This window comes from Gorilla gorilla, chromosome 8, assembly GCF_029281585.2.
Source record: "Gorilla gorilla gorilla isolate KB3781 chromosome 8, NHGRI_mGorGor1-v2.1_pri, whole genome shotgun sequence".
In the NCBI taxonomy this organism is placed as follows: domain Eukaryota; kingdom Metazoa; phylum Chordata; class Mammalia; order Primates; family Hominidae; genus Gorilla; species Gorilla gorilla.
This window is the reverse complement of record NC_073232.2, coordinates 24,739,613-24,883,791: the sequence shown is the minus strand read 5'-3', so window position 1 is coordinate 24,883,791 and position 144,179 is coordinate 24,739,613. Positions and strand designations below refer to the sequence as shown.

The window sequence follows — 144,179 nt, the reverse complement described above, 5'->3', positions numbered from 1 at the left end:
ATTCCTGACTACCAAGAAGACAGGTCAACATTTTTAAACAGGAAGGCTCAAAAATCAAAATAGTAATATTTAAAGGAACATAATGTCATCTCCCCTAAATATTTTAAAAATCCATACCACGATAAGGTAATGGGAAGTTTTAGGGCTTCTATAAATTAACTTCTGAAATATCTAAATTCCTCAAAAAGAATTTTTATTCAATTAAAAAAAATGCTTCTTAACACCTACTATGTTCAGGCAGGATACCCTGCATGGGCAATACAATGTCGAATGAAGCGCCTTGTCAAATTCTATTTTAACCATAGGGTGTGGGGAGTTTATATCCTGGGAAACCTTCAAATATCAACCCCCGACCCACGCATTGCAACCATGGAAGCTTTACTGATCTTCCCAGCTGAGGTAGAAGGTAGGTGGGGCTTGATTCTGGAACAGATTGAAGACTGGCCAAAACCTGGAAGAGGCACCAAAAACATCTTTCCATAAGACACACCTACCAGCGCCATGACAGTTTACCATCACCATGGCAACACCCAAAAGTTACTGCCTATTTTCTATCTATTTCCTGAACAACACACCTTTTCATTAGCATGAAGTGGGTATTAACATGACTGCCAAACTGCCCCTAAGCTGCTACTCTCTGCACGCTGCCTATGGGGCAGCCCTGCTCCACAGGGGCAGTCACGGAACTGGAACACCGCTGATGCCTCAATAAAGCTGTTTTCTTCTACCACCGGCTCACTCTTGAATTCCTTCCTGAGCAAGGCCAAAAACTTGAGCTAAGCCCCATTTTGGGGGCTCACCTGTCCTGCAACACAACCGGATGTTATAACTTCTTCCTGTAAGGAATCAACCGTATTTAGAGCCTTTAGCCTATTCTTCTTCATATTCAAGTTATTTATTCAATTGTCCTTTTAATCACCATTATCAAAACAACACAGTTCACCATATTCTAACTCCCCCAACACATCCCTTTATGAACTACAAATCCTCCGAGACAAAGACTTTCCATTTCTTCTGTAGCCCTCAAAGCAGAAATGTTAAGAAAATATTAGACAAATTGAAATATTTCAGTTAATTACCTTTCATTTTCTATAACTCTGACTCAATGAAGAGTCCAGTTGTATGATGTGAGGTCACAGTCACAGCACCTATTCCTGTGGCCTTGTAGAGTTACAGAAGAATCTATTATTTTGCCATTCTCAGGGTTAGCAAAATTTCCTAAAAACCTAAACTCCATTGAATAGTACTAAGAATATGTTATTTTCTGGTATAATAGTAGACAATAAATTTTCTATAATTTAAGGGATGTCTTGTACAATTTCAAGAATAATTCCCAGTCGGTTGGCATCTACAAAGCAGGGCAGGCAAAATTCTATAGGAAAAGAGCCTTGTGAAATTTCACAGGTGGAAAAGTCAACCTCTCCTTATCTTACAAAAACACAGTAATTAGATCATTTTTCTCAATATATGTAAGGATACTTAAGGCTTCATTTCAATATGACTTAAGATACGGATATTTTGGATAATTAACAAATAGATGCTTTCTGTACCTTTGGAAAATTAAATAACAGGCTTTGAAAATAATATTCAATTCATTTAGTCTATTAACGGGGTCCAAATGCATGAACGTTCGGGGCAGACTAGAACACCTGTCTTTTGACTGGAGTTCTGCTGATTGGTAGATAGGTGCCATGGTTGGTACCAACAGCTGTGGGAGATAGGTTGTGAGTGATTTTTTGCTGGTAAGTATGTAGTCTTACATTTTGCATGAGGTATAGACATATTGAAAATAACAATATAATTGCCACACTGAACCATACTCTACTATTCTAACACTCACCCCCTGAAATCAGCATCCTTGCTGCATTGACAAACTTTGTAACAATGTTCTGTTTTAACTTTATTACCCTAATATTATTAATCATTATTCATATTTTGGAAGAAAAATCTACCACAGCACTATCAGCCTAATCCTCTATTCATCAATGTCTGGTAGGAGAAGTTTCCCAAGAAGTGCTCCTTCTTGGAGAGGAGAGTGGAATGTTTCATAAGATTCTGGCAAGAGAGCATCACCAAAGTCAGCAAGCACAAATTATTCTTGCATCTTAGCAGTCATTACTTGGGCAGCTTGGTTTCATCAAGAGAAGTGAAGAGAAATAGTCATTGGATAAATTCAAGTGAAGGCAAGGTGGGGAAGGACAGCTGCCAGGGACAATGACATGCAAATACCACAGTGGGTAATTCTTTTTTTTTTTCAACTTTTAGTTTAGATTCAGGGGGTACATGTGCAAATTTGTTACATGGGCATATTGTGTGATGCTGAGGTTTGAGGTATGAATTATCCCATCACCCAGGAAGTAAGCATAGTACCTAATACCTAATAGATAGGTTTTCTTTCTTTCCTTTTTTTTTTTTTTGAGACAGAGTCTCACTCTGTTGCCCAGGGTTGGGTTCAGTGATGCGGTCTCAGCTCACTACAACCTCCGCCTCCTGAGTTCAAGCAATTCTCCTGCCTTAGCCTCCAGAGTAGCTAGGAATACGGGCACCCACTACCATGCCCAACTAATTTTTGTATTTTTAGTGGAGAAGGGATTTCACTGTGTTGGCCAGGTTGGTCTCGAACTCCTGACCTCAGGTGATCCGTCCACCTCGGCCTCCCAAAGTACTGGGAATACAGGCGCGAGCCACTGCCCCCAGCCAGGTAGTTTTTCAAACCTTGCTTCTCCCTCTCCCCACTCTTAGAGTCCCCAGTGTCTATTATTCCCATTTTTATGTTCATATGTACTCAGTGTCTGGCTCCCACTTATAAGTGAAAATATGTGTTACTAGGTTTTCCACTCCTGCATTAATTCACTTAGGATAATGCTGCATCCATGGTGCTGCAAAGGACATGATTTTATTGTTTTTCTGGCTGCATAGTATTCCATGGTGTATATGTTCCCACAGTGGGAAATTCTCAAGTCTCAAGTCCTGCAGGGTTTCTCACAAGATTAAGTTGATTGAAAGTAAAGGCTAAAACAAAATAAGAAAGTTGGCTCTTAGCAATAAGTAACAACAAAACGCCGCTGTAAGTAGATACCTTCTAGCTCAGGACATTACATCACTATAGTACTGTACATACTATAGTACATATATACTATATATGTATATGTACTATATGTGTATGTGTACCGTATATGTATATGTATTATATATAGTACACATACATAGTGTACTGTACACATATACACATATAGCACTATATAGTACTATAGCATACATATATATACATATGCCATCTATAATATAGAATATACACATATGTATACTATCTATATACACTATATGTAGTATACATACACATACATATAGTACATATGTATCGTATATACTATCTCTGTAGTATACACATATGTGTATATATAATATACATGTACTATAGTATGTACAGTACTACAGTATATACATATATACTATAAATAGTATACACATATACTATATACATATATACTATAAATAGTATACACATATACTATATACATACACTAACTATATATGCAAATACACTATCTACATATAGTATATCAGTGTATACTATTATAGTGTGTGTATATACATAGTGTACATATGTAGTGCAAAGTATAGAATAGATCATTATATAATAACTTAATGAATTTTGTTAAATATTTATTCAACTCCTGCTGAGCAAAGGATATTAATTTTTGTCGACATGTTGCAAAATGATGCAGTTACTTCTTGGTAGGAAGCAATTTGGTATAATGGCTACACTAGATCTTTTTGTGATTTGAAAAAATATTAGCCTTGGTTACATGATTTTATAGATTTTTCTGTTTTGATTGTTGTTAAAACTACAAAATTAATGTTACTTTGTGTATGTAGTTGTTCATTTAAAAAAGGTATTAGTACTATACGTAAAGTGTTTTGCTAGGGCATTTCAGAAAATGAAGTATTTGACTTGGAGGCTTTAATATGCTTGGGATAAAAGTGCTAAGATAAAAATATGTTAGCAATATCAATGAGAATCTTTGGCACAAGATAAGTAACTATACGTTTATTTTCCGTATCATGCATCTTTACTTCTTTATTTACAACTAATAAAAAATGAGAAAATATAATACCTTTAAAAATCATCCATAATTTCACCTTCCGGTAATAAATGATATTAAGACTTTATATCTTTCAGCCTTTTTTCCATACATGTAAGTGAATTATATGTGATAAGGAAAAAAAAACAGCATCATCAGTTCTGTGCTGGCTGGGAATCCCATGGCTGACAGCAGAGTTCCTTGGTTGTTTACTGTCCAGAATGAGGTTGTAGGGGATGGGGAGATACAAGAGGAAGCAAAGTTGGCTTGAATAAGCTACAGAGAAAAGAACATAGCATAATAAAATAGATCTGGAATGTGGAAGGAAAAGAGAAAAGACCAGTCCAGTAAAGACTGTGGTGTGAAACTTTAGGTGATCTGGAAAGACCCAATAAAGCTTTGAGTAGAGGTGACAGAGAGAGAGGCAGACAGAGAATGAGAGAACAGAAGAAAGTTTAAGAAATGTATGCCATTTACATTTAAATTGCTTTTCAAATTTTGGGAAGATGTCATACTTCTAATTATTGAATGAAGACCCATAGGTGATTCAACTGAAATGAATATATTTCCATATTTTCATGACACCTGTTGGATTTGTGCCCAGCTCTACGCATTCCCTTTTTTTCCAGTAACAGCATCAAATCCCCAAACCTATTCCTGGCAGCAACACTTGAAATGACATAATCTATTTCCTTGGCCATATTTCATACACTAAGGATAGACATCATATATGTGTATATTCTTGGTCCAAGTCTCTCTAGGAATTTGAAGCTGGAATTTACAGAATGCCAAGCAGTGTCTAGATATAGCTGGACTGTAATACATAAAGTTGGGAGTTCTGGGATAGACATAACCCACCACATGGATCATGGAATTAAACAGAGAGAGAGATGAAAGATGAAGAATACTGACAACTTTTTAATACGTGGGTGAGACTTTTCTTGGGACATTTCTCATAAGAAGTAGCCTTGGGATCCTTGAGATCTCTTTGTTTTGTTAAAATAAATTCCTTTTTTTCTTTGTTTTGACTATTCAGGTTAGCATCTTTTTTTTTTTTGCAACCACACACACACACACACACACACAAACACACACACAGATGTTTGGTAACCTGTCTTTTCTCATTCAGTAATATCGCAAGAATCTTTTTCATATTAATAAATATAGATTTACCTCTTCTACATCAATTACTGCATAGTTTTGCATTGAAAAATGCCCCGTAACTTATTTAACTAATCCCTATTTTGTGCATGTTTTGCTTTAATTAACAATCTTTACACGTACATCTGCATACTTAATTGATAATTTCCTTAGGACAAATTTATAGTAGCATACGCACTGGATCAAAGAGTGAATATTTCTTTTAAGACTTTTGAGACATGTTGACAAATTATCTTAAAAATATGTAACAATTCATCAAAAATAGCTGTAAGTATTTACTAGTTCAATAGGAGGTGAGACACACATCCTGTTTTAAGGTACATCCCTTTGATCACTAGAGCAGTACAATATTTACTCACATGTAGGTCATTTTCTTTCTTTGTTAATCATACTTTTACATTCTATTCTTAATTCTTTTTTTTTCTTTTTTTTTTTAGATGGAGTTTCACCCTGTCACCCAGGCTGGAGTGCAGTGGTGCAATCTCAGGTCACTGCAACCTCCACCTTCCGAGTTTAAGAGATTCTCCTGACTCAGCCTCCCAAGTAGCTGGAATTACAGGTGCACGCCACCACACCCAGCTAATTTTTTGTATCTTTAGTACAGACGGGGTTTCACCATGTTGGCCAGGCTGGTCTCAAACTCCTGACCTTATAATCAGCCCACCTCGGCCTCCCAATCTTAACTCATTTTTATAAAGGTATATGGTTTTGTGTCCTTGATTTGTAAGAGATCTTTTAAATATATTAAAAGTAAGGCGTTCTGAGATAGACCGGGATCATGGAATTAGAGAGGAGATGAAAGATGAATACTGACAACTTTTTAATATTTTAAATATATTAAAAGATATTTTAAATATAAATCTTAGTCCTTTTTTAGCATATGTGCTACACATATATTTCCCTAGTTTGTTATTTAACTTTGATTTTTCTGTCTGGTGGATTTATGACCATTTTGTTTTAAATTTTTCTTAATTTATCATATGGCAATCTTAACCTTCTACACTTCTGCCTCTGAGAATACGCTTAGAAATTCCTGTTGCATTCCAAGATTATATAACCAGTCAATTGGTTCTCTTAGTTTTTCCAGGAAGGGAATCATATGATCATCTCTGTTCTATTATTTAAAACTGTTTTTCCTTTCTTCTTCCTTCCTCCTTTTTCTTTGTCTCATTACATTGACTAGAATTTCCAAAACAATAGTAAAAAAGAAAAAAGCAACATAGATAGTAGGCATCCTATGTCTTATTCCAAATTTCAGTGGAAAAAACATGTAGTGTTTTTCTGTTAAGTCGATGTTCGGCAATTGGATTCTGAAGCACACTGTTTATGCTACCAAAGTAACTTGCTGTTCACAGCTTCCTGGGAGGTTCTGTGCAGATTGGAAGCTGACTTTGCTCAAATGCCTCTTCAGCATCTCTAGAACTAATTTTTTCTCCTTTGACCTATTGATGAGATAAATTATATTAATAGATTTTCTGATATTGCACCATCCTTAAAATCCTAGAAAAAATTTAATTTTGTTATGATGGCATTATATGTTTTAATTCCTCTTTGAAAACCTTAAGATTTATATTCTTAAGTATTGTTTGTCATTTTTATTTTTCTACATCTTTTTCAAGTACTTATAGTATGAATACACTAGCTATAGAAAAAGAATTCAAAATGTAATTTCCTATTACTGTCTAATAACAGTTAACTGTGCAGAGGAGGTCTGTTCTATTATTCACCCTTTCTCTGGTGATAGTAACTACCCCTCTCTCTATTCTTAACCATGTGGTTTTGTGGGGGTTTTTAAAACTTTTTTTATTATGGAAATTTTCAAACATATGGAAAAGTAGGGGAATACAAGTAAACTGAATACAAAAATAGGGGAGTACAGTAAACTGAAATACAATGAATCCATCATTTGGTCCCAGCTTCAAAAATGACCATATTCTTCACAATTTTTGTGTGTGTGTGATTTTAAGGAGCAGAGAGTTTAATAGGCAAGAAAGACAAGAGAAGGCAGAAGGAAGAAGCTCCCCTGTACAGAGACAGGGCGGCAGAGAGGGCTCCAAAGCCAAAAGAGGAGGTCCCTCCCCAATTTTTTTCATTTATGCCCCCTCATGTTTTAAAAATTTAATGCTTGGCATCGTGTGATTTCACAGTAAATTCTTCATGATATATCTTTAAAGGATGCAGTGAAATGAACCAATCAAGTGCCTTAGTTCTTTAAGCTTAGAAGTTTTTGGTTGGTTTTTTACTTCAAGCAAAACATCTTAACTAAGGTAGATAGCAAGGTTTGTGTGTCTAGAACATTTCACAGGCCTTGCTCATACATTCCTGAGTCTAATATGTTTGAGGGACCACTCCTCTAACGTAATCTTCGCATTTCTTCTATGATTATTAATCAGACTTCCTCTCATATGCTTTATGTGTTGTTTCAAAAATAAACTTTTATCTTCACTGCTTTTGGTTTATTATTTTCTTTTTTCTATATTTCTCCTATACCTTTCTCCTATAGCTCTTTGGTATATTTTAATGTTCCTTTATTAGGTTTTATTGAACGGTACTTTAGTTAACTTATATCTATGACTTGTTGCTAAATAATAAACAACGAGGCCATGAATTTCTCATATTTTATGAAGTTAATAGTTTTACTTTGGCCCAGAGAAGTTATACAGGAAAATATTTTACATGTTTATAAGTAGTTAATTTTTATTATTGATCTTTTGTTATTAATTTCAATGTGATGCCTTTGTGATTAAAGAATGTGTTCTGCACACTTTACACATTTACTGAGAAATATATTTGTGGACGAATACACCATTGATGATGAGAAATGTTCGAAGGCACCGCTTAAGAGAATGCACATCCTCAATATAAAATGCAAAGTTTATAATATTTATACATGTGTCCTAATCTGCTTCGTGTTGCTATAACAGAATATTTGAGACTGGGTAATTTACAAAGAAAAAAAGGTTTATTTGGCTCATGGTTCTGATGGTTGGAAAGTCCAGGATTGGACTTCTGCATGTGGTGAGGGCCTCATGCTGACTCTACTCATGGCAGAAGGTGATGGGAGCTGGTATGTGCAGAGATCACACGGCAACAGAAGAAGCAAAAGGGAAAGTGGCAAAGTGCTAGGAGCTTTTTAACAACCAGCTCTCTCGGAAGCTAATAAAGTGAGCACTCACTAACTGCGAAGGAAGGCCATTAATCTATTCACGAGGGATTCTCCCTCATGACCCAAACTCCTCCCATCACTCCCACCTCCAACATTCGGGGTAAATTTCAACATGAGGTTTAGAAGGATGAAACATCCAAACCATAGCAACGTGTATGTATGTAACAGTAAAATCAACATTTTTTGTTGTTATATTAGTCACAGTGTATTTCCAGAAATACAGAGGACCATATATCCTGAAAAATTCTCCCAAACTACCCAGGAATGAAATACACCTGTAATCCCAGCACTTTGGGAAGCCTAGGTGGGTGGATCACCTGAGGGTCGGGAGTTTCAGACCAGCCTGACCAACATGCAGAAACCCCATCTCTATTAAAAATAAAAAAATAATAATAATAATTGGCCAGGTGTGGTGGTATATGCCTGTAATCCCAGCTGCTCAGGAGGCTGAGGCAGGAGAATCCCTTGAACCCGGGAGGCAGAGATCGCTGTAAGCCGAGATTGTGCCATTGCAATCCAGGCTGGGCAACAAGAGCGAAACTCCATCAAAAAAAAAAAAAAAAAAAGAAAGAGAGAGAGACACAGAGAGAGAAAGAAAGAAAGAAAGGTAGATAGATAGATAAAACAAGCCTCTTTAAATGAAGAGCCAAGCATCCAAGAATAAGAAAAATTCTTAGGAAAAAAAATAAGGTGTTTAGAAAGCTGAAACCTGAATGGTCGTTGAAGCTGAAATTTATGGATCGTGTGTTTTGTGAAACTTCTAGGGAGCAGGAAACAAGGCCTTGCACCTACTTAAGGGAGCTGGGACTGAGGCGCCCACCACCCACGCTTATTAAAGGTTGCAGGGTTTATCACATACGTAAAAGTAAAAGGACTGGCAATAATAGCCCAAAGAACAGCAAAGATGAAATATAAGTACAACATTGTGAGATTTGTATACTCTGTATGAAGTGGTGAAAGTAGATGGTAATTTATTAAAGACATATAGTAAACCAGCCAGGCGTAGTGGCTCATGCCTGTAATCCCAGCACTTTGGGAGGCTGAGGTGGGTGGATCACCTGAGGTCAGGAGTTCGAAACCAGCCTGGCCAACATGACGAAACCCCATCTCTACCAAAAATATAAAATTTAGCTGGGCGTGGTGGCGGGTGCCTGTAATCCCAGTTACTCGGGAGCCTGAGGCAGGACAGTCTCTTGAACCTGGGAGGCAGAGGTTGCAGTGAGCCAAGATTGGGCCACTGCACTCCAGCCTGGGCGACAGAGTGAGATTCCATCTAAAATAAAATAAAATAAAATAGATACATAGCAAACCTAGAACAGCCACTAAAAGATAAAGCCAACAAAGGAGATAAAATGGAATTCTGAAAAATACTCATTTGTTCCAAAAGAAGGCAGGAAAAAGAGGGAGGGACAAAACAAATATAGGACTAACAGGAAACAAATAGCAAGAGTTAAAGATTTAAAGCACAGCAACTTGATAAATACATTGACTGTAATTTAAGTGAACCTCGTGGACTCAGAGTGAAACAGACCTGGGCCAGGACTTCATTGATTTCCTTTCCCCTGTATACACGTGTCTGGGGCATGGGATGGGGGCTCTGTGGAGGAATGATACCACTTAGGGTCCTTGGATATCAGTTCCATCTTGGATCTGTATCCAATAGCTTGCAAGACAGCTGGGTCTTGTCCTTTCTCCAGTGTACATTTATCCAAATAAATGGCTCTAGGTGTCTTTGTTGAAGGATTAAGACAATCACTATTTCATACACGTGCTGTGGAGTTGCAGAGTTCTTTTCTGTGAAGACTCTAGCTCTTCTTCAGTCGATGAGTTCAGAGTGAGAAAGCTCAAGTCTGGATACTGGACAAGGGCTAAGTTTTTTTGTTTGTTTGTTTTTTGTTTTTTGTTTTTAAATACAGGATCTTTCTCTGTCACCCAGACTGGAGTGCAGTGGTGCCATCATAGCTCACTGCAGCCTTGAACTCCTGGACTCAAGCAATCCTCCTGCCTCAGCCTCCCGAGTAGCTGGGGCTACAGACATTTACCACCATGCCTGGCTAATTTTTTTTGTTTTTAGTAGAGACAGGGTATCACTGTGTTTCCTAGGGTGGGCTCGAACTCCTGGCCTCAAGCAATCCTCGTGCCTTGGTTTCCCAAAGTGCTGGGTTCACACACATGAGCCACTGTACCTGACCTGTTTGCTTTTTCCATGTGAGATGGGTAATGTGCCCATGTTGCAATAAGGTTTGGGAGTGACACATCTCACACATGCATGCATGTGAATACTCAATCATCACACTTACAAACTACCAGAGGATCTCATCATTTTCTATCAGAGCACCCACCTCAGCCTCTGCTCATCCATGCTTTTTTTTTTTTTTTTTTTTTGAGATGGAGTCTCACTCTGTTGCCCCTGCTGGAGTGCAGTGGCATGATCTCGGCTCACTGCAACCCCCGCTTTCTGGGTTCCAGTGATTCTCCTGCCTCAGCCTCCCAAGTAGCTGGGATTCCAGGTGCGTGCCACCATGCCCAGCTAATTTTTGTATTTTTAGTACAGATAGGGTTTCACCATGTTGGCCAGGATGCTCTCGATCTCTTGACCTAATGATCCACCCACCTCAGCCTCTCAAAGTGCTGGGATTACAGGCATGAGCCACCACACCCGGCCTGTTCATCCACTCTTTATGTCTTTTGACTGCATACAGCAAGCAAGGCCTTTATAGACAGCTTCTTTGGACACTGTGATGCACCACTCAGATGCCCCTTCTATGAAAGGCTTGAGGTCCCAGATGCTGGGATGCTCTCTGAAGACACCTTTGAACTGCCAGCATCCTTAGGTATCACCCAGCTGTAGAGACACTGTCAACTAAGGTCATGCTCCTTCCCAGAATGGCCTACATCCAGTGACTGCTTCGTGCAGAAATATAAAGGGCTAGCATCCCCACTCAACTCAAGACAATACTAAAGGGCCATTTCAGCTCCAGGGCTCCCCTGCAGTCAGCCAAGACTGGTGTTGGGTCTGCCACAGGCTGGATTTCCCTCTGCCCAATCCTGCTTCCATAACCTGCCTTCCACAGGTATTGACTCCAAGTGCACCCTAAATTCTGCCCTAGAGCCTGCGACAGTTGATCCCAGAAGTATTCTGTGAAAGCAGGAGATAAGATGGGGTTTTGAAGATAGCACCTGCCACTGGCTGCAGTAAGGACCACATCCGTAGGGGTAGGCAGAACACAGGTGCTCCCAGAAACTTTCGCTGGTGGTAAACCGGGATGGCAGATCAGTAGTACAGGGGTGCACTAGCTGGTATATCAGAGATTTGAGAAAGATGGAGGGAATCACAGCTACAAGGTCAAGAAAATTGGATGAGTAGGGTTCAACTGTGTTAAACTCTGGAAATAAATAACAAAAATCTGAGACTTATTAATGGAAAACTATGTCTGAAAGCCAGATGGTGTTCTTTGTCATATACCTCTCACTGGGAGGGCAGTGAGAACTGAGGGCCATGTCCAGGTATGAATTGTGGAGGTGACTGAGCTCCAGGGAGAGTTAAACTAAAATCAAAGACAGATCCACTATTCTGAGGTCAGGGTTTGGTTTAGAAAGAATAGATCCTGGCCAGGCACAGTGGCTCATGCCTGTAATCCCAGCACTTTGGGAGGCTGAGGCAGGCAGATCACTTGAGCCCAGGAGTTTGAGACCAGCCAGGCCAATATGGGGAAACCGTTTTCCTACCAAAAATACAAAAATTAGCTGGATATGATGGCCCATGCCTGTAATCCCAGCTACTCAGATGGCTGAAGCAGGAGAATCGCTTGAACCCGGGAAGTGGAGGTTGCCGTGAGCCGGGATCGTGCCACTGCACTACAGCCTCAGTGATAAGAGCAAGACTCCATCTCAAAAAAAAAAAAAGGAAGGGAGGAAGAGAGGAAGGGAGGAAGGGAGGAAGGGAGGAAGGGAGGAAGGGAGGAAGGGAGGAAGGGAGGGAGGAATGGAGGAAGGGAGGGAGGGAGGATGAGAAGAAGGGAGGGAGGGGAGGAAAGGAAGAAAGGGAGAGAGAGAGAGGGAAAGAAAGAAAGAAAGAAAAAGAAACGAAAAAAGAAAAGGAAGGGAAGGGAAAGAAAAAAGGAGAGAGAGACAGAGAGGGAGAGAGAGAGGGAGAGAGTCCTGACACAGAGTAAGGGGGTATCTGGTTTGATGCTCTCCCCAAATCTTGAATTCCTAGATGTCTTTGACTCCTTCGAGCCTGCACAAATGCGCATTCTTTGTGTTAAAAGCTAGCATGCTCCACCTTGCCTGAAGACAATGCTAGAAATCTTTCCCTTGCAAGTCGAAATGTGCCCCACCTGAGATCTGCTTTTAAGTCCTTTCCTGGCCTCTCTAGGCCTATAAGCCAGGTGAAGTCCTAACTTAAGCCAGTCAAGAATGTGCTGGGCCTGATAAGGAAAGAAAGGAAACTATACTTCAAAAGGAGCTGAAAGACTTAGCCTGTGCACACTGGAAATATATATTCAACAGTGAGCTCTGTAGTTGGTCCCACTAACCTTCCTCTTCCTGGTATCCCACAGACACACCAGCTGGAAGAGCAGTTCCTAGAAAGCGTGTGACAAAGTAGACACAAGAGGTAGACTGTACTGAACACTCTAATACATCACCCAGGTCCCCAGTCAATAAAGGGCTCATGGCTCCAGTTTTTAGGGATGTTATTGTCAGATATGCTTCAGTTGACGAACCTTTTGGGATTTGTCAGTGGCAGAGAGCTGCTTTACCCAACATTATACCCCATGATGGTTCATTTTATGGTTCAACCTGCCTGGGCCAGGAGATGCCCAGATACCTGGTGACACATCCTTTCTAGGTGTATGTCTAGGAGGATGTTTCTAAAAGGGATTAGCATTTGACAAAGTAGACTGAGTAAAAAAGATGCCCTCCCCAATGTGGATGGGCATCATCCAATCCATTGAGGACCTGAATAAAACAAAAAAAGGGAAGAAAGTTTGAATTCCCTCCTTATCTGATTGCTGGAGCCTGGACATTGATCTTCCCCTGCACTCAGCACTCCTGCTTCTCAGGCCTTCAGTCTTGGAGTGGAATCTAGAGAACCAGCTTTCCTGGATCTCCAGCTTGCAGGTGGTAGAATCACATCCGCCTCCAGAATCAGCCTCCATAAGCCTCCACAGTCATATGAGCCTATACCTTATAATAAATCTCTGGAGCGAGATGGAGATTCAGATGTCTGTCCCATTGGTTCTGTTCCTCTGCAGAATCCTGACTAATACCTGCTCTTCCCAAGGTGGCTAACATCTATTCATTGATCAGTGTGGGACAATAAGGCCTGGCCATCCCAACCCAACTTGGAACACTGCTAAAAAACTATGTGAGTTTCACAGCTTACCCTGTGGGTCAGCCAGGCTTGTATGAAGTTCATTTCCCTCTGCTTAATGCCACTTTCTTTCCCTCAGTTTCACGAGTTTCAATCCCAAGGACATACCTGAGTGAACAACCTGCTTCCTAAACACCAGCCTCTTTCTAGAAAACCCAACCTGTGACAGTGGCTCAGCACTCTTGCCCTTAGGAGAACCATGTCATCTCCCAAGTTCCCTGCAGATCAGTTTCCCCTGAATGAAATTCCAGTCTTGCTACCTGTTATAGTAATTATGTTCATCTTTCTTCTGATTCTTAAAGGCTGCCTCCTGGCCTCTGCTTTCCTGGGATCTAGTATCCTCGTTGCTACTAAAATGCTCGGTTCTGCAACACCATCAGCTACCTTCAGCCCCAACCTACAGAAGACAGACTTTCCTGAGGTTCTCAAAATGCTGGTGCCCCTTCCCCTCACCAGGACATTTCTTATCAATTGGGCAAATGTAGTATTTTCTAGACCCTCCTGAGGACAGTCAGCTGGTGGGTTTTCTGGTTAGGTACAGTAGACTCATTATAGCATTTTCAAGTCCTTGAACACCCCTTTCTCCACAATCTCTCATGGATTTTCTGGCATCTCTACGTCTGTTAAGAGGTGTATCAGTTTTTCCAAGCTAAAACCATGCTTACTGTTATTTAGCAACACATCAAGAAACTTTATAATAGAGAAGTCTTGAGAGTCACCACTTTGGTCACTCAGGTGATCAAAGTAAACACCATTGGACAAATTAAAATCACATGAGAGAATGCAGTGAGAACACAGTATCCCCTGTGAGAGACTCCCACCCAGAATCCATAACCTAGATCTCCTCATGAGGAAACATGAAACAAACTCAGATCGAGTGACATTCTGCAAAACAACTATCCTAGTGTTAAGGTCATTGTCGTGGGCTGAACTGTGTCACCCCCCACATGCATATGATGAGGCTCTAACTCCCCAGTGTGACTATATTTACAGATAGTGCCTTTAAGGGGGTAATGAAGGTTAAGTAGTCATAAGAATGGGACCTCCAATAGAACTGGTGACATTCCAAGAAGAAGAAGGGAGAGTGAGTGTGCTCTCCAAGCTTGCACAGAGGAAAGGCTGTGTGACGACACAGAGAGAAGGCAGCCGCCTATTAGCCAAGAAGAGAGGCCTCACAAAAACCACCCCTGATTACACCTTAACCTTGGACTTCCAGCTTCTATAACTGTGAGAAAATGAAGGTCTATTGTTTAAGCCACTCCTTCAGTGGTATTTTCCATGGCAGCCCAAGCTATCACAGCCACATTTACGGAGATCTGCATTTTTCTACCAACCCTCTCTCTTTTCTTTCCTACTTATTGACAATTTAGCTAATATTTCCTAGCTTTATGATTCTTTTTCTAAATAAGGAAAATTTCTTCTTGTATCCTACTAGGGCTGTAAACAATGTCCAGAGATTTACTTCTTGGAGTATTTTCCAGGGGAAGTGTGTTGTGTTCTTGCAGCTCCAAGTCTGTTTTCTACGAACTTCGACAAGGATAAATCAAACTCTCATTTTTATCAGTTCTAAGTTAAAGAATATGGTGTAATATAATATATGACCACTTTGCATAAAATTTCTGTAAAAACAATTAAGAGCTATAATTTTTAACGAATAAAAAGCATGCTTACTGCTATCAATAAATATAAAGTCTCAAAATTAAAAGTTCATCTTCATTAAAAAAATCACTATTCACTTCCCTGACATAAAGGAAAAAGGGCAAAAGTGTACTCTGTTATCTCTCACAGAATGGATAAGAAACTGCAAACAAACTTTAAGAGAGTGTAATGGCAGATGGGAATTGAATAATAACAAAATAAGTCTTGGATCTGCCCTCATTCTCTTTTGTGCCAGGCAAAAGTATATTTTCCGCTCTTCACTTACTACCCCAATTAGAAAAAAAAAAAATGCCAGATCTGAAAGTGAAAGAGGTCCTGCATGCGCAATTTAAACCTTATTGAAGATAGAACCATATGGCAACACAATTCATGGAAAGGATGGGGGGAAAATATCTATTATCACAATTTAATAAAAACAACACTTGGCCGGGGGCGGTGGCTCACGCCTGTAATCCCAGCACTTTGGGAGCCTGAGGTAGGCAGATAACGAGGTCAAGAGATCAAGACCATCCTGGCCAACATGGTGAAACCCCGTCTCTACTAAAAATACAAAAATTAGCTGGGCGTGGTGGTGCGTGCCTGTAGTCCCAGCTACTCGGGAGGCTGAGGCAGGAGAATCACTTGAATCTGGGAGGTAGAGGTTGCAGTGAGCTGAGATCGTGCTACTGCATTGCAGCCTGGTGACAGAGCGAGACTCTGTCTCAAAATATATATATATTTTTATTATATATATTAAAATATATATGCAAACATATATATTTATACAAATATATATATTTTACAAATATATATGTACAAATACAAATATATGTATTTGTACAAATACAAATACATATATTTGTAGCCAGATGCAGTGGCATGTGTCTATAGTCCCAGCTTCTCAGGAGGCTGAAGCATGAGGATCATGAGCCCAGCAATTCAAGGCTGTAGTGCGGCATGATCACGCCTGTGGATAGCCACTGCACTTCAGCGTGGGCAACCTAGTAAGACTCCCATGTCTAAAAGGAGTAAACAAATAAAATTAACATTTGTACTATTCTATACACTGTATTTGTCCTCTAAACTTATTCACTTACTCTACAACAGAGCAACTATAGTTAGAGTTAAAATTTCATCTGTTCAGTCTCCATTGTGGAATAAAAAGAACATAATTTAGAGAGATCCAGCTTTTAGTCTGGGCTCCAACTCTTACTTTCAGAGTAACTTTTGAAAATGTATCTTAATTGTGAAATGGGGATTGTGACAGAGTTGCATAATAAGAATGAACGAGAATAAACTCAAGAATAAATTTCAGAATGTGTCTGTGAACCACAGATATATGCTGTGTAAATGAAAACTACACATTCAAACTTAAACCAAAGGAAAATGATTTTAAGAATATTTCCCAGTCTATTAATAAAAGAAAGAATATGTTCAGTGTATTGACAATTGCATCATTTAACATATACCCCCTAACTTGGATGTCTGCTCCCAAATAAATCCTATTTTGTCTACTTTGAAACTGAATTTTTCATCTGCTAACCTATTCATCCAATTTATCCAAATGGTTCTAAATGTTTGTTTCATTTCTTGATATTTCTGTTGTTTACAGTTTTAGCATTACTAAAGAACTGTATCATTTTCAATTACTGTTTTTTCTGATCATCCATTACAACAATGTAGGACTAATTAGCTTAGAAGAGCTAGCTGTTGCTGAAATCCCTGAGGAGAATCACAAGAAGTCTCAAACTAATTTCTCTGTCAGTGGCTCATGCCAACTTCCTATTACCACCTCCTGTGATCATGCTGTGACTTTGACAACTACCCTTGAGGAAATAGCTTTGCCAGTTTACAACAGTGAATTGCAGGCAGAACAAAGAATGGGGTAGAGTCTGATGTCATCCTTTCTTTCTTCTCTTTATGACAGGGCATATGAGGTTACCCATCTCAAGCTGTCCCCACATGACTTGCCACAACTCGAAAGGGATCTCCACAGTGTTGTTTCTGGCAACACATAGCTACAAAGAGATCTTTTGGCAGAGCTGTGACCCATGTCCCATGTTATATTTAATGGTATATGTAAAGAAAAAAACACAAATCTTGACTTGCTTTCCTTGGTATTGCAAAAAAACGTGAATTTTTTTTTTTTTACTAATACCCAGTAGTTTTTTAAATTTATAAAATGAAAATAAGATGATAATTTTCAGGAACAAAAATATTAAAGCAGATATTCTCTATATATCAGAATATATAACTACCTATTATGAATATTATTTTTGGTTTTTCATGACTTTGTAGACAAAATAGCAGACATATAGTGTGCAATTTCTAGACTTAATATACATGAGAAGAATCCAGGCAGTTTTGCTCTGCAATATAAGTTTAACCATATAACATTTTTTAAAACCCTAAAGTCAAAGTTTCTCAGGGTGCAAAAGCAGCTCTAAAAAAGCTGAGATGCTTATCAGTGCAACTAACGACAAAATCTTTCTTTCACAACATTCAGATTATAATACAATGGCACCACCTGTTGATGGAATGGCAGAATTGAATCCTAAGACTGCAACACAATATCAAATGTTTACTGGAATTTTAAATCAAGGGATAGAACATAGGTCATTGACCATTGAACAGATAATATATCAGTGAGATGGCTAGCTCACATTTGATGTGGTTATATCAATTGCTACTTTGACATTCTGGCATTCTGTAGAATGGCACAGCATTTCCTTAAGGGCTAATCATTGCATGAACATAAGAAAATGTATAATTAAGATTAGTTTTGTTATATATATTTAACTGTAAGTTTTAGAGAAAAACTTTTTCTAACATTAAGTTTTTTCTTCCAACACATAGTTACACTGGATTGAATATGAGTGTTCTGCAGAACACATTTTGGGAAAACTAAACTCATTTTTTGGAAATATGCTGGACTGGATAAATAACCAGTAAACACATTTAAAAATTACTCTTATAACATAGCAAACATACTCTCAAAACAACAACAACAACAACAACAACAACAACAACAAACTGTGTCAGAGGCTTCCAAGACGGCCGAATAGGAACAGCTCCGGTCTGCAGCTCCCAGCAAGATCGACGCAGAAGATAGGTGATTTCTGCATTTCCAACTGAGGTACTTGGTTCATCTCACAGGGACAGGTTGGACAGTGGGTACAGCCCATGGACGGGGAGCTGAAGCAGGGCGGGGTGTTACCTCACCCAGAAAGTTCAAGGGGTCAGGGGATTTCCCTTTCCTAGACAAGGGAAGCCGTAACAGTCTGTACCTGGAGGAATGGTACACTCCTGCCCAAATACTATGCTTTTCCCACAGTCTTTGCAACTGGCAGACCAGGAAATTCCCTCCCGTGTGTGGCTCAGCAGGTCCCAGGGCCACAGAGTCTGGTTCACTGCTAGCGCAGCAGTCTGAGATTGACCTGCAACGCTGCAGCTTGGTGGGGGGAGGGGCATCCGCCATTGCTGAGGCTAGAGTAGGCGGTTTTGTGCTCACAGTGTAAACAAAGAGTCCAGGAAGCTCGAACTGGGTGGAGCCCACCGCAGCTCTGCAAGGCCTACTACCTTGCTGTAGATTCCATCTCTGTGGGCAGGGCATATCAGAACAAAAGGCAGCAGACAGCTTTGGCAGACCTAAATGTCCCTGTCTGACAGCTCTGAAGACAGCAGTGGTTCTCCCAGCACGGTGTTTGAGCTCTGAGAACGGACAGACTGGCTCCTCAAGTGGGTCCCTGACCCCCCATGTAGCCTGACTGGGAGACACATCCCAGTAGGGGCTGACAGACACCTCATACAGGAGGGTGCCCCTCTGGGACGAAGCTTCTAGAGGAAAGATCAGGCAGCAATATTTGCTGTTCTGCAGCCTCCGCTGGTGATACCCAGGCAAACAGGGTCTGGAGTGGACCTCCAGCAAACTCCAACAGACCTGCAGCTGAGGGGCCTGACTGTTAGAAGGAAAACTAACAGAAAGGAATAGTATCATCATCAATAAAAACCACATCCACACCAAAACCCCATCTGTAGGTCACCAACATCAAAGACCAAAGGTAGATAAAACCACCAAGATGGGGAGAAAGCAGAGCAGAAAAGCTGAAAATTCCAAAAACCAGAGTGCCTCCTCCAAAGGATTGCAGCTCCTCACCATCAAAGGAACAAAACTGGACAGAGAATGAGTTTGACGAGTTGACAGAAGTAGGCTTCAGAAGGTCGGTAATAACAAACTGCTCTGAGCTAAAGAAGCATGTTCTAAGCCATTGCAAAGAAGCTAAAAACCTTGAAAACAGGTTAGATGAATGGCTAACTAGAATAAACAGTGTAGAGAAGACCTTAAATGACCTGATGGAGCTGAAAACCATGGCATGAGAACTTCGTGACATATGCAAAAGCTTCAGTAGCTGATTTGATCAAGTGGAAGAAAGGATATCACTGAAGGAAGATCAAATTAATGAAATAAAGTGAGAAGACAAGATTAGAGAAAAAAGAGTGAAAACAAACAAACAAAGCCTCCAAGAAACATGGGGCTATGTGAAAAGACCAAATCTACATTTGACTAGTGTTCCTGCAAGTGACAGGGAGAATGGATCCAAGTTAGAAAACACTCTAAAGGATATTATCCAGGAAAACTTCCCCAAACTAGCAAAGCAGGCCAATATACAAATTCAGGAAACACAGAGAACCCCACAAAGATACTCCTTGAGAAGAGCCACCCCAAGACACAATTGTCAGATTCACCAAGGTTGAAATGAAGGAAAAAATGTTAAGGGCAGCCAGAGAGAAAGGTCGGGTTACCCACAAAGGGAAGCCCATCAGACTAACAGCAGATCTCTCAGCAGAAACCCTACAAGGCAGAAGAGAGTGGGGGTCAATATTCAACTTTCTTAAAGAAAAGAATTTTCAACCCAGAATTTCATATCCAGCCAAATTAAGCTTCATAAGTGAAGGAGAAATAAAATCTTTTACAGACAAGCAAATGGAGGAGAGATTTTGTCACCACCAGGCCTGCCTTACAAGAGCTCCTGAAGGAAGCACTAAACGTGAAAAGGAACAACCAGTATGAGCCACTGCAAAAACATGCCAAATTCTAAAGACCATCGACACTATGAAGAAACTGCATCAATTAATGGGCAAAATAACCTTCTAAGATCATAATGACAGGACCAAATTCACACATAACAATATTAATCTTAAATGTAAATGGGCTAAATGCCCCAATTAAAAGACACAGATTGGCAAATCGGATAAAGAGTCAAGAACCATCAGTGTGCTGTATTCAGGAGACCCATCTCATGTGCAAATACACATGTAGGCTCCAAATAAAGGGATGGAGGAAGATCTATCAAGAAAATGGAAAGTGAAAAAAGCAGGGGTTGCAATCCTAGTCTCTGATAAAACAGACTTTAAACCAACAAGGATCAAAAGAGACAAAGAAGGCCATTATGTGATAGTAAAGGGATCAATTCAACAAGAAGAGCTAACTATCCTAAATCTATATGCACCCAATATAGGAGCACCCAGATTCATAAAAAGAGACCTTAGAGACCTACAAAGAGACTTAGACTCCCACACAATAATAATGAGAGACTTTAACACTCCACTGTCAATATTAGACAGATTAACAAGATGGAAGGTTAACAAGGATATCCAGGACTTGAACTCAGCTCTGCACCAAGCAGAACTAATAGACATCTACAGAACTCTCCACCCCAAATCAACAGAATATACATTCTGCTCAGAACCACATCACACTTATTCTAAAATTAACCACATAATTGGAAGTAAAACACTCCCCAGCAAATGCAAAAGAACAGAAATCACAACAAACTATCTCTCAGACCACAGTGCAATCAAATTAGAAGTCAGGATTAAGAAAGTCACTCAAAACCGTACAGCTACGTGGAAACTGAATAACCTGCTCCTGAATGACTACTGGGTACATAACGAAATGAAGGCAGAAATAAAGATGGTCTTTGAAACCAATGAGAACAAAGACACAGTGTACCAGAATCTCTGGGATACATTTAAAGCAGTGTGTAGAGGGAAATTTATAGCACTAAATGCCCACAAGAGAAAGCAGGAAAGATCTAAAATTGACACTCTAACATCACAATTAAAAGAACTAGAGAAGCAAGAGCAAACAAATTCAAAAGCTAACAGAAGGCAAGAAATAACTAAGATCAGAGCAGAACTGAAGGAGATAGAGACACAAAAAACCCTTCAAAAAATCAATGAATCCAGCAGCTGGTTTTTTGAAAAGATCAACAGAATAGATAGATTGGTAGCAAGACTAATAAAGAAGAAATGAGAGAAGAATCAAATAGATGCAATAAAAAATGATAAAAGGGATATCACCACTGATCCCACAGAAATACAAACTACCTTCAGAGAATAGTATAAACACCTCTACGCAAATAAACTAGAGAATCTAGAAGAAATAGATAAGCTCCTGGACACATACACCCTCCCAAGACTAAACCAGGAAGAATTTGAATCTATGAATAGACCAGTAACAGATTCTGAAATGGAGGCAATAATAGCCTACCAACCTAAAAAAGTCCAGGACCAGATGGATTCACAGCCGAAATCTACCAGAGGTACAAAGAGGAGCTGGTACCAGTCTTTCTGAAACTATTCCAATCAATAGAAAAAGAGGGAATCCTCCCTAACTCATTTTATGAGGCCAGCATCATCCCGATACCAAAGCCTGGCAGCGACACAACAAAAAAAGAGAGAATTTTAGGGCAATATCTCTGATGAACATTGATGCAAAAATCCTCAATAAAATACTGGCAAACCGAATCCAGCAGCACATCAAAAAGCTTATCCACCATGATCAAGTGGGCTTCATCCCTGGGATGCAAGGCTGGTTCAACATATGCAAATCAATAAATGTAATCCATCACATAAACAGAACCAATCACAAAAACCACATGATTATCTCGATAGATGCAGAAAAGGCCTTTGACAAAATTCAACAGCTCTTCATGCTAAAAACTCTCAATAAACTACATATTGATGGAGTGTATCTCAAAATAATAAGAGCTAATTATGACAAACCCACAGCCAATATCATATTGAATGGGCAAAAACTGGAAGCATTCCCTCTGAAAACTGGCACAAGACACAGATGCCCTCTCTCACCACTCCTATTCAACATAGTGTTGGAAGTTCTGGCCAGGGTAGTCAGCCAAGAGAAAGAAATAAAGGGTATTCAATTAGGAAAAGAGGAAGTTAAATTGTCTCTGTTTGCAGATGACATGATTGTATAATTAGAAAACCCCATCGTCTCAGCCCGCAGTCTCCTTAAGCTGATAAGCAACTTCAGGAAAGCCTCAGGATACAAAATCAATGTGCAAAAAATCACAAGCATTGCTATACACCAATAACAGACAGAGAGCCAAATCATGAGTGAACTCCCATTCACAATTACTACAAAGAGAATAAAATACCTAGGAATCCAATTTACAAGGGATGTGAAGGACCTCTTCAAGGAGAACTACAAACCACTGCTCAACGAAATAAAAGAGGACACAAACAAATGGAAGAACATTCCATGCTCATGGATAGGAAGAATCAATATCATGAAAATGGCCACACTGCCCAAGGTAATTTATAGATTCAATGCCATCCTCATCAAGCTACCACTGACTTTCTTCACAGAATTGAAAAAACTACTTTGAAGTTCATATGGAACCAAAAAAGAGCCCGCATAGCCAAGACAATCCTAAGCAAAAAGAACAAAGCTGGAGGAATCGTGCTACCTCACTTCAAACTATGCTACAAGGCTACAGTAACCAAAACAGCATGGTACTGGTACCAAAACAGAGATATAGACCAATGGAACAGAACAGAGACCTCAGAAGTAACATCACACATCTACCACCATCTGATTTTTGACAAACCTGACAAAAACAAGCAATGGGGAAAGGATACCCTATTTAATAAATGGTGCTGGAAAAACTGGCAAGCCATATGTAGAAAGCTGAAACTGGATCCCTTCCTTACACCTTACACAGAAATTACTCTAGATGGATTAAAGACTTAAATGTAAGACCTAAAACCATAAAAATCCTAGAAGAAAACCTAGGCAATACCATTCAGGACACAGGCATGGGCAAAGACTTCATGACTGAAACACCAAAAGCAATGGCAACAAAAGCCAAAATAGACAAATGGGATCTAATTAAACTAAAGAGCTTCTGCCCAGCAAAAGAAACTATCATCAGAGTGAACAGGAAACCTACAGAATGGGAGAAAATTTTTGCAATCTACCCCACTAAGGGCTAATATCCAGAATCTACAAAGAACTTAAACAAATTTACAAGAAAAAAAACAAACAACCCCATCAAAAAGTGGGCAAAGGATATGAACAGACACTTCTCAAAAGAAGACATTTACGCAGCCAACAGACTTATGAAAAAATGTTCATCATCAATGATCATCGGAGAAATGCAAATCAAAATCATAATGAGATACTATCTCATGCCAGTTAGAATGACGATCATGAAAAAGTCAGGAAACAAGAGATGCTGGAGAGGATGTGGAGAAATAGGAACACTTTTACACTGTTGGTGGGAGTGTAAATTAGTTCAACCATCGTGGAAGACAGTGTGGCAATTCCTTAAGGATCTAGAACTAGAAATACCATTTGACCCAACGATCCCATTACTGGGCATATACCCAAAGCATTATATATCATGCTACCATAAAGACACTTGCACACATATGTCTATTGTGGCACTATTAACAATAGCAAAGACTTGGAACCAACCCAAATGTCCACCAATGATAGACTGGATTCAGAAAATGTGGCACATATACACCATGGAATACTATGCAGCCATAAAAAAGGATGCAAAAGTTCATGTCCTTTGCAGGGATATGGATGAAGCTGGAAACCATCATTCTCAGCAAACTATCACAAGGACAGAAAACCAAACACTGCGTGTTCTCACTCATAATTGGGAGTTGAACAATGAATGAGAACACATGGACACAGGGCGGGGAACATCATACACCAGGGCCTGTCGGGCCGGTCGGGCCTGTCGGAGGTTGGGGTTCTGGGGTAGGGATAGCATTAGGAGAAATACCTGATGTATATGATGAGTTGATAGGTGCAGCAAACCAACATGGCACATGTATGTATGCCTATGTAACAAACCTGCATGTTGTGCACATGTACCCTAGAACTTAAAATATAATAAAAATTACAAAAAAAAAATAAAAAAACACTCATGCAAAAAAAAAACCCACCTTATACTTGCAAGAAAGTAAGGGATACCCCATAGGCAAAACCAGAAGAACCCAGAAAATAAGAGCAACAAACCAACGAACTTAATATTTTTCAGCTGTCCTGGAGGAAAGAATATGTATTTTGAGTGGTGGCAACTGGTTTCAAAGTTGTTTGGTCTGAAGGGCTCAAGACAAAATATAATAACTTGAACTCGACTAGTGATGTCACTAGTTGAAACTGAGCCATTCAAATGGCTGTACCATTAGTGCAAGTGTGGAATAGAAAAAAAGAAATATCTGCCAGCCCGGGAAAAAAACATGGATGCTTGTAATCTTGACCTGGGATCTAGATGGATAAGTAAAATGTCAGGTCTAAGAATTTTTGATAATGGAGTTCCTGGCATGGGCTCAAGTTCTTCAGTCCATTTTCTATGTGGTCCAGGAATGTTTCAGCTGAGAAAGCAACATAAAATTGGCCTGTGGTTGCATCATGCATAATATCACTGGAAGTACCTGGACGAACCACATTCAAAACCCTTTAGGGGACACGTACTCTCTTTAGACCATATAACCAGATAGGATTCTTGCAAAAAAGAAACACAAAAAACAAAAACAAAAACAAAAAAACCTCCATTGAACATGAGTTCATAACTCATAAATCAGAAAACTAGAAAGAAAATATTATAAGTGAATTAGTAAACACTATCATAAAAGTTCAGACAAATCTGGGAAACAATGAAATGGAACTTGTATAAATAAAAATATGTTATTGAAATTAAAAACCCAATAGGTTGGACAAAACAGATAAGACAGAGCTAAGCAGAGAATTAATACATGGAAGACTTTATTGCAGATATATAATGCTCCAGAGAGAAAGAAATGGAAAATGGGAAAGAGAAGTTGAGCCATGGAAGATGGAAGAACTAAGCCCAATGTATGTCTTTCAGATTTCCATAGATGAACAAGAAATGAAATGATGGAGAGAAAATATTAAAAATGAAATGGTTGAAATGTTCTCCAAACTGATGAAAGACACAAATTCCCCAATTGACAATGTATAACACTCCCAAGCAGGATAAATAGAAGTGAAATACCTAGATAATCCAGTGGAACAGCAGAAACTTAAAGATGAGGAAGCAATCCCAAATGCAAACAGAGAAACAAGACAGGTTTCCTAAAAAGGAATGACAATTAGATAAACCACCGACCTTTCAAAAGTAACAATAAATGGCAGACAACTGTAGAATGCTATCTTTAAGGCATGCGAGAAAGCAACTCACAATATATTCATTTATTTCATGTATTTTATTTTTAATTTATTAGAGATGAGGATTATTTTTTCCTATTCCACACTTTCACTAATGGTACAGCAATTTGACTGGCTCAGTTCCAACTAGTGAAATCACACAAGTTCAAGTCACTATCTTCCGGCTTTAGCCCTTAAAACCAAACAACTTTGAAACCAACTCCCACCCCACAAAACATATACACTTTCCTCCAGGACAGCTGAGAAATAGTGAGTTCTTTGGTTTATTTCTCTGATTTTCTGGGTTCTTCTTCAGATTTTGCCTACGGGGATATCTGTTACTTTCTTGCAAGTATAAGTTTTTGAGAGTATATTTGCCATGTTATACAAGTAATTTGAAATGTGTTTACTGGTTATTTATCTAGACCAGCATATTTCCAAAAACAGTTTATTTTATTTTTAATTTAATAATCATAATAGAGAAAAAGTCTCATCCCTAAAAATAAAAAAACTGTACCTACCTTATGTCAGTCAAATGAGTTAACATTTGTAACTCTTAAACAGGGCTGGCTCATAGTAAATGCCATGCAAATGTTTGTTAAATAAAAATAAAATACATAAAATCCACCCTCCACCTTTGCCTCCTGAGTAGCTAGGACCACAGGCGCAAGCCCAGTGGTGAGTATACCCTTAATTTTCATTTTACTGGTGAAAAAACTGAGGAAGAGTTAGGTAAAGCAACACTCTCAAAGTCACATGTACATGTCTAGTAAGAATTTAGACCTTGGAATTTTATCCCACCTAAATCATCACATAAGAATAATGACAAAACAGGTCAGGTGTGGGGGTACACGCCTGTAATCCCAGACCTCCAAAAAATTAGCCAGGCATGGTGGCATGTGCCTGTAGTTCCAGCTACACTGGAGGTTGAGGTGGGAGGATCACTTGAGCCTGGGAGTTCAAGGCTCCTGTTAGCCAAGGTGGTGCCACTGCACTCCAGCCTGGGCTACAGAGTGAGTCACTGTCTCCAAAAAAAAAAAAAAAAAAAAGGAATGACAAAAATAAGCACCTTCTTTACAAATCAATGTTTAGTGACAATAAAATTTATCATTACAAGAATTCAAAAACTATATGCTTTATGAAATGGGAAAAAAAAATCCGAAAAGAAAGAAAGGTAAGCAAAGAAAGTGACAACTAGGACAGTAAACCTGAACAAACCTTGACTATAAAAACATAACACATATGAAGACTAATTATAGAGATTACACAAAGGGGAAGTAAATATTGGACACTGCCTTTCTTCTAATATGATCTTACAGATTAAATGAATTATTTGTTAGATAGATATAACAACTCTAAATGTGTGAATATCAGATATATAATATAGCAATATCTAAAGCAGTGCTCGATACAACAGCAAGAAAAGTATTGACAAATCCACCTCAACAGTGGGAGATTTAACAGTCTCCTAAGTGATTGATTAACTAGATTTAAACATTTTTTAAGGCTGTGGATGGATAAAACAATGAATTAATTTCTTAAACTTTTAGTAATACATAAAATCCTCTACCAAAAAATCAGAGAGCTGATAATTCTTCTCAATTATGCACGAAATTTTTTAAAAAGTTGACCACAAACTAAGCCTAAAAGTAACTTTCACCGAATACCAAAGTATCAGGATTATAAAAACAATTGTCCTCTGAACAAAACATAATTAAATTAAAACAATAATAAACAGATAACTCTAAGAGACGTCTGAAGGTTTAAAATCCACTTGTAAATAACAAATGGGTTAAGGAAAAAAATGGCAATCATAAAACATTTGAAATGAATGGTAATTATAAAAGTATTATATATCAAAATTTGTATGAGACTTAGATTGTAATTTTATAGCACTAAATGTTATATTAGAATGCAGTAGGAAGGTTGAAAAATAATGAACCAATCATCCAACTCAAGGAGTGAGAAAAACAACCACCAAAAAACAGAAGGTGATCATTTTGCAACTCTCAATGGAATAATTGATTCAAGCAAGAATTTTTAGTGGCTGCTAAACCATTAAATAAAAGGCTAACAGAGAATTGAAATGACACAGAGCTAAGGTAGGGCCCACAGGTTACTTGCAGGGGGACACCTTACATGAATAATCAATGTTAGCAACACTAGTAATTAGATGACCAGCTTTTGGTGTGATGCAGTAAGAAAAAACATAACATTATTCTTAAGATATTCTTGCAAAGAAGTGTTTTGCCATCTAATTAATGTACTCAAATTAAATCGAATCAAATCTTTCCATCTAAACTTCCGATTTACGTGAAATTCCAAAACCTAAGCAAGGTACAAATCAAACATTCCTACAAGGAAACAATCAGACAAGGAAACAATCAGAATCAAACATTCTAAAGGAAAATTGATACCATCTCTTCAACAAATTAATGTCATGAAAAAACAGGGGAAGAGGAATGTTCTACGTTAAAATATTCTTTAGAGAAATGCCATATGTTGTCATTGATCAAATCGTGACCTGTCAAAACTAGCTCTAAAAGGCGTTGTAAAACTTAATGGAGACATGCAGATAAAGAGTGATAATAAATTACTTTAGGAAATTATTAATTTTCTTGGATGTGATAATGTGGTTATGTGGGAATGTTTTAATTTTCAGAGACGCATTCTGGAATAACTAGGGAAAAATTGTTATCACATCTGTAATCAGTTATTTTAAAATTTACCAAAAATAGATGAAACAAATGATTTAATTATTAAATCTAGGTGTGACAGGTGTTTATTATACCTTTCTCTCCATTTTTTCATATGTTTGACATTTTTAATAACACATGTCAAAAATAAAAACCAAAGAACGTAGAAGCAGCCTTGGGGGCTCTACTGTTGTTTGCTTTTGAAGGTGCAAAAGACCTCTGTCTGTCCATCTAGGCTCCAATCCCGCCTAAGGCTGCTTCCCAAAGCCGCAGAATGTGCAACACAACGCCCAGGGGCAGAGGTCATTCATTCTTCAACAAGCATGACCTTCTGCTTGGACAGACGCCATGCTGGTGATCATGACATGAATTGAACCAGGGAGTTTGTTAATGATCATATGCCTTTTCCTCCCCGGGTTTTCTATGCAACATTCCAATATCGGTTTTGAGCCAAGCAAATCTGGACAGCTTCTAAGAGAACCAAGAAAATTGGGAGAGAGACTGGGATAAAATTAAAAGCAGTTTCAACTCATAGAATCAATTTTGTTCTACTATCACTGACTTAGTTCAAAACTGCCAGACGTTCTTTTCTGGGCATCCAAATCCATTCAGTTTCTGAGCTTTCCCCAAAAGAAATTGTCATTCTTCTTCCAGACTATGGAAGAAGAGTTCAATATTGTACCATAATCCCCTGCCTTAGCCACAGTCTCTCTTTCCATATTTGTTACCCATGGTCAAGAAGGTTGCGTATAATACAATAAGATATTTTGGGAGAGAGAAAGAGACCACATTTACATAACTTTTACTACAGTAGATCGTTATAATTGTTCTATTTTATTATTAGTTATTTTTGTTCTTCTCTTACTATACCTGATTTATAAGTTAAGGTTTATCATACGTATGTATGTATATGAAAAATCATAGTATTTTTAGGATGAAGTACTGTCTGCAGTTTCAGGCATCCACTGGGGGTTTTGGAACGTATCCCTCATGAATTTTTGCCATATTGGCAAAAGTTAAGCTGCTGGATTTGATATGTTTTTACTGGAGTCTCAATTCATCCAGAGGGGATTTGATCAGTGCTGTGAGGGAGTCACAAACATGCACAAAAGTAACAGTACAAGAGAAAGGTCTTAAGGATTAAGGGCAGGGTGTGCTATAGAAGTCCAGAAAAATGCTAAGTACAGAATTGAACCTGAGACAGGCTATGAATCATGAAGCTTTATTTCTATTAGTCTTTTTATGTATTCTTTTTGCCTTCCTTTATTATATTGAATAGAAGTGATGGTTGTAGGATGTCTTATATTGTTGCCATTCTAAAACGGAAATTTTTCTTCATTAAGTATGTTGTTGCTACAGACTTTTTGATTTTTGGTATGCGTAGATTCCACCTAGATTCCTTTCATTGAACCAGTCGGTATATCCATCCCCCAGCTACTGTAAATTCTTGGCAGTTCAAAGTTTTTAACTGTCTCTTTCTACAAGGAGTAATTATCCTTGACCAAACTAGAGCCACAGGGACAATCCGTGGCTAATCACTGACTGATATTGAATTGCAAAGACTGTCTGCTTTTTAAGTGCCATTGAAATGATAAGGAAAGAAAATGACAGGCTTGTATTTATTAATCAGCAACCTAAGATGAAATATGAGAGTCAAAAATGGTCCCTGGCAGCATTTAAAACAAACACGCAAAACCAAACAAAACTTACTTCCTGCGGTGGCAGAAACAAACAAAGCTGAAGGCCAAGGCAGAATTTATTTTTTGAGAGTAGAAGAATTTCAGAAAAAGCTGAATTTTCTTTGTCTTGGTGAAGGTCCTAATAATAACCAAGTGGGATCTTAGAGACTGGGGATGGGAACATCTAGCCTCAATTTCTCTTTATATGTGCCTGTCCATAGACATCTTGAGTACCCTCACAACATGGCAGCTGGCTTCCCGCAAAGAAACAGAGCCACGAGACCAGGCAGAAATTGCAATGCCTTTGAAAATCACATCCCATTACTTTCACAATATCCAGTTGGTCAGGCAGTTGGGGTCTTTTCAATGTGGAAAGGAACTACCCAAGGACATGCCCATCAAGAGGCACGGTCACTGGTTGCCACCTTGGAGACTAGCATTAAGAACATTTGTGATTCATGGAAGGATATCAACGTATCAACAGGAACAGGAGTTTGGAAGAGATTGATTCTAACTTTCATAGATGACTTTGAAGGGATCAAGACTTCAGTGGAGAAAGTAAGTGCAGATGTGGTGGCAATAGCAAGAAAATGGGAATTAGAAGTGGAGGCTGAAGGTATGACTGAATTGCTATAATGTCACAATCAAATTTTAATGGATAAGGAGTTGCTTCTTATGGATGAGCAAAGAAAGTGGTTTCTTAAGATGGAATCTACTCCTGGTGAAGATGCTATGAACACTGTTGAAAATGACAATAAAGAATTTAGAATATTCCATAAACTTAGATGATAAAGCAGCAGCTGGGTTGGAGAGGATTGACTCCAATTTTGTAAGAAGTTCTACTGTGGATAAAATATTATTTCATGCCACAGAGAAATCTTTTGTAAAAGGAAAAGTCAATCAATACAACAAACTGTCTTATTTTAAGAAATTTTCACAACGACCCCAATCTTCAGCATCCACCAACCTGATCAATCAGCAGCCACCAACATGGAGGCAAGACCCTCCATTAGCAAAAAGATTGCAACTTGCTGAAGGCTTAAATGGTCATCAGCATTTTTTAGCAGTTGAGTATTTTTTAAATTACAGTATATATGTCCATTGTCTTTATTAGACATAATGCTATTGCACATTTAATAGACTATGGTATAGTGTAAATATAACTTTTATATGCACTAGGAAACCACAACATTTGTGTGACTGGCTTTATTGCAATATTCACTTTATCGTGATGATCTGAAACTCAATCGGCAATATCTCTGAGGCATGCCTGTATTTAACATTTAATATTTTTAAGAGACTGTATTAGTTTGCTTGCGCTGCCATAACAAAATAGCACAGACTGGGTGGCTTAAACAGCATAAATTTATTTTCTCACAGTTCCAGAGTCTAGAGGTCCAAAATCAAGGTGTTGAGAGGTTTGGTTTCTTGTGAGGCCTCCCTTCCGGGCTTGTAGATGGCCACCTTCTCACTGTGTCATTACATGGCCTTTTTGGTATAGAGGGAGACATCATGCACTGGTGTCTCTTTCTCCTCTCTTTGAAGGAAATCAGTCCTATTGGATTAGAATCCACTCTTAGGACTTCATTTCATCTTAACTACCTTCTTAAAGGCTCTATCTCCAAACCCAGTTTAATCAGGGGTTAGGGCTTCAATATATGGATTTTGGAGGGACAGAATTCTGTCCACTACACCCTCCATAACCCGATATTCCTGACTCATCTCTCTTTACTAACACAAATGCTAAGATTCTGCCACGAGAGTATTTCAAGCATAAAATGCACATCCTCCCTTTTTTCTCTAGTCAAGATTTTGTCCAGCTCAAACTTCTCTGGTTTTCCCCAGTTCAACGCAGAAATGATTCATATGCCATCTTTGCTCCTTTATAATGTTTTGCCTAAATCATTAATAAAACTAACATAAGAATAGTATTTTTCAATGCTTGTAATTCTTTCGTGCCTAATGTTCCCTATTAAATATCACAATCGCTGTATGATACAATTATTAATAAGATCATTTTATGAATGTGGTAACTGAGCCTGAAAGAGGGTATTTATTCATTCTATCACAATCAAGAACATTAAGGAATGAGCTTTTTGTAGATCATGGCACCATTCACTGATATATGAAACATTGAGAGTAAAGCAGGGTTTGTGGGAAGAGTCATGTTTAATTTGGCACATATTAAGTTTGAGGTGCCTATGACACATCCAAGTGTGTAAATATTATATGGTTACTTTATATAGCTAGTCTTGTGTTAATGTACAAGTTGGAATTTTATCTTCTCATTTCATAATGTTAGCACAAGTGCTAAAATGGCAAATGACCTCTTTTATTCTATGTCTTAAAGAATAATGCCATAATTATTTGTCTATTCCATACACGTTTCCAATATTCTTTTTCTACCCATTATCCCCATACATTTCAAGTTAAAGACAGCCACTTTTTAGAATCATAGAAGTGTACAGGACCTGCAGTGAATACGACCTTAAGAAGTAACCTATATTTAGTTCTCTTATTTTACAGATGAAGAAAGCAAGGTACAGCTAGTTAAATGATTCACCCAACATCACACTTACTGCCCATATGGGGACTAACATTCAGATTTTCTAATTCCATTTCAAGAGACGATTTCATTAGACCCCTGATTCCCTAACAGTATTTTGCAGAACATAAATGATGTAAGAAGTTCAGTGAATGAAATGATTCAAATGTGTCTTTTAACATTAAACACAATCCCCACTCCTGGAGAGTTGCAGTGAATGACTTGTTTAAATTTATTTAACCCAGCATTTAATGACAGACCCCCTTTGCCACCATGTATTAATGTCAGTAGGAGATGCAATGGGGAGTGCTGCACTATGCCACCCTTGAATATGATGTTGGTGAGTTTGAAAGGGACTTGTTTGCTCAGCTGGACAAGTATTATCCTGCTGAGATAAGGTTAGGATGATGCAGAAGGAAATAGTTTCATTTGCTTTGGTATATTTATGCTGCTATTGGAAGGCAGAGGACATACAAATGAAAAAGTTTTAGTAATAAATGAGTATGGGGTTGTTTTAATGACCCACCTAAATGTTATTAATCTTATGACAGGGTGAATTTTTGAAAGATTTGATTTCTTCTAGGTGAGGAGTAATGTAAATACACTAAATTAGGAGTCCAGGCTTTCCAACTGGAGAATTGTACTTTTCATGTTAGTTGCTAGGAACTAGGCAATAAAGTTGTTGTGCTTTTATTTGGCAAAAAAGTTTGAGGAAAGACAGGAAAATGATTAAACAGAGTTAGAGTTTAATGCTGGGTAATTAATTTTGTTGCCTGAAGTAGTAAAGATGGATAAAAGAATTCATTATAATGGAAATCTCAGCTCAGTTTTATGGAAGCACCCTGACTTGAATTTGAAAGAAACAGAAGTATTATTAATAAAACTTACATATAAATAGGAAGTGAAAGATTATTAATGCAACCTATATACACCTCAGTGATACAAGTTTAATCGAAACCATAGACAGTCCTGAGAAAAACAATATGCTAAAATATGAAGTGTTATAAATACATGAAAGAACATTTACATAACTTTCCAAGTCATTATAATGAGAGAAAGGCATTTTCATCCAGCACCAGGTATAGATGCAAAACGTGATTCATTTAAATATTTATTTATAGATAATTACTGAATAAGAATAATTTTGATGAATATTAATTTCTATTTAAATGTTATACCTAATGAATAATTAAGCCAATAATTTAACAGTAAAATATTCCTTGTTAAAGATATGTCCTGCTAATTAAAAAATTTAAAAGATTACACATAAAAATTATAATGTGGGCCAGGTGTAGTGGCTCACGCCTGTAATCCCAGCACTTTGGGAGGCTGAGGTGGGTGGATCACCTGAGGTCAGGAGTCGAAGACCAGCTTGGCCAACATGGTGAAACCCCATCTCACTAAAAATACAAAAATTAGCTGGGCATGGTGGCGGGTGCCTGTAATCCCAGCTACTCAGGAGGCTGAGGCAGGAGAATCACTTGAAACCGGAAGGCGGAGGTTGCAGTGAGTCGAGATGGTGACACTGCACTCCAGCCTGGGCAAAAGAGCGAAACTCCATCTCAAAAAAAAAAAAAAATTATAATGTGGAAGTGGAAAGGACATTCATATAAATGTCTATCCAGGATTTTGCCAGCATCACTGTAGCTGGAAACTAAGAAAAATCATATATCAAAAAATTTCTCATTTAAAAAAATACAGTTTGAAAGTACAATTTTTTCTTTTTTCATAACAAAGTAATCAAACTTATAACTACTATCTGTATATTAACATAAAGGAAACAAATGTAGTGTTATATACACTACACCATTAATATTTACATACATTAATGGAGAAAGTCAAATGTGGAAACACTTCTGAACTTAGAAGTCTGCCAGTTATGAGCTCTATGTACATAGACCCTTCTGTGTCTTTCAGGAAGTGGAAGAATTACGTAAATTGTAATCAGCATGCAAATATTAGATATTTAACTGGAGCAGTCAGTACTACTTCCCCGATCTCTCACTTGCTGAGAGATAATGAATTCTTTATTTCCAGTAAAGGCAAGTTTTGTTCCTTGGAATCGTAATTATTGAGATCCAGTGATGTTCAAGGCCCCATGCTAGGATTATGAATAGGCAGCTCTTTGCTTCCATAAATTTATATCCCAAGAGAAAAGCAAATAATTCTTTGCAAATACAATGATGATAGGAATTGTCATAAGCAAGTTACACATAAGGTACTATGAAGCCTCAGAAATTATAATTATTACTTTCAATTGTAATGACTGGAGAAAGCTTGGCATGCACACTCTGACATGAAGGATAGGTAAGATTTGATTTGCAAAAACAAGGCAAGGGATATTCTAAAGGGAATAAAGATCAAAAGGAATGCTATGGCTCTACTACAGGCACTTTGGGCAAGTCCCTCTAATTACAGTAAAGGGTACTGAAGAAATAAAATTAAATTAATTAAAATAAAATTAGAAATAACGTATAAATAGGAAAAAATAGCTAGTAATAAAGCATAAATTAACAAAACCTTATTTGCAATCTAAAAGATTTTAAATTAAGGGTTAATTTTAATTAGCCAAATGCAAGGGTATTCCACAGTGAAACTGCATGTTTTTGAAATTAGAGAACATAATGTATTATACTAAAATACAACTGGCTAGAATTTATGAGTAAAAAAGTCAGAACTACTGTTGCATCAAATTCCCACAAAATGGCTTCTTGAGGTAAAAAAAAATACCCACTGTTGCATAAATGCCTTCCATGTGCTAGGAAGTACACCAAATCCTCTGCATGTGTTACTTTTTCCATTTATTCCTTACAATATATGAAATGTATGCAATCTCCCTTTTAGAAAGAAAAAAGCCTAGGTAGATAGTAGGTAACTTGCTAGTAAGTGCAAAAGGTAGGAATATGGACCAGTATGACCCACAGCTTGGCCTCTTAACTATTGCATTACTGCATCCCAAAGTAATATGGTTTCCAAAGAGTACAGAAACCTTACAGAACCAAAATAAAAGCATGTATTTTTTTTTAAATCAGATTTTGCCCTTTCGTTTTAAATTCAAAGCTTGGGCAATACAAGCCCTCTTTTTTTAAGCAGCACAAATATAAGTTTTCACATGAACTCAATTTAACTGCTAGTTAATGAGTAAAACCTAAACTTTAGTCCAGGTGTTGCCCACACACTGTGCAGTGTCAAAAACTGTAGATGAAAATGCTGTAACATTTACAAACAGGTTGCTCTGAATTTGTTTCCCTACAAATACCTTGTAATTCTGCGTTGCAGCTGGTGGAAGCATTTCTAATGCACATTATGCCACATTCTTTGCCATGTTTTTAGGTAATAGTTGGTCTGACTTTGATTTATTGAAGTACAGAGGCAGACAGCCTCCAGCTTATGAGAAGCGCCCTACAAAGGCACGGATGTTACCGCACTGTGACTCAACCATTGCCTTATAGTTCTAGTTTTGCAAAATTAATATTGTAAAATACAAGCAATGGGCATATGTTCTAATTCCTAGTGCCTGGGCCTCAGACCCTCCAGCTTAGCCCAGAGCAGTGCGTAGAGGAAGAAGGTATTCCTGGAGTTTAGAAACACGCCGACGCCCCTTCCCAATACAAAAACTACCACCCCACCAAAGGGTCCCAGACAGTTCAGAGAGGTCAGAAGCTACTTCCACCGCTTTCCGTGGCTGTTTCCGCCTCTAATTTCACTTCCGGGGAGGGGACTTCCGGGCCCTCAGCCTTAAGGGGCGGGAGTTAAAGAGGAGTCGGAAGTGGCACCAGCACTTCCGGTACGGAAAACTCGCTGCTGCCCCAACCTGGCTTGACAGGCTTGGTCTCTGCAAGTGGCTCTCAGCCCCTTCTTCTTTCCTGCCTCACCTTCCAATTCGTTTGCCGCCGCCGTCCCGCAGCTGCTGTTTCCGGAGTTGCCCCTTCCCCATGTTCCGGGGCAGGAGTCCGCAAAGCGAAGATCCGCCCGCCGGTTCCCCATCATGTCCGAACTGACTAAAGAGCTGATGGAGCTGGTGTGGGGCACCAAGAGCAGCCCCGGTCTCTCGGACACCATTTTCTGCCGCTGGACGCAAGGTACCCTGGCGGGGCTCTCACACTTGCAGCCGCTGCTTCTTTTGCCCTGCGAGAGTCCGCCTCTGACGCCTCTCGCTCCAGCCCCTCGCGTGCCCCGCTCTCTGCCCCAGTCGCCGTGCTCAGCGCTGAAGCTGGACTTTCTAGACACGCCCTGCCTTGCCTTGGTGGGGAGAGTTTGAGTAAGAGAATGGTTACAGCTGCCACTAAATACCCGCAGCGCTCTTTCCATCCTCCGGGCTGCCCTTCGGCTGGGGAGGAGGAGAGGGTGGCCCCTTGCTGGGTTGCAGGGCGTGACACGGAAGATGCGCCCCGTGCCCCGGTGTCACTTTCTCAAGGGGTGCTGTGGCCTTCCGCATCTTTACCCCCTAACAGAGCTCTCTATTGGTGGTGGTTGGTCTATTTTTGGTGAGAAGGAGGGACGTCCAAGGGAAAGTCCAAGTGGCTAATTCCAAAAAGCAGTTTTTTGTTTGTATTGTCATTATGTGGTTAGGCGTGGTAGTCTGTGTATAAACACTGTTATTTGCTAAAAAGTGTACTCTTGGCCCAAGGTATCCCCGTTTTTGATATGGTTTATTATCTGTCACGGTTAAAAAAGGAATAGGGATCATAGTACTTCCTCGGCCGGTATGCTTGTAACCCAGACAGGATTTTTACTTACATAAAGAGTCTTAGTACAAATAATAATGAAATAAAATAAACATTTATTGAATTCTTGCACTGTAACAGGCTGGGCGCTTTATACTAGTAGCTATCCCTAATTCTTAAGTTTGGATAGGCAAACAACTGACACATTCCTAAAGGTGACTTAGGAAAGATGATGATGAGGTTAAAACATAACCTTGAGTCAGAAGGATCAGTAATTTATGTATGTAAAACACTATTATTACTAAAACATCTATTTAGGGAACACCTGTTCCCGAAATAGATTGGGCGGAATTTTGGCATAGTAAATATAAACCCCTATTTCAAAACGTGTATTTTGTAACAAAAATTCAGGATTTACGTAATCTCTCCCTCCCTCCCACATGTTTGTTTTAAGAGCTGGTAAAATTACAATTACGATGTATTGTAAGTCGGGATATTTAGTCCCTCACTGTTGCTTTGCAGACGAAAAAAATTAGTTGTAAAGGTAAATGACTGGGCCAAAGTTGCACAAATCGATAGAACTGGGAGTGGATTCCAGGTCTCTCGATTCCTAATATACCTCTGTTTTCATTATCTTCCTTTGAGTTCCCAAACCCTACATGTAATGACTTGGGCTCTTTTTTTCACATTCAATTATGTCAGTTACCTAATCTTGGGCTTCTTAGAGGGAGATTTTATTTTAACACTTCCCACTTTGACTTACTTATTCTAATAGTAAGCAGCTCTAAAATACTGTGAAAGACTAAGAAAAAATTTACTTCCATTGTAATCAGTTAACATTTGTTAAACATTTTACAAAGTAGAATAAGATAATATTCAGCCCTGTTTATATTTATACTGTAATGCAAATACAAGGAAGATTCAGGGTGGCAGTTCTAGTAATGGTTAAGAGCACAGTCTGGAATAGATGTACTTCGGTTCAGGTTCATGTGATTTAGCTTATTTAAGCCTCAGTTTCCTTCTCTGTAAAGTACAGATAATAGACCTTACAGAGTTATTGTGAGGATTAGAGGCCATGTAAATAATTTAGGCGCTTAGCACACTATCTGACGTATAGTGAACACTCAGTATATGGTAGCTGTTTTTATATTATTTTAAAAAGTGTTTAATTGTAGACTATGCCGAATTCACTCTTTGGCTTTTTCCTGACAATTACAATAAGTTGTTTATTTGACGGCTAATCATTATTCTAAGTAGAACTTTATAATGACTTATTAGAATGCTCTGCCACCTTTAATCATGCAGAAATTCTTTAACAGGATTAGTTCCGTCAGTACCATTTCAAAATAAAGGATTTCTTTCTTTCTTTTTTTCATTTACAGGGTGCAGTTAGTTATATTTTGGATATGTAGCTCTTCAAGGCCTTACACTGATTAAGATTTTAAGGCAACCAAACATATATTTTTGAAGTTATCACCTCTGAATCAGAGGGGTCCTGTTACTGGTTTTGATATGTTAACTGTTGTATTCATTTGTTTGTTCTTTGAGGCCATTGCTAAATATTGCTGTGGCAGTCCTTTGGGATTGTGGGAACAGGCACAAGTCACTGCTTTGCTGCATTACTAATGTGACATCAACTCTGGCTTTATTTCATAGTCTGTGATCGTGTCTTCAGTTGACAACTGCAGTCTCATTAGTTTTCTGGAAGCAAGATACAGGTGTAAGATGTTTGGCATGAATATTTATACAATTATGTCTAGAGATATTTCATCTATAAAATTATATTGATTGATCAAGTTAAATTCTTTTGATATGGTTGTTAAAACAATAAGCTGCAGGAGTGGCACATAGTTGTTTTTAATTGGCTTGACATTTTTAGATAATTCTCTTCTACAAATCCCTGTTCATTTTAAAAAATGTGGGGTGTTTTTTTTCTTCTTCTTTTTTTGGGCAGTTTTAATTTTAAAGGCAATAAGCCATGTAATTTAAGGGCTTAAAGTTGGCAGGGTTTTATTTTAACGTGAAAATTTATTCTTCTCTCTGCTTTCCTCCTGCTCAATTGCCTATAGTACTTTTTAAAGAATAGCATATAATTTTCACTTCCTTAGCTCATTAACACTATTTATCCTCCCCCCTTCCCACAAACTACACCAGTATTCCAAGCTCTTACAGTTGAGAGTCAGTAGGGTGGGAGGGAAGACAAACAGTAAACGTAACGTAGCATAAATTACACATGTACAATAAATAGTTTGAAGATGAGGAAATACGGAGTTCTGGGTGGGGTGTCCTGGTCAGTCCTCATTTTAAGATGAGATTTGAGCAAACACTTGGAGTCACTCAGCTAGTCATGCAGAAGTCGGAAGAAAGAGTGCTCCAGGCAGAACAAATGGTAGTTATAAAAAACTTCACAGAAAATACACTTGGTCTGTTCAAGGAACAAGAAGGAAGTTAGTGTGGCAGGAGGGGGAATAAAGGAAAAGGAGAGTAATAAAAGATGATATAAGAAATGAAATGGCCCAAATCATATAAAGCTTTCTAGGCCATTAGAAGGACTTTCACTCGTCTTATACATGAAATAGGGGTCCTTCGAAGGTTTGAAGCAAAGGAGAGATACTACTTGACAAGTTTTTAAAGGACTGATCTGCCTGCTGTGTTTGAGGATAGACTGTAGTGGATTGGGACAGCAAGATCAGATAAGAGACAATGGCAGCAGTCCATGGGAGAAAAGATGCTATCTTGGACCAGAGTAGTGGTAATGGAGATGGTAAGAAGCGGACAGAGTGACCACAACCAAACAGAACCAAAATAAGAATCAGCTAGACCTAACAGAAGTAGTATTTCTTGTATAAATAAAAACATTTTGACTTATTTGGAATTTATTTTCTTTTCAATATTGATTGCTTAGCTCAGTGTTTGGCAAACTTCTTTAAAGGGTGAGTGGCCTTTTTATTGCCTCTCAGCTCATTAATGGTATTGCAGCAAAAGCAGCCATGGTTAGTATGGGTGTGGCTGCATTCTAAAACATGAAAGCAGATGAGGGTTGTAGTTTGCTGACGCCTGAGGGAGAGTGTAAACTCTTATAGCCATTTTTCCTTTTTCCAATTATTTTCCTTCTTCCAGTTATTTTATTGTTTCTCCTAAAGACTAGTCAGAGAGAGATTTATTTTTGCTATTTGTAGCAGTACAGTGGGTGGGTTTTTTTTTTTCTTTTTCCCCAGGGGAAGAGGGGCGTGTAGGTGTAGTTGATTGAAATTAGAGCTTTGGGCTTTCAGTGTAGCACAATTTTTGTTACGTAATATGAAAAAAAGATATTTAACAAATAACTTAGGAAAATTGAGGGATCCATTAAAATATAAATATAAAATATATTAGGAGTTAATACAGTTGGGTTAATTTAAGGTTTAAAGGCGTGTTTGGGTATTTATTTTAATGTGATTTACTATTTTATCAAAGTAATAAAATGACACACCAACATCATTAATTTTTCTTCCAAAGTGAAGCTAATACTGTGGATCACATCGTTTCAAAGATTTTTTGTTGTTTTTGGAAGTTTTTAACATTCTCTTATATAAATTTTTCCTTTCTTCAACATACCTAAATTATAATTTGCCTAACAACCAATATTTCTTAATTCGTAATTGGTAAGCATATATGACAAAATTAATTCCTTGGTACTTTGAATATATAATTTGTTTTATTATTCAAATACTTGAAAGTATCTGTGATAATATCTTATATTTGTACTATATTTTACAGCTTATGAAAATCTTACCTAATCTTTGCAACAACCCTGAAAGATAGGAAAGAACAAATGTAGTTATCCTCATTTTTTTGGATGTGAAGTCCAATTGAGATATTTGACTCAGCCAGGATGTCAAACTAAGTCTTTCTATAGCCTTGTTTACATGGAAGGCTAGAATTGTAGAAGGTATAGTTGTCAAAATGGTGTGCAAAATGTGTATATGTATAGTAAGTAATATGAAAACAAGAGATTGAAAAATTGCGATGAGGTTCATGGCTCAGGTTTACCCTGGTTCTGAGCTATAAAATGTGAAAATGAGAAAGACTTTTCTGTGATCTGTAGTACTGTGTAATGTGATACAAAATTGTCTACGTAGGATTAGGTGTTTTAAGATGGGTAATTTCAGACGTAATCAGGAAAAACGGCCATTTATGGTAAGTTAAGTCCTTTTAAAACTAGGAAATAATTTGAGTATGAGAACTCTTGACAAGAAAAGTAATGCTGTGTCCTGAGAAATTCAAACTTAAGTAAAACCTTATTATAAAAAGAGAAGTCTACTCAGCATAGTCCTGTTTTAGGATAGAATACTTAATTTTCATTTAGCTGACTTTATTTCATTTTGGCTCTACTAGCCTTTGTCTGTTATCAGTTAACACACTCAAACATGTATACTGGAATTAAACAGAATTTCGCATGAAGCATAACTGCTTAGAATTCACTCCATGGGCTTTTAATATTCAAAGTACAAAAGCAACTCACTGTAACGCATTTCCAACTGAAAGCCCCACCTGTGGATAATTGAGTTACATGATTTAAATTTTTAAGGAAGGCAAGATCCATTACTAATTCACACTTTAATTTCATACACGAAAAGTTTAGCAGATCTTAATTTCGCCTCTGCACTTGGGTACAACACTAGGGTCCCTTTCCTTATTCTCAGTAGAAGAGCTGGCCAAACAGTGAAGATTCCATCTCTTGTTTGTAGGTTGGACCTTAAATTTGGTTGTTTTAACATAACCAGAAACCTTAGTTGTCACTTTCTTATTAAATTTGTTACATGTATCTTCTCTATTCCAGTTCTCCATTTGTCCTATTTTTGATCTCCCAGGCTGCTGTGTATTGCTGGAGAAAATTGTGTCCAGCACCAATACAAATGTAGTTAAATCTTAGCTGAGCCCTCAGTGCTTCTCTTAGATCTTTCCTTATGTTTTTCGGAATTAACACTTTCCTCAATTCTGTACCCTTCTCATTCCTCTCACTCTCAATATAACACCTGTTCACTTTTTCATTTTTCCTCATATGTTTAACTTAAAAGCCTTCTAAAATTTACTTCTTCTCCTAGGCCAGTGGCTCTCAAGTTTTTGGAACTCAGGTCCCCATTACAGTGTTAAAAATGATTGAGGACTTCAACTCAAAAAATTTAAAACTTAGTGAGACTCTTGGCATTGTTTTACATTTTTGCTAATCTCTTTAATGTTTATCATATTAGAAGACAGCTGGATTCCTACATTGGCTTCTCCAGTCTGTGGCAATATATTATTTTGGTTGAAGTGGGTGCAGAAAATCTGGCCTCACATATGCAATTGGAAAAGGCGTGAGAAGTATGGTAGTAGCCTTTTCAGATAATTACACATAATCTTCTTTAATACCACACCAAAACTTGACACATCAGAGTATTGTAGAGATTAGTTGCAATACGAAATCTAAAACCAAATCATGTAACTTTTCATCCTCTGTTAAATTGAAATCCATTGGTCTGTCTTGCAGTTTTAATAGATCTCTTACCTCTGCATTAATTTATAACAGTATACATCAGTGATTTGGAGATTATCAGTCTACTGGTTTATGGCAATCTTCCAAATGTTAATGTATGTCATTATACCATACCAGAAGTCACGTTTGTTTCTGTTACCAGTGTTGTCATCAGAACAATCTGTAAGCATTGAGAAGCTGTCAGAGTCACAGTAGTGGACACAAGTGTTGCAAGTTACTGCTTGAATGCTCGAAATTCTATCACTGGCTATTTTCCTTGAAATGTCAAGCTCGCTTATTTTTGAGAAAATGTCAGCCAGATACTCAAGTCTGAATAACTGTAGCTTATTGGTAGTTATACTAGGTAAAAGCAGCACTCCATTAAAAAAAAAAAAAAGTAGCTGGTTCAGCTTGCAGTTAAAAAAAAATTACACTTATACTTTTCCTTGAGATAACTTTTGACCATCATACCCAGTATGTAGCATAAGTGCTTTATGGGTAGCTTCCATTTTGTTCCACAGAATATATTTTTAAAAAGACATTGTATTCAAGATCAAGATACAATAAAATTAGTAATTTTGACTGCAGCAGTAAGTATGTTCTTAAATTGGCTCTGTAGCTGTGTGAGGGTATGGGGGTGTTTTTTAGGACAGTGACCACTAGGACAGCTTGATGTTACTGTCTTGATGTGTGCTAAGGAACCAGCAATGTATTACACCATAGCTTTTGTACCGTCACTGTGAATGTCAACACAGCGAAAGGGGCAAATTATATCTTAGTTTTGTCATGTAAATAATTGTAACTTCCAGTGGGCCCCCTGAAAGGTCTCTAGGATTTCCAGGGTTATCTGTGGACCACCTTTAAAAGTCTCTCTCAGCTCTTTTTCAGGACTTGGAGACCTTGAACTTCCTCTTTTCCGTATAATCACTCTTTCCCTTTTCTAAGTCACGCCCTTCAGTCTACAAAATTAATAATTCTTGATCCAACTAGCCTTCAAACTATCATTCTTTTTTCCCTTCTGCCAAACTTAAATATAGTTGTCGGTTGGTGTTCGAGGGGTAGTGGGTTCAAGGATCCCCCTGCAGATACCAAAATCCATAGATGCTCTGCAGTATTTGCATATAACCTACACACGACTTCCCCTACACTTTAAATAATCTCTAGATTACTTACAATACCTAATACACTGTAAATGCTATGCAAATAGTTGTTACATTGTATTGTTTAGGGAATGATATGAAAAAGAAAGTCTGTACATGTTTAGTACAGACCCAACCATCGTTTTTTTCCCACCCGCAAATATTTTCCATTTGTGTTTGGTTGAATCTGTGGTCGCCAAACCTATGGATATGAACGGCCAACTGTAGTTTGCTTTTACTATTTCTCTTTCTAATCCGAAGTACACTTCAACCTTTTAAAATTTGGCTACTCTCCCCAGTGCTATAAATTTATATTTTTAGTATTCCCAATGACATGATTAATCTAGTATTTTAATTTATATCTTTATTCAGCAGCATTTGTAATAGTTGACTACTCTTTGCTTCTCATTTTTCCTTTCTAGGAGCTCAGTTAATGTGCTTTTCTCTTATCCTTCTAATGTTTATCAGTCTCCTTTGCTGACTCAGCCTCTGCTCACTTTTTAAAGTTCCCAACTTCATTATTTTTGTTCTACAAGTTCTCATTCACTTTAACTGACATGTTTAAGATGATTGAAATTGCTGCCTCTAATCCTAAGTCCTGCCCTGAACTACACACTTACATCTCTGATTTCTAAAAGTTGCCAAATGGTTATCTCACATTTTTGAGACTGAACTTGGTATTCCTAGAAACAAACACTGCCATTATCTTCCATGCCAAAACATCAACAAGCATTAATTGAGCAATAGCCACAGTATGTTGTAAACATACTGTGGGAAAACAATGACCAGTAACACAGATACAACACCGGTCAGGCAAGGCAGATGATTAAGAAGTAAACAAACAATAACTACAGATTATGGTAAGTACTGGTTGTGCTGGGGGATGACAGGAGAGACTACTTAGTAGGTTTGTAAGGAAATATCCCTATGAGGAATTAACACCTAAACTGAGACCTGAAAAATAAGGATTTATCTATATGGAGAGTAGCGAAAAGAGCATTTTTATGTAGAGAGAACAGTGAGCATTGAGGCTACAGGTAAAGTCTCTGGGATGTTCTGAGGACCTAAGGTCACAGTAGATAATGATTGTAAGTGTAAACAGAGTCAGCTGGATTGATAGATCATACAGTGTCTTCTAGACCACAGAAAGGAGTTTGGGTTTTATTTTAATTGCAATGAGAAGCCATTGAAATGTTTTAAGCAGGCTGTGTCAAAATCTGATTTCCATTTCTAAAATATTCTTCTGGCAACTGTGTGGTGAATAGTTGGGGACTGGACAGGAGGGAGGAAGGAATAGGGAGACGTGGTTGGAAACTCGACAGTATTTAAGGTCAAAGATTATAGCGGTTTGAACTATAAGGTGGACTGGAGATGGGATGGAAATGGACACGTTAAAGATATGTTTTGAAGCCTTGAAGCAGGCAGGCCTTATCTTAGGGTGAAACCTATAGGTAAGTTTGAGTTTTCCAGAGAAATGGTTAGCAGGTGTATCAAGCAGAAGAAACATTTACAAGGGGTAAGAGACATAGAGAAAATGAAATATCTCAGGACCTGAAAGAAAATGTGCCCAGAGTCTAAAAGGGAGAATGGCAAAGGGTGAAGAGGGAGATGCAGGCAGAAGCCAGATAATACAGGACCATGTTAAGGGACTTTGTCTATGTCTGGAGTCCTAATCTGGGCTATATTTGGGAATTACATGGTTATAACAAGGAATGGACTGTCTGGGAGTAGATGAGATTGCTCAGGAAAAATACATAGAATGAAAGGAGCATAGATCCTAAAACCAAGACCTAGGGAACATTAGCACTTAAAAGCAGTGATCATGGAGACAGAAGAACTAGAAAAGCAAAACTTGGAACAAAAAGCCAAGGGACAAAAGTTTCGCAGGTTTGTGGTCAGCATTTCAGATTGATTCTTTGGAAGGTTAAATAAGATAAGATTTGGGAACTAGCCTGTACTGATGACTGATGAACTTGGGTGAGAATGAGTTTGGTTCACTTATCAGGGGAACCAGCCCCCAATATTTCAACGTAGGTTCTTTTCTATTTTCCCTAAGTGTTGGCTAGTCTGAGAAATAAAGGGACAGAGTACAAAAGAGAGAAGTTTTAAAGCTGGGTGTCGCGGGGAGACATCACATGTCAGCAGGTTCCATGATGCCCCCTGAGCCACAAAACCAGCAAGTTTTTATTAGCGGTTTTCAAAGGGGATGGGGGTGTACGAATAGGGTGTGGGTCACAGAGATCACATGCTTTAAGGGCAATACAATATCACAAGGCAAATGGGGGCAGAGTGAGATCACAGGACCAGGGCAAAATTAGAATTGCTGATGAAGTTTCATGTTGTACTGGGCAGGCTTTGTCATTGATAACATCTTATCAGGAGACAGGGTTTGAGAGCAGACAACCGGTCTGACTAAAATTTACTAGGCAGGAATTTCCTAATCCTAATAAGCCTGGGGGCGCTACAGGAGACCAGGGCTTATTTCATCCCTTATCTACAACTGTATAAGACACTCCCCGAGTGGCCATTTTAGAGACCTCCCCCTGAGAATGCATTCTCTTTCTCAGGGCTGTTCCTTGCTGAGAAAAAGAATTCAGCAATATTTCTCCTATTCGCTTTTGCAAGGAGAGAAATATGACTCTGTTCTGCCCAGCTCCCAGGCAGTCAGACCTAATGATTATCGCCCTTGTTCCCTGAACATTGCAGCCATCCTGTTGCTTTTGGGTGCCCAAATTTCATATTGTTCAAACACACATGCTCTACAAGCAATTTATGCAGATAACACAATCATCACAGGATCCTGAGGCGACATACATGCTCAGCTTACGAAGATGACGGGATTAAGAGATTAAAGACAGGCATAGGAAATTATAAGAGTATTGATTGGGGAAGTGATACATGTCCGTGAAATCTTCACAGTTTATGTTCAGAGATTGCAGTAAAGACAGGCGTAAGAAATTATAAAAGTATTAATTTGGGGAACTGATAAATGTCCAGAAATCTTCACGATTTATGTTCTTCTGTCACAGCTTCAGCAGGTCCCTCCATTCAGGGTCCCTAACTTCCCACAACATTCACTCATGGGTTGAAAACCAGATTAGTGAGGGTTAAGTAAATTGTGTGGTAAGAAAATTGAAACAGGGCATATATAGATGACTAGCTGGACTTTGGGAGGACAAGAGTGATGGAGTGCTGATTGGAGTTTTTGGTGGAATCTTAAGGTTTTGTTTTGTTTTGTTTTAATATGTTAGATAAATGTTTATATGCTTCCTGGAAGAGATTGAAGATAAAGAGAGGAGATGGGATGGAATGGCACCCTCTCTGGCACCCTCTCCATTGCTCTCACCTGGTGTCTCAAACTGGAAACTTCAGAAACAGCTCTAATTTCTTTTGTACCAAGCCTTTGCCCCACTTAACACATAGTAAATAAATCTTATTTTTACCTCAGAAATATTATTTGAATGTAGTTTCTCTTCTCCATGGTAACGTTGCTTTCATTACGTCAGCATCATCTCTATAGGGAAGTTGAAACAACTTCTTCCTGCTTCTCTTCCTTTAAGAAAGGAAAAAGAAAAAAAAAACCCAGTAAGATGATATTACTGTTTTACTGAAAGATCTCTGCTGGTTAAGTCCTGGTTCTTTGGCCCTTTGCAATATTAACCACTTGTCATCTTTCCTGCCGCCCATTTGCTGGCACCTCCATCCTACCCCCGTACTACCCTTTAGCTGTGTTAAATTTTCTCTGATTTATAAACATTCTGTCCTCTTGGAAAACCTTTTTGCTTTAATTAAGGTATTTTCTTTAGCTGAATTCCATTCATTCACCTTTGCCTCTCTGGCAAATTCCTGTTCAAGATGAGCCTGGAAGTTATCTGTTATGATAGTATAGAGCATGCCTTTCTGTATCCACAATACTCTGCATTCTTCTCTTATAACATTAGTTTATTTCTTTATTTTAGTAATTATCTGTTTGTATGTCTCTCTTCACCTGGACTAGTGGCTCCTCCAGACCAGAGACTGTGTCATCCAGGCGTATATCCTAGATGATTGGCATAATATCAGATGTTCATTAACCTGAACTGGTTTGGCTGAATGTCTGAATAGTAACAATTAATGGAATTTATAGGTTCTTAGCATTTTGGAATTGGGATTGATTATTTTAATGAGAACACTGAGGCCCAAGCAGGTGAAATGATCTTCACAGGGTTATGCAGATGGTCACTTGGGTTCTCCTAACTTCTGACCCAGGGCCCTCTGAAGAACTTCCGCTAGCTGCTATCAGTCAATGCTGGTTGGGTAATATTTAAATTAAGGTAAAGCCAATATAAACACATGTACTGTCTACAATGCCATTTAATTTTTTTTTTCTTTTTTTTTTTGAGATGAAGTCTTGCTCTGTGGCCCAAGCTGGAGTGCGGTGGCGCAATCTTCACTCAGTGCAAGCTCTGCCTGCCAGGTTCACGCCATTCTTCGGCCTCAGCCTCCCGAGTAGCTGGGACTACAGTTGCCCACCACCACACCTGGCTAATTTTTTGTATTTTTAGTAGAGACGGAGTTTCATCGTGTTAGCCAGGATGGTCTCAATCTCCTGACCTCGTGATCCGCCCGCCTCTGCCTCCCAAAGTGCTGGGATTACAGGCGTGAGCCACTGTGCCCGGCCAATGCCATGTAATCATTAGCTTATAGAATGTGACAGAAAGTTTGAAATGATAGAATGATATGGTATTTAAAGAGTTCTAAAAATTGTTTGAATTTAGTAGACTATCTCGTCCTCCTTAGATGAAAAGTCAGATTCAGTGTCATTTTACTAAAGTCCATACTTTATCCTCCTAGAGGAGTTCCTGGGTGCAAAATTGTGTGAGTATATGTACTCTTATGTGCATTTGGGAGTGGGGGTGGATAGGTTCTATAGATTTTTTTTTCAAAAGGTTCCTTGATCCACGCCTCATGATTTGAAGATATTTTGCTGTTGTGATAAGTGATCATTCTCAAAGCAAAGTACATGAAAGATTCTTTTAGCTGCTACTTGAATTATATTTTTAATCTTTCCTACTTGCTTTCATTTTTAGGGTTTGTGTTTAGTGAATCAGAGGGATCTGCATTAGAACAGTTTGAAGGTGGCCCCTGTGCTGTTATTGCACCTGTTCAGGTAACATAGACTCCTTTACCAACTCCTTAGAGGGACATGTTGAAACGTTTCATACTTGTCGTTTTCTAATGTCTGTACTCCATATAGTAATTATGAGACATGATCAATTAACTCTTAACTTTTGCTCATGTAAATTACAATAAATATCCAAAATAAAAATGAATTCACCATATCGATGAGTTGTGCAATAGTAGCCTTTTGACAATCTTTATTTTCAAGGAAAAATAATAGGCGTTCCCTGACTTTCAGAAAATTAGGAAGTTTCTTGACTTCTTTAACACAGAGATCCTATTAAGTAATAACATGTTATACACTAGATAGGTACAATCACTGTAATTGTACTATTTTCATTATTTCAGTCTGTAAAAGTTACTTTCCTAAAGCTGAAGGTGATTTCGTATTTTTCTGGCTTATAACTTTTTCAAATTTGAAAAAAGTTGGCAGCCTATACTATTTTATGCTATAGCTTTGGCTTTTCTGAATAAAATTCATAACAACTGATTTCAAACAATTTCAAAAACCAAAAATGTTTTTTCTTTGCACAAAACATAGGATTTATCGGAATGTCTTTATTTGATTTGGAATCTTGGTATGTTACATTGTTTGAATTTCAAAGGCTGATTCGCTATAAACTGTTAAATTGTTAAAACCAAGAATTGAATTCTCAGTTTACTGTAATACTGATGATGTCTGTGAATGACAATGTTACTTTGGAAGTGTTATAAAAGAACTGTTATAAAAATTACAGCTAATTTATTGTTTATGTTTTAACCATCGTGTTTTGAAAATATATATATTTAATGTGGCATTTATTATTCATTGGGTATTAAGAATGCATTCTGGCCAGGCACGGTGGCTCGCACCTGTAATCCTACCACTTTGGGAGGCCAAGGTGGGTGGATCACATGGTCAGGAGATGGAGGCCATCCTGGCTAACATGGTGAAACCCCGTCTCTACTAAAAATACAAAAAACTAGCCGGGCGTGGTGGTGGGTGCCTGTAGTCCCAGCTACTTGGGAGGCTGAGACAGGAGAATGGCGTGAACCTGGGAGGTGGATGTTGCAGTGAGCCGAGATTGCGCCACTGCACTCCAGCCTGGGCGACAGAGCGAGACTTTGTCTCAAAAAAAAAAAAAAAAATGCATTCCTAAACTGTTGGCTACAAAGTAAATTTGTTTCTCAGAACTTATGCTCTATATAGAGCATAATAATACTTACATTATTAAAAATATATTTCTGTAGAGGAAGAAAAATTATGGTTGATTCCAAAATATGTTTTATAGATCATTTATTTTTTTTAAGTTGACTTTTTTTTGCATTAGGAGAATTTTTTTTAAATGAGGAAAAATTTGAATGTCTGAATCTTGCCTTGGAATTATGGAATGTGAAGAATGAAATTTAACTACAAATTAGTAATTATAGCTGTTGTACTGAGTAACTGAAACAACTTTTGGTTGCTAGTAGGAATGTTACCTGAATTTGAAGATTCCTTGTTATGTCCATATGTAAATTAGATTATATAAATACTGCCCCTCTTGGTCGGTAATAGCAAGGTTTTTGTTGCAAGTGCATGAATATAGTTAAGTGGAGGGTATACCACAGGAGTTTCCTGTTTTATAAAGTACAGTATATTTCAGTAGTGGTAGTTATTTTTGCAAGTGGGTGCTATGCAATGATGGTTATATTCAAAATCCTGAACCTACTTTTCTATACCTTTGAGGTAGTAATTAAGTTTAAGAATCACGGCCAGGCGCGGTGGCTCATGCCGGTAATCCCAGCACTTTGGGAGGCCGAGGCAGGTAGATCACCTGAGGTCAGGTGTTGGAGACCAGCCTGGCCAATGTGATGAAACCTCGTCTCTACTAAAAATACAAAAATTAGCCGGGTGTAGTGGCAGGCGCCTGTAATCCCAGCTACTCAGGAAACTGATGCAGGAGAATCACTTGAAACTAGAAGGTGGAGGTTGCAGTGAGCTGAGATCACGCCACTGCACTCCAGCTTGGGTGAAAGAGTGAAACTCTGTCTCAAAAAAAAAAAAAAAAAAAAATCACATAGGCCAGGCACAGTGGCTCACACCTGTAGTCCCAGCACTTTGGGAGGCTGAGGAAAGAGGATTGCCTAAGGCCACGAGTTCAAAACCAGGCTGGGCAACATAGTGAGACCCCTGCTCTAAAAAAAAAAAAAATTGAAAAAATTAGCTGGGTATGGTAGTGCACACCTGTAGTCCTAGCTACTCGGGAGGCTAGAAGGGGAGGGTCTTTGAGCTCAGGAGTTCAGGGCTGCAGTGAGCTATGATCATGCCACTGCCCTCCAACCTGGGCAATAGAGGGAGACCCTGTTTCTAAAAAGGAAAAAAAAGAGTCACGTAAACTTTGTAAAGAATTTTGTTTGTATTAATATTTCAGTGTAAGAGTCAAAACTAAGTTATTCAGGAGACCAGAAGTGAGCAAGTACATATATTAAAACTTTTTTAGAGTATAAAAATTAGAGCATGATACTGTGTAAGAAGAATAGGCAAAATAATGGAACCAAATACATAATACAATCATAGACCTCATTACCTGTAACAATTTACCAGGAATTTGTCACACCAGGAATAAAGAAGGAACTAAGATCAGTGGTGAAATAAAATAAACTTCCATAAATCCCATCAATATGACTTGTTAGCACTTTGAAGGGAAGATAAGTTTAAATCATTTTGTACCATATATCAAATGTATTCTTGGAATAATATTTAACAATAAGAAACTTAATGTATCATCAGCACTCTAAGAGAAACAGAGACTTCCAAACTAAGAAATATTTGCAGTAAATATTAGCAATAAAGGGATATTGTCTTTCTTATATAAATAACTTGGAGAAGTTAATTAGAAAAACACTAAGATTCAGGGGTGAAATGGGCATAGATGTGCAGTCATAACAGGTGGAATGATGCTTTACAGCCAAATAATCAGGATGCTCACCCTCACTAAGAAGCCAGGAAAGTAAAAATAAAACTGTAACTAGGTTCTATTTCTTACTTTTTGTCATCTTTAAAAATAAAATTACAATTGCCAGTGCATGTAAGGGTGGGACGATGCTGGCACACTCATATACTGCTATATAGTACAAATTTGTGGGTAGGAATTTTAAATTATAATTGGAGCCATGACAGTGCAGATTCTGATGTAATAGTTGTGTTTCTGTGAATCTTTTCTAAAGAAATATTTAATATGGAAAAAGTTGTATTTAAGAAGGAGCTTATATGTTAAAGTAGCAAAAAAATTGCAAGCAACCTACTGCACAATAATGTAATTTAAATAATAAGTAAACTTTGATAAATAGCTTGATAGACAAGTAATGATTAAGAATTATGCTTACGAATTCTGTAGAAAAACAAAATACATTCATATACCCATTATGATTTTTCACTTGTAATAAAATTAAAACTAGATATTAAAAAAGATGGGAAGGAAGCGTGTCAAAATGCTAACAGTAGTTATATTGGCTGTGAAATAATGAATATCCCCATCTCACTTCTAAAATGTTGTGATGTAGTTATACTCTTCTACTTGATGGTTGTTGCCCTTTTGGGGAAAAATCAGAAGCGCTTGATTACCATATTTGTAGACTTTATGCCTATGTAAATGGAATATGACTTAGTTTCTTGTTGTAATACCTTGAATTGTTTATCGGTGTCAGGTACTGTGCTAAGTGCATTACATAGATTTTCTCATGTAATCTTCGCTGCAACCTTTTAAAGTTTGTACGGTTGTTTTTAGTTAGTAATAGTGGAGCCAGGGTTCAAACCTAAGTTTGCCTGATAAAAAGCAGTCTTCCTAATCTGTACACTAATACTTTCAAACACAGGTGAGGAAAAGTCGTCATTGTAACCTGTTTTTTCTTGGACCTGCCCTCTAGAGATTCAGAGAGAATAGGTGGAGCCCAAGAAACTGCAGTTTAAACAAGTCAGTTGACTGGGATATAGCTACCGTTGAACTACACTTTTGAGAAGGAGACACTTCACTGTGCAGCTTTTTATCAAATAACCAATGTAACATCGTTGACTCGCTTAAGGGGAAGTTTAGAAATCCATTTGTATTTTCTTCTGAATCTTGTAGCTTTTTGAGTTAAACTTGAGCTCCTGATAATAAAGTGATGACTCTAATAGTGTTAATCTTGTGTCACAGATGAAGACTAAGGGAACAGAACCACTTTTATATTTAGATTTCTTTTACCTGAAGGAATCTAAATGAAATGTAGACTTGTTCCTGTTCTACAGGGCTTTCACTTTGTGAATAGAGCAGTAAGTTTGTGTGCTTTTCAGTTATTCTGTTATGTGAGTTAGTTCTTCTACTTGTCAGAAAATATGTATTGTGGAAGAAGAATAATTTTATGAATCTAGAATCAAGTTTATAGCAGTATAAATAACTCTGAATAAATAACTCTGCACAGTTCCTGTCAAATGTGAGGGGAACCCATTTGACATCTTTACAAAACTAGTCAAAAGATTAGAAAGGGAGTACACATTAATTTTTTCCCACTTTAAAACTGAAGAATGATATGATGTATGGTTATAATGCATTTCACTAATTATTGCTTTAATTGTGTAAAGGCGTTTCTTTTGAAGAAGCTCCTGTTTTCTTCTGAGAAGTCTTCTTGGCGGGATTGTTCAGGTATGATAGCTGTCTTTTAAAACTTTTGCTTCCTCCTCTGTTTTAATAGAGATGATCTAAAATTATCTGAGAAAGTCAAGTATCAGTGGGAATTTTTTTTCCTGAGGTTTCCTTTTAAAATGTTTTAGAAAGTTTCATGAACAGTGACTCCATATTTCCAAATTTGGTTTTCTAACCAGGGGTTATAAGACATGATGGTATAACTAAGGGAAAAACGTTTGGCCTCTTGGTAAAACACGGTGCATTTCCTAGAACTGTTAGGTGGCAGCATACAATAAAGAACAGTCTTTTTTTTTTTTTTTTTGTAGTCTTCTTTAGCTGTGGGCAAGACCTCAGAATTATCATTATATTCCTGCATGTTTTAGTATAATGCCTTACACAATGCAAATACTGCAAATAATTTTGGATGAAATTGCAAATGAAGCTGTCATAGCTTCTGTAACATGAGCTTCTGTACCCAGAGAGATGTGTGGTGCCACCTAATGATAACAAGAATTTGCATTCCACGTGACATTTTACAAAGATCTTTCCTTCACTTACACAATTTCCTGTGAACCTCACAGTAACTTCTGGAAGAAGGTGGGACGCATTACAATCCCAGTTTTGTATCTAAGGATGTAACAGCTTACGTTCCAAACCATGACTATAGAATCTACTAATGATTTTGAATTTAAGAGTTAAGGGATCACTTCCATAAGTTTTAAATTAATAGGTGAAATACAAAACAAATTTTCGTAGAGAAGAAACTGTTTGAGATACTATTTTTGAAATGAACTTTTAATAAAATTCATACTATTTCTTACACTATATTTACTATATTCACTTTGATAAAACATTTGTAAAGCATTGTCATAAGTGTCATAAATACTGTGGTGATTAGAAAGTGAACAGCATAGTTCCTGCAGTTAAAGAACTGTTAATCCATTAGGAGAGACAGAAACCTCCTTGTATCATAAAATTTTTGAAAGTTTCAGAAAGTAATACTACTTCTTGAGAGTAATACTGCTTGAAAAGAGTGTGGCTAAGGTTCATAAAGAGATGGTGTGAGCATTTGCGCCATTTTCTATAAAATTCTAATGCTCAAATCTGTATTCTAACCACTGGCTTCTGCTGATGTAATGGACGGTGGTAACATATGTGCTGACGGTCTCTCATCTCATTATTCTTATCCCTTTGGGATGGGGTGATCATCGATGTTAGACTAATTCAGATGTGAGGGAAAAAAAATAGAGGTTTCAACAGGCCTTTATATTGTTCTCAGTTCTTCAGTAAAGGAAACCTCATGGCTTAAATGCTGCAGTTGCTAAAGTTTTAAGAAAGTGATGATCAGTGTCACATTATGATCTTTCATAATGTTTAATTCTGCATTTTTCAGTATTCTTTTTCTTCTTGGTGGTTTTATTTGGATGGCTTTATTTAAAGTGGTGATATTTTAATCCACAAACACATTGTTTTTCTAAGACATAATTTAAAATCTATTTAGAGATTTTCCCCCATTTTTAAAATGCTTGATTTTCATCATTAACCCATTCTTACTATTGTTATTCATGACAGAATTTTTTTATTCCAGAGGAAACCATTATAACTTCTGCTTTGGTTATTTTTAGAGGAAGAGCAGAAGGAACTCCTTTGTCATACCTTGTGTGATATTTTAGAAAGTGCTTGTTGTGACCACTCTGGATCATACTGCTTGGTTTCATGGTTAAGAGGAAAGACAACTGAGGAAACTGCTAGTATTTCTGGGAGTCCTGCAGAGTCTAGTTGCCAAGTGGAACATTCTTGTAAGATATATTTTTATTTCCTGAAGTTTTTTTCTTGTTCCTTTGTTTTAATGAATCTATTGAATATTTTGAAGAAAAAATTACTTTAAATTTTCATAACATGTATTCTTTTCCAGCTTAAGCTTAATTACTGAGCCTTACTATTTTTTATTTCCATTTCATTTAACTACTTAGAAGATACTACATTTTTGCAAAAAAAAAATGCATCTCTTAAACTTTTAAAAATGTTCTGGTTAACTTCTGCTTGATAATAATCTCTTTTGAGCTTTAGAACTCTTATTTAGAAATAATGATATGCTTCAGTTTCAGATGCCTTAATGTTTTGCTTTGGTATTGCAAAAACAGATTTTTTTGGACATCAGAAGATTTCATAAATTTATCTTTACTTGCTTCCCAGAGCAAAGATGGGAACATTTCTCCTCATTGCAAGTTGTTTCTTTTCCTTCTGAATTATTTGGATATTTTTATACATATAGATTATTTTAAGGCAATTTTAAGTACGCCTTAAGTTTTTCATACCTTGATTGAAGATAAGTTAAATAATAGCTGTTTACGTTAAATAATAGCTATTCTCATTATTCATAAAAATTATATATTCTGTGGTTTTTAACTTTTGAAAATTGTTATGTAATTGACCCGAAAGCTGCCAGTGTGAAATGGAGACAGCTAGTGGTACGGAAGCTAGTTAAGAGTTGCTTTTCTGATTTGCTTTTCAGGAATAATCTTGCTAGTTGATGGTTTTTGATAATTGGTAGTCCCAAGTGCTTATGTTAGATAAGTGACTTATTCTACCCACAGAGCATCACATTAACTATCATCTTTGTGGAAAGTTTTTGTAAAGAGATTACGTACCTGAAAGTACATTTCAATTGTATGGGATACACATTTTGCTTTCCATATAGTATTATCTATAAGGTGCTGTTGCCTCCCTGGACTAAAATGCCTCTGTGTTGTCAGTGTCTTTTTCTCCTACCTCTGCAGTTAAAATGCCTTAAGCCTGGCAAATTCTAATAGTAGTACATTTGCAAGGAATAATTTTGAACATTTAAACAGCTGAATGACGCTTCCTTTTGAAGCCTTTGAAACATGGCCTTTCAAAAAGAACTTAACATATTTTAGAGTTTATAATGACATTTGAAGACAACAAGTGGAAAACAGTCACAAGGATGCTTGTCCGAAGTGTCATTAAGATTGGTTTTAACATATTCTCCAGGTTTTACTGTGTGGATGTTAGCACACTTAATAGTTTCATTTAGGGTATTAAAATTTTGAAAGAGGAATTGTTGATCTTTTGAAAAGGTATTTTAAAGATTTTGTGCTTAAAGCCAGTCTGTATATTGATGTGTGAGAAAATAGTAAGATCTTTTTATATAACATTTTCCATTAGTATCTTAATAGTATACTGAGTGCGTACTATGAAATATGCTATGCAGTTCTGTAGTGATAGGTCACGTTGCTGTAGGTTAAAGGGCCTTATAATGCATTCCCTTTGGTACTTCAGTAACTAATTTAGATGGGCATATTATATTGAATTACCCTCCAGAAAACATTTTAGTAATTTTTCCAGTTTACTTTGTATCTCATTTTAAAAGTTGCCATGAAGTAAACCATATTTTAAATTTTTTTAGTAATGTATACATTTGAAATACTTTGTTAACTGAAAATTTGAGAATTTACCTTAGTGACAAATGAACTGTATTTATATTACAATTTTTATTCCATGTAACAATCTATTTTACCTGTTCTTTCCTTTATTCCCAGCTATGTTCTTTTTCTTGTGTTTTATATTTTTTCACCATCCCTGCCTGCTAAGCTTTTTATTTTGCTTGCCTCTTTTCTCTAAATTATTAACTTTATGTCTACTCTTGTAGTATACCCAGTAAAACTATTTAGATAATCTAATGTTGCAGAACAAGCAATATAATTTGGAAAAGATTAGGTAGAATTTTCATTTTCTGAAAGTTTTAATGTAAAGTGTTTTCCCCTCTTGTTAATATTACTTTCTCTACAAACATTAATTTCATTGGCTTATGTGGTGTGTATAGTTTTGGCTTGTTGGTAATGCACAGTTGTTCGCAGTAGTGAATACTCAGGTTCAATTTCAGTTTGTTTCCCACATAAACCAAGAAATAACTTAATACATTTGGACTGCTAAAGATTTTAAAACGAAATATGAAACACTTACAACTAGGCTTTGGAAAGCTAGCATAGTGTGACATTTTAAATTGTAAATAAAAATCTAAAATTTTGACTTCATAATGAATCAGTTTTCTTAACTCACCAGTGAGAATTTATATTTGATAGTAGTAAGATTTGCTTTATAAAATATATGTGAAGTTATTCATTGTGATAAATAACTCCCTGGAGCCAAGACTATCTGGGCTCAAGTCTCATCTCTGCTGTTTAATCCTATGTACTCTTGAGAGGATTTTTTTGTGTGCCTCAGGTTCCTCTTCTGTAAAATGGAGCTAAGAGGGTTTATATGAGGATTAAATGAGGTAAGACATGTAGGGCATTTAGAAAAGGGCCTGGCACTTAGTAAAGTGCTCAATAAACATGACCTCGGATTAAAATGCTTTCTTCTATTTCCTTTGATTAATAAACATAATCTAAATAAGTTACTGGAAACTTTTTAACAGTTATACAAATAAATGAGGAAACAAACAAAGCTGTCATTGAACCTGTGTAGTTTGAAAGTGTTATGCCTTTTTATACATGTTTGTTTAATAATTAAGCCTTAAACCTAAAGATTTTATATTATAAAAAGGCAGGTTAGCTCTGATGATATTACTTGGATTTATATAATCTGAAAGATTATTTAAAAGTGCAGGACACATTATGATATGTGAGGCACTGATTATCAGTAATTTTTCATACTTTATAACTGCCCTAGCATAGCTGAATTGAAATGTTATTTAATCACCCTTCTATATTCTCAGTATTATATCGATTTTAGTTATATTCATGATAACAAAGATGTTGAAATATAAATTCATGTTATAATAAAGTTGAAAATAAACTGAGAATTTTAAGGGAGTAAGGAAATAGGGAAAGTTTTGATTGCTTGAAAGTATTTACAGCCTGCTGTGTGTATCTTGTGTCATTTATTTGCCATGTGTAGTGCTGAAAAGTGTCTTTTATGTATAGCTGCCTTGGCTGTCGAAGAGCTTGGCTTTGAGCGATTTCATGCATTAATTCAGTAAGTAACATTGGAACATTTAAAATACTTACTCTGTGGACACATTGCCACTTTAAGTCTGTTCATACTGTGGAAAGGTTCTTAGTTTTACATAGAAATGCGCTACTTAAACATAAATTTTAAATCCATTGCTTCAGGATTAATTTGCCTTTAAATTAAAATAGTTTGTAAATGTATAAACTATGCTGAGTCCTTGATTTAACTATCCAGATACGCTTTTTAAAAACATTAAAAAGCTTTTTCATCATTACAATGAAAAAAAATCATTTTAGCTTAATGTTTCTGTGCCCTAAACAAATATGAAGATTTCTAGTAGGATAAATATTAGAATTATTTATTTGCCAGTATCTGTTTTCTATACCTTTTATTAAGAATGCCGATATTTTTGTTAGAGCATTTAAACTTTTTATTACAAAGTAAAAGGTAAAGATGGCTGTTGATAGAATTATGGGTGGCATTTGGTTTCAAATGTAACATTAATTTGTTTTAAAAGAAGCCGCAAATGTGTAAGTTATCTTTGGCATTAAGATATTTGTTAAGTAATTTCTAGGATTTAAAAAGTGAAGTTTTCTTTGTGTTTACCCCCTCTTACAAGAAGGCCACTCTATTCTTTAAATAACTGTATATTATTGAAGAATTTACTGATGCCAGACAGTTCACCTAAGAGATGAAGAGGTTCCCTGCCAAGTAGGTGTTCTTTCTTAATGATAAATATCATATATAGTGATAGTTGTCAGAAATAGCTTTTGGTTTTAGTGGCTAAATTTGTATTGAAAAATTTAGAAACGTCCCAAAACTTTCCTGTTTGTATGTATATGTTTTAATGTAAAAGAAAATCTAAAAATTTTCCCTTTTATGAATGTAGTTAATCTCATCATGATACCAATACTTAATTCTTTTTTTCCCCCAGAAAAAGATCGTTCAGAAGTTTACCAGAATTAAAAGATGCTGTCTTGGACCAGTATTCAATGTGGGGAAATAAATTTGGAGTATTGCTTTTTCTGTATTCTGTATTACTGACAAAGGTGTGTTCAAGAAGATGATTTTTCTGCCTTTGATTAATGTTGTTTAGTGCTGTTTTTCCTGCAGTGATGAGTAATTTTATTCCTGATGGTGTTTTTAAATTCTTAGAATAAAAATCTTTTACGTTGAAAATGAGTTAATTTCTGTTTCCTCAGCACTCACTCGTTGCTTAAGCAGTTTCACCTCTGCTCTTTTGGACTACAGAGATTATCAATAATGTTCTGGTTGTGAAATGCTGTCATTTCTTCCAAATTGTGTTTCCTTTGATCCTTCCGTGTAGCACTTGACCCCTTAACCCCTTCTGGAAGCTGTTTTGGACCTTGATTCCATTTCTTGATTTTTTTTTTTGAAAAATCACTGTGTGAGTTTTCTTTCTATAATGTCTCACAATTCTTATTTTGTTTTGTTTTCTCTGATAGCTTCGTTTCCTTCTTTATCTGTTACCTCCTGCTCTTTTCTCTCCTCCTCTAAATTTTCATAGTCCAGAAATTTTCTTCCCTGGATCCAGTATGCCTTTCATGGATATTTCATTTGCTCAGGTTACCTTTATATAGCTATTTAATAGTTCCAATATGTCCCCTTCTAGTCCTACTCTTTTTCCCCAAATACCAGTCTCATAGCTCTAGTAACGTGTTAGTCTCAGTTGACTATGCTATTAGATCTATCATGTCTGAAATCAAACTTCTTTTATTTGACAAATGTTTTCTGAGCATTGATTGACTCTATGCTAGGGACTATGTCTGTATTAATAATATTGGATGCATTTTTAATGGTATCTATTTAGCATTGTAAAAAAAATGGCACATTAATAATTCCATTATGGCAGTGTGTTTTGGCGTTTGGTCTTCTGTCTGAACCTATTAGATGGAATCAAGGGCATACTGTTTCTAGTAGGGACCATCTGACAGAGATAGGACCTTGATGCATGAGGGCAAGTTTTCTATATGGGAAAGCTGGAGGAAATTTTTTCCAGCAGTGGGCACTGCAAGTATAAAAGTGTAAGGGATTGAGGGTATAATGCAGGTTTGGGGAGCTCTAAGTAGTTGAGCCTTACTGTAGCATAAGACACCAGAGAGGCAACTGTGGAAGATGAGACTGGGCACATATGTAAGAAAAGACTTAGAATATAAAGACCTTTCTATGTACACTGTACAAAGAGTAGGTTTCATCTGCTCAGAATTGGAACACAGTAAAAAGTTTGAACAAGGGAGTGACAAGATCTTTTTGTTGATAAAAGATATCTTAAATTGGGATAGGAGTTGTGATGGATGGAGTTGGTGTTTGTAATATAAGACTAGAGTCAGGAAAACTAGAAAATTGGGTATTGAAATAAGAGCAGCCTAAACTAGGACAGGTCATGGAATGGAAAACAAAAAGAGTATATTTAGAAATGTAAATAAATACCTATTTGGAATATTAAATGTAAATAAATAAGAGAACCCTAAGTGCTTAGTTGTGTAGGTGTTCGGAGTAGCAGTGATGGTGGTATCTAAGATGACTGGTTTCTTATAAGCTCTTCTTGACTGTTCAGTATTCTCCAACTTTCTTATGCTCAAAACGTTTGATACCTCCTCTGTTTCTTCTTCTTTACAGCCAATAAATTATCATGCAAGTTGTCCTTCCTTGACCTGGTCTTTAAAATGGTATCCCCTTCCTCAGTAGTGATTGTGTCACTTGTTGATAGTATTCATCTTGACATTATCATAGCCTGATTTGTATTGTTTAGAAGGATGGCATATGCAAGAGCTCATGCTTCTTTGTTTCCCCCTGCGGGATTTAGTCATTCTTTAAAAATCTTGGTTGTTAATTAATCATCTATTTAATTCTTAGAAATGACCTCTAATATGATAGAAACAATGGCTAAAGTTAAGTGAATAGAACAATGAATGGCAGTTTATCTTTGTCCTTCTGGAATTGATGAGGTTACAATAAGTAGGTCTTCTTGTACTTATCCAGTATCTAGAACTTTTGGGAGTTGAGTGCCCTTCTGAAGGTTTAAAAAGTATCAGGAAATTGGTTTTTAAGAAAAGAAGGCACTTCCTGCCCTCCTAATTTGCATTTTGTCAGTATACATTTGAATGACCCATATTTGTGAGAAGGTACAATCAGAAGTAGACCTTCCATTTTATGTACCAGTTAAATAATTAAAATGCAAATTATTTAATGTTATATCTCTATCGATATTCATGTGTGTATGTATTTACTGCAATAAGTTTTTACATGATCTAAAAAAATCAGTTGCCTTAACAGGCTCATATTCATTTAACTTTTAAATAATTCCTTTAACTATTAAATAATTTCTCCTTTCTCCCATTAAAAGTTAATTCTCTCTCCTTGCCCTTTTAACCAACAGTACATATTTCACCCATGAGTGTTGTTTATATAGAGCCCATGAAAGAAAATAAAAGATATCTGAGGAACTATTTTTTACAGTTATCTCAAATGCACCCCCATTTCAAATCTGAGTTACTTGTGGTAGAAAAGTTACTTAAATAATTGTATTAGTTTATAGTGTAAACTAGTCAGTTTTTAAACAGTCATAATTTTCATTTTAGTTTTTTAAAATAAGTCAATGAATTCTGTGTCTTTAGGGCATTGAAAACATAAAAAACGAAATTGAAGATGCAAGTGAACCCTTGATAGATCCTGTATATGGACATGGCAGGTAATTAACTAAAATCTCATGTCTCTTCATGTGAACTCCAGTTTTTAGAAACTTGACTTCAGATAAAACATGACTGAGTCAAGTAATTTTGTTTGTCAGTAGTGTTGATAGTACAACATGTATGGATTTGAGCACTTCTTTGTTTTATGCATTGTTTGCTTGATGTATGAAATGTTAATTTCATTTTATGTATGCATTTATTGGGGCAAATATTTTGTTTTAAGATAACAGTGGGGAGGTATTTTAACAAATCCATTTGTGATTTTTTTAAATGAGAAAATTTATTCATTTTGACTTAGAAATAAGTATATCTTTGTAAGTGCTTCTCTGCTTGGGAGAAAAACATTCCCCATTTTCCTCTCGGACCACCCTCCTCAAGCTTTTTATGGCTGTTTTTACCAAAACTCAATGAAACAGTGATAGTTAACCTACTCTAATACGTGAGTCCTTCTTTTTAGACCTTTTTGCCTCAAAGATGAAAATTCATGTATCTTTCATCAAAGACAAAATATTAATAATTATATATTCATTTTTAAAGATTGTAAATATTAAGTAAATTATTAGTCTCATTTTTTATCCATTTACATATATCTTAGATAAAGTTGTTAAATGTATGTGAATATGCAGAACAATAAATACCACTGTGCTGATATATTTGGTGATACATTTAGCAAGGCCGAATATATAAAATGGAAAATGTAAGGTTTTCCCTAACTTTGTAAATTCTTACATAATTTAATGTGAAAAGTCATTACTTTATACTTTGCTGTAGGAATTATTTGATTTGGCAACTATATTCGTATTTAATTGCTTTTTAATATTTATTAATAGCCAAAGTTTAATTAATCTCCTGCTGACGGGACATGCTGTTTCTAATGTATGGGATGGTGATAGAGAGTGCTCAGGAATGAGTAAGTATATTCTTTGTTATGTTGCTCTCTTTGATGAATAATATTTCATTGAAATACAGCTGATTATTATTCGTCTATTTAATGGCTCTACATTACCTAGAGGTTAAGTGTTTTCTAATAGAAGAATCCTTTACAGTTTTCAAGGCACCATAATGTTAAGACCATTAATCTTGGAGCCAGGCGATCTTGGGTTCAAATCCCAAATGTATGACTTTAGTCAAGTTACTTCTCAGGCCTTTCATTTTCTGTGGTATAAAACTGGGATTTACGACTCTTAATATGTATAAACACAGTGCATATTTATTCAGAGATATTACTGCATTCTTTGCTTAAAATGGAGCATTACAAAGCCTGGTGGTGTGAAATACTTACTTTGGGTTTTTGCCTGTATTACTTTTAATGTGCGTACTTTAAAACACTGAGCAAATTTAATACTGAGACTTTTAAATTACCAACTCTTCCACTACCACTTCCATTTCTGGTCTCAATTATTTCTTTCCTGTGGCTTCATATGTTGTCAGGCACATTGAAATGGATCCCATTTTGGCCAATCCATTCCGTTAAGGAGAGCTGATACATAACTGAATAAAATTCCCTTCACTTTATTACTGGGTCAGTCTGAATTCATTTATTTATTCATTTAACTTACATTAAGTAACCACAGTGTGCCTCTCTGAAGTATGTAGTATAGGACACGAAGCTCCAGGGTTCCCAGAGCTCACAGTCAAACAGAGCAAATATAATTGAGAAAATAATAGTTACCACTTTTTGCTCCCATTGAAGTGATTCATGATCTTCCATTTGAATTTTTCTCCAATTCAGAAATGTGTAGTTAATTAACAGAAACATGAAAGGGTATAATATTAAGGAAAAAATCAGTAAAATTAAAACTTCAGAATTAAAAAGCACCACAGTACAACCCGTTTTACTGTTTAAAAAATTTAAGAACTAAGTTCACTTCTTATTTAATTCATATGCAAAATTATTTACTTAGTGGTGAGGTTAGAATGAGAGCCAAGTTTTGCTGATTTCTAGTAAAGGTCAGAGTTTAAACAGTGAAATTCGTGAACAAAAAACTACAAATTATCTTGCTCAGCTCTCTTTAATTGAGCTCATCCTATTCTTCAACCCTTAATCTGATTCATAGCTGAAAGCATTTAATCCTGTCAATGAAAAAAAAATCTCATTTCAGTGTCTCTTGGGTAATATACAGGGTTTTTTGGTCTCTCTGTTTCTCTGTCACCTGTGATGGCTTCTGCACACTCCCCTCTTTCTTCTTCTTCCAGTTGTTTCTGGACCCCCAGGTATCTTATCTCATATGATTAGGGAAGCAATAGGTTCTTGCTGAACTTGGGTTGAGGTGCCTCATCCCACTTGGCCCTCTGTCCTTGATACTTCTTACTGTGTGCTCTGGCCTGACCCTTCCCACACTGTCTTTAGCGTATCACTCTCTCTCACACTTGGTACTCATCAGTGTGGTTCATCCTTCTACGCGTTCTCCGGATTCTCGATAGCTTATCCTAGTCCCCAAACCAGAATACTCCTCTGCGTCCCTAGGCTCTTCCTCACCCAACCTCTCGTAGACTGAGATGAGATAACTTTCATTGGCAGGACTAACAGTCAGAATGAGGTTTCAAGAATAGGAGGCTCCATGTCCGGGCACTGTGGCTCATGCCTGTAGTCCCAGCACTTTGGGAGGCCGAGGTGGATGGATCACCTGAGGTGAGGAGTTCGAGACCAGCCTGGCCAACACAGTGAAACCCCATCTCTGCTAGAAATACAAAAATTAACCAGACGTGGTGATGCATGCCTGTAGTCCCAGCTACTCAGGAAGCTGAGGCAGGAGAATTGCTTGAACCCGGGAGGTGGAGGTTGCAGTGAGCTGAGATCATGCCACTGCACTCCAGCCTGAGCAACAGAGCGAGACTCCATCTCAAAAAAAAAAAAAAAAAAAAAAGGAGGCTCCTTAGGCAGCTCTTGCCATGAAGTCATTACTTCCTTTACAGAATATATTAGTCAATTATCAGTTTCGGTTCTTGAGATGTACACATATGTCGTTTTTGTTCCTTGAAATAGTGCTTTTCAAGGCTGTCATCTTGCTGTGGACCTTTTTTCTGTGTAGTTTAAAAGCCAAAACTAAGCAATAACTTTGAAATAGCTAACTTGGAAAAGAAAATCGGGTATATTTCTTGCATTTTGGAATGTTTATTTGAAGCGAATGTTCAGTCATCAAACTTAAAAATGAGAAAAATACCCCATTTATCTTTCACTGAACCTTCTTGGTTTTTCCTGGATAACACATAGTACACATTTTCCCTCCCACTGCCAGGCTGATTATTGCTAGAAAAGAAACCTCATTACAAGTTTCATTGGTTGGGCGTACTCTAAATTAATCCCACTTAAACTCATTTAAACTCTTACTGCTGACTGCACATTGTAACCCTTTTTTTCTACTCCTCATAACTCCTTTATCTACCACTGCTTAAGGCAGTGAATTCAAATCCCTTCTCCTCTTTATCTGTCTCTAACTTTACCTCTGCCCACTCACTCTCAGCTGACTTTAGAATCTCAAGTTGTCTTTTTTCAGCATATTCTTTTTTCCTGTTTTAGAAGAACTGTATATCTTTCCAGAGTTACTGTTGATTCCATTTACAGTCTCTTCTATTAAATGTGATTCTCTTCCCTGGTCTACACAAAATTTAGGTGGCTTCTACTGCCTAAAACAAAAACTGTGATGTGTAACGACCAGGCAACAAACCTCTTTCTCTCTATCCTTTCACCAGCAGAATTTCCTTGCCTGCATCGCTAAAATATTTACTCTCTATGATCTGAAATCTGTGTCATTTGTTCTTCTAAAGCAAAGACCTCACTACCTGCGAAAATCATAGCCTTTTTCCTACCCCTCATTCTCCCTGAAGGTGGCACACTGCATGGCTCATTTACTAACTCTGTACCACAGACAGAAATCTTTGGATTAAAATCTCAATCTCAGCTTCTTCTCTATGAATGGGGCAGATATCTGCCTCTCAGGTGTACTGTGGAATTTAAAGAAGATGAACTCCCATGCCATCTCACATATGTATTACAGCACTCAAGACTAACATGTAGTGTAAGAGGCAGTGTATCATTAAGTATGTTAGCTGTGTGGAATTAGACTACTGTGGTTGGAATCTCAGTTGCGCCATTTATTAAACTGTGTGGAATTAAGATGCTTCACTCAGTGCCTCTTTCTCATCCTCCAACGGGAATGATTATCACAGGATAGTTAGAATGAGGTGAGAAAATGGCAAAAAAGAGATATTCATCAAGTCCTTGAGCACTGTTCAATACATGTTTGCCACTGCTGCATAATGAGCACTCTTATCAACAACTGGTTCTCAAACTTGTCTGCACATCACAATTAACTGGGAGAAATTTAAAATCATCAGTAGTTGTAACTGCCCTTTATAGAAAATTGAAACACTTGAGGGCAAACATTGGTTATGCAGCTTGCCATAATGTTTTCTGATGTTCATTTATTCAACAAGCTTTATTTGAAAACCTGCTAGTTATATGTACCTTACTGTCATGTATCTAATGAGTTGCTGAGTCTTCGAGATTCTCCATTCTCGAACTTTGTCTCACAGAGGCCAAGTGGTACCGCAGGACACTGTGCCATGGTGGAACAAGCAGAGGCCTCGGGTGTGGCGATGGCACCAGTTAGTTTATGCCTCTGCTGTTTGACGGTGGGCAAACTGCTATATTATCTGAGCCTCGGTTTTCTTACCTGTGCATTGAGGTTAAAAATACACATATTCATATATGCTGCCTAGCACAAGCACAGAAATGCTAGCTGCTCTCTTTTTTCTTCCTTTGCCAAGTCTGTTGTGGTCTCATTACTCTCACCTGTCTAGACTATCATGCTATAGCTTTCTGTCTGTCATTCCACTCCAGTATATACTGCAAACTGACAAGTTAATGATTTTATTTCACACGTCCTGTTAGGTTATTTCTCTGCTCAGTGCCTTCAATGACTCTCTTGCTAATGCTTGCCAACTAAAGTTTCAGCTTCTTAGCATTCAAGAGCCTCTGTGTTCGTACTCACCCCTATGTTTATAATCTTTTACTAGTCTCCTTCACAAATCCAGTGCCTTAATCCACTGGTTCTCAAACTTGGCTGCACATCACGATTAACTAGGAGAAATTTAAAATCATATGCCAAGGCCACACCACCTAGAGATTGTAATGGAATTGTTGTCAGCTGGAATCTGGGCATTCATATATTTTTAAGCAAGTGATACTGTGTAGTCAGGGTTAAGAACCACTGTTCTATTCAGACGGCTCTGCCTCCCCGTCGTTAAAAACAATGGTACTTTCCCCAAAATGTCATCCTGCTCATTCCATCTGGCCCCATTAAAATGTTAACTCCCATTTAATGTCTCTCCACTTAACCCCGACAGCAGGAAAAGTTTTCTCCTCCCTCTGATCATCTATGGTGCTTTACCTCAGTCGGCTTCATTCTATTACACCTCGCATCATAGTTCTTTGTGTACATGTTCTTGCTTCTGTAAACGAGGTGCCTAGGCTTTTGAGGGAAACTAAATTTTTTCTGTGGGCCAGTGTAGGCATTTTGGAAATAGGATCTTAATCTTTACAACAACCCTTCAAGGAAAGTATTACTCCATATGTTATGAAGAAGGAAACTGAAGCCTAGAGAGGTAAAGCAGCTTGCCTAAGGATTTTCAATGAGTAACTATTTAATTATAATTTTTCTTTCTATATTACCTTCCTCCTACTATGTTGTCAGAGCAGGAAATAAGTCCAGTAAATGCTGAATGAACGTATATCTCATGTTAGTAAATGTATTTTTTTCCTAGTCTGTTTTTTGCCTTGAGTTTCTTTATGGTAAACAGTTAGATTGTTTCCATTTTTAGCTATAAGAAACTGCTGTAGTAAACATGTTTTGTATATACGTCTTTCCTTATATATTTAAGTATACCTACAGGTTAGATTTCTAAAAGTAGAAAGTGTATTAAAATTTTAGGCATCTGTTAATTTTTTTTTTTTTTTTTTGCTTATAGCTTTATTGAGATACTCACGTATGCATGTCACCCATTTAAAATGGACAATTCAGTATTTTAAATATTTTCTCAGAGTTGTTTAGCCATCACCACAATCAATTTTAAAAAATTTTACCATCTTAAAAAGAAAGCCTGTCCTCCTTATACTTCCTTCCACGCCAGCCCTGGCATCCGCTTATCTACTTTCTGCTCCATAGATTTGCCTGTTCGAGATGTTTCATAGAAATAGAATCATACGCTATCTGGTCTTTGGTGACTGATTGATTTCACTTAGTATAATATTTTCAAGGTGACCATGTTTTAGCATGTACCAGTACTTCACTCCTCTTTATTGATGAATAACATACCATTGCACAAATGTACCACATTCATTTGTTTGCCAACATGTGGAGTGTTTCCACTTGGCCATTATGAGTAATGCTGTGAGGAACATTCATGTACAAGTTTTTATGAGATGTATATTTTAGTGTTTCTTTGCCATAGACCAAGGAGTTGAAATCCTGGGTCATACAGTAACTCATAAGGTTTAACTTCTTGAGGAACATCTGTTAAATTTTGATAGATAATGCCAAATGTCCTTCTAAAATTTGCTTTATCAACTGGTAAAAGTATAAACTTACTCTTTCAAGTGTGTAGGAGAGTTCGTATTTTTCTGCATCCTGCCTGACACTTAGAATTGTCCATCTTTAACATTTTGTCAGTTTGTTGACAAGTGATAGCCTGTTTTAATTCACAGTTCTCTGGTGCTCATTGAGCCTGAGCTTGATCATCTCTTCACGTGTTTGTGAGTTTTGAGTATTCTTCTTCTGTGAATTACCTCTTCCCATCTTTTTGGCTTTTGGGGAGGAGGAGTTATTTTCTTTTGTTCAGTTTCTAGGAGCTCTTTATAAATTCTCTTAGTTCTTCCTCTGTTTGACCTCTGTTGCAAATATTGTCACCCAAACTTCTCTTTCTTGTTAACTTTGTTAATGATATATTTTCTTATATCCAAGGCTTTTATTTATTTATTTATTTATTGAGACGGAGTCTCACTCTGTCACTCAGGCTGGAGTGCAGTGGCACGATCCTGGCTCACTGCAACCTCTGCCTAACCCGAGTTCAAGCAATTCTCCTGCCTCAGCCTCCCGAGTAGCTGGGATTATAGGTATATGCCACCATGCCCAGCTAATTTTGTATCTTTAGTAGAGACGGGATTTTACCATGTTAGCCAGGCTGGTCTCGAACTCCCAACCTCAGGTGATCCGTCAACCTCGGCCTTCCAAAGTGCTGAGATTACAGGCGTGAGCTACCGCGCCTGGCTGGCTTTCATATTTATGAAGTTAAATCATTTGGTCTTTTTTTTAGATGGCTTCTATTTGGGCTTTTTTTTTTTTTTTTTTTTTACTCCCGTTATATCAATTTTATGTGTCTCCCACCCCCAGATTTTTTATTTTCATCTTTTAGAGACGGGGTCTCACTCTGTCACCCAGGCCGTAGTGCAGTGGTGCAGTCATAGCTCACTGCAGCCTCGAAATGGGCTCCAGTGGTCCTCTTGCCTCAGTCTCTCAAGTAGCTGAGACTACAGACGTGCACCATCATGCCTGGCTCCACCCCAAGATAATATTCTCTAGTATTTTCCAAAAATGCTTTTGTGGGCTTTTTGTTTTTTAATGTTTGGCTCTTTAGTCTGTCTGGATTATGTATTTATGAATGGTATGAGTTTGGGATCTGCCTTTTGACTTTTTCTCAAAGAATTATCTAATGTCCTAATTCCATTCAGTTCTCCACAGATAGGAAATACATTTTTTGTTGAACACATTTTTCCATATTTACATGTTTTTATTCTATTCCACTGATCTTTTTGTGACTTCTTATGCAAAACTTCACAATTACATAGTTTTATAATATACTTTGATATTCATTAACATGTTTCCTGATGTTATACTTTTACAAAATTGTCATAGTCTTTTCTACATTATCTATTCCAGTTGAACTTTCCTCCCAGCTCTTCAAGTTCCAGTTTTAAGAAATCTTTGAAGATTTGGATTGGTTACATTATATTTGTAGGTTATTTTGAGGAAATTATATCTTTACATATTATCTTCCCAACTAGATTGTTTTGTACATTCTTTAGTGAAAAATATTCAGTGTTTTATATAGATTATATGGTCCTGAATCCATATACTTGATTCTACCCCAGTTTTTGAAACCATCTTTTGTTTCTCCAATAGAACAGAAATAAGCTGCAGTAGAACTAATCAAATTAAATGCATTCTTGCCCACTCTTTCACAGGGGCTAGTGTGATATTTTTCAAACTCAGTGAGATCATGTTTCTCTCTCCCTTAAAACCATTCGATGGCTGGCTTCCCTACGCACTTAAAATAAAATCCAAACTCCTTCTAAGGTTCTCAGATCCTTTTGTGGTCTTTCTCCTCTCTACCTGCCATCCATCTTCATTTCGTACTATTCCATGTATGTTGAGCTAAAGTTTTCTTTGATTTTGATTTTCTGTAGATTAATTTTGTCGTGGTCTCTTTTTATCTTAAATGAATTCTTCAGTATTTGTACATTATTTTTGTCCGTATTGTTTATTTATTTTTGTATGCTTATTTGATGATTATTTTTATTTTATAATTTTCTTTATGGGATAGGGATAGAAGAGTCAACTCTTGTAATTCAGAAACCCAGAAGTTTCTTGGTTTTTTGTGGGTTTTTGTTTTGTTTTTATAAAAAGAAATCAGTATTACAGCCAGTCAAATGCATAGCTAATTGAAAGATGATGGACTCATACACAGAATAATGCATATGTTAATTAGCTCAGTTTAGCCATTCTACAGTGTATACATGTTTCAAAACATGTTGTACACCGTAAATATATACAACTTTAATTTGTCAATTATAAAATAAACAGAAACGGATATTATAGTTAGGCCAAAAAATAGTCATGTTTCTCTGGTGCTTGTCTGGTTATATTCCACTTAATATGTGGAACTCCTAAAAATGCAGTCAGAAACTGAATGAGTTTTGATGGTTTGTTTCATTCTCTTTTATAAGATAATCAGTTAGGCTGGGCGTATTGGCTTGTGCCTTTTATTTTTTTTTTTATTTTTTTTTTATTATACTTTAAGTTTTAGGGTACATGTGCATATTGTGCAGGTTAGTTACATATGTATACATGTGCCATGCTGGTGCGCTGCACCCACTAACTCGTCATCTAGCATTAGGTATATCTCCCAATGCTATCCCTCCCCCCTCCCCCCACCCCACAAAGGTCCCCAGAGGGTGATATTCCCCTTCCTGTGTCCATGTGATCTCATTGTTCAATTCCCACCTATGAGTGAGAATATGCGGTGTTTGGTTTTTTGTTCTTGCGATAGTTTACTGAGAATGATGGTTTCCAATTTCATCCATGTCCCTACAAAGGACATGAACTCATCATTTTTTATGGCTGCATAGTATTCCATGGTGTATATGTGCCACATTTTCTTAATCCAGTCTATCATTGTTGGACATTTGGGTTGGTTCCAAGTCTTTGCTATTGTGAATAATGCCGCAATAAACATACGTGTGCGTGAGTCTTTATAGCAGCATGATTTATAGTCCTTTGGGTATATACCCAGTAATGGGATGGCTGGGTCAAATGGTATTTCTAGTTCTAGATCCCTTTTATCTCAGCAGTTTGGGAGGCCAAAGCGGGAGGATCACTTAAGGCCAGGAGTTTGAAACCACCCTGGGCAAGATGGCAAGACACTGTCTCTGATAATAAAAGATAGTAAATTAATTCTGGCAAAGAAAACAAGAATATAATCACAAAGTAATTTGAATTTTTTGCAAATGTAGAGTACATGCTTGGGACCAGAAGCATTTAAGATTTCTGATTTTTTTCGGATTTGGAAATATTTGCATTTTTCCTCACCAGTTTAGCATCCCTAATCTGAAAATCTGAAATCCAAAATGCCGTAATGAACATTTCCTTTGAGAGTCATGTTGGCTCTCAGAATGCTTCAGATCTTGGAGCATTTTGGATTTCAGATTTTCAGATTAGGGATACTTGAAAATAGACACTTTCAAGGCTTATTGAGAAAGTCTCCTACAAATAAATTCTATAAATCGTAACATGTGAGAATATTAAATCCTCACTGTATTACAACTTGGCATAAAAGTAAATTTTCCTAGTGTGATGCTCTTGAAACTATCATAAGAAGGTAAAAATGTTAAGTATATATTCTGTTTAAGAAAACAGGCATAATACATTTTAAAAATAATTACCATCCAGACTAGATGTCTAAGCATGTGTTTACTGATCAAATCTAAATAGTTCATTACCCAAGAATTATGAACAACTAGTTTGCTGTATTTAGTAACATGATATTATTATTAGACATTTGTTTAAAAGTCCAGGGAAATAGATGATGTAGTATCTAATTGTAACACTAGGTGGTGGTAACTGATTTTAGAAATTAAATTGTGAAACTGTTTCCCAATGTATGTATTCTTTTTTACATGAAAACATTTAGTGTTGCTTACATTTAAGAAGGAAAGGGAGAGAAAAGTTTGCGAAGATATGAAGTATCCATTTATACCTGTTTGGGCTGTTCTTCTCCTCTCCCTTGTTTTGCTTTAACCTGAAGATTCTAAAACCTTTTAATCTCATGCCCTTTACACTCTTACGGATGATCCCAAAGCAAATAATCAATGTTTTTCATGTTAAAGATTGAGAAATTTTTAAATACGTATTAATTCACTTTAAAATAACAGGTATATGAAAAAATGTTCAACATCACTGATCATGAGAGAACTACAAATCAAAACCACAATGAGATGTCATCTTACCCCAGTCAGAATGGCTGTTAAAAAACAACAAAAGTGTGGCGAAGATAGAGAAAAGAGAACTCCTATATGCTGTTGGTGGGAATATAAACTTGTACAGCCACTATGGAAAACAGTATGGCGATTTCTCAAAAAACTAAAAATAGGATTACCAGATCCAGCAATCCCACTACTCAGTATCTACCCAAAGACAAAGAAATCAGTATATCAAAGGGATACCTGCACGTGCATGCTAATTGCAGCACCATTCACAATAGCAAAGCTAGGGAATCAACCTAAGTGTCCATCAACAGGTCAATGGATAAAGAAACTGGAATTCTATAAACAATAACAAAGAATGAAATCCTGTTATTTGCAGTATACGTGAATGGAACTGGAGGTCATAATCTTAAGTGAAATAAGCCAGGAAGAAAAAGACAAAATCACACGCTCTTACTTATATGTGGGATCTAAACAAATTTGATCACATGGAGGTAGAGAGTGGAGTGATAGATAACAGAGACTGGGAAGGGTCAGTGGCAGGCGGTGGGAGAAGCATGAGGGGAGTGGGTTAGAGTACAAACATACTGTAACATGGAGTAAATTCAATATTTGATAGCAGAGTAAGATCACTATGCTTAAGAAAATTGCACTGTACTTGAGCAATGGATACTCTTCATACCCTGGCTTGATCATTATGTAGTATATGTGTTTAAAGAAATTTCACTTTTACCTCCTAAATTTGTAGAAATAAAACATAATTTAGAAAAAAACAAAATATACTCATTAATATTAACATAAATAACATTTTTAATAAACTTAACAAAAATTAAGGAGAGTGACGTTGTTTTAAATTTTTGCAAATCCCTTTAATGCTTGGCTTATTAGTAGACAGCCGGATCTTCATATATGCTTATAAATTTAGTCTGATACAATATAGCAGATCAACCTCTGTAAAACTCTGTGCTTATGAGAGAGTAAGTGTAAAAGGGTAATTAACATCATATTATGAAAATCATGTTGATCTCACGTAGTCTCTAAGAGGGTCTTGTGGTCCCTGAGGAATCCTAAACCACAATTGAAGAACCATTGCTCTACCTGATCTGTGCCTGTAAGAAGCTAGTGACAGAGTATAAACTGTATGTTTATGCACCTTCTATTAATTTTGGATTTACCAATCCAGAAAGTTAAACTGTCAGCTCTTGCCTTACACCATCTAGATGTTGTAGTTAAGGCTACATAGTAAAATGTTGGCCACAAAAATGACAGAGTTAATATTCTTACTACATTCATTGATAAGAAAATATATCCTAATGGAAAAAATGGACAAAACATGACCAGATGGTAAAAAGGATGCAAAATTATATATGCATTATGTTTACAGTGAACATAATTTTTACTCAGAAAGAAATGCTTTTTAGATATATTATGGACCCAAATATATTATTATATTAATGTATGTTAGCTGAAGGGTATCGTTTATGAAAAGACTTTATTATCATCACATTTTTATTCCCTGCGTTGTGTCTGTTCTGACTTACCCACATCCATAACTTTAACTCTCATCTCTGTGCTGATGATTCCCAAATCTTTATCTCCAACCCTGACGTTTCTCTCCTGTATTCCTGAGCCTTACTTCCGGCTATTTATCCCTCTCTAGCTAGAGCACGTAAAGGTACCTCAATCCCAGCTTAGCTAAAACCAAACTCATGTTACCTCTTCACACGAGTCCAGAACTTACTTCTTAATTCTTTGTGTTAATCACTATTTGTCATGTCCCCCCAGGCCAGAAACATTTAAGGAAACTTTGCCAAATTCTTCATTCCTTAAATGCATCGATTTTTCATACCTGTTTGTTGTTTCTTCTGCTTTGAATTTTCTTGTCATCCTCTTTTTGGCCTGGAGAACTGTAATACACTTCAAGATTCAACTCCCTGTTATTACTTTTATAAGCCTTCCCTAACACTGTAGGCAGATACTGTCATACCACTCCGTGCGTGTGTGTACAGAGAGACCACATATGTTTTTTTCATCTGTCGTCTTTGGTAAAGTCGTAGCCTTTCTAAGGCGGAGATCATTTTCTGTTCATCTTTATTTCCCCAGTCTGAAGCACACAGCCTGTGTTTATAGGAAAGAGGGGTGGCATTAAATGTCCATGTTTTAAGTATTAGGCAAGTGGAGTCACTGCTACCTAATGATAAATTTTACCAGTGATTAGCATATCCATTTGTTTTTCAAAATCAAAGTCAATTCAAGTTAACCCTTTTACATAGGTATTGAGTCTCTTTTTCTTCTTGTATTTTTGTCAACAATGGCATGGATTTCAGGGAGTAAATTCTCATTTAAAAAGTTAACATTGAATATCAAGTTTTATAAATACATTTAATATACATCTAAAGTATCACATTTACCCACCACAAACCTGATCTAATGGTATTTTATAATGAGCAGTACTGTGATGATTAGTTGACATTACCTCCTAATAAATACATGCTAAGTTTTAAAGTATAGTTTTGGGTAAAAGTTAAAAGTTTTGGTGTAGTATAAATATATATACATATAAGTACGTTTCAAATTTATACACACTACTACAATGCTAAGTTTTCGTTTTTTGTTGTTGTTGTTGTTTTTTGCAGAACTTCTTGGTATACATGAACAAGCAGCTGTAGGATTTTTAACACTAATGGAAGCTTTAAGATACTGTAAGGTAAATTGATTTTTAAGGTACTTTGAATGTTTTTTGTTTAGATGTCCACTATTGTGGATACTGTTTTGTTCCTCTGACAGCACATTTGAGCACAGCACTATTGTTCAGTACCGCTCTCTTCTTCCTTCCTATCCCCCACCCTAAACCAGCAGGGTTATTAAGTGTGGTTAAGCCGGCTGATTATGCTGAGTTTCCTATGCTAGGTCTATTGTTATTTTTTGTAGGAGGAGGGGCAGAACCCAGTACAAAATAATTCAAAAAAGCCACAGACATCTATTATTGAATATGAATTTATTTTTGGCAAAATGAGGATGAAGAAAGCACTGTTTCTTTATTACCTAACGAATAATATGCTTCATTAAAACAACTGGTAATACTTTATTAGGCAAAGAGAAAGAATTGCCAGATGCCTGAAATTCTGACTTTTATCTATTCCATCTGAAACATGATTTCACACTGAAAAAAATTTCAAGCATTTTACAACATTAAACTCTTTGACACATGCACTAGGGTTAGGAACTGCCATGGAACTCTCATTTATTGCTGTTTATTTCATTTTCCTCCTACACAATCTGAAACAACCTGAAATGAGTATTGTAAATAGTTTTAAATGGAATTTAAACCATTATTGACTTGCACTTCGTAAGATGTCATGATTTGGGAGAAAGAAGTAGATCTAGTTTTCTTTTTCATTAAAAAAATTTTTTTAAATAGAGACAGGGTCTTGCTATGTTGCCCAGGCTGGTCTCAAACTCTTGACCTCAAGTTATTCTCCTACCTTGGCTTCCATCCCTAAGTGCTGGGATTACAGGCATGAGCCTAAGGCAGCTGACCTTCCTTTTCTATTTTAGAACAGGGTTCCATAGCAGGGGTTCAGATGGTGATAATTATATGTAATAACAATAATCATGGTTGATCCTCTTTTTCGTCAGACAGCGTTCCTTTTTCATGTTTCACTTGAACACTGGGTGATATGCATATGATAATCAAATTGGATTTGTCCTGCCCTTACTCCTTTAGTAGTGATCATATGGTTAAACAGTATTTTCAGTGACTTTTATCTTCGGTGACTTTAATTGTATAAACTAAAGCTATTCTGAAACAGCCTGGCAACTAGAGAATCAAAGTGTGTCCCCTTCCCCCTAACACATATACACACACATTCGTAGATCCTAAAGAAAGTTAAGCATGGAGGCGGGGGGTGGGGCAGGTGGGATGTGCACGCATGCCTGCGTCTTGTATGAGGCTAGGGGGTGGAGATTTTATATTTGGAAATATTTCCTGTGTATCCCTTAAGACCCTGATGGTCTTTGCAGTTGCGTTGCTTTCTCTACTGCCGTGCTCCAGCCACACTGGTCCTCTCACTTTCCCAGACATGCCGAGCCCTCTCCAGTGCTTGCTGTCCTTTCTGCCTGGAGTTGTCCAACTCTTGAGATGGATGGCTCACTGTCCCGTTCAGGCTGGACTGCAGATCGTACCTCAGAGACTTTTTTCTTGACCACTCCCTCAGTTATTCTTTTCCACAATATTTAATAGGAATAATTAATGACACTTTTTGTTTACTTATCTTTTTAAATCTTGAGTTTGCTTTTCTATTGTCTTCCCTAATGGAATATAGACTCTGGAAACTGGGACATTGCTAGGTACATATTAAGTGCCAGGTGCTCAGAAATATTTGTTGAATGAATGAATGGACATATTCACCATAATTGTATGGTTTTCTAGATGTAGGCTTTACTTTGCTTTAATTTTTAGGTAGAACAGAAGAACGTTTTTTCCCCTCAAGATCTTAGTGGGAAGTCAATCGCTGCTGTGTATTCTTCTGTTTACATATTGCTGTAGTGTTTTAGCAGTTAACTATGGTTTTAAATGAGATTTAAGGCTTCTGCTAATGGCACAACAAAACACACTAACACTTGGATAGGTGAAAGGCAAAACTCTCTTCCTTCCAACTGCAAATGAGGGAGGGAAGCCAGGCAGGGCCACATGCAGGATTGCATCTGGGGACTGGGGTACAGCAAGCTGGAGCCATAGGAGCAGCTTATGTACCTGAAGTGGGATGGGGTCAGCTAGATTGCCTGAGCTCCCCTGTGGATTGGCTAATTTGGATAACTCTGGGGGGCTCTTGGGTTATCCCTAGTAGTCTGTCTGGTACCTGACTCCAGGGTGATTAGGGTGATCCCTGGAGTGTGGGAGACCTATAATGGTAGTGGCTGGAGTAAGAACTTAATTAGCTATCTTTTGCAAGGGAATGACTGGCCTCTAGCCAGGGCCTCAAAAGTGAGTCAAGACAGCATTTTTTGAAAAACTATATTACGCTACAGTGTTCATCTCTCTCTAACTTCTCAAATTCTGTGTATATTTTACATTTACTTTCTATCAGATGCTTGGAGGAATGGCATTAAGGAAGTCATTGAGCTTGTGTTAATTTTGTAAGTCTGAACATTTCCCCGTGCTTTGATAAGTGTAGCAGATTTCTCTTTAAAGATGAAATTAACATTTTGCAATATCATTTTGATTATACATGCATTAATACAATTAAGGTGATGAAATAATCTCTTTCTCCCTCCTGCACTCTCCCTCTCAACACACACGTACAAACCCAACAAAGAATAAGGTGGCTATGGCTACTTTTGACTCTACTTTTTTAAAAAAGATAGATTTATAACTCACATACCAGGAGATTCACCATTTTAAAGCATACAATTCAGGGCTTTTTAGTATATTCACGATGCGATGCAACCATTACCCCAATCTAATTCCAAAATGTTTTCCTTACCCACAAAAGGAGCTCTAAACCCATTAGCAGTCACATGCTCCTCCCACTCAGCCCCTGGAAACCACTACTCTGTTTCTGCCTCTGTGGATTTACCTCTTTTGTACATTTCATACCAATGGAATCATATAGTATATAGCCTTTCGTTTCTGGCTCCTTTCACTTAGCATGGTGTTTTCATTGTTCATCTCTGTTTTTTACATGTGTTAGTATTTCATTCCTTTTGATGACCAAATAATATTCTTTTGTATGTTAAACCAATTTTATCTGTTCATCAGTTGGGTTGTTTCTACTTTAGCTGTTATGACTAGGGCTGCTGTAAACATTGATGTACAAATTTTTTGTGAACATGTTTTTATTTCTCTTTGTATATACCCAGGAGTGAAATTACTGGTCATACAGTAATTCTATTTTTAACTTTCTGAGGAAGTGTCAAACTGTTGTTCAAAGTGATGACACTTATTTATGCGTTCAATATATTTTTACTATTATAAAACATTTCATGAGTTTAGCATTCATTTATTCTTTGATCTTATCCTTTGTTTTTTTTTTGTTTTTGTTTTTTTACTTCTACCTTAATTTAAATACACACTTTTTCTGAAAGGAAGGTTAATATCTAATCTCTTCACCACACGAGGCACCATGTGATGTGATGGAAATCCATCAGAGTAGATAGAAGTCAGAAAACTTAAGTCCTAATTCTAGCTCTGTACTATTTAGTTGCCTGAGATGAGACCAGGCACAGATCCTGTGTATTTCTCTGGTTCCTTATGTATAAATTGAAGGACTTGCACAGCTCACCTCTAAAATCCTCGTCCACTCTGGAACTGTGATTTTATCTTTCCCTCTTTCTTTGTTCCTTTTCTTTTACTCTCCTCTGCTGTTCCCAAACCATCCTTCCTACTTTACTGGCTCAACATTGCCACATTAGCACATCTAACTCATCCCTCCCATCATAAGACAAAAATACTAGTTTCTCTGTCCATGGATACAAAAGAGTACCTATTTTCCACTTCCCTCCTAGTGATAAGAATAAATTCCACAGGGCCAGGGTGGTGGTTGAAGCAGGGGCTGCTGGCTGATTAGGAAAGAATTTTTGGCCTGACTGCCACAAACAGCCACTTGGAATTCCCCAATTACAGGCAGTCTGTAAGAAAAAGGAAAATGCAGCAAATTGTATTGGTAAGATTCATCATTTTTAAGTTAAAGTTTCTGTCTTCCTATGAGAGTGGAATTGAGTGGTGTGAATGTGTTGGGTTTCATAAGTCTATTCTGTTTGTTTAGTATTAAACTTTTTTTTTCTCAGTCACACACACACAATCGTGTTCTCAAGTTTTTGGTATGGTAATGTTCACAGATTATGTAACCTTGAGAGCAGAGTACAAATACAGCTTTTTATACATTTTAAAGAGACTGTTCATATTGTGAAACTTTGAACTTACCTTCTATCATGAAGGGTCAAATAACAGGACACTTACATACTTAAATGGTTTAAATTGTAATTTTTCTTGATTATTTGGGAGCAAAGATGTTCTTTCCCTTTGGTTATTCATAAATCTACTCATTTGGTAAGCTATAATTATTTTCCTTATAAAGTTATTATCATCAAGTTTATAGTTTTAGGGTGTGAGGTTTCATGCTGAAATTCTAAGAAGTGGTCATTTTATCTAGGAACTTTAGCAAAACCTGAGAATGACTCTTAGGGCTAAATAGTTATCTCCAGCTGTGTTAAATCTATATTGTTGTTGTTTTAATGTCAAAGCACAATATAAGCTCAGTACTGACAGTCTTCTAACACTCATTTTTACATTCAGCATTTGATCTCTATGGGTGAAGTGCTCGGGCACAATACATTATTTCAGTTAAATACAAATTGGACACTTTATGCTTCAGATATTTATGGGCAAATAAGAGGCAGTATAAATTTTTAATTTGTTTATTTGTTTTATTTTGCTACATTTGTTCTAGGTTGGTTCTTACTTGAAATCTCCAAAATTCCCTATTTGGATTGTTGGCAGTGAGACTCACCTCACCGTATTTTTTGCCAAGGTATGCTTATAGCAGGATTTTTTTTTTAAGTTATGACATCAGGCAAACAAGTATTATAAGTTCATATTTGGTTTGGATCTTTGTGCAGACTTCAGTCTATTCCCACAACAAATGAATTGTTCAAAAATCTCAAAAACTAGTACTGAAGAACATAACTGTTTTTGTGCTCTAAATCTGGAATCTTTTAATCAAAATCTATCATGATTTAGTTATAATTTCTTCTTCTTTCTTTAGAGCTTTAGCTTTTGATTTTTTTTCGGAAATCACTTGTGTTATGGAGAAAACAATTGAATTTTAAAGTTTTAGATTGCCTTTTTTGTAAGTAGGATAAAAGATTTATTTAACTTAGATGATACATGATATAAAATGTTTTAATTACAGCATCTCCTTTGAAAAAATTTTAAAATCTATTAATAATTCAATGGTATTAAAGTCAAATGCTCTTTTAAGATGGAATACTTCCCACAATTTTAATATATACCTGATTACAATATTGAAATAGCTGAAATATATCTGAATATTTCTTTTCTTGTCTTTTTTCTTTTTTTTTTTTTTTGAGATGGAGTCTCACTGTGTTGCCCAGGCTAGAGTGTAATGTCACAATCTCGGCTCACTGCGACCTACATCTCCTGGGTTCAAGCGATTCTCCCACTTCAGCCTCCCGAGTAGCTGGGACTACAGGTGCATGCCACCACACCCAGCTAATTGTGTTTTTAGTAGAGACAGTTTTGCCATGTTGGCCAGGCTGGTCTCAAACTCCTAACCTCAAGTGATCTGCCCACCTCAGCCTCCCAAAGTGTTGGGATTACAGGCGTGAGCCACTGTGCCCCACCATATCTGAATATTTCTATTTCAAAATTCTTATAACAAAGCTATTTTTAAATCTCAACTATAATCTGTATATCATGTTTTTCCACAATTGAGTGGTTAAGAGCTTTGGCCTCAGATGACTTTGGTTTTAATCCCAGCCTTGCCACTTCTTAACATCTCTCAGCCCCCTTTCCTGTGTCTTTAAAATAGGGATTCATAATAGTACCTAGCTTTTAGAATTGTTGTCAGGCTTAAATACAAAATATTTAGCAGTGCCTAGTACAAGTTAAATGCTGAGTAAATTTTAGCTGTGGTCATCGTCATCATCATCATCATCATCATTTTTAGTATTCAAGAAACATACATTAAACATCTCTGGGATCATAGGTAACTTGATAGGTTGCTGAATGTTCGTAGGAAGATACAGAATTGTATTTTTGAGGTTTCTTCATTGTGATGTGCTTTCCTGATTACTCCTTGAGCTTTTTGAGCATGTATAGTCAATATTTATTATTTGTTTCTGTAGAAAGTACAAGTGGTATAAATTATACTCTAGTCTGAATTGACAATGCTAAGTTTCGTGAATGTAATTATGTATTACTGTATTTACTTTTATTGTGTTGGCAAAAGTCCAGATAGGGGTTATAGAGCAAGATACATAATTGCCTTTTCTCAAGCATGGAAAGCTTTAAAATTAAATGCTAAAAGTACAGAGTTACTGATACACTGCATTTAGTTTGAAAGCTTTTGCTATTTATTTCCTTCCTGAAGTAGAGAGAGGAAGTTAAAAAGCACAATGTGAACTACAAAAACTGACAATTACTAATTCCTGAGTGAGGATTTCATTTTATAAATTACCATAAAAGAAAATTCTGACTTACACACAAAAATGTATTTTCAAACCAATTTTTAATCATGTTTGTCTGCAACCTTATTCTTTAAGGAAAACTAATTATATGAAACTAAAAGTGTTGAATATAAAAGATGACAATATTTTAAATCTTAAATTTTATAATTGATATTTAAGAAATGATTTTGTTGTCAGAACAGTAGGAGAGATTTCACAGAAGGTATAATACAAGGAACAGTGTCGAATGAGCTGTGAGTCTGAGGACATTATCTGAAAAAGTTAGTGATGTTGAGGGAGTTCCCAAGAGTGAAATAGGCCCTTCTTTTTATGACGTACACTCTTCCTACCTGTCCTGATACTTTTGTGGTTCCCATAGCACTCGCCCATTGTGCTGTCGCATGTGTCACACAGCACACAGTTTCTAATTCCCATACTGTTTTCTGCGTGTCCCATGGCAGCCAGTGAACTTTGTCTAGGGCAGGGGCTGTCTCTCGCCCACCTTTTTATTCATAGGTCCCTGTCATGTGCAATAACGTGTTGAATTAGAGACATGGAGTTAAGAGAAAAACACAAAAACTCCTGCCATGTGGGTGTAGAACTCTTGAATTTTATACTAATTGTTACTGTTTTGAGACTTACCTGTGTAGTCTCAGGATCTGGTATACAGTCTGGCACACTAGGGGTGGGGGGAATTATTAGTTGAATGAATAAAACTTTTGTACAAATTTCCCGCATTTGGGTTCCAGTGACATTTATATCCCCTAAGAATATTTTACACGACTCATTGTGATGCTTCATTGTGTAGTATCTATAGATACTTTCTTAGAGTAGTCGAATTTGGATTGTTTGAGATGTTACCTTTAAGAGGAGTTACCAGTGAAGAGTTGTTTTTTCCCCTTGAAATAAAAGTAAAACAAAGCTGGAAGTTCACCTAAATGGTAAATAAGAACAATAATACTTGATCACATTTATTGAGTCCTGTTTTAGATTTGTTAAATATAAACTGATGTTCATATAGTCTTCACCACATAAAAAATACTGGAAATTTCGCTCTTCTTAAAATTATAACAAGAACCATTATTCGGCCATTCCTTCTTTAACATTTCTGCATTTGAGCAAGCAGTTTTGGCTGTGGGTTTTTCTTTTTTCTTTTTCTTTTTTTTTTTTTTTTTTTTGAGTTTTGGTGAGTTTGCTTTATTACACATTCAGTGGCCTGAAACAACATTGTTTTAATTTTTCCCCAGCAGTTCCTTGTAAATATTTATGTCTTCTTTTATAAAACTGATATGTTTGTTGGTGTATTTCATGTGCTGACTTCTTTGTTCTGGTTACAATTAAGTAAAAAAGTATATTTTATTTGCATAATTTTTAAGGCAGTCTGTAATTTGGCATTGTGAAATGCCTGTGAAGAACAGTGGAATTCTTTGTGTGCCTTATGCGGTGAAGGTGGTAATAGTTGCAGGTGTCTTCGTTCATTCATATACTCATTTATGAGCTTTTTACTGGATTACAGTATGTGCCTGGCATTATGCCAGGTGTTTGTGAATACAGTGGTGAGCAAAAATGGATATGGGTCTGTTCTTAATGGAGGCGGACATTCTCCTTGAGTTACTCAAGGATATATAAATAATCACATAAATTTACAAGTGTGATGAGTGCTGACAAAGCACAGGTCCATAATGCTGTAAGAATTTATTGTAGTTTTGGAAAATTGGGATGTTTACTTAAAAAATTGATGCCTAAAATGAGAACCTGAGGTATCAGATTAAACCAGAGGAAGAGAGGGGAAAGAGCATTCTCTACATGACAAATAGAGCAAATTCATGCCTGAAGAAAGGACAGACAGACAGATGAACTGGGGTGAGAACAAACTGAAAAACAAGGGCTGGAGGGAGCACTGAGAATTAGGGGGACAAGGTGTAAGATGAGGCTGGAAGAATAGCAGGCCATGTTACTCTTTGATATTACGAGTTAGGACAACTAGACTTGTTAAAAATTGGTAGTGGGAGTAGTTTTGGGGGAGGTGGGAAGGAAGGGAACAGGATTAAATTCACATTTGTAAAAGATAACTCTGGCTAATTGTGCAGAATGGATATATTGAAGGATAACCCAGGGAATAGGTAAAAAAGACTTCTCTAGTTCTATTTCAGGTAAGCAAAGAGTACAATTTGGTCCAGAATAGTGAGGTAGAGAGGAATAAAGTGCATGGATTTCAGAGATTTACTCCTGAGGTAGAATGACAGGACTGGGTGATGGATTGGATTGGCAACGGAGGGGTAGAGATGTCTAATAAGATAGGTGTGGCTAATGATTTAGATCTTAGAGCTTTAGAAAATGTGTACTTAGCAGCTCTGCTGTTGTTGAATGTAACTGCTTGTTATTAAAGCAATTTGTTCACTATATGCACATCACGTAATAAGTGGGATTGGGGAAATAAGAGGTACCTCTCAGACAGGCATGTGGAGAGCTATGCTGTAGCTTCTCTGACATCACTTTCTTTTTGTATTTCCCTCCAAAGAGCAGTGATGGGAGACAATCTATTATGTAGACTGATGCACCACGTAGAAACTGCTTAGTTTTTAAATTTAAATTTAGCACTAGTGAGAGCTGTCAGAATCCTTTGACCCACATCTATTCTTTATGCCAAAGGAACCAGTCCATAGAGGAATTTAAAACTTTTCTAATATTGCGTGGATAGGAAGGTAGAAATGTGATAGCTAAGACAGAGTGAAATATCAGAAGCTGTATTGAATTTAACCTTCTGTATGGGGTAAAAAGATAATGTGTTAAGTGAATTAATAAAGTAAAAGATGTTGTGAGTAATATTTAACACATGAATAATGGAGAAGGGATAATTATACTATTTCCCAGAAATTATAGAACATTGAAATTTATAGAATAAATCAGGAATTGGCCGGGCGCAGGGGCTCATGCCTGTAATCCTAACACTTTGGGAGGCCGAGGCAGGTGAATCACGTGAGGTCAGGAGTTCGAGACCAGCCTGGCCAACATGGCAAAACCCATCTCTACTAAGAATACAAAAATTAGTCGGGCGTGGTAGTGGGCACCTGTAATCCCAGCTACTCAGGAGGCTGAGGCAGGAGAATCACTTGAACCCAGGGGACGGAGGTTGCAGTGAGCTGAGATTGTGCCACTTCACTCCAACCTGGGCAAAGGAGCAAGACTCCATCTCAAAAAAAATAAAAATAATAAAAAAATGTAAAAAATGAAAAATTAAGCATTATTGCAAATGTACATGGAAAACTGAATTAAGCATCTAATTAGAAAGTTTTATTCTGAAGTTTTAGGTTATAAGTACTATCTTTATATGTTCTATACACATGTAATTAAATTTTTGTAGGAATGAAAGCTTCGTGTATTAGACCCTAGTAATAAGGAGAAAATGCACATATGTTATTTTTTTTTCCTGAAGCAAATTAATGGCTTTGGGCAAAAATTATGAGTAATGTTAACTATATTATAGGTAAGATGAAGCCACAAATTGACATTTTCTTAAATAGTAGCAGTTTTGAGTTCTATTCATTTTTCATGATTTAAAAGTATTGTTAATCAGTGACATTCAAATACATATACCACTGCTTTAAATACATTGCAGTTTTGGAGTAATTTGTGTTTGTGTTGTGTTAGAAGTGAATATCACTTCCAAAATTTTCAGAAATATTAATCTATACATAGTCTCATGACTAGCACTGAAAATACTGTGATGGCAAGTGGTTGATGGCTTTGGCTCCTTTTTCTGAATTTTGTAAGTAAATTTTTCAAAAAATATATTTTGGTATATTTATATACAGGATGAACTAAGGTCTCAGCGATTAAATATGATGAAAGTAGTGTAGTATATTGGCTAAGTTTTAAAATTATAGCATTTTTCTTTCTCAGAAAAAAAAATCTTTGACATTTCAACTTTGGTTTTATTGTGAATTATGTTTATTTAAATTTGACTTGATTTTCTTATTGAGTTGTTTTTTCTTTTCTTCTCTACCCTTATTCCTAACCTACTTTCCTTTAGAAGTCGAAGCTTGTGGCCCGTGTTCATTTGCATTATCAAAATAATTGGCAGAGTTTGAAAACTGAATTTTTCCACATCTTTGCCAATACTGGATCATTAAAATTATTATTATAATCATCCTAGTGGGTGTTAAGTGGTAATTGTAATTTTGATTTGCATTTCCCTAATGACTAATGAGCATCTTTTTATGTGATTGTTGTCCGCTTCTAGACGTTCTTTGGATAAACGTCTGTTCAGGTCCTTCACCTGTTTTTTAATTGGGTTGTTTGTCTTTTTGTTATTGAGTTATAAGAGTTTTTTAATATATTCTGGGTACTAGATTCATACTGTGTATTTACTTGTTTTCTATATTATCTCTCTCTCTCTGTAGTAAGCTCTGTGATGGCAGGATTTTTGTCTTTTGTCACCTACTGTTTGCCAGTTCCTAGAGCAGTGCCAGGCATAGTGTAGGTGCTCGGTGACTTTTTGTTGACCAAATACATTATAGAACACACTGTAGATCCATCTTAAAAAAATTGTGAGATAACCATGTTATTACTTGATAAGTTGGGGGTCGGGAGGTGCGCTTAAGATTGCTGAATAGTCTTGGATCATCAGAATTCAATAGATCTCTATCTTACATGGAGGGCAAATGGAAAAACGAGCTTTTGCTATCCTACCTGACCAATTCAAACCACCCGTATTATTGAATAGAAACAGCTGTCATGAGTATTTACAAATAAGCTTTGTGAAACTACCTATATGCTGTAACATGTTCAAAATTTAGTTTCATGATTTGAGGATGGTTAAGAAAATTGCTTCTGTCCAGTGAAATAGCCTGTTAACTATCTGTTTTTGTTTTTGAAATGAACAATTTACTTTTAGGACTTAAAGTAATTAAATATAATTTTTTAAAGGGCACTAGTATAGGTTCATGATTTTAATTTTCAGTGCCAAAGTATTTACTTAATGAACTTATCACTTTATATTTGATATATCCAGTGACCCAGAATTTACCTTTTTAATTGTACTGGTGCCCTCTTCCTGACCTATAATCATCCAACATGTTTTGTAGGATTAAAAGAGATTTTTCACAAGTCAGTTTTACTTGAAAATCATCATTAAAAATAAATTTAATAATTTTATGAACAGGTTGTAAAAATGTTAAGGTTGATCATTTATAACATTTCTTTCATGAAGAAATATAATTTTAAGTTTTTAAATTTAAACCGCCATGTTTTATAAATAATATTTTCTGTCTGATATAGACAGAGTCATCTTTTCTTACTAACCCTCTGTCTCTGTCAAACAACAAAACTGTTATTGTACTCCTTGACATAGTATCCTAAGGAGTCTGGTTGTGAGAAATGCATCTAAGCCACCCTATGTAAATGAGATTTTTGTAGTTAATACTGAGGGAGAACATCACAGAATCTAACTTCAGGAACCTTATAGGAACTGCAGAGTCATCAAGCAACAGGGTTCCCACAGAACTTCTAATAAGAGGATACGGGTGAGGTGAAATGCAGTACGTAAATGGACCTCTTCAAAGAGGGAAACTTAATTCCTATTAAGTACAATGGAGAACTTTCCAAGCAGGTCATCTGAGCTGTGGCAGAACAAAGGTCTTTACATGGAGACAGAATGTGCCCTGTGGGCATGGGTCTTCAGAAATCGTATCATGGCACTTTCAATGAGGTTACTTCAAAACATGCGAACCTACTGCACAGGTAAAAAGAAATGTATTTTGAAAAGTAGACGCTTAAGGAATACAGAACTTAAACTTTTTGAATCGTTTTTCCTTAATTTCAGAAGAAAAAACTAGCTCTTATTAGATGAAGGCTGTGTAACATTTGTTTTGTAATATGTCAAATATGTTAGGAGTCAGGTCTTTCATAATAATACATAATTATTTAAGTGTTCAAACATCAGGGCATTTGTCCTCTATTTTCTCCCTAACCATCGTTTTCCTCATTGATTCTTCATCTTTTATTTTTATACTTGGGTTTTAAGAATAATTTATTTGGGTCACTTTCTTAATTTCCCTTGAATTGGGAACTAATTAGGAAATTAATTTTCAATGCAAATTCAAAATGGGCACTTTAAATCTGAAAATCTACTTTAAATATTACTAGAATTTAGAATGTATAAAATGGAAGACATAATAAATGCCTTTTTTGTTTTTATTGTGCCTTTGAATCTCAATGTGGAGTGACAGCTGTTGATCCAATATAAAAATAGTTGGACCCTGCCTATAGCATCTAGTTTCATCTTCAGAAGATCAGTGGCTAATTTGCTTGGTACTCCATTTAAACTCTTCATTGAAGTTGGGGAGATGAGTTTTACATCACTTTTTTGTTCTCTTTTATGGTTATAAAGGGGCTCTATGTGTGTGCGGAACCTCACCTTTGACCTTTCCTTTGATAAAAGCAGTTTTCTTGTCAGGCATGAACACGTGAATATCCATGACAGAACTGTTCATATAAAGAAACTGAATTTAATGCTAAGGAGGAAAAAATTATTTAACTGTTGCTGTGTGAGCTGACATTGTTCTTCCAGTGGGATCTGTTACTGGGAATGTAGGGAGAATTATTTCTACAGCACAAGCTGCTTTTATTACTCCTTGATGTAACAGGAAAAACACTGCGGTGAACTGTTAGAGCATTTCTCTCTTAGGTGTTTAAAAATGGGACAGTTCTACTTCGACATTTCTCTGCATGTAATAAAACGGTGTTAAGGAAAAGCTGTAAAGTGATGCTTTATACGTTTACTCTTCCAAGAAAATTCACAGTTGGCATTTTGTGTTTTATTGCAGTTTAGTTACCTCATCCTTTTATCTTAAGTAAATTCTGGAGTTTGTGCATATATTGAGATTTCGTGCCTCATCTAATACAGAAAGGAAATAGGGAAAATGCTAATTATTTGTTCTTGTAGTTTAATCATAACTTATGTGACTTTTAACACCTTAAAATAACAACTTAAAGGATCCTGAAGTTAATCTCTTATCTGAACTACTTGGAAAGTCTGGGTAGACATCTGGACATCTTAATTATTCTCAATGATTTGAATTATTACAAGTATGTAAATTTTTAATCACAAACTCTTTCCTACCTGCTTAGCACACTTTGGGGCTGTCCCCCATCAGCCATCTAGGATTATGCTAATGACTTGTACCACCATAATACTAAAGCTTTTTATTTTTAATTATTTTGACCAGAAATCTTTCAAAGTATAAATGTTCTTGCCTCCTTAAGCCAAGTGAACATCAGTTACCCTTATGTACTCTTTGCCTTATGCAGCTGTATTTGTATATTCTGGTTTTTGTGATTTCCCTGAATTTTCTTTTTCTTTTAGTTATTACTTCTCAGTCATCAGTGATGTCAGCCTTCCTGGAAGAAGTCTCTCTCTTCCACTGAATTTTTCTTTTTCTCTTATAATAGTATCCAAATAATTGTCTAAAGATAAAATACTGATGGAAGGGCCTAGAAGTATTCTGTTAGGAATGAAGCCTGTGAGTTTTAATTAAGAGTCAGTATCATTAAGCCCACACCCCTAGCTATCTGTTCAGAATTGATAGAAAAAAATCATAGCCAGTAGAGTTGATAGCAGAGTACAAAAAAAGGTCTTGTATGGTTAATAGATGACCACCACTAAGTCTTACTAAGTTTAATTTGGGGGATTTTTGTGTGTGTTTGCACACGCTTTGCTTATGTTATCCTCTGCCCAGAATACGCTTATCAAAATCTTGCTCAGCATTCCTGGTCCAACCTTCCACCATTCATATTGTGTCCGCTGATTCTCCTACTCTCTTGTTGCTCCTTTTCTTTCTTCCAGTTTCCTACCTTCTTGTGGCACTAACTGATTTCCCACACTACCTACTGTCACATACATTCAGTATTGTGGTAAGTACTGTTGGAACATAAGGATTAATAATACATGGTAATAGTTTACTGTGAATGTTTACTGAATGTTGTCTGTATGTTAGGCAGTATGCTAATTAATCATCTCAGGAGCATTCCTCATTTAATGCTCAAACCAACACTGTGAGCTGCGTGCCATTTTCATCTGCACGTTACAGTCTGGGGCCAATGAGAAAAATGACATCTCCAAAGTTAGATACTAGTGAGTACCCAAGGCAGGATTTAAACTCCAGTCTTCTGACTTCTGAGCTATGCATTTAACCACTTCCCTCCCTTAAGAAAACAACTCATTCTGCTAGAGTAGAGTAGACCCTGGAAGAGGGAAGAAGTAGGTGTAGAAAAGATTATACTTGAATGAAAGGACATGGTAACTTTGAGACTGATATGAAGTGTAAGCTGTATAGATGTAGTGTTATAATGGGAAAGTTAATACTGTGTTTGGGGAATAGTAATTGGTAGATGATAGCTAAACCATACTAGTTGTGCTAGGATATTAAGATGAAAGCAAAGGTTGACGATCAGCTGTAGGACCAGCTTGAATAATCAGATTTATTTACAAATCATCCTTACTATATGAAAGTCTGTCTTGATATGGAAAGCGAAACAGGAATATCCGTGGCATGAATGTAAAGCAAATTCATGGAAGTAGAGCAGCCTTCTGAATCAACAATCAAAGCTTCTCTGCACAGCTGTGATAAAATTTTAAATTATAAATGTGAGTACTGTGACTAATTTGTATTCATGCAAACCTTGTTTAAAATTGTAGAAAACGAGGTAGGATTGGTTGGGGGCCCTCACTTTTTGTTCATACTAATCCAAGCCTCCCAAGATTAAATTATTGGTATTGAGTGGACACAGTTTCAGTAATCTTCTTAAGCATTAATTTTCATAGGAAACATGAAGTCTGCGTATGTGGAGATTCCTCCGTGTGCAGCTTACATTGTTAAGGTCAGAGTTACTGGATAGCATGAGGGAAGACACAAGAGGAAAATGTAGACTGCTCTCAATAGGAAGATCAAATAGAGTACATGTGGCACAAGCAACATACAGCCCCAGCCAGAATATTAGGTTTTAATCCCCTTTGCCAGCTTGCTGCAGTAACCAACAACCCTGACATTTCAGTCCTGTACACAGTGGTACTCAAGAAGGGGGCGATGAGAACAGCCCATCCTGTGGGTAGGAGGAGTGTGTGACTACTGACATTGTTCAGATTTGCCTGCATGTGGTGATGGCAAAAAGGAATTTGGGAATGTTTTAACGTCTCTAAAAACAATGTACCCTCTTTTTGGCTGTACTGGAGCACACCACTGCCACCATACCTCTCTCCCCAACACACCCAGCCCAAAGCTTACCGCCCTTGTAACTTACATTTCGGCTGCAGGTGTGCTCCACGTGTCTCTTTTATTTTAAGATCTGGGCTGAAGGAGTAGCCTCTGCCTGGAATGTGCAGTTCTCATAGGAGAGGGAAAAGAACAAGACTTCTGGCCAAACCAGACAGTGGCACTTCAAGTTTCTGCTAGGAGCTAGCATAATGTCACTCCCAGTTGTATTTCTCTGGCTGAATCTGATGTCAATGAGGCAAGGAAGTAGGCCCCTTTCAGAGAAAAGTACTTCAGGTCACTTAGCAACAGACAGTGACAAATAATCCTCTTAGAAGGAGGAAGCAGCAACTAATTGGGAACAATAATATTATCTACCACCATCGATTACCTTGTATCACTAGGTGATTGAACAGTTTAATGCCAGTGATACAAAGAGTCCTAACTTTGAAATAAAGAGGAACTTTATTTTTTCAGGTACCTCTATCTGTATTACCAGTATAATTATTCTCTGTTCACCAGAAACCTTTTAAAATGTAACATTAACTATCCTTCTAAACACCTACTGAATTATAAGGCCTGTGTACAGTGAGTTGGCTGGGGATAAGTAATTCATTACTGAAAAGGTCTTTAAAGTTTATTCATTAAGCCTTTCATCATTATGAAGAGCAGTCTGCTGTCATGAATAATCAAAGAACCTCCAAGAATGTCGCCTAACTTCAAGAAAAGCTTGACGGATTTGTTAAAGTTAATTGGTCGATTACGATAATTTGGAGAGTCAGCAGCTCACTCATTAATGATTTTAATAATTATGGCACAAGAGTAGATTACATCTGTTGGAAACTTCTTCTCCCAGTGCGTTATTTCCACTTGTGCATTTAGAGTCTGTGTTTCTAGAGGAAGAACCTCAGAGGGCTGTCTGCTGTGTTTCCTACCCTGATTTCTCTGCCCATACTACAAAGATTGGTGCCTCACAGCAGTGGGCTACTGTGGAGGTGACCTGGGCTTTACACGTTATTTGGAAAATAATGGAAGAATAAGAGAAAAGACCACCATCCTTCCTGCTTTCAGGTATTGGGATTAACTGAATTCTGTTAATCTTGCTGGCACTAATGACGTTCTGTGTTTTGAGATAATTTAATTGACTTAAAATCTATTTCCCAAATTATTTGTTCATAAATATAGATAGTAAGCAAAGACTAAAGGTGAAACATTATAAAGTAAAATTTTGCTTAAAGGTAAATTATACAGCATTTACCTTTTATTTATTTATTGGAGGGACTTTTAACACTATAATATGTTGTCTGCAAGCTAAAATGTCATTTATATATGTGCAATCATTCTTGAAGTTAGATGACGATGCTCTTGGAGGTTCTTGATGAATCATGACAGCAGATTGCTCTTCATAATGATGAAAGGCTTAATGAATAAACTTTAAAGACCTTTTCAGTAATGAATTACTTATCCCCAGCCAACCCACTGTACACAGGCCTTATATTTCAGTAGGTGTTTAGAAGGATGGCTAATGTTACAACATTTTAAAAGGTGTATGGTGAATAGTGAATAGTTACACTGATAATACAGAGCTACGTGAAAAGGAGATATCTGTTTCATGATTGTAGGCTATTAGATAGTCCCATTAACAGCTTGGTCCACCTACCTCCATCCCCCGCCCCCCCGCCAACCCTCTGCATTTAAGCTGAGTGAGGCTAGATAATTTTAAAAGCTGTATTGTTTTGCAGTCCCTGTTGACCAGTAAATTGGTTGATTATAAATTCCTCTGATAAAATCATGTGATTATATCAGACTAATGTAAAGAACTGCTTTTACAATAAAAATAATTTTGATGGTAAATCAGAGCTTAAATTGCTAACTAAAACAGTATGTAATCATTGAGTCTTATGTGTAGGTTCTCTTCCTACTGAGGGTACCTAAAAGAGTTCCAAATGCAGTACATGTTGAAATTTTCTTCTAAGTATTACAACTAGGGATGAAGAAAAGAAAATACAAGTATATTTGCTGACCTTGGAATCCCTTTACTTAATTATCATTCGTGGGGTTTTTTGTGTGTGTGGTGGGGGAGTGTAGGATTAGTGGATATTTGTCAGAACTTCATCTTGGAAGATAATTTTCTTAGGATAAATTTAATAAGATTCTTGGAAGTAAAGATAGAGTAGCATGTTTTTCTCTGTTCTATTAGACTGCTACCTTAAGTGCACAGACTGGGTTTTTCTCTACCATCTATTAAGCCTGCCAAATGTTTAAGAAATTATGGTTTTGTATATAGTTAGATAGAGAAAATATACTACATATGGAACCTAAAAGCTGTTGCTATATTAAATTTTGGAAATGGAAAATCTGAGGGTAGAATCCTCCTCTTCACATTTATAAAGTCATTACATTCCTTCTAACTAAACCATTTTATGTACAATAAGAAAAATACGGCAGTTATACCTCTGAAGTGTTTTGTCTTGATTGTAAAACACTCTCAATTGAATGTAATTCTATACTTGCTCTTCAAACTTGCTATGCAAATATGCAGTATATTGAATATTAATACTAAGTTTGCTACATGGATTAATCTACAGATCTTTATACTAGGAACCCTGTTTACAAGTGTTTAAGTTAAATAAATTGGCAAAAATTAGTGTTTATAATTTGAATTAAAATTACAGAGTTAAAAGAACTGCAACATGAAACACTTTAATGGGAATAGAAGGTAGTTTTGTAACTTTCTGATTACATCTCTGAACATTTAAACATTACATAAATTTAAACAAGGTTTAAATAAAAGATCATTTTCTACGGTGATCCAAAAAGCATTGTAAACAGTCAAAATAAGCAAGCCAGTAATCACTTTAGAAGACTATGTACTGGTTTTGATTTGTGGAAGAAAACTTCTGGAATGTTTCCATTTGAATTTACAATAATCTCTTGGGTTTTTTCTCTTTTCATTCTCTTTTTTCATCCTCTAGTGTAAACACATCTTTTTTAAGTGGTGTGATTAAGAGTTATTGCCTAAAGAGTTGACCAAATTAGCTGTTAGTAGTATATGACTGAGACCAAAAGAGGAAAACATGATTTTTTTTTTATTGTTCAAGACACAGTTTGTTTTATTAGTAATGACAGTTATAGTTGGTGGTTTTGTTATTTGGAGCCTAACCAGTATCACTGGGTTGTATGTTGGGAGGAAAGAAAGAGTTTCTGTTTAAATAGCTAACAAATGGGTTTGTTATCATTTCCCCACATACAGGGTTTTGAGTTACTTGTTTTACACTTAACTTCAACCAATAAGTTGCCTTAATTCCTGATATGATTTGGCTTTGTCCCTACCCAGATCTCATCTCGCATAGTAAGGAGGGACCTGGTGGGAGGCGATTGAGTCATGGGGGCTGTTTCCCCCATGCTGTTCTTCTGATAGTGAGTTCTCAGGAGATCTGGTTGTTTGATATATGTCTGGTGCTTCCCCTGCATGCTCTCTCCCCTCCTGCCTTGTGAAGAAGGTGCTTGCTTCTCCTTCGCTGTCTGGCATGATTATAAGTTTCTTGAGGCCTCCCCAGCTATGTAGATCTATGAGTCAATTAAACCTTTTATTTATAAATTACCCCACCTCAGGTAGTATCTTTATAGCAGTGTGAAAACAGACTAATGCAATTCGTTTTTGAAAACATAATTGACCCTTGAGCAACATGGGAGCTGGGGTGCTAACCCCCTGCATAGTCAAAAATCCACATACAACTTTTGACTCCCTCAAAAATTTAACTACTAGTAGCCAGTTGTTGGCTGGAAGCCTTACCATAACCAACAGTAGATTAACACATATTTTGTATTTTATATGTATTATATACTGTAATCTCATAAGCCGGAGAAAAGAATATGTTAAAATTATAATGAATGTCAGTTTGTATTCTGGCCCTGCTTCTTCTACGTCATCTTCCTCATTGTCCAGCACTGGTTCAGAAGCACTCATCTCTATCAAGCCATCTTCTGTTATTTCTTCTGATGTGGTATCTGTTAGCTCTTGAATTTCTCCAAGATCTTTATCTTGAAACCCTTTACTCTGATTGGCTCTGTAAATCCTATGAACTCATGCACAATATCTGGACACAGTGTTCTCTAGCAGGAATATGTTTTGGGCCCGATGGATTAGCTTTTTCTGTAACAATGATGGCCTCTTCAGTACTGGAATTCTACCAGACTTCCATGTTGTTCTTGCTATTGGGGTTCTCTTTAATAGCAATAACCATCTTTTCTGCAGACTACTGTGTGTAATGAGCCTCAAGGGTCCTTATGACCTCCTAATCTAGAGGCTGTATTAGTGATGTTGTGTTTGAGGGCAGTTAACTACTTTGGTGCCTTTGGTGGTGAGCTCATGGGATTCTGGGTGGCCAGGGACATTGTCCAATATCAAAAGAACTTTAAATGGTGGTCTCTTACTGGCAGGGTACTAGGTAACTTCAGGTACACAGCATTGATAGAACTGATCCAGAGAAAGCATTCTCTTCCAGGCCTTCTTTCTTATACAACCAAAAGATTGGCAGCTGGTGTTATCTTTTCCCTTCAAGGCTTGGGTTTAGCAGTTTTATAAATAAGGGCAGTCCTGGTCATCACCCTGACTGCATGTGCATAAAACAGTAGCCTTTTCCTTTCTGTCTTAAATCCTAGTGCTTCCTTCTCTTCCTTACTTATAAATGCCCTTTATGGCATTTCCCCACCACGCCAGAATAGGACACCTTTGTCCACATTAAAAATCTGTTCAGGCAGATATTCTTTCTTCTCAAAGATTTTCTTTATGGTTTCTGAGAACTTAACTGCTGCCTCTTTGTTAGCAGAAGCTGCTTCTCCTGTTACCTTGATATTTTTAAAGCCAAACCAGTTTCTAAAATTATCAAACCATCCTTTGCTGGCATTAAGTTCTCCACCTTTAGCTCCTTCACTTTTGTTTTGCTTTAACTGGTATAATAACTGCACTTTTTCTTAAATCATATTAGAATCTAAAGGTGTGCCTTTCCTATAGCAACCCTGCACTTATATACAAGTTGCATTTTTTGTACAAGGAGGTATTTTGCAAAAAGTGGAAGGTTTGTATGGCTGCAGCAATGGCTTCATGGAATTTCCTTTTCTTTCTTTACGATATTTATGCTGGATTCATTTATCTTGACATAGTGAGTTATCTTGACATAGTGAGCAACCACAGCAGCAGACCTCAATCCATGGTGCATATCAAGCAATTCCACTTTTTCTTACGTCCTGACTTTGGTTTCTTGGGAGCACTTCCAGCATCACTAGTGGCACTTCATATGGGTTCCATGGTTTTATTCAAGATTTACAGTATTGCACTAAACATGATGAAAAGTATGTGAGAACTGCTTAAGATCACTTTTTACTGTGATGTGGAACTCACTGGAGTGATGGGCTGCACATGCGGAGATGATTAGCGCCATACTTGTGCTCTGAGCAGATACAACACAAGCTCACCACAATAGCATCAGGAGATGGTGATGAAATTATTCCAGTAGTACAGTATGCACTAAAGTTAATTTTATGCTGTTGTGATCTGATACTGCATCTTTACATTCGTTTACATCTCTTGACTGTGAATGGTGCCAGGTACAGTCTGTATGCCCGTTTTGATACATTTTAACTTTTTATAATAGATTTGTGGCATTTCATGGTAGTAAAAAAAATAGACTAGTATCTACATATATTTTATGCATGCATGGCATACTTAATTTTTTCTTAATTTTTGAAAATATCTCTAGGCTGCACAGTTTGCGAGTTTTTCAAATTGTCGCAAATTTGCAAGAAAAATTTCCAATATATTTATTGAGAAAAAATTCACATATAAGTGGACCCATGCAGTTCATATCCATGTTGAGGATCAACTGTACTCGCTTCTTAGTTCTTTGAAGGAATCTGCTTTCATAAGTTTTCAATATTTTCCCTTGCAAGTTCCCCAGCCGTAACCTCAGTCTAACAAACACTAATATTCTATTTCTAATAGCTCACGAGAAGCTCGCAGTTAGCTAACAGTGAGTGTTCGTAGTGTGCCAAGTATTAAGATAACTCCATGTATTCTACTTGGATGTTTAACCATTACCTCCAAACTCTAAAAGTTCGAAAATCAAATTCATTCTTCTGTCAAAGCTCATTTCCCTTCCTAAGTCCTCCTTTTCTGTCACAGTTCTCAGTCCTGTTCACCTTTTTCAGTTTCCCTGTGTGCTATGAAGTCACATCTCCCTGCCTTTCCTGATTCTGTTCCTTCTAGCTAGAATTCTGTGCCGTTTTCTATTTCTGCTAATAGCCAAAATATATTCTTTGTAAAATCTGTAAAAGTGATTAAGATGTCTTTACTCTCCCCATACATCAAAAAGTTGGCATGTTTAATAAATGTTAAAGGCTGGTCGCAGTGGCTCAAGCCTGTAATCCCAGCACTTTAGGAACCCGAGGTGGGTGGATCATGAGGTCAGGAGTTCAAGACCAGCCTGGCCAAGATAGTGAAACCCCGTCTCTACTAAAAATACAAAAATTATCCGGGCATGGTGGTGGGTGCCTGTAATCCCAGCTACTCAGGAGGCTGGGGCAGAGATTTGCTTGAACCTGGGAGGCGGAGGTTGCAGTGAGGCAAGATCACACCACTGCACTCCAGCCTGGGCAACAGAGCAAGACTCTGTCTAAAAAAGATAAATAAATTTTAGGGCATTTGGGGGAAAAAATATGTAATATATTATCTAAATCATAGGTCAGCAAATGGCCCTCAGGCCAAATAAAGTCACCACCTGCTTCAGTAAAGTTTTATTGGAACATAGCCATGGCCATGTGTTTTGCTGCTAAGACCATGTGCCCTGCAAAACATAAAAATTTACTCTATGGCCCATTACAGAAAAATGCTTGCCAAACCCTGCTGTAAATGAAGACATGTTAACTAGAGTCCACTGAGATTTTTGCCTAAGTTCCAAATGCTCTTTTTATAGCAGGTGAGCTTGTATAGCCTGTTCAGAACCAGAGGCAAGAAAGAGATGTGTGGTATACTTTTCATTAAGGTTTACTTTAATTTCTTTCTATGTTGGCATAGTGGTTTTTTTGTTTGTTTGTTTGTTTTTGAGACGGAGTCTTGCCCTGTTGCCCAGGCTGGAGTGCAATGGCATGATCTTGGTTCACTGCAACCTCCGCCTCACAGGTTCAAATGATTTTCCTGCCTCAGCCTCCCAAGTAGCTGGGATAACAGGAGCCCGCCACCACACCCAGCTATTTTTTGTATTTGTAGTAGAGACGGGGTTTCACCATGTTGGCCAGTCTGGTCTCTAACTAACTCCTGACCTCGTTATCTGCCCACCTTGGCCTCCCAAAGTGCTGGGATTACAGGCGTGACCCACCGTGCCCAACCACTAGCAGAGTATTAAAAAAAAAAAAAAAAACACTTGGCACTTAGAGACAAGGCATCAGGTAGTTTACTTTAAATTCTTTTTACACTCCCGAACTGTCAGCTCCTTAATGCCAGAGAATCTGATCTAAACCTTCTATGGCTAAAATCTGGAATTCTACTTGCTTCCCTCTACTGTGTAAACAGCGATAATTTCCCAAACTTTACTTTGTAGCAATATTGAAGTAACGCTTCAGTTACATTTCTACTACCTTTCCCCCAAAAAGATTTAACCCAGAAAAAATAACCTGATACTCTCTTTTCTTCTGTTTAGATCATAGTTTTAAATAATACTTAGAAATTACCAGCAGTATCTTAAAACTCATTTCAGAACTTTTCCTCATTCATTGGTGACCGCAAAAAAGGTTGAGAATGGAACAGATGGTGAATAGAAAGAATAACTGTATCCTGATTTTGTGCCCCTGTAAGTTCCCCTCTGCATAAAATTTGAATCTGTAACCATGTACCTTCTCAGCCAGAATTTCAAAGGTTATGGTGTTCATCTATGAGTTTCAGCAGTCTAACGGAGACAATTGAAAAAGAAAAATGTGTTAGAAATAGTTAAGGGAGCTAAAGCTTATACTAGAATAAATGTAGAAATCTGCAACTAAGGTTTGGGAGTGATAAAGGGAACTGAGGAATAATAATAACCCACATGTCAGCAATTGCTCCCTAAATCTGAGAGCCAACACTGCAGTCCTAGCTTTGGCATAAGAGTTAATTATAGAGCTAAGGCTGTATTGGTAATGTATCAGAAAAAGGAAAGAGGGTTTTAAGAAATACTGTTCAGGTTAAATAAACCTTTCTTTGACCCAGCCATCCCACTCTGGTGACCTGCTGTGCAAATATAACTGCACGTTTATGATGTTACATGTTCAGGTTTATTTGATTCAGCATTTTTTGTAATAGCAGAAGACTAGATACAATTCAAGGGTCCAGCAATAAAGGACTAGATCATAAAATCAAAAAGGCATTGAAAGTTAAGCCAAATGAAAACATGTCACTTGGGCGTATACATTATCAGCAAAATAATGTTGGAAATGCAGTGAAGGGTGAGCCTAAGAAGTTTCTAGCAAGGGATGGTAAATGAGAGAGAACTGTGCATTACAAAATTTTACAAATGTTAAAAAATGTCAAGTGGTTTTTAAGTTGCTTTACCTTTTACTGTAATACATGAAAAACTTGTAAGGGCTTGCACAGGTTGCCTTGTTTTAGTTCCCATTCCTGTTTTTTATAAATAAGGTTTTCAGGAATCGAGTCCTCATGGCTGAGTTAGAACTCCTCTGATTCTTAGTTTCTTCACCTGTGAACAGAGTAAAGGTGAGATATTAGAACAACAGTTAAGAAGTACATTTCTTGCAAAAATTGTGTTCACAGGGGAACAGCAGTTTAGATGTTAACATTTGTACCCCATAAAAAGGATTCAAGGTAGTAGGAAGGGATACTTGGAAACTTACCCTCTGATGACGTTTGTCTGAGTAAACACCATCATAGGCAAAGACAATTACAGGTAAAAGCTAACCAGAGGTAAACAACAGGAGCCTACATTTTAGATTCATGTGTGTCAAGTAGAATTTCATAATGGCTTAGATATGTGGGGTAAATGTAAAGAATCAAAGAGAACACAATTTTTGTGCTTAGAATCCTGATAAATGTTTTCTGTGATAAATTAGTCATGGTAGAGAATTTGTTTTATGGGGGAAAGAAATTTCTGTCCTCTAGGGTGTTTCCTTTGAGTTCAGAAAAATTAAAATTCTGGACATGTAGAAGTTGATTGAGCTTTGACTAGGTTACTAAATAAAAATTTTTCTAAATAAAAATTTTTAATGCATTGCTATCTAATTGTATCATTATTTGCTATAATAAATCTCTGGATTTTATTTTCGAATATTTGAAAACTGGAGTATATTTTATTTCTTCTTACCTGAACAAAAAAAAATGTGGAAAAAATGGTTTGGGTTTTGTTTTTGTGTTTGTTTTGTTTTTTGTTTTTTTTCATGCTACATTTTTATAGTAACTACCTGTATTAGACGTTTTTCCCCAGTGTTTTAAGTATTTATATGAAACTTCACATGTATTGTTCACAACACTTTTCTGTGGTTAAAGTTTTATTGCCACTTTTCAGATGTAAAATAAATGGCCTGGAGAGTTTATGACCTATCTCGTTACACATCTATGATACAAATGTAACTCAAAGTCTTCTGACTGCAATGTCATTATGTCTGCCTACCCTAGTATCTGTTTTCTTTTTAATATCATAATACTGTAGCTGGTTGACAACATGCTTCTTACCTTTTCAGGATATGGCTTTAGTTGCCCCTGAAGCTCCTTCAGAACAAGCCAGAAGAGTTTTTCAAACCTACGACCCAGAAGGTAAAAGATTTTATTAACATCATCTCTGTGTTTTATGTCTTCATATGTTTGAAATACATTGATAGCGACCTGATTTTATTCAAAAGATATATTGGAGTATTTAATGAAACGTAAGTTGTGTTTCTTGAACATTTTAAAAGGAAAGTAGTGAAAATGGGAACAAATGAAATAGCACACAAGTCCTTGTTGAGTTGAGTTTCTGTGTTTCTTGGAGTACTGAAGGTATAGTTGACCCCTCTGATTAATCTTGACCCCAAACAGGGAAAAATACCACCTTTTGAACAAACTGTTTGAAAAGTAAATCATTTTCTTCTTTACTTATCCAAACGAATATTAAATAAACAGATCTTCCAGGATATTTCTGTATAATTGACCTCCCAGGATAAAGAAGCAGAGGAAGATCATCTAGAATCATTCACTTTGGAGCCTATGCTTAGCTATTCTACCTAACAAAGTATAGTTTTTAGAAGTTCACATATATATCATTAAAATGTCTACTGAGTCATTGTCACTGAGGTTGTTTTGATAACTTTTGTGTTTACATATTTAGGTAACGGTTAAGACTTTATTATAGCTAACTCACTGACCTTTCAAGTATAACTTCAAAACTAAGTTGTCATACTTCAGAGTTCCCTTACGAAGTACCGTGTAGAAATGGAAGTTGCTGGATCAGTGAAGTCCTTGTAGATACCTGAATGGATTCAGTTATCTTTACTTTCTTCTGTCTTGAAACTTTTTACACTTAGTGATCTGCTTTTTTCCTCTCTGAAATTCCATGTCATGCAAATTCTAAGAATGTATCTTCTCTTAACTTTAGGCTAGTTACTTTTAGGTCTACTGTTTTCTTAGGTATCAGTCTTAGAACAACTGTAACTAGTTCTTAGAGGCATTATGAATATTAAATGAATAATGTGGAAAGCACCTTGCCCAGTGGTAGAAGCAGTTGTCCAAGGTAATAGTCATATTCTTAACCCAGTATAACTACGAACATTCCAAAACCAAACACATGGCTTTCATGTAATCGTTATGTGTTGTGTTGTGTTTTGTTTTGTTTTACTAGTGAAGATTTTGGAACCACAGTTGAAACTGGGAGTGAATGAGTTTCTTACGAAAAGAAACATGAAAGGAGAGGATCAGAAAATCTTAGGAGATAATAACTATTAAAGAATAAAGGCATGAAAAAATGCCTTCAGAGCAGACATAGGAGCCCTAAACTTTAGAAGGCTGATGTTGTAAGGCTAAAAAAATTTCATCAGTGCTGCAAAGATACTGAAATTAAGGTTGTTAAAGTAGGAGACAGTTGTCATAAGTAGTAGCTTTGTTTGCTTTTAGTAATCACTAATGAGGTAGCAGGCTTGTACTATTTATTTTCTTTTACAATGTACCAAGGAAAATGAGAATTTCTCATATGACCAATACTAAAACATAATTTATAATCAGTGCAATTTTTCAGAATTGAGTTGTGAGAGATGCATATGAAAATTTGTTGTATTTCTTTTAGACAAAGAAAATTACTAAATGGTTTTAATCTACAGAGTTACGTCTGACAGCTTATCATGACTATAAACTGAATTATTAAAGCAAGCAAAATTTATTCAGATAGCTTAGAAAGTATGCCTCTATATATGACTTAGGAAGAAGATAAAATCCACTTTTCATCTAAATATCACACTGTTCGTGGTTTAGCTATGTGTATTGTCAGCTCTAAGAAGGATTAAAAGTAGATTAATTTTTCAGTTTTTTTCTTTTCACTTAACAAACTAATCTGCTAATTTAATTTTCTTTCCCCAAATGATATGCTTTTGTTTCAGGATGTAAGCAAATCATGCTTTCTCAGAACACTTAGTATGCAAAAAGTTCTTACAAGCATTTAGATACAGTTTCCATTTAGCACAGGCTGGTATAGGGACAGTTATCCTGTGTCACCCTCCTCAGAATGCTTGTAGAATAACTGACCTAGAAGGACACTGAAGGTACCCAGGAGTATTTTTATATCTTTATCTCACTTTTAGCTCCCACCCCTGGTTGATAAACCCAGCTATCTGACAGGTAGGTGGATTTGCAGTCACGCTGTTAACACTGTGTTGTGGGTATATTCCTAATTAAATAGGCGTGTACAGGCCAATCACCATTTATAGCGTTGCCTCTATGAGACCACATCTTCCATAGCGTAAACAAGTGATTTAGTACTGATCGTTTGGAGCATAAACCTGGTATGAAATTGGGGATCTATCTAAGAATGATGTGTGGCATTTGCGTGGAATGTTACGATTTCTAAAGCACTTTACCTCCATGACCTCATTAAAACCTTGCCACAAACCTAGGAGATAGGCAGGGATCATCATCCTTGTTTTTGTTCTTTGGAGAACAACCTTGTGATGGTTTGAGTCACTTCTCCAGAGCCACATACCTAAATGTGAGAACCAAGACTAGATTTTAAGTGTTTTCAGCAATCTTTCCCCTTCTCTGTACTACCAGTATCTTTCTTGAAAGGCTAAAGTCATAAAAAGGTAGTTTTTAACCTTTCTAAATTTAAGTTTACTTTGAACTGTTAATTTAACGGAGTAAGGATTTGATATTCTCGCTTCTAGTTGAGCAATTTCTGCCCATTTCAGAATCTTGAGGATCTTAGGAGCCCAGTACTTATTTTGATATCAAGCATACTTATAAAACAAGGTCAAAAATATAGTTTTTAACTGTTAATTTCTCATTTGAATAGTAACAAAATTGTACTTTCTGTGGGACCTTGATGTATCACCTCTAGATAACTGGCTCAGTTTAATCTCAGATTCAGAAAGGGGAGTCTAGCACACTTACTCAGCTTAAAGAGAAGCAGTTATCAGGCCTATTCAAAGTGTTCCACATGAGTCCACATGAGCTTTGGAGAAAGTCCACAGTGTTTATTTTTGTGTGTCTTTTTTGTGGAAGAAAATGTTCGGATATGTGCTTCGTATTCAGGTACATGTTTTATAGGAATTTTTGTAAAATGATTGATAAAGATATATTAATATGATCAAAGATAATGGACAACAACAATTCTCTAGTGCCTCTGGATACCAGGAAAATGGCTCCATCCGTTACGCCTCACTAGCTGTGTGATGTTGGACGAGTTCCTACCTCAGTTTTTCATCTGTAAAATGGACTTAATAGTAACTTTATATGATTAGTCAGTACTCAATACATTAACCATGGTGTTGTTTAAAAAAAAAAAATGTGTGGCACAGAGCTTATTCCATAACCTCCAAAGACATCAAGGTCTACATAGGTAGTGTCTGAACTGCTAATCACAGGTTTTCACATTATACATAATGAATTTTGTTTTCTTCTTTCTCCTTTATCCCCTCCCCCTTGTACAATTACATGTCAGGAAGCAACACCATTTCTTTTAAATCTGAGGCTGTTGTGTTTTGTTAAGTTGCTAAAATATGTTGACAGCCATATTTTGTCTGATTTCAGTGTACTGCATTTTTTTAATCTTTAAGAATAATTGGACTGTTGTAGGTAGAGCTTAATATATACCACTCCCTAGACATCCTCTGGAATTGCCTTGTCTTTTCTGTTCCTTTTAAATAAATGCTCCTCCCTGTGCCCTTGCTGTGGCCTCCCGTCACTGTTAGCACTGTTTCTGTCAGGCACCCCCAGCTAACAGTTTTCTGTATAGTGCCACCATATTTTGTACCTTTTCCATCCCATAATAAAAGTGAATTTGCAGTACAAGCTATAAATGAGCTACTTATTTATGAGCTTGTATCATTAAAAGTAACAAATGTTAACAAGCAGCTATGAGTCAACTACTGTGCTAGGCCCTGGGGATCTGGACTCCCTGCCCTCCAGAACTCATTGCCCACTGGGGAGCCAGAAGTAATGCCAAAGAGGTCCGGAAAAGCTCAGCTCTGGTGTGTGACTTGGCCTTGGGGAAAGGGTCACTTGCTTTTTCAATAGGAATATAGACCTACAATTTAATAAATACTAAGGCTTTATTAAATTCTATTTTTTTTTTAATTCCCAAGAAACTGTAGTCTCCCTCTCCCACAGTGTATGGAAAATGTTAGTCTCAAGTACAGTGGGCTTCACAGTTTCCTTATAAGCTGTTTGTTGCACAACTCTGAGAAACCTTTTTCCAGCTTCTCTGTTAGTTTTGAGTATCTGACATTTGGCTTCTCTTCCTGCAGTGTCCAGTTTAGCTAGTATCTCTGTTAAAATTGAGACCTGCTAGGCTCTCCTGTTTATTTCTTAATCTTTCAGAACAGAAATCCTGATTGTTTTATATTTCCTTTGAAAGCCCAACTCAGGTTTCCTCCCAGTTATGAAATAGTTATCTTATCCAGGAAATTACATGCCTCACTTTCACTGTCCTTCATCAGCACTCCTTTGCATTGAGTTATTCCTCCCCACAATCTCTAAGGACTTGACACTTTTAGCAATCTGGATATTCAACTGGTAAAAAAATCTTTTACAATCTTAAACCAACAGCTTTTTTCCTCCTCTCAGCCGCAATCCAACAGCATTACAGTATATTACAGTATGTACACGCTAGCCATTTCCCATCCTGGCTGCTCTGCCCTCTTCTGCTTGCCCTGCCTCATAGTCCCCATTCTTTTGTGTTGATATCTGTGTAGTTAATTTACCAATGTATGCAAGTTCTATTTTTTTCTTTTAGTTCTTCATAGATCTGCTTGACTAATCAAATGGTATTCTCTGAGATTTCCTTTGCTGTTGACTTTGAGGTTGTCTTTTCGTCTTTGTGCCTCTGTTTCCTTATTCTCTAGGGAGTCAGTTGGTGAAATGTCAGATGACCTAGGTTTCATCTGTTTTTACACTTAATGATTCTGGCCTTTTTCTAAGGAATTTTTTGTGGGTATGGTTAACATGTCAAAGTAAGTCTTCTACAAAGGAAAATAATTTTGAAATCTCTTCTAATCTTGAGTATATTAAAAGTTTTGAATTATTGAGAAAATTCTATTACATCTTTAGTTTTAAAATACTAAATGTACAAAATGTAGAGTTACTGACCGGGTACAGTTATGGTTACACTTCAGAATATCTGTGCTTATGAGTTGTAAATCTCATAGCTACCTTAAAAATGTTTAAGCTTGAGGTTAATCATATATAAGCATGTTGTTAAGAAGGTCACATTGTTGTTTTTGTTGTCATTTGCCAATTAGCTCTTGCTTGGGGTGGGAACTGAGTTGCAGGTTATGGTTTCTGCGGAAAAGCTGCCAGCCATGACAAAGTACATGCTGTCAATGCTCCTGAAAAACGTGGTACAGACTGAGCATCCCTCACCCGAAAGGGTGATCCTCCAAAATTTTGAGTGCCAGTATGACACTGTGGAGCATTTCAGATTTTGGACCAGATCAGGGATGTTCAGCCATTATAAATTTGCAAATATTCGTAAACCAGAAAAAATTTGAAATCTAAAACATTTCTAGACCCAGGCATTTTGGATGAGGGAGACTCCACCTGTAATATCAAATGGATATAGCCTATAAACACAGAAACCTAATTGTTCCTGTCTGTTGGTGGCCACATAAAGCCTGTTTCACATTCGGAGATGCTGAGCCTTTAGCTATGACTTAAGCAAAATCAGTGATCAGACTCATCAAAGCTAAGCCCACAGAGCTTGAATGTTTTTACAAGTGCCTTCAACCAAGGTCGTCTTTATTCTCAGTACCTCAAATTATTGGTAACTTAACAAACTGGAATTACTCTAACCCTTCACTTAAAAAATTGCACATTTTTAATTATCCTAGATGACTCATAACCTTTTAGTCAAGGCCAATCTGTCTTCAAATGGGTAAACAGCTCCTTATGAGGTTTAAGAATAGAAAAGAGGTTTAAGAATAGAAAAGACCTTTCTACAATCATAATTTGATTCCTTTCTGATAGAGATAGTGTACAATTCCACACCCTCAAAGAGCAACTGCACACTTTTTTCTGTAGTTTGATTATAGGAGCAGGGCTTTTGGACATCTTGTTCTCCATGGCAAGATTTTTTTTTTTTTAATCATCTCATCCCTGAAGGACATTGGAAGCTGATTTAAAGCTGAGACAATCTTCAGGAATGAGTAAATGGATAGAGGAAATTGGGCACTGTACATTTAAGGAATAAACAACTTTTGTTTAAAACCACTCTCATTTCAAACTACCCCACAAGGACTTTGTGTGTGTCATGGTCTGTTGCATCATCAGAGTTTGGACCATTTTCCATAAAGTAGTCATCATCAGCATTAGTTTGACTCTTCATTTCAGGGCTTTTTTTTTTTTTTTTTTAACCTACAGCTTTCATTTAAATCACTAAGTCTGTTTTAGAATACCTGTGCTGTTAATCTGTCAGTTGTCTAAGTATCAGTGGATCATTAACATTCCTTCAAGAAACTAAATAACATTGTGACAAAGGGAATTTGTTGGTAAAGAATTATTTTAATTGAATTGTTAAGTGGGAATGTAAAGGTTTACTTTGTTTATTGAAAGATAAACCTAAGATTTTAAGTAGAAAAATATTTTACCCACTTAACGCTGTAACACTGTTTAAAGATCAAGTAATTTGACTTTAAGCTTTCGTCAGAGTTCTTAAGTTAAAAAATATTTTTATTTGAAATTAACCTAGAAAATAAGTATTTGCCGATGTTTCCAAGAAAACAAATAGAAGAGAGTCTCTAATAATAGGCACTATGCCTAAAATAAACTTAAGGAATAGTATGTTAACTCTTTGTGTATTTTATGCGATTTTTTTTCCTGGAATCTGATCAGCATTAATAGCATTTCTTGAAGTAAATTCTTATTTCAAGTTGTTTCTGATTTTTTCCCCCCTAGATAATGGATTCATACCCGATTCACTTCTGGAAGATGTGATGAAAGCATTGGACCTTGTTTCAGATCCTGAATAGTAAGCTAAATAGGAAGTGTTATTTAGCCAACTCAAAAAGATTCAATTAAGTTTAAGACATACTGTACATTTTTTGCCTTTTTAAAAATCTATATCTGCATATATGAAGCATAGCAATCTATGTAAAGCAAAGATTTAGAAAGAAATCGAACTAATCCAATATTATAGCAGACTTGACATACTTAAATTGAGTTTCCTTTCCCACCCAGCAGTTACTGTCCTGCTTTTTAAAAAATGCTAAAAGTGTCTTTCTATAAACTTCCCCACGTCTTAAAATTTTATGTGACTTTAGTATCTTCAGTAAAGTAATGACGGTTCTGTGTAGATGGTGCTGGTTGCCCTGCTTAAATAACCAGCAGGCCTCTGACTTTCCCTCGTAAATAAAGATGATCAAAGATATCTAACATTTCTAAATGATTAAATTAGCTGACCTGAAACTTTTAGGGATGGCTGCAATATATTATGGCATATCGTTTTTCAGTATTTTCTTAGGATCCTGTCATTGTCTTCATTCTCACTGTTATGTTTTATGCATTGTTACATCTACAACTTCCTCTGTAGATTAAGATCTTTAGTTATTATCCATGAAAAAATAACTCTTGTTAAGTGGATACATGTATTAATCAAATATGGGAATAAAAGTTAAGATAGGATCTATACTCCTTTTTTCAGCATAGTTTTTCCTTCTGCAAGTTTTTCTAAGAATGAAAAAACTTGAGCTTATCAAACATAATGAAAGGGTTCAGCAAAAGCAACAGGAAACATTGGTAGACACCGTTTTTAGAATTTGGTCTTGTTCCGTTTTCAGATGAGTTCAGTCATACTTTCTTTGAAAGTATGCAATACACATAAACATTTATAAACTAGCCACATCTGAATTAATGTGTCTCAATCTTACTACTTAGAGCTGTGATTTCATCCATTCTCAATAGTTAGAAATATTAATAAATGAATTGTTTTCAATTTAAAGAGAAATTCAGAGTGTTGAACTAGTCCAACAAATGGTATGATAGTAATTACTCTACTTCTTGTAACTTTATTTCCAAGTAGAGACCATGTTGTTTACACTGCTCTAATTTACAAGAGAATTAACTCAAGTAATTTTTGTTACTGACTAGCCTAAAACAAGGAAAAGAAGAAAGTTTTTTTTTTCCAAATTCTTCCATAGCTATATATCATCTACCTAATTTTCCTTGTTTTATCAGATGGAAAACGTACCTTGAATCATGAAGTTAGTACAATTGATTCAATCAGGTTGTTTTTCTTGAAGTGGTTGAAAGATTGGACTGAAGTATTCACTCTACTTTCGCCTATTTACAACTATAATACAGAATGGCCCATGAAATAACTGGGCCATCCTAAGGATTAAATGAATTAAACACAAATGACCCTGCCTTCATTTGTTTCATCATAACTTCCCGGCCTTACTCAGACTCATTAAAATGCCATATCCTTTGTACAGTATACTATACAAGAATGATAGCCACAGGCCCACAAAAGTATCTATCTCACGGGGCCAATACTACATGTCAGGTAGGAGGTCTGCGAGGCAGCCTGACCCAGGTGTTTCCAGGAGAGATGGCTATGTCAGCGCAGATGCAGCTTTCATAAACCTTAAAACATAGCTTACCCTCACAAGAATAGCTTTAACTCCTTTTGTGAAAGGCACACCTGGTAACTGACCCAGACCAAAGAGGCAAACTGAAAGGAGATAAGTTGCCCCTGAGGAAGGTGGTTGACTAGAACCACCTGAAATCCCCAAACACAACACTTTGCATGTTGTGTAGTAAGGCAGATTTAACTTGGCCTTTATAGTTTGAGATAGCAAGGAAAATAAAACTTTTCTGAAGACTATTTTCATTTTTAAACCCATTAAACTGCAGTCTGCCTTCTTCTGCCTTCTTTCTAGTCACACATAACACCACCTGTCACCAGCCTTGGTACACCTGCATTGTAAGGGCTGGTATGCACTTTAGGCTGCTACTGGACCAATACAGTATATATCACTCACTGCCATTCATGACGCATTAGCTCTTTGAGAATTAATGTAGCTCTTTAACCTTCAAATTACATTGTCTATGAATTTTAAGCTGCTATCTCATTTAGTTTTTAAAAGTAAGCTTTTTAAGAGATGTTTTCTATTATCTGATGTACCACTGCCTTTTGACCCTGTTTCTTTTTCTCCTTGGGCTTAAAACAAACATTTTGTTAGTTAAATGCCTTATTTGTTAAATTCAGGCATACCTATGAAGCAAAGAGAATTTGCCTTTGGGAAGTTACAAGCTTGAGTTTATAAGCCTTGGTTTTTAAATTACTTTACCTAATAAGGAACAATATTCCAAAGTCGTCACAATTTAAATTTTAAATAGTAACAGATTACTCTAGTTTAAAAATAACCAAGTTTTGGCAAATTAGATGTCATTCCTGTGTATTTGTCATTAAGGTTCTAAAAAGAACAGCTCTGAGTATTTTTGGCAGCTGAATGTGTTGTAGTACCAGTAATTTAATCATGAAAGAAAAGCAGCTTTTTTTTCCTCTGGTATCCACTGTTTTTCTTTTTTCTCCCCGTAGTATAAATCTCATGAAGAATAAATTAGATCCAGAAGGATTAGGAATCATATTATTGGGCCCATTTCTTCAAGAATTTTTTCCTGATCAGGTAACATAGTTGAGGAAATATATTTATTGTTATTCTGTTGGGATGATTACCTGTGATTGTTTGCAGCATTTTCTCTTTCTGTACGATGTCCTAATGCACAGATATGAGACTGAGAAAACACCGTTACATGGAAACCTTCCCAGACAGAGGGAATGTGTGTTCGAATACGGTAACGCAGTGCCTTGATGGGGAGGGTAGCAGAAGATGACGCAGACACCAGTCTATACACGTAATGTTACGGAGAGAACAGTTCGGAAGTTTGAGGAGTAAAAAGAGAAAGATTCTCTTTCTCCACTCCCACCCCCACTTTTCTTCTCTCAGGAAACTGTTAAATACTGTGAGAAGAGGTCAAGGTGGCTGTGGGTAGTAGAAGCCACTAGAGCTAGTGAAGCTAAGCTCCTGGAGAATTAAAACCTAAGTGGGTCTGGGCCGTTTCCCATTGGGACATGTCTTCCACTGGGCTTTGATAGGAGCTCAGTTACCTGGAATAGCAGAGGCATCTGGGCCAACCTGAATGTTTCTGAGTTGTGTCTGCATCATTGGCAAGCCAGTTCTATATCCAATACCCATCTTTCTGTCTTTGTTCTCTAAGTGAAGCATTTTACCACTAAATCAAATTACTTAACTAGATAATAGATATCATGGTCATTTTATCAGATATCAGTATAGTTTGCACTGAAGTTCATTGTTGCAATAGACATTCCAATTTCTATTTTACCGCTATTATTAGAGAGACGTATTGACAAATAGAAAAAATTTAAAAGCTAGAGGGAAAATTTCAAAATATAATTACTAAAATTCAGGATGTAATTGTTAAAAATGATTGTTAAACTCAAGATAAAATTGTTAAGAAAGAGGTAAGATTCAAAAAGTAACTGAGGATATCACAATGTAGACAATGTAGACTACTGGACTTTTTAAAACTTTGGTAAAGGCTTCATGAAAAATTAGATTTTATTGTCCGACATTAGACCCTTCAGTGTGATATCCTCTTTGTTCACATTCTGACTGCTAGATTTTTTTTTATTGGAATCTGATGTTCTAGATATCTGGATTAATAATACATTATACCATTTTAAACTTTGAGACAGTATTAATTTTAATTATATTTCAAGGCTGCTATCGGAACCTTTGATAGAAATGTTGATTCTTAGTTATAATAAAAAGAATATTCCTGTTTTTAATTTAATTTGGGGAAGATTTTGAAAAGTGAGAAATGTAAAGTGAGACAGTTACTTTTAGTAATTTTTTAGGTAAAAAGAGGGTTCTAGTCCCTTCTCTTTCGCCTGTAACAGACATTTCCATTTGGTTGTACTGTTCGTTGCCTCTGTGTTCCTCTCTCACTGTTTACTTGTTGCCTGCTATTCTGAAGACACTCTCCACCTGGGCCTGGTTTGTCTCATTGTCTGTATAGTTCATGCTGTTTCCCTCCCAGGAGCATGTGGTCCTGCTCTTGGTTACCTTTAGAGCAGTGAGTTCTCAGTATGATCTCCAAGAGCTTGTTAGAAATGCAAATTCTCAGGTTTCTCCCTGAAGCAGAGACTTTAAGGGTGGGTGCAGCAATGTGGTCTAACAAGCCCTGCAAGTGATCTGGAGGCCCAAGTTAGAGAACAGCTGCTTTAGAGGAAGACCTGTCGCAGTCCCACCTATTCCCATCTGTTCCCATCCTATAGCAGCTCAGACGCCCTCTGTGTCATAGATCTTTTCCGATCATGCCCTACATACCACTGATGTCCCCTTTCCCCTGTAGCCACAAAATGCATAGTGACTCAACACTCCTTTTGGCAATTAGTCACATACTGCCTTGTCCCTAACAGATGAATATAGTGATCATTCTGTAAACTATTTATTTATTTAAGATGGAGTTTCGCTCCTTTACCCAGGCTGGAGTGCAGTGGCACGATCTCAGCTCACTGTAACCTCCGCCTCCCTGGTCCAAGCAATTCTCCTGCCTCAGCCTCCTGTGTAGCTGGGACTACACATGGTGGCCTGGCTAATTTTTGTATCTTTAGTAGAGATGGGGTTTCACCTTGTTGGTCAGGCTGGTCTCAAACTCCTGACCTCAGGTGTTCCACCCGTTCTGGCCTTCCAAAGTGCTGGGATTACAGGCATGAGCCACCTCACGAGGCCCAGTAAACATTTATTTAATCAGCCACCAATAAATGAAGTTGCAAAACTGGAGTGACAAGGACAGCCAGGAAAATATTTAACTTCAGTAATCTTTACAATGCTTCAAGTAGGTCCTATGGAAGAACACTTATTTGCTATGATGTAGAGGCTGATGCAGGAGGAAAAAAGTGGTAATATTTATAAGCTTTTCAAGACCATTCGTTTAAATAAGAATAGCAGAAGCAGCTCCCCTTTCCCAAGCACATACTCTCCATCAGGCACTGTGTGCCTTCTAAACACCATACTCTTATTTTCCCCATTTTGACAATGAGGAAATTGAGGATTAGAGAACTTAAGACGATTGTTTAAGGTCATACAGTAGGTATTTTAGTAGCTGATTCAGGAATCCAATATAGTCTGTCTAACCACAGAGTCTATGCACTTTACCAGTGGGCTACACTACCTTTTGTTGGTATTTCTGTATTTTATGCCAGTTAATTACTGGAAATAGGGAATATAAATTATATTCAGTTACAGGAAAATTGTTATTTTTTTATGTTCAAATAATTTAACTCTGATAGCCAAGAGTCAAATTATGTAACTAATTGCAATGACTCCTGTAATTAAGGAAACGATCAAATTGATTTTTCTATTTTCTGTAAGGCATTTTGAGTGGGATACAAAACAATTTTAGGCTTTAGTTGGGAATGTAAGTCATGAAAAATTAAACAGTCTTTCAAAATAATAGAAGAGATGATACAAAGTAGTACTATATGATTCCTTCTCAAATTATTTAGACAATTGTTATGATAAAGGTTAAGTTCCAGTGTAGTAAAAAACTAACTAGTGTGTCCAGGAAAAACTTTATAGAAAAAGTAAGATTTAAACCAGGTCTGGAAAAAGGAAGGAGAGGAGGGCATTTTAGAGAAGAGTAAAAAAAAAAATCATGAATGTGCAAAAGGCCAACAAAAGATCTTTTCATGATGAAATGAGTCATGCTTGTCCAAAACAGAATTCAGAAAGGTGAGTAGTTGGAGATAAGACTAAAAAGGTAGATTAAGCCCTGTATGATTTTAAGACTCATGATTGCAGGTCACAGAACCTCAGCCTAAATTGGCTTAAGTGGGGGAAAATACATGAAGGGGAAGGAGTAGCTCAGGTGAATTGAAGAAGCAAGCACCGGGAAGGTGCTCCTGGAGTCCTTGAACAGCATTGGGAGGTCTCCACCTCCCATCCCCAGTCTCTAAAGTGGCTACATTCTCACAGCCTATCTTTCTGTAGGAGCTGAAGCTCCAGTTGCCAGCAGCTGTCTTCCCTTAATTCCAGTTGGAAAAAATTCTAAGGAGGGCCATGTGCCTGCTTGTATCCATCGGATATAGCCAGGAAGACAAGGGGGATCTATCCAGGCAGACTCAGCCAGAGGCCCTGAGGGAAATCACTGGGAGCCAGGCCTGTAATGGCCTTGAACGCCAGGTTAAGGGGGTTGAACGTGATCTTTAGCTAATTGAAAAGCAAGGTTAAGATAGTGGGAATAACATGACCCATTTTTCTACAAGCTTACTCTGTTAGTGATATATACGATATCCTTTCTTTATTGAATATTACTGAAATCGCCTTAAGCATTATAAGTATGTTTTCATTTCTCACAGTGCTCTTTTCACTAATTAATGGTTGACAATATTCAAATATTGGATATTTTTTGGAAAAGAAACCACTAATTAAATATCGTGGGCCAAATTGGAAGTATTGGTACATACTGGAAGTGTATTTAGTCTGAGTAAAAGTGATGCTACTGCTTTTCTCAATTCATTGAGAGGAACAAATTATTTACATAGAAAAGGAGATATACTTTAGGAAATGTTTTAGAAGCTTGTCTTTTGAAAAAAGTTATAGTGATACATGCGCATAATTTAAAAAAAATAAGTTAGTGCAGAAGAGCTTATAATGGAAATCAACCTTCCCTACTTTCCAGCATCTTCTTCAGGGGCAACACTTTCAACTTCAGGGCTTTCTGGTAGTTACAACTCCATAAACCTAAGTTCCTTCTTTTGTCAAATGAGTCCCCAAAGGATAAGGATTTGAGAAACATGCATTTTACTTTCAGTTGATTAGAAATTGCCTGATATAAATATAATTTAAAGTTTTAATAGTCCTTTATTTATAATAGGGCTCCAGTGGTCCAGAATCTTTTACTGTCTACCACTACAATGGATTGAAGCAGTCAAATTATAATGAAAAGGTATGATAATTGACGTAGTCGTCGGTGTTCAACTGGGTTGGTGAAATAAGTATGTGAGTATATAACAACGTTCGATTCCCGTACAATTGCTACCTAAGATTATTCCAGGAGTCTCTTTACTATGAGGACACATTTTAGAATCAGTCATCTTTGGATTTGACCAGTATATGTTAGTCTGCATTGGAAATTGACATTGGACTTCAGAGCAGTAGCTTCACCATGCCTAAATACACCCCCATACAGATAGTTACCCTTGGCAGTGTAGCGTGTTTCTAAATCAACATCGTAGTTAGTCCAGTGAAAGTTGTTACTTATCCATTTAAAGGAAGAAAGAGGTAACAGTGAGATTTTTTACTGGAAAAAATATTTTTAAATAAATAACCTTCATAGTCAGCATATATTGAGCATTTACCCGAAATTGTATTAAGTACTTTGCTTAAGTTTCACAGCACCTTATGAAGTAAGTGTTGTCTGTATATCTCCATTTTACAGGTCAAGCAGCCAGGAAATGACAGAGCTGGGAGTGAAACTTAGTCCAGCTCAGAGACCATGCTCCTACCCATGATGCTTTGCAGCTTTCCTTTGCTAACGGTTGACAAAGCACATAGGTGATTCACTGCCAGGTGTACTCAACCTGGCTTAAAGCTAGAGTTCGGCTGCATCGATTTCCCCTTTTTGTGTGTCTATTATCTTTGCATTTATTCAAGTATCAGTTACAGTAGATACTAGTTATAGTGTGTATATATATATATATATGTATTAGTTATAGTTAATATTAAAGGAATAAGGTCTAACATTCGTTTTTAATTTGATCTGCCCATGCTGACTTCATGTATCTAAATTGTGGAAGGTTACAGAAAACAGTGTAAATTAAGTACATAATTTTAATTAGACCAAATCTAAAAGACTAAAATTTACTGCTATCTTTATAACAAAATATAAATTAGATGTTTTTGTCAGGTCCAAAGATATATATATAAAGCATCCAAATTTTCTTGACAATGTATATTCTTTGCATGTATATATATATGCAAACTTGGATGTTGTTTTCTAATGTGTGAATGAGTGCTTCATCTAGAGTTTGATGTTTGCACAGCTTTGTAATAGGAGGTACTTTATAATCACTAATTATTCACCTACACAATCCCTGCAAGATAGGTCAAATATTATCCATATTTTACAGATGAGGCATCTGAGATGGGGAGATTAAGTGACTCACCCAGGGTCACACAGCAAGTCATTGGCAGTGCAGGGATTGGAACTGAGTTCCTGATTCCCAATCCTGTCCTTGGTCTGCTTGGCCACTCTACCTGTATGTAGTATAAGTTTTCAAATCATGCTTGTGACAAGCTTCTGACACACCAACAAAAAGATTAGAAAACAAATAGGATGAACTGTTAAAATGACAGTAATATACAGCAGCTATAAAGCAAAGTATGGATGTCATTAAGTCACAGAAATATGTTTTGAAGTTAATCAGGAGCTAAAATTACAAGCTGCATAGCAAGGTCCTGTTAGAAAGGAAACAGACAAAAGGAGAATGCTGGCAAAGTGAGATGGAGTCTGAGCCGCCAGGCATCCGAGCCTGATTGAGACCATGGAGGTGGGTCATGGTACCTTGCCCAAGCACTTCTGCTCTAATGACATGAGTACATGAAGTTCTTTGTGAAAAATAGGGCCAATTGTATTTAACTTAATAACTTGAATTATATTCTTTGTGTATAACTTTTCAGAAAAGGCAGTTTTGCTTTGGGGACTGAAAAGCCCGAGTTGTAGTTTCAATGTCAATTTATTTCATCAACACTAGAAACTAATATATTAACTAAAATAAAGATGCCAAAAAATGTATTTCACATTACAATGTATCTTTAGCACTTTCTTAGGAATGAGTAGATTCATGACACAAGATTATCTGATCTAGTAATATATTCTATTCCTATATTTAATGTGTTTTAGAGGCAACTACCATTTAAGGATAATAAAGTTGTTTCTTTTGGCTCCTTAAATAGCTTATGGCTTTTATTTTGGAAGAACATAATTACACTCATGTGTATCAGCCAGTGAATGTGTAAAAATAATTTTATACACTTTGGAAGAAGACAGTCTATATCTGTTTCTTTTAAATTATACAGCATCAGAATTTCTCTTGGTACAAAAAAGAAATTAACCACCAAGGAGTGCCTTAATGTCCACAGTGAGCCCTTGGTAATGAGTTAGGGTTTTTGTTGCTATGTCCAAAATACTTTTTAAGTATGTTTCATTGTAAATTAATCAGAATAAAATTTTTCTTGCTATTCACCTGCCAGTATATATTTCTGTGATCACTGCCACTGCATATACAGTATCTGGTTGGTTTGATCTTTCAACCTCTCTTTTACTTTTCTTTCTGTCCTGACATCCTTTTTAATTTTTTTCTCCATGATTTTTCATGCTGTACAGAATGCACTCATGAATTGCATTTCAGGAATATTTAATACCATAATAGCAAATTTTGTTGACAAACATTCAAATTGGTTTCAGCTCTAGAAATTCAATACTTAAATTAGAAGGAGAAACATGTTCCTCAGAACATAATAGCTATACTCCTTTTATAGCTCTCCGTTTCATGAGGCAGCATGAGCATCTGAGAACCTCAGTATTAAAGCAGTAGGACCTGTATAAATTATATGTAAATATGATAATTAAGCATTTCTTTCCGATGGTATAGATCCGTTGAAGAATATTTTTTTTCTTAGAAACAATCTATGTGTTTTAGGATTCACATGATCTTGAATTTTTTAAAAATCACCTGGCCAGCTAGCAATTAAATAACGTTTACAAATTTACTTTCACATTAATCAGTAAGCAGATATTCCTGCTCATTTCTAGCAAAATAAAATTACATGTCAAGTTTCATCTGAAACTATGTAATACCTTATTTGCTAGCATCTAAAAATTGTTTTCATTCCACATAAGAATTTGCTAAGACTGTTGATTGACCTTGGTGGCTTTATTTTGTTCAACAGGTCATGTACGTAGAAGGGACTGCAGTTGTGATGGGTTTTGAAGATCCCATGCTACAAACAGATGACACTCCTATTAAACGCTGTCTGCAAACCAAATGGCCGTACATTGAGTTACTCTGGACCACAGATCGCTCTCCTTCACTAAATTAATTTGCCTAAGTATTTATAAGGAAGATCTTAATAACAGATGTTGAAAGAAGGAGTCAAGACTGGCAATTGGCTGGATTAAGCTAAACACTGGTATCATTGATTAACTGTAAATAACAATTAAAAACACATTTTCAGTGTTTATGATATGTTTAAATTATTTGTCCTAAAGCTTTATGTTAAAGATTATCCTATTTTACCCCTTTGTGTGAAATTTACTAGCAAAATTAAGCTTTCATCAAAGTTCATCACTTCTGCATTCAGATACTTGGTCATTTACTTACCAAATTACAAACGCAATACTACAGCATTTGTATATTAAGTATCACAGTTACTATTTATAAACTACTTCTGGGTTTTATTTCATTGAGGCACATTTTTTTATTGTTTGAATGATTCCGGCTTGTAATATATCAGCCTCTACACTGAAATGCAGAAGAGTTCATTTTTCTAAGATCTGTTTTTCATTAGAAATATTGACAGATAACACATTGTCAACCTGGATCCTTTGACAATTTACTTAACTCTGGCATGTTCACAAAAAGTAGAAACTCTAAGAGACCATTACCATTTATTCACAGATGTATAGGGGATGTATTCTAAAAACTGATAGAAAAGAGAACCTGATAGTCAACACTGTTAACTTTTACTGAGTAATTGCCAAAAACACTTTTCCAAATTTGTCCCAACAGCCCTGTAAGCCAGCTTTCTTCTATATTTATAAACACGATAAATGCATGAGAACATCTGTTATTACATTAGTATATTATGTTATTTATTATGATCTTAGTTGATGATGGCCTAAATAAACACCTTTTTCTTTAACTGTACCCTTGCATTTTTTACATTGGTGGCTCAAAATAAACAAATACATACTTCTAAATGTTTCTACCCAATAACCCTGAGAGCACAGAGTACTACAAATGGCTAAGTCATACAGGACCTCGAATAAGAGACCAGGCCTTATGCTAACCTAAGAGCTCTGCTAACTCAGCCAGCCAGAAGCATGAGAACCCACATGGCAGCTTTCTAGACCAGTGAGCAAAGATGCAGAAGCCCGTTTACTTGAGGGGGAGATTTGCTGTATTCTGATAGGTTTGTGGCCCAGCAATTTAAAATCACAATAGCCATTAATACTTTTTTTCCTCCACGTGTAAAGCAGATAATTATGTAGTATCCTCTTACACATTTCAGAACTGAACATTAGCTTCAATAGTATAGTTCCTGTGTGAATTTCTGTTTGGGTTTTGTTTTCTTTCATACACACACACAATTACAATATAATTAAGCATAGGGAAAGGCATGAGATTTTGTGTATAACTTTTGGTGACATTCTGTTCAGGAGTATGATACTACTTATTTAACTTACAGCTTTCAAATGTCAATATTTTGGTCTAGGCTACTTCCAAATCTGTATAAAATATATAATGCTAGAATTAGTTTCTCAAAACTCTGGTTTAATAATCCCAAATTCCAAAAGGATTATATAAAATCGTAGATTGTCTCATAAACATCAAGCCTATGAAATAGAATGGTCCTCTTACCACTGTTACACAACAAATCATCCCAAAACTTCATGGCATAAAACAACCATTTGATTAAATGTACAAATTCTTTGCTCAGGAATCCAAACAGGGCAAGGTGGGGATGCATGGCTTGTCTGCTTCAGTCAGCAGCCAGGGGCTAGAATTTTCTGAAGCTGTCTCTACTCACGTGGCAAGCATGACTGGACCTTAGCTTGATATCATTGCTGTAGAACACTACATTTAAATAGCCATGGGAACATTTCCTTTCCACATGCACTTGGGCTGCTTACCAAACTAGATTATATGCTGGTAATAAAGTAAGTCTAGAAAATCTCAAAAGATTGGAAATTAAGTGACACACTAATGAATTACCAAAGGGTCAAAGAGAAATTGCAATGGGAATTAGAACATACTTTCTACTGAGTGTTAATGAAAATATGACATAGCAAAAATAAAGGAAATATATAGCATTAAATATGATATATTAGAAAAGTAAAACATTTGAAAATTGGGAACCTAAGCTTTTATCTCAATAACAAACCCAAAATAAGATGAAGTAAATCCTAAAAGAATATCCATATACAAAAGAATGAATTTGGACCCCTACCTCACAGCATTTGCAAAAAGTAACTGAAAATGATTGATTATATATCTAATTATAAAAGCTGGAAGTATAAAATCCCTAGAAGAAAACAAAGGAGTTGAACATGATCTTGGGTTAGGCAATGGTTTCTTAGATAAGATACAAAACACAAATGATAACAAAGATAAATTGGACTTAAAAACTTGTGTCAAAGGACACCCTCAAAGTGACATGACAACCCATAGAGTGGGGAAAATATTTGCAAATTATATTAAGTAATTTGAATACAGTATATATAAAAAATGATAACAAAAAAAAAACTTGTAAATGGACAAATGATTTGAAGAGACATTTCCCCCAAAGAAGATTGGTCCTTAGAGAAACACCAATTGATCCTTAAAAAATACCAGTGAAAACTATAAGATATCACATCGTAGTCATTAGGATGGCTAAAATAAAAAAGATCTACAAAAGCAAGTGTTGGTGAAGATGGGGAGAAACTGGAACCCTCATACATTGCTGGTGAGGATGTAAAATGATGAAGACACGTCAGATAAGAGTATTGTAGCTGCTCAAAAAAATACAGAGATGGCACATGCCTCACTAATCCCAACTCCCAGGTATATCACCAAAAGAAATGATGAAAACATATTCACATGAAACTTTTTGTGAATGTTCATACCTGTATTATTTCATAATAACCACAAAGTGGAAACAACCTGTTGATCAGCTAATAGATGGATAAACAAATATAGTATAGATGGTCTCCAACTTACAATGATTCAACTTAGCAATTTTTCAACTCTTACAATGGGTTTATCAGGGTATTAAATGCATTTTTGACTTACGATATTTTTGACTAATGATGGATTTATCAGGACATGACCCCATAGTAAGTAAAAGAGCATCCGTATATATATACAATGGAACCTTATTTGGCATTTTAAAAGCATGAATTACTGACACAGACTACAACGTAGAAGACCCTTGAAAACATTATGCTACATGGAAGAAGCCAGTCACAAAGGCTGTATGCCTGATTCCATTCATGTGACTGTCCAGAATAGGCAAACATAGTGGATTTCAGGCACCAGGAGCTGGAGGGGGGACAGAGTAGGTTAACAGGATTGAGGAGTGACTGCTAATGTGTATGGAATTTTTTTGGGGTGATGCAATGTTCTAAAATTAGATTACAGTGAGGGTTGTACAACTCTGAATATATTAAAAACCACTTAATTGTGAGAATAAAAGATAAATGGGGAAACCAATGAAATAGAAAATAGATATATGATGGAAAAAACTCAGCAAATCCAAAATTTAAGCCTCTGGAAAAAATCAATAAAATTGATAAATCTAACAAGATTGATCAAGAAAAAATGAGAGCATTAGCATCAGGAACAAAACGGGAAACATTATCTGGATATTAAAATAATTGGAGGAGACTGTGAGCTATTTTATGCCAAATTAAACTTAAAAATTTAGATCAAACAAACAATTTGAAAAACACAACAGCAGAAGCAGAACTGACACAAGAAATTCTGTATGTCTTAAAGAAATTTAATCAATAATTTAAAAACTTTCCTTAAAGAAAACTCCCTGGCCTGGATGGCTTCACTAGCAAATGCTTTCAAACACTTAAAGAAAAAATAATAGCAATTTTAAATGCTTCCAGGAAATAGAAGGAATAACTTCATAATTCCTGTTATGCATCCAGAGTGACCCTGATATCATACTTTAAAGACATTAAAAGAAAGAAAAATTATAGACAAGTATTTCCCATGATAATGGGAACAAAAATCCTATACAAATAAGAAACATCAATAAAGTATATATACATGTATGTGTGTGTATATAATACATCGTGACTAAGTGGGGATTATGGCAGAGTTATAAGTTGGTTTAATATTAAGAATAAGAATTTTTCACATTAACGGAGAAAAGTCATGATTCAACAAGGCAGAAAAAGCATTTGATATATAATTTAAAACTTATGATTTTTACCCAGTAATGGGATGGCTGGGTCAAATGGTATTTCTAGTTCTAGATCCCTGAGGAATCGCCACACTGACTTCTGCAATAGTTGAACTACTTTACAGTCCCACCAACAGTGTAAAAGTGTTCCTATTTCTCCACCTCCTCTCCAGCACCTGTTGTTTCCTGACTTTTTAATGATTGCTATTCTAACTCGTGTGAGATGGTATCTCATTGTGGTTTTGATTTGCATTTCTCTGATGGCCAGTGATGGTGAGCATTTTTTAGTGTGTTTTTTGGCTGCATAAATGTCTTCTTTTGAGAAGTATCGGCTCATTTCCTTCACCCACTTTTTGATGGGGTTGTTTTTTTCTTATAAATTTGTTTGAGTTCATTGTAGATTCTGGATATTAGCCCTTTGTCAGATGAGTAGGTTGCAAAAATTTTCTCCCATTTTGTAGGTTGCCTGTTCACTCTGATGGTAGTTTCTTTTGCTGTGCAGAAGCTCTTTAGTTTAATTAGATCCCATTTGTCAATTTTGTCTTTTGTTGCCATTGCTTTTGGTGTTTTAGACATGAAGTCCTTCCCCATGCCTATGTCCTGAATGGTAATGCCTAGGTTTTCTTCTAGGGTTTTTATGGTTTTAGGTCTGTTTAAGTCTTTAATCCATCTTAAATTAATTTTTGTATAAGGTATAAGGAAGGGATCCAGTTTCAGCTTTCTACATATGGCTAGCCAGTTTTCCCAGCACCATTTATTAAATAGGGAATCCTTTCCCCATTGCTTGTTTTTCTCAGGTTTGTCAAAGATCAGATAGTTGTAGGTATGCGGCATTATTTCTGAGGGCTCTGTTCTGTTCCATTGATCTATATCTCTGTTTTGGTACCAGTACCATGCTGTTTTGGTTACTGTAGCCTTGTAGTATAGTTTGAAGTCAGGTAGTGTGATGCCTCCAGCTTTGTTCTTTTGGCTTAGGATTGACTTGGCGATGCGGGCTCTTTTTTGGTTCCATATGAACTTTAAAGCAGTTTTTTCCAATTCTGTGAAGAAAGTCATTGGTAGCTTGATGGGGATGGCATTGAATCTATTAATTACCTTGGGCAGTATGGCCATTTTCACCATATTGATTCTTCCTACCTATGAGCATGGAATGTTCTTCCATTTGTTTGTATCCTCTTTCATTTCATTGAGCAGTGGTTTGTAGTTCTCCTTGAAGAGGTCCTTCACATCCCTTGTAAGTTGGATTCCTAGGTATTTTATTCTCTTTGAAGGAATTGTGAATGGGAGTTCACTCATGATTTGGCTCTCTGTTTGTCTGTTATTGGTGTATAAGAATGCTTGTGATTTTTGTACATTGATTTTGTATCCTGAGACTTTGCTGAAGTTGCTTATCAGCTTAAGGAGATTTTGGGCTGAGACAATGGGGTTTTCTAGATATACAATCATGTCGTCTGCAAACAGGGACAATTTGACTTCCTCTTTTCCTAATTGAATACCCTTTATTTCCTTCTCCTGCCTGATTGCCCTGGCCAGAACTTCCAACACTGTGTTGAATAGGAGTGGTGAGAGAGGGCATCCCTGTCTTGTGCCAGTTTTCAAAGGGAATGCTTCCCGTTTTTGCCCATTCAGTATGATATTGGCTGTGGGTTTGTCATAGATAGCTCTGATTATTTTGAGATACGTCCCAACAATACCTAATTTATTGAGAGTTTTTAGCATGAAGCGTTGTTGAATTTTGTCAAAGGCCTTTTCTGCATCTATTGAGATAATCATGTGGGTTTTTGTCTTTGGTTCTGTTTATATGCTGGATTACATTTATTGATTTGCGTATATTGAACCAGCCTTGCATCCCAGGGATGAAGCCCACTTGATCATGGTGGATAAGCTTTTTGATGTGCTGCTGGATTTGGTTTGCCAGTATTTTATTGAGGATTTTTGCATCAATGTTCATCAAGGATATTGATCTAAAATACCCAAAGGACCATAAATCATGCTGCTATAAAGACACATGCACACGTATGTTTATTGCGGCACTATTCACAATAGCAAAGACTTGGAACTAACCCAAATGTCCAACAATGATAGACTGGATTAAGAAAATGTGGCACATATACACCATGGAATACTATGCAGCCATAGAAAATGATGAGTTCATGTCCTTTGTAGGGACATGGATGAAATTGGAAATCATCATTCTCAGTAAACTATCACAAGAACAAAAAACCAAACACTGCATATTCTCACTTATAGGTGGGAATTGAACAATGAGAACACATGGACACAGGAAGGGGAACATCACACTCTGGGGACTGTTGTGGGGTGGGGGAAGGGGGGAGGGATAGCATGAGGAGATATACCTAATGCTAAATGATGAGTTAATGGGTGCAGCACACCAGCATGGCACATGTATACATATGTAACTAACCTGCACATTGTGCACGTGTACCCTAAAACTTAGAGTATAATAATAATAAAATAAAAAATAAAAATAAATTAAAAAAACTTATGATTTTTTAAAATCTCAGTAAACTTAGACTAGAAGGGAGCTTTTTTAATATGAAAAGGAGCGTTTAGAAAAAAAACACATTCTTAATGGTGAAATATTAAGTGCTTTCTCCCCCAATTTCAGGATTATGACAACTATGTCCATTCACCTCTTCTGTACAGCATTGTCCTGTGGAAGTTCTGGCCAGTGCAATAAGGCAATTAAAAGAAATAAAATATCAAACGATTGGAAAGAAAAATGTTAATGTGTCATCATTCATAGAAAACATGATTCATAGATATACATACTCGAATGATTTGAATTCATAAGTAGATTCAGCCAGTTGCTGGATATAAAGTCAATATACAAAAACTATTTTTATAGACATGAAACACGCAATGAGAAAAAAATTTTAACCATTTTTAGTAGCATCAAAAAACCCCACATACCTAGGAATATGAATTCATACAATGGACAATTACATATTACATAACCACTGCCGATATATAGGGAATATTTCCTTCCCTCTCCTAGTCAATACCACCTGAAAAAGTAACACTATTCTGATTGCCATCGTCATAGGTCAATGTTGCCGGTTCCTGACTTCCATATAATTAGAATAACACACAAAGTCTTTTGTATGAGGTTTTTTCTTTTTTTTTTTTTTTGGCTTAAAATTGTATCTGTGAAATTCTCCAACCTTTTGCATGCATCAGATGCATTATTTCTTATTAATATGTAGTTATTCATTGTATGAATTTGTAATACTATTTGGGATATGTTGATGGATATTTATCATTTCCAGTTTGGGATTATTATGAAGAAAATAGCCCTGAACATTTGTAATATATGACTTTTGGTGAATGTAGCATTCATTTCTGTTGATTACAAACTCAGGGGTGAAATTGTTGAGTCCTAAGGGAGCTATGGATGTATTCAACTTCAGCTGATATGGCTAAATAAATTTGCCAAAAAGATTGCATCAAGTTATGCTCCCATCAGCAATATGAGAGTTCCTGTTTTTCCACATTGTCAGCAACACTTTGTACTGTTACTCCTTTTAATTTTAGCCGATTTGGCTGAAGGTGTGGTAATATCTCATTGTACTGGCCAGGCATGGTGGCTCACGCCTGTAATCCCAGCACTGTGGGAAGCCAAGGTGGGCGGATCACGAGGTCAGGAGATCGAGGCCATCCTGGCTAACACAATGAAACCCCGTCGCCTGTAGTCCCAACTACGTGGGAGGCTGAGGCAGGAGAATGACATGAACTCGGGAGGCAGAGCTTGCAGTGAGCCTCCAGCCTGGGCAACAGAGTGAGACTCTGTCTCAAAAAAAAAAAAAAAAAAATCTCATTGTAGTTTTAATTTGCATTTCCTTGCTGGATAATTAAGTGCCATTTCAATGCTTACAGATCATTATGGATCTCTTTTGTGAAATACTAATTCACGTCTCTTGCCCATTTTTACATTTGGTGGCCTTTTTCTTTTTGATTACTAGTTCTTTATATATTCTGAATATAAGCCCTTTGTTTCATATATATATATATGCTGGAGATATATTTTTCTGGTCTCTGTATTGCCTTTTTACTCTCTTAATGTCATATTTTAATGAACAAATTCTCAATAAGGTCCTATTTATCATATGAATAGTATTTTTATGTATCTTTTTATGAATAGTATTTTTATTATCTTTTTAAAGAAATCTTTGACTACTGCAAAGTCACAAATTACCCTAATTTTTAGAAGCTTATGCTTTTACTTTTCACATTAGCTCTCTTATTCATTTTAAATTAAATTTCTGTGTATGAAATAAGCCAAGTCTAAGGCTCATTATTTTCAAATAAATACTGATCAACAATATTTATCAACAAGACTAGCCTTCTATTTCATTATACTGGAGCCTTTGTTAAAACTCAGGTGTGTTTGCAAGTCTGTTCCTGAACCATTTTGTTCCACTGGTTTATCTCTCCTTGGACACACCCCACATTTAATTACTGCAGCTATACAAAATCTTGAAATCTGACACATTAATTCCTCCAAATTTGTTTTTCTACTTCAAGATTATCTTGGCTACTTTCAGTCCCTTTCACTGTCTATATAAATTGAAGAATCATATCATCAAATCTACCAAAAAAAAAAAAAACTCTAATGAGATTCTAATTAGGATTTCATTGAATTTAAATCTCAATTTGGACAGAATTGACTCTGTGATATTGAGTCTTCCAATCTCTGAGTGTGGTATATTACTCCATTCATTTACTGCTTTGTCCCTTAACAATGCTTCCTAGTTTTCAGTGTAGAAAGTTGCACATCATTCACTGAATTTATTCCTTATCAGCGTTTCCACTGAACTGCCACTGAGGTGCCTGTTTCTGATTAGTGAACACCTTAAGTGGGGACCTCAGTGGCCATTTAGCAAGGAAGAGTGAGGGCATGGATTTAGGGTAATCATGGCTTCAGTGAGCCACAATTGCACCACTGCACTCCAGCCTGGGCAACAGAGCACGACCCTGTCTCAAAAAAAAAAAATTATATGCAAATTTAAAAGAATTGTGGGGTCAAGAGGTGGTTTCAGGAAGACAACTCTTAAAAGTGTCCCCTTACACAGTCGCTGAGAGCAGGTTGTGATAAAGAGATGCCTGATGGGCAGGAAGCATGAATCGATGGGGATGAGACAGTCAAAGAAATAGAAAAACACGAAACATAAAAACAAAAACGGCAATAAAAAAAAGTCACATTGTAATAAACATCCGCATGAGCTCCCCCAGTTTGTCAAGTATCACTTTCTCAGTCTTTAAGTTATGAGTATAGATACCATTTCTTACAGTGCCTTTGAGTCAGTGACTAGGTTTGTTCTGTGGCCTTTCCACAAACCTATAGCAAGAGTGTCCCTGTTTTGTAAGTGGGGCACCTGAAGTGCAGAAAATGAACTAATGTCCATAACCACACAATCAGAACATGGCAGTGCTAAGACGCGAGGCCACCTGGACGGCCCCTGTACTCTGCCCCCTGAGTTCCTGTGAACCATGGTGTGGTGCCAAGCCATGAGGACAGTCAACATCACCTATACCTTCAACGATCAGGCAACTTTGCAAGACACGAAGCAATGAAGACCAGACCAGAGGTGAGACTCACATCTCACCACTTCCTTCCTAGTATGAATTTGGGTGATTCACTGAACACTTCCATAAGTAGAATGGAGTTGAAAATAATATTCATCTTCATTCATTCACAAGAATTAATTGAACATGGCTGTTCATACTAAATAAGATATTAAGCATAAATCATTCTAGCTCATATTAGCTGGTCAACAAATGTTTGTTCTCTCTGCCGGTCTCTTCCTCATGAAGCAGATGGAAAGGGGAAGACATGACGCTACCACATGTACCTAGGAGACACTTCCAACTGCACACAAAATTTACACCAGCTCAATCTATGGAAAATAAGAATCAGTTTAACAGAAGAAAAATACATACATGGCTGACTGACATGTAACATAGTACTTATCATGTCTGGTTATATAACTTAATTTCCTAAGCATGAAAAACATCTGCTATGAAGGAATTTTGATCTGATTATAAAACCAAAAGTACAAATATTTTTTCACTATGTTCTGAACCAGAGTTAATACTCAACATCTATACTGAAGAACACCAACTCATTCTATCAACACATTGGTTATATACTTACATACACAGTAATTTTTTCCTCCCTGTCAATAGCATTTCTTGTTCACACTAATGTTACATATTAAATCAATTGACTAATTATAAACAAATATTTTGAATCAAAAAGCAAATGTGAGCGATTTCCAGCTGCCTTGTGGAATTAAAACATTTTGTCTATAAATACATCTATACTCATGGTAACATTTAATAGAAGAAATATGTCCCATTAAAAGTCGCACTGCTCTGGAAAAAACAAAACAACATAATAGTGTTTATTTTTATGTACTGTATTTCCTATATAGTCTTATTTACTTGCTGTCACACCATTTTAATCCATTTATTTTTACAATTTCAAGAAAATTGATAATATCTTTTCCTAGCTGGCAGAGTCCTGAAATCCTAATTGAAATATACAGCATTTTTTTTGCAAGAGCCTAGGGCTAAGAAGTTAGCATAGTGGACGACTCTGAGGTCAGAGTGGATCCCTGACAGACAGAGGTCCTAGCCACGCAGCCTTGGACAAGTTCCAAAACAAAATATTCAAGCTCTCCAACAATCCAGCATTTTAGGGAATGGGGCAAAGAGGGCAACAGTTTCCAGCATATTTCTAAAAATGGGTCTGTGGTCTCACAATGTTAACAAGCATTGCAATAAGTTTGGAGGCTTTCAGATGCAGCAAACAGATTGTTTTACATCTGTAGTTCTAGTAACACTTTATGAAACAAAATTGGGACTCAATAGTGTTGTGTTGAATGGTTATTTAATATTAACACCCATTTGTTATCCATGACAATCTTCATTCACTGGAGAAGGAAATTTTCAGGAACTTATTTTTCTATCGAACTCTGGGGATATGAGTTTTTCTGTCCTGGGTAAATGTCACAGCTGGAATAACCCTGGATAGGAGAAGGCATGGAATGAAAGTAACATACTATGATGCAACTGACTCCAGCTCCCATATACCCAAAAATGACAATATTGGGTGACTGAAATGAATCTTCATGGGTGAGATTCTCGGGGTTGGTCGCAAGATTGGGTCAAAACCTCTGGCAATGAGATAGGAAAGATTGCTTTAGGTGAAAGGGTGCTGTCTCTCTCCTAATAGCGAGCCAAACCTTGAGACTTTGGTTTGGCTGCAGAGGGGTTTGATCACAGTGGAGCAGGATGATGCGGGGCCCATGACCGACTTCCATGGAGGACTGGAGGTGAGCATGAGCCCAGCTGGTACCCAGATGTCTCAGGAGGACACAGGGGAAAGGAGGTGAGGATTGGCAGGAAAGGAAGAGGGAGAAGGCCAAATGAAAACACCTGGTTAAATATTTTTAAGAAGAAACAGTATCATAACCAGGACAGGCAAGATCAAGGGTAGTTAGGAGCCAAAACCAGACAGCCCCAAAGAGGTGGAATTGGAGATGGGGGAATTTCCAAACAGTAGGGAGGAGGGGGCTGTCTAGAAAGGGAGGCTGAGGGTGTCTGGTAGAGCTCATGCTGCATCCCCGCCACACAGATGAGACAGTAAAACCCAGAAGCGAAGGCCCCAGGTTCCACACTAGTAAGTAGCACACTGGACCTACTTGTCCTTGAGCCCAGTGCAAGGCGAGACCGATGAGTAGAGAGTCCATGGCCTTCATTGCAAAGCACAGAGGAGATTATACTTTTCCTTCTGCAGTGAGTTCCCTGCCACCTGTATGTGCAATATTCTAATTGGGACAAGGTGCAGTGGCTTACATCTAGAATCCCAGCACTTTTGGAGGCCAAGGTGGGCAGACAGCTTGAGGTCAGGAGTTTGAGACCAACCTGGGCAACATAGTGAAACCCCATCTCTACTAAAACTATCAAAATTAGCTGGGCATGGTGGTGCATGCCTGTAATCCCAGCCACTCAGGAGGCTGAGGCAGGAGAATCACTTGAACCTGGGAGGTGGAGATTGCAGTGAGCCAAGATCGAATCACTTGAACCTGGGAGGTGCAGACTGCAGTGAGCCAAGATCGTGCCACTGCACTCCAGCCTGGGTGACAGAGCTAGACTGTCTCAAAAAAAAAAAAAAAAAAAAAAAAAAATTCCTAATTGGTTTTTCTGATTCAGCTCTACTTAGTTCACGACCCAGGGTCCTACCCCGCTTTCTTTGTGTAAGAAAATGGGACAGGGAAGAGCGGGAGGAGAGAGGGCCTTTCTTGGGTTGTCACCTTTGTCCAAGTGTAATATTCGTGGTGACAGACCACACCCTCCTTCCGCATCCTGGGTTTGGGAGCCAGTGGGTTGCCTCCCTTCCCTGAAACTAAGTGAGGGATGTATCAGAAGAAACACTTTTTGAGACAGTGGGTGTTTGCAAGAATAAGAGACCTTCTTAGATGGCAGATAAGGGGGTATGCCCTGCTGAACAGGAAGGAAGAGAACTGGAGAAGGCATGGCAGGGCAGTAGGGCAGCCTGCATTTCTACTTTCTAGGGCCCCAGGGAAGGGAGCCATGCTTGACTGATCTCCAGGTGGTCCAGCTGGGACAGCAGCCAACCAGGAATCTAGTATTTCACCTATCGAAAACCTGTGCAGAAGGGAGGCCCCTCAGCACATCCTGAAGAACCTGCCCGGGGCCGGGCGCGGTGGCTCACGCCTGTAATCCCAGCACTTTGGGAGGCCAAGGCAGGCACATCACGAGGTCAGAAGATCGAGACCATCCTGGCTAACACGGTGAAACCTCATCTCTACTAAAAATACAAAAAATTAGCCGAGCGCGGTGTCGGGCGCCTGTAGTCCCAGCTACTCGGGAGGCTGAGGCAGGAAAATGGCGTGAACTCGGGAGGCGGAGCTTGCAGTGAGCCGAGATAGCGCCACTGCAGTTCGGCCTGGGCAAAAGAGCGAGACTTCGTCTCAAAAAAAAAAAAAAAAAAGAGAACCTGCCCGAGTACCCACTTGAGAGAGCAGCATTTTGGTTGGGAACCCACTGAACAAACACCAACGGTGGCTCAGTGTTAGCCAGAAAAGAAGAGGCCACCCCACAAGAGAGGACTACAAGACTTTCTGGTCCCAGAAAGAAGGGTGCATCGCCTTCCCTCTCCTCCCTCCTTGTCCTGGCACCTTGGAAGATCAACCATGTGTGTGAGAGGTGGTTTCCTGGACCCGCCTCAAGCACTTCCCTCACCCTCAATCCAAGCAGCCAAATTCCCCATTCAGGCCTGTACTAACCCAGGCAGGATGGGATATGGGGGAAGCTGAGGTTGACATTGAATTTGAAACTGATGCTTTAGATGAAATTGATTTTAATAACTGTTAAGCAAGTGGAAAGTTAGGAAACCTTAGCATAATCTTTAATCTCTCTCTCCATCCCACAAACCACCAAAAGAGGCTCTCAGTTCTACCTTCAAAGGATATCCACAATCCATCTGCTTCTCACCATCACACTGCTTCCATTCTGCTACAGCCACCTTAGCTATCACCCGAATGACTATACAAAGCCTCCCCCACTTACATTCTGGCTTTCCACCTTGCCCTGCTATGTCTATTTATAACACAGCAGACAGAATTATCCTATTACACGCAAGTCAGATTGTGTCACTCCCCTGTTCAAAACCCTCCTGTGCTTGTCTGATACATGATCTTCACCCACCCTCATTTCTTCTCTGATTCCACAAAGATATTCATATGTTCCAGCTACAACTGGCCTCTCTGCTGTTCTTCAATTCACCACACATGCTGCCTCAGGGCCTTTGCACTTACGTTCCCACTTCTTGAGACTTTTCAGTTTTCTTTTTTTTTTTTTTTTTGAGACAGAGTCTTGTTCTGTCACCCAGGCTAGTGTGCAGTGGTGAGATATTGGCTCACTGCAAACTCTGTCTCCTGGGTTCAAGTGATTCTCATGGCTCTGCCTCCCGAGTAGCTGGGATTACAAGCGCCCGCCACCACACCCAGCTGTTGAAACTCTCCATTCAGATATTCCAAGGTTCCTCCCTTTACCTCCTTTAGATTGCTTAAATGTCTCCTTCCAAAGAAGCCCACCCTGGCCATGTGATTTAAAATTGAACTTCTTCTCTCCAGGTCTCCATTTCCTTCTTCTTTTCTTTTCTTTTTTTTCCTCTACTTAACCCTTATCTACATCTGGCATGTTTTGCTAACTGTGGTGGAATATACATTCATGCTTTCAACTGTTTGTTTCCCAGTCCAATCAGGAGTGTTCATATGACCTGCTTTGGCCAATGAAATGCAAAAGGAAATGATGCATGCTGCCCTCTAAGCAGAAGCTACAAAGCCATCCTATGGCTTTATCACCTCTGTTTTCCCTCTGCCATCAGACCAGCACATCCCAAGGAGGGCTTTCTTCGTGACCTTGAAGGTGATACGATGAGAGCTGCAGCTAGCCTACAAAGGCCGCGTAGTGTAAACTCATTGCTTTATTTAGGTTGCACCATCCATGTGCATGTGGCCCGTCCTCATGGTGGGTGACTAAATTACCGGTTGTTTGATGGGGAAAGCATCAGAAAAAAAGAAGCTCTGCATTGTCAAAAGGACATTTACAGCAAGCTAATAACGCTGGGTGTTTTCACCATTCTCTAAGTCAAAGAATATTTCTGGCCAGGTGCAGTGACTCATGCCTGTAACCCCAGCACTTTGGGAGGCCAAGGTGGGTGCAACACTTGAGGTCAGGAGTTCGAGACCAGCCTGGCCAACATAGTGAATACTGACTCTACTGAAAAAAAATTATATATATATATACACATATATATATACTTATATATATACGTATATATATACATATATATACATATATATTATATATAATATATATTTAATTATATATATTATATATATAATATATATATTTAATTATATATACGTATATATAATATATATATTTAATTATATATATTATATATACTTATATATAATATATATTTAATTATATATATTATATATACGTATATATACATATATACATGTATATATCATATATACACATATATATACACGTATATATATAATTATATATATACGTATATATAATTATATATACATATATAATATATATTTATATATAATATATATACGTATATATAATATATATTTATATATAATATATATACGTATATATAATATATATTTAATTATATATATTATATATACGTATATATATAATTATATATATACGTCTATATATATAATTATATATATATACATATATATACGTGTATATATACGTGTATGTATATATAGACGTATATATATACGTGTGTGTGTATATATATATATAAATTAGCCAGGCATGATGGCGGGTGCCTGTAATCCCAACTGCTTGGGAGCCTGAGGCAGGAGAATCACTTGAACCTGGAAGGCAGGGTTTGCAGTGAGCAGAGATCGCACCACTGCACTCCAGCCTGGGTGACAGAGGGAGACTCCATCTCAAAAAACAAACAACAACAACAAAAAAAACACCACAAAGAATATTTCCAGTATATAACTAATTCCAAGCTAACTCATCCACTCTTTATTATCTATATTTTCCACCAGGATGTAGACTCAGTGAAAGCAAGGATGTTTGCTTGTTTTGTTCACTACTGTATAAACCGTGTTTAACACACAGTGAGAATTCAATAAGAATGTGTTGAATGAATTACTCCTGTGAAGAACTGGTCAAAAGATGGGTAAAGGAAATTTGATAAAGTATGGTTTAAGTCAGTGATCAAGAAAAAAAAATTCAACTTAATATTTTTACCACCAGAGTTTCAATCACACGATCAACAAGTTATCTGTGTGCTTGGGGTACAGCAAATGCTGTATTCAGGTTTGCTATTATGCCTGTTATCATTATTGGTTATACTATAATTGAAATTATGGTATGAACATCAATGATATTTTGAGAATGGAGAAGTCTTTGTCAAGGCTGGGTCCCTTTGATGGTAGAAAGTTCCAGATGGCCTTGTTTGCACAGCTGACAGCTGGCCCTGGCTGCTGACTGGGAGTTCAGCTGGGGTTGCATCCAGGGTTCTCAGTTCATCTTCACATGGACTTCCCCACAGCACAGAAGCTGGATTCTAGAAGGGAACGATCCAAGAGGACAAGTCCCAAAGTATAACAGCCAAGCGCACCTTCACTTGTTCCGCTGGCCAAGGTTAGATGCATGGCTGATGTTCCGTTGGCCAAGGTTAGACGTTGGCTGATGTTCCGTTGGCCAAGTTTAGACGCATGGCCAAGCTCAGAGTCAATGAGGGAGGTGACAATGCCAGGACATGAGCCCAGGGAGTACAGGTCATTAGGGGCCGCCAAAGTCACACACAGGCCGTCTCGGGGAGTGTCTGCACCAAAGACAGATTCAATGTCCAAAATCTCAAACTTATCTCTTTACCTGACTGTGAACTAATTCAGGAGATCCTTTCACACAGACAACTTTGCAAAAGCCAGATTTGTAAAAGATAATATCAATTTCTTGATTTTTCTTAGAAAATATGCCAAAATCTGGGCTGGGCATGTTGGCTCACACTTGTAATTCCAGCACTTTGGGGGGCCAAGGCAGGCAGATCTCTTGAGGCCAAGAGTTTGAGACCAGCCTGGCCAACATGGTGAAACGCCATCTCTACTAAAAATACAAAAATTAGCCAGGTGTGGTGGTGTGCACCTGTAATCCCAGCTACTCAGGAGGCTGAGGTAGGAGAATCACTTGAACCTGGGAGGCAGAAGCTGCAGTGAGCTAAGATCGTGACACAGTCTGGGTGACAGCAACACTCTGAAGAAAAGAAAGGGAAAGGTAAGGGAAAGGGAAACAGAAGGGAAAGGGAAAGAGAAGGAAAAGAAAAGAAATAAGAAAGAAGAAAGGAAAAGGAGAAGAGAAGGAAGAGAGAAAGAGAAAGAAAAGAGAGGAAGAAAGGAGGGAGGGAGGGAGGAAATGGAGGGAGGGAAGAAAGGAACAGAGGGATGGAGGGAGGGAGGAAAAGAAAAGTAAGAAAAGAAAGAAAAAGGCCGGGCGCCGTGGCTCACGTCTGTAATCCCAGCACTTTTGGGAGGCCAAGGCTGGCGGATCATGAGGTCAGGAGATCGAGACCACGGTGAAACCCCATCTCTACTAAAAATACAAAAAAATTAGCCGGGTGTAGTGGTGGGCACCTGTAGTCCCAGCTACTTGGGAGGCTGAGGCAGGAGAATGGCGTGAACCCTGGAGGCGGAGCTTGCAGTGAGCTGAGATGGCGCCACTGCACTCCAGCCTGGGCGACACAGTGAGACTCTGTCTCAAAAAAAAAAAAAAAAAAGAAGAAGAAAAGGAAAGAAAGTAAAAGTAAATATGCCAAGATCAAAACTCAGTAGCATCTGTGTGCAAGTGACAGATCTTCACAGTGGGTGAGGGGCAGTAAGACCAAATTACAGGTTGTTTGGAGAGCAAATAAATAGCAAAAAGGAAACTGTGTGGTCAAAAGGACACTTACAGCAAGCCAGTGACGCTGGATATTTTTACCATTCCCTAAGTAAAAAAAATCAAACTTCCATCTCACTCACTGAAACTGGCAATTAGAGTCGATATAATGAGTCTCCAGTACAACAGACAATGAAACCAGGTTTCACCCTCAAAATTTCTTCTGTAAAGATTTAATATGATCTCATGCAATCATTATGTCAGAATTAAATACCACCAGGTAACCAGGGACATCATCTACTAGTTCTAGTTTAAATTGGTGGTTTCTGGAAGAAATTCAAGGATACTTGTTTCAACCACAAAACATGTACATAATGCCTCACAGTTGATTAGTGACCCCAATAGCTAATCACATTCAAATACTGATGCTGCTTCTTTACATCAGCTGTAGCGAGTGATATTTTTGCACATGCTTCCAATTCCTAAAATGACTGGACGCAATTTGGGCATAAAGTTTGAAAACAAGGCCGGGCGCAGTGTCTCATGCCTGTAATCCCAGCACTTTGGGAGGCCGAGGAGGGTGGATCACCTGAGGTCGGGAGTTTGAGACCAGCCTGACCAACATGGTGAAATGCCATCTCTACTAAAAATACAAAAATTAGCCACATGTGGTGGTGTGCACCTGTAGTCCCAGCTACTCAGGAGGCTGAGGTAGGAGAATCACTTGAACCTGGGAGGTGGAGGTGGCAGTGGGCCAAGATCATGACACAGTCTGGGTGACAGAGCAACACTCTGAAGAAAAGAATGGGAAGGGAAAGGGAAGGAAAAGAAAAGAAATGAAAAGAAAGAAGAAAGGAACAAGAGAAGAGAAGGAAGAAAGAAGAGAAGAGAAAGAAAAAAGGAAGAAAGAAAGGAGGGAGGGAGGGAGAGAGGGAGGGAGGGAAAAGAAAGAAAAAAAAAAAAAGGAAATTTGCCAAGATCAAAACTCAGTACCATCAATGTGCACGTGACAGGCCCTCACAGTGGGTGAGGGGCAGTAAGACCAAATTACAGGTTGTTTGGAGAGCAAATAAATAGCAAAAAGGAAACTGTGTGGTCAGAAGGACACTTACAGCAAGCCAGTGATGCTGGGCGTTTTTACCATTCCCTAAGTTAGAAAATCAAACTTCCATCTCACTCACTGAAACTGGCAATTTAAGTCAGTGTGGTGATTCCTCAGGGATCTAGAACTAGAAATACCATTTGACCCAGCCATCCTATTACTGGGTATATACCCAAAGGATTATAAATCATGTTGCTATAAAGACACATGCACACGTATGTTTATAGCGGCACTATTCACAATAGCAAAGACTTGGAACCAATCCAAATGTCCAACAATGATAGACTGGATTAAGAAAATGTGGCAGATATACACCATGGAATACTATGCAGCCATAAAAAATGATGAGTTCATGTCCTTTGCAGGGACGTGGATGAAGCTGGAAACCATCATTCTCAGCAAACTATCGCAAGGACAAAAAACCAAACACCTCATGTTCTCACTCATGGGTGGGAATTGAACAATGAGAACACATGGACACAGGAAGGTGAACATCACACACTGGGGCCTGTTGTGGGGTGGGGGGAGGGGGAGGGATAGAATTTGGCGATATACCTAATGTTAAATGATGAGTTACTGGGTGCAGCACGCCAACATGGCATATGTATACATATGTAACTAACCTGCACGTTGTGCACATATACCCTAAAACTTAAAGTATAAAAAAAAAGAGTCGATATAATGAGTCTCCAGTACAACAGACAATGAAACCAGGTTTCACCCTCAAAATTTCTTCTGTAAAGATTTAATATGATCTCATGCAATCATTATATCAGAATTAAATACCACCAGGTAACCAGGGACACATCATCTACTAGTTCCAGTTTAAATTGGTGGTTTCTGGAAGAAATTCAAGGATACTTGTTTCAACCACAAAATATGTACATAATGCCTCACAGTTGATTAGTGACCCTAATAGCTAATCACATTCAAATACTGATGCTGCTTCTTTACATCAGCTGTAGCGAGTGATATTTTTGCACATGCTTCCAATTCCTAAAAGGACTGGATGCTATTTGGGCATAAAATTTGAAAACAAGACCGGGCACAGGGGCTCATGCCTATAATCCCAGCACTCTGGGAGGCCAAGGTGGGCGGATGATCACCTGAGATCAGGAGTTGGAGACCAGCCTGACCAACATGGAGAAACCCCATCTCTACTAAAAATACAAAATTAGCCGGGAGTGGTGGTACATGCCTGTAATCCCAGCTACTAGGGAGGCTGAGGCAGGAAAATTGCTTGAACCTGGGAGGCAGAGTTTGTGGTGAGCCGAGATCATGCCATTGCACTCCAGCCTGGGCAACAAGAGAGAAACTCCGTCTCAAAAAAAGAAAAAAAATTTTGAACACAAGTGTTTAGAAACATCAGTCTGGCATCACTCATCAGATTGTTAGGAAAAGAAAGCCCAAAGATGGAAAAATAAATTAATGATGAGGCCCCTGACTAGGGAAGGGAAGAAGGAAGATGAAAAAGCACAGTAAAGAAAAATCAACAGGATGGGGTTTGAGGGTTTCATTAGGTATGGGGTACAAAGAGAAGGAGGACATAAAGATGATTTCAACTTTTTTTATTTCAGGGGTTGAAAATGCAAGTAGAGAAAAAAATCATCTGGAATCAGAAGGAGTAGGAGGATAAGTTATTTGAGGGGCACATTCAGTTTCAAATATAGTTCTTCATTCAACAGATTTTTTTTAGCTAACACTAAGTGCCAGACACAATTCTAAGCTCTAGGGTCCAGTGGCAAATAAGACAAGGTTTCTGCCTTCAGGCAGTTCATGTTCCACTGGAGAGAGGCACACTGCAACCATCTAAGCAAACAAAATAATTTCTGATAATAACATGTAAATGCTATCAAGAAAATAAAAGTTGGAAATACGACAGTGAATGGGACTGATGGGGAGGTGGTAACTGCATGACCTGGGGAGGTCAGGGAAAGCCCAAGATGGGGATGATATAAATGAACTCACTAAGGAAGCATCTCACGGGGAGGCATTCCAGCAAGAAAAAACAGCAAGGAGAAAGGCTCTAGGCTGCGAACTAGGTTTGCATGTTTGAAAGTTGGAAATAGAGTTTTTATTTTCATAGAAATGGTGCTTCCTGACACTGAGTACTTCCTGCATTATAGCGTTTCTTATGCTGTGTACTCACTGCTTGTTTAACTACCCTGCTTCCCTCAGCAGACTCTCAAATCAAAGTGCTGAGGCTACCAATGGCCTGAGGAGGTCTGGGGTCAGCCCAAAGACATCTCAGAGTTCAGGAGGACAGAATTCCCCCAGAAGGCACCAGGAGGATGCCACACAAGACCTAACACACTTCAACAGGTCCCTGTGCAGGGTACAAAGTGACCAGGAAGGAGAGAGCTTCTCAGCTCCCCAGAAATTCATGAACTTCTCTTTTCATTCAGGTGACACTGTGGGAAGGATGAGTGGGAGGAAAGATCCTGATAGGGAATTTGAAGTTTATTAATTGAATCAGTGTATCTGGAAGGAACTATTTTAAAGAGAAAAAGACCATTATCTTTACTTGTCAAATGTAACTGTCTTTCTAGCATCTATGAGAATGGAGGCTCAAGAGTTATTCACGTTCAAGTAAAAACAATAAGGAAAACTATAATTTGTTCCCATCTTTACATTACAGTTTATTAAATTTGACCCTGTTTTATTAATAGGGCAAATTATCAACTCAAAAAAAAGAAAGTTGGAAATGAAGGAGACAATGTAGGAGACTAGTTTGGGGATGGCAGGCAGAGGTCTGTTGATATCAGAGTTTTAGGCTACGGTGAGAAGTTTGGATTTCATTCTCATAGTTAGGGGCGCCACGGGAGAACATGAAACACAAATGTGTTAGGATCTGATTTAAAAAGTCACTGTGACTGCTCTGTGGGGGATATAATATAAAGCACGAAAAGTGGACCCAAGAAGTAAGTTAGAATGCTACTGCAGGACTTCAGTAAGAGCTGTTGGCCTGGATTATGTGCTGGCAGCACAGGAGCTGAGCACCGTCCAACTGGTAGATAAACTTTGATAGAAGAGCTAGTAGGACTTGCTGATGGGCTTAAGGTGGGAGGTGAGGAAAAGAGGGTAATCTTACAAGGCTGGTACCTACAGAGCCTAAAGAGAGAGAAAGAGACAGAAAGTGAGAGGCACTGAGGGACAGAAAAAAAACATGCAGGATTTGAAAGACAGCAAGAGAAAGAATAGCAAGATTTTTAAGATGGGGGGATTCTCCAGGTACCTAGAAATACAGGGATAAAAGTTAGATGAAAGGTTAGAATTGCAGATGTAAATTGGGAACTTATCAGCCTAAATGTGATGGTTCAAATGTTCATACACACTAATAGGCTAAGCATAGAACAGGAACAACAAGTCATGGAAAGATGCATATTCTTTAGAAATTAGCAGGATGAAGGAGAGACATAGGGCCATTCACAGAGACCAGTGACCAGAGCAGGGAGAGGCCAAGGTGGACTGAAGCTGTGTAAATACAGGCAGTGAGTCTCAGATGACTTCATCCACTAGCAGTGCCCATTGCAGGGCCTTGTTTGTTGGTTTGTTTAATCTGAGACTTTAAAATAACTGAGGATATTTCAAAGACCTTACTAATCCAGAAGGACAAGGGCTTGGAAAGCGCCAATTAATTTTTAAAAGGAAGCCTTGGCAAACTCAAAGTCTTGAAACTGAAATCAATTAACAACAAGATACCAATATATACCTAGTAGAACGGACCAAGTCCAAAACATTGACATCAAATGCTGACAAGGCTGTGGAGCAAACAGGAACTCTCATGCATTGCTGGTGGGTATGAAAAATGGTACAACCCCTTTGGAAGACAGTTTGGTAGTTTTTTACAAAACTAAACATACTCTTATTATACACTCCAACAATCGTGCTTCTTAGTATTTACCCAAATGAATTGAAAACTTAGGTCTACACAAAAACCCGCACGAGGATGTTTGTTTATGCTTAATTTATAATTGGCAAAACTTGGAAGCAACCAAGATGTCTTTCAGTGAGTACATGGATAAATGAACTCTGGTATATACAGACGATGGATAAATGAACTCTGGTACGTACAGACAATTATTCACTGCTAAAAATAAATGAAGCATCAAGCCATGAAAATAAGTGGAGGAAATTTACATTCTTGAAAAGACAAAACTATGTATAAATGAAAAAGATCAGTGGTTGCCAGGAGAGAGGTTTGTGGGGAAGGATGACTAGGTACACAGATGATTTTTAGGGGAGTAAAATTATTCTGTATGATGCTACAGAAGTATATATGTGTCATAACACACTTGTCCAAATCCATAGAATGCACAGCACAGAGTGAATCCTAATGTCAACTCTGGACTTTGGGGGACAATGATGTATCAGGCAAGGTTCATCAGTTGTAATACATGCGCCACCCTGCTGGGGGATGTCCATTAGTAGGGGAGGTTATATGTGGGTGGGGACAGAGGGTATGTGGGTGGGGACAGAGGGTATATGGGAACTCTTTGTGCAGAAAGCACAAAGTGCTTTCTGCTCAATTTTGCTATGAACCTAAAACTGCTATAAAAATTAAATTTCATTGATGTTTTAAAAAAGTGAGATAAGCAGAGAAGTAGGGCCTAAGACAAAAGGAAAGAGACCCAGAACCAAAGCTAGAGCTGTCAGTGAGATAAGGATGGTTGCTATTATTTGTTAGCTCAACTCCACTCTTCCAGTTGCCTAGCCACAAACCATGGCACCATCTTCATTCCCCTTCTCTCTCATCCCTCATCCAGTCCATCAGCAAATACTTTTGGCTGTGTCTTCAAAGTGCATGGAGATGCTAATCACTTCTCCCCATCTCCACCATCCAGCCCTCTCCTCTTCCTCATTAATTGCAGTAGCTTTGTAATGAGACCCCTGTACCCCACACTCCTTTGAGTACCTATGGTCTATGCTCAATAATGGAGCCCATTGATCGTATTAAAGCTTAAGCCAAGGTCATGTCCCCACTCAAAATCCCCCGAAGGCTTCCCTTCTCATTCAGAGAAAAACCAACAACATCCTTTCACGGCCAAAAAGCATCCACAACTGTGCAGTCCCATCTCAGATCGTTCCTACCAGCCTCCCCTCCCCTCCCAGCTCTGCCTGAACCCCACTCACATCCCCAACTTGCTCCTCCAGGAATTCACCAGGCAAGGCCTTTATGCTTCTTGGTCTTTCTGTCTGAAATGTTCCTCCTCAGGACACCTATGTGAGTCACACCCTCGTTTTCTCCAGCTCTTTACACAATGCCTTCTTGTCTACTTTCAATAAAATAGCAACAGCATGCCCCCCTTCCCCCCCCCCACCCCACTGCCACCCACAGCTACTGGCCAGGCATGTGCTATCCCCTTTACCTTGTATTATTTTCCTCCATGGCACTTTTTACTATTTGGCATTTTCTGCCTTGAATGGTTCATTATTTTATTTTGTGTCTCTCCTCCCTAGAATGTAATTCTCATGAGGGCAGAGGCTATGATCTACCCGCTGCTGTGTCCCCAGTACCTAGTATCTGGCACACCCCAGGCACTTGAACATTCTTTGTTGAATGAATTACTGACTGTGCAAACAGAAGAAATTTCCAAATGTTTGAAGGTGGACATGAAAAAGAAATGGAAAAGTGAGCAACAGAGGCTGCTGGAACGTCTCCTATCACAGTTTTGCCACACACTTTTAGAATAAATGGCACATTCCACTATTTTATTAAGGAAGTTCCTGCCTCTTTTTATTATTGTGCACTGACTGCCCAAACTGATATACGTTTTATATCTTTCACTGATATTTGACTTTTAAACCTCATTTGCTTAACGCAGTCTTCACGAACTCAATTAAGTTTTTTAGGATGCATGGGGTTGGATTATAAGCTCCAACAAAGTCTGAATCGCAGCTGTTTGTCTTTTAGGCTATTTTCAGATGCCTTTGCTTGTAGACTACATCACTACATCTAAGTGAAAAAAACAAAACAAAAAACTCTACCCACTCTCAAAGACTTGAACACAAAACAACTGTTACGTTTATCAAAACCTGATAAACTTTTCAAACTGCTATTATTAGTTTAATAGCCAAAGCAAACTGCAAACAAGCAAGGCATGTTTTTGATAAGACATCAATTTGCTATCACTAAGAAATTATAGCAAAATGAGAAATCACTTGTCTCTTTGCTCAGCACCTTCAAAAAAAACATGAAATAGCTTCAATTACATTTACTGAGCAAATAGAAAGAACACAGCTTTAGGCTCTTATGAGCACCACTAAACAAGGAAATCATCTATGGCTACAACTAAGCAGCATCACTGATATTTTCATTTCTATCTGTAATAATTGTTGATACCATAGTTAAGGATGAAAAGGAAAACTAAAGATGAAAAAAGAATACTCGGAATACTCCATTGAGCCACTCGAGAATAGGACCAGAATCTCAGATTTTGCAATACCCTTAAAATTGCAGCAACTTGCTTTCTGCAGTTCTGGTATCACTGTCCTCATTATCCCTTCAAACGTTCTTGTGTAGCCAGAAAAGAGAAGGAATCTAAGGGAAAAACCAGAAGAGTTCCAAACCTTCGACATGAAAGAACACTGTTCCATCCCTGTGTGGTGCTATGTAGCAATAAAACAGACAAAAGGCTAAAACTTGTCTGTTTCAGCAATTATGAGCTTTAGAAGGTTAAATCTTACTGTAGGTCTCCAAGGCCTGTCTCTATGGGAACTGCAAATCATCAACACGTGACTGAAACACAGACTGTTTCCCCCATGGAACATCCCCAGACACATAAGGTAGGGATGAGTTGGAGGAAATCTTTCATGGCTAAATTGTTACCTACATGTTCATCTTTACTCTCATATTTCCTA

General features: G+C 37.2%; 1 protein-coding gene and 1 non-coding gene across 6 annotated transcripts; one reads left to right on the top strand and one right to left on the bottom strand.

Annotated features, from left to right (window-relative positions):
• Positions 1-10,619: 10,619 nt before the first annotated feature.
• LOC115936142 (small nucleolar RNA U13) lies at positions 10,620-10,727 on the bottom strand. Its single transcript, XR_004071720.1, has one exon. It is a non-coding gene; the product is annotated as a small nucleolar RNA U13 (small nucleolar RNA).
• A 25,665-nt stretch (positions 10,728-36,392) lies between these two features.
• MINDY3 (MINDY lysine 48 deubiquitinase 3) lies at positions 36,393-119,476 on the top strand. Of its 5 annotated transcripts, none has more exons than XM_019035274.4 (15): positions 36,393-36,918; positions 49,206-49,285; positions 53,879-53,939; positions 55,547-55,720; positions 58,868-58,919; positions 59,830-59,944; positions 62,534-62,607; positions 63,439-63,518; positions 76,004-76,074; positions 80,819-80,899; positions 101,531-101,603; positions 108,420-108,492; positions 111,064-111,151; positions 115,428-115,499; positions 118,505-119,476. In XM_019035274.4, the coding sequence occupies exons 1-15, from the start codon at positions 36,825-36,827 to the stop codon at positions 118,652-118,654; spliced, it is 1,338 nt and encodes a 445-aa protein (XP_018890819.1). In that variant the 5' UTR covers positions 36,393-36,824; the 3' UTR covers positions 118,655-119,476. The 5 variants fall into 5 exon arrangements, with proteins under 5 accessions (XP_018890819.1, XP_055209761.1, XP_055209763.1 ...); XM_055353788.2 differs by lacking the exon at positions 36,393-36,918 and adding an exon at positions 36,984-37,097; XM_055353786.2 differs by lacking the exon at positions 80,819-80,899 and having other exon boundaries at positions 36,576-36,918.
• The last annotated feature ends 24,703 nt before the right edge of the window (positions 119,477-144,179 follow it).

Bases quoted from the DNA above. Each gene is read 5' to 3' on its own strand.
- MINDY3 (XM_019035274.4), top strand. From the start codon at position 36,825: ATGTCCGAACTGACTAAAGAGCTGATGGAGCTGGTGTGGGGCACCAAG. The intron at 63,519-76,003 runs GTAAGTATATTC...TGTTTTTTGCAG, and splicing joins TAGAGAGTGCTCAGGAATGA to AACTTCTTGGTATACATGAA. The intron at 108,493-111,063 runs GTAAGCTAAATA...TTCTCCCCGTAG, and splicing joins CTTGTTTCAGATCCTGAATA to TATAAATCTCATGAAGAATA.